Raw genomic sequence first — 140,106 nt, 5'->3', positions numbered from 1 at the left:
ACGGGGCTCGGCCCCCCTCCCCGAGCCTAGGGTAACCTTGCATGTGGAGGGGACTCCCATAAATTTTTTGATTGACACAGGTGCGGAATATTCGGTGCTAAAAGCTCCTCTGGGTAAGACTTAAAATAAAAAAAACACTAGTAGTCGGGGCCACGGATAAAAATCCTACCCGTGGACCACCTCTCGGACAGTGGACTTGGGAAAGAGTGTAGTGACTCACTCGTTTCTGGTCATTCCCGAGTGCCCCATACCTCTATTGGGACGGGATTTGCTCACAAAATTAAAGGCACAAATAACCTTTACCTCCTCCGGGCCAGAATTGTCCTGGGGAGCTGTTCCCCCACAAGCATTGGAACTATCTTTACAATTAGGAGAAGAGTATCGGATTTATCAAAAGAGGTTAAAGGCTGCCGCCCCTGAGGGGCTAAAGGACTGGCTTGATCAGTTTCCCCTGGCTTGGGCTGAAACAGGGGGGATGGGAATGGCAAGACAGGCCCCTCCAATAGTGGTAGAGCTCAAGTCTGGGGCCACTCCCATCAGGGTTCCTCAGTACCTTATGAGAAAGGAAGCTCAAGAGGGGATACGTCCTCACATCGACCGTCTAATCCGCGGAGGGATCCTGGTCCCCTGTAAGTCTGCTTGGAATACCCCCCCTTCTTCCAGTAAAGTCAGGGATGGGTGATTATCGCCCTGTGCAAGACCTTAGAGAAGTTAACAAGAGAATGCAAGATATACACCCCACTGTTCCCAACCCTTACAATCTGCTCAGCACACTGCCGCCTGAACGAGCCTGGTATACAGTGTTAGACCTTAAAGATGCCTTCTTTTGTCTGAGATTGCACCCTAACAGTCAACCCCTGTTCACCTTCGAATGGCGGGATCCTGAGAGCGGCCGAATAGGACAGCTCACATGGACCAGGTTATCTCAAGGGTTCAAGAATTCCCCAACCTTGTTCGATGAGGCCTTATATCAGGACTGGCTCTTTTTCGGGCCCGCAATCCACGCGTGACCGTCCTGCAATATGTATATGACCTTCTCCTTGCAACAGAGACACTCGAGGAATGTGAGCGTGGGACACATTCTCCTGGCTGAGTTAGGTGAGTTGGGGTATCGGGCTTCAGCAAAAAAGGCACAGCTATGCCAAACGGAGGTGACCTATTTAGGATACACCCTGAAGAATGGACAGCGATGGCTCACAGAAGCCAGAAAGCAGACAGTGACACAGATCCCGACCCCAACCACCCCTCGCCAGGTAAGAGAGTTTGTGGGAACGGCAGGGTTCTACAGACTCTGGATCCCAGGGTTTGCCACCCTGGCGGCCCCCTTATATCCATTGACCAAAGAAAAAGAAGAATTTGTGTGGACAGAGGAACACCAATTGGCTTTCGAAACCCTTAAAAAGGCATTGCTACAGGCCCCCGCCCTAGCACTACCAGACCTGAAAAAGCCTTTTACCCTGTATGTCGATGAAAAGAATGGAATAGAATAGCAAGAGGAGTCCTTACTCAGACACTGGGACCTTGGAAGTGCCCTGTAGCTTACCGAAATTAGACCCAGTAGCCAGCAGATGGCCCTCATGTTTGAGGACAATTGCAGCTACTGCAGTGCTAGTAAAAGACGCTGATAAATTGACCATGGGCCAGAATGTGACCATAGTGGCCCCGCACTCCCTCGAGAGCATCATCTGACAGCCCCCGGATCGTTGGATGACTAATGCCAGGATGACCCACTATCAGAGTTTATTGCTGACTGAGCGAGTGACCTTTGCTCCACCTGCTATTCTCAACCCTGCCACCTTACTACCTGAAGCTGACAAAGCCCCCATACACCACTGTGGAGATATATTGGCCGAGGAGGTCGGACCGGTCAGACTTATCTGACCATCCCTGGCCTGGGGCCATGACTTGGTTCACCGAAGGCAGCAGCTTCATGGTGGAAGGTAAGCGGAGCGGTAGTGGATGGAAAATCTGTTATATGGGCCAGCGGTTTGCCTGAAGGGACATCAGCTCAAAAGGCAGAGCTCATTGCACTGATCCAGGCCTTGAGGCTTGCAGAGAGAAAGGCTGTCAATATCTACACTGACAGCTGGTATGCCTTTGCAACCGCTCATGTCCATGGGGCAATATACAGGCAGCGCGGACTATTAACTTCCGCTGGCAAGGAAATTAAAAACAAAGAAGAAATCTTTCGCCTGCTAGAAGCTGTTCATTTGCCTCGTAAAGTGGCAATCATTCACTGCCTGGAACATCAAAAGGGGAACGGGCCGATAGAGAACGGGAATCAAATGGCAGACCGGGTGGCAAAAGATGCAGCACAAGGGCCACAAATTTTAACCGTTAAAGCCCCATCACAGCCAGCTGAAGAGACTTTAGAAAAACAGACTCCCACAAGAGAAGAGGGGCTAGAATACCTGGCTAATGTACATCGCCTCACCCACCTAGGAGAAAAGAAGATGATAAAGCTGGTCGATAAGTCCCCTTATCTTATCCCACAGCTACACAGGATGGTAGAAGACTTAGTAAAGAATTGCCAAGCTTGCGCACTCACTAACGCGGTGCCAAACAAAACCTGTGGCGGAAAACGTTTAAGAGGGGATAGACCGGGGACCTATTGGGAAGTTGATTTTACCGAGGTAAAGCCAGCAAAGTATGGAAATAAATACCTTCTAGTTTTTATAGACACTTTCTCAGGGTGGGTAGAGGCTTTTCCCACCAAAAGAGAGAGGGCTAACATGGTAACCAAGAAGATACTTGAAGAAATTTTTCCTCGTTTTGGAATACCTAAGGTAATTGGGCCAGACAAGACCTGCCTTCGTCGCCCAGGTAAGTCAGGGATTGGCCAGACAACTGGGGATAAATTGGAAGTTACATTGTGCCTATAGACCCCAGAGTTCAGGACAGGTAGAAAGAATGAATAGAACTCTAGAAGAGACCCTAACTAAATTGTCCTTAGAGACCAGCGGGAATGATTGGGCAGCCTTTCTCCCCTATGCCCTGTTCAGGGTTCGGAATACCCCTGGAGCTTCAGGTCTAACACCTTTTGGATTAATGTTTGGGGCGCCCCCACCCATCCATATGGCCACAGAAGGAAAGGCTTGTTCTGACGAACCCCTCTCCTTCATCCCCCCATCTTGCCTTCTAGCCCAGTTAAAAGCCCTAGAGATCGTCCGAAGGGAGATCTGGGAGCAGTTAAAAGAGACCTACACGGCAGACGACCTCCAAGTGCCGCATCGCTTTGAAGTAGGAGATGCAGTACTGGTGAGAAGACATCGAGCTGGGAACCTCGAGCCTCGGTGGAAAGGACCCTACTTAGTGCTGCTGACCACGCCAACTGCTATAAAGGTAGAAGGAATCCCTTCCTGGGTCAACGCCTCGAACATCAAGAAAGCCCCGCCCTCCGGACCCGATCAAGATGATTGGATCCTGGAAAAGACTGATAATCCTCTTAAGCTGTGCCTGCGTCGCCAGAACAACGTTAAATGAAAATTTCAACCCACACACACCGATTCGGCAGACTTGGGAGGTACTCAATGAAGAAGGGAACCCTGTCTGGTCTACAACTGCGACGCACCCCTCTTGGGTATGGTGGCCAGATCTCACGCCTGATATTTGTAAGTTAGCTGCGGGATCACTTTCATGGGATATTCCAGACCATACCGATTTGCTTAAACCCCCACCTGAAAACCAGTGTGTTCCAAGTGGGATTGGAAGTACATATGGGTGTTCGGGACAATTTTATCGTGCAAATCTCAGGTCTGCATCCTTCTATGTGTATCCAGCTCAGGGACAAGTCCGGAGCCTCCGTCATAAATGTGGGGGGGCATCAGACTTTTACTGTGAGACATTTACTGGACCCCGTCTTCTTCCTGGGACTTAATTACAGTGAAGAGAAACAGTAGTTATGACAGGTCTAACCAAGGGGAGAGGGACAGTTCCAAATACCCTGAAAGCGGATGCGCTCAAAGTAATAGTCCAAATGGAGCCTGTAAAGGTAATTATTGTAACCCAATCCTCATCAAGTTCACCAACAAAGGGAGACAAGAACTCCAGAGCTGGTTTAGGGGAAACAGTTGAGGCTTAAGGATACATGCTTCTGGAGCAGATCCTGGTGTAATCTTTAAGATCAAGTTAACCATAGAAAAGCCTCCTATAGTACCCGTTGGGCCTAACAGAGTCCTCCCCGAACAAGGCCCACCCGCCAGGCCTCGGCCACCAGCCCCTGTAACCTCCCCTTCCATTCTTATGAGATCCACTAGAGTGACCACCCTTCCCGCTCCCACATCTCCATCCACGGGGCAGAGGCTTTTCAATCTAGTCAGAGGGGCGTATTATGCCTTAAATAGCACTGATCCTGGAGCCACTACCAACTGCTGGCTGTGTTTGTCCTCAGGCCCCCCTTATTATGAGGGGATCGCTTATAATGGAGATTTTAACAGGACAAGCACTCATACCTCTTGCTCTTGGGGTACTGGGAAAACATTAACCCTTACTGACGTAACAACAGCAGGAGGAAATGCTGGCCCATGTATAGGAACACCGCCACCCTCCCACCGCCATTTGTGTAGTCAGGTACATCCCGTAAGTAGAACAAACTCCAGTCATTATCTGTGCCCACCCAGTTGGGTGGTGGGCCTGCAACACCAGATTAACCCCTTGTGTATGATCTACCAGTGTTTTTGATCCCACTCGAGACTTTTGTGTCATGGTTCAACTTTTGCCCCGAGTGTACTACCATCCTGTTTCTTATTTAGAAGACAGGGATCACACAAGAAGTAAGAGAGAGCCAATTTCAATAACCCTGGCAATGATGATCGGGGCCGGTATTGCGGCAGGAGAACAAGTGTGACGGCCCTAGTAGAAAGTAGACAAGGAGCTCAGTCTTTTCAGTCTCTAAAAGAAGCTATAAATGAAGATTTAGAAATGCTAGAAAAGTCCATCAACGCTTTAGAGAAATCTCTGACTTCCCTATCGGAAGTGGTCCTACAAAACAGGAGAGGGTTAGACTTGCTATTTCTGAAGGAGGGAGGACTATGCGCGGCCCTAAAAGAAGAATGTTGCTTTTACGCAGACCACACCAGGGTAGTTAGAGACTCTATGCAAAAGCTCCGAGAAAGGCTAGAAAAAAGAAAACGAGAGCGGGTAGAACAACAGGGATGGTTCGAGTCCTGGTATTCCAAATCCCTGTGGATGACCACCCTGCTCTCCGCCCTCTCGGGACCTATTCTCATTATATTTCTAGTCTTGGTCTTTAGCCCGTGTCTGATAAATAAAGGCATAGCCTTTATTAAAGATAGGATAAATGCTGTACAACTTTTAGTCTTACAACGGCAGTACTATCCACTGCCCAGTAAAACAGAAGAATATGCTTACAACTATCTCAAAAGAGATTCATCACCACCTCCACCCCCTACCGGCCTCTTCACCCATCCCCGGCCCCACCCTTAAAAATTTTAAGATTAAAATTATAGACAAAGAGAAGAGGGGGAATGAAAGGGATTTTTACTTAAATAAAGGAACTTTACTCGTGGCCCAGAAACTGAGGCAAACCAGGGCAAGCCTGAACAAGCCCTGGAATGCAGAACCCACCCTCAAAGGTGTTAAGACATTCCGAGGAACTAACGGGTCGTAAAGATAAGAGAGCTACCTCTGCAGAGTCAGGGGCCATCTGGGCTCTTTCTCCCCCCTCCCCCCCCCCCCCCCGTTGTAACAGATAAGCTTCCCGCCCTTCCCCATCACCTACGCACTGACCCGCATGTGCTACCCGTTGATGTAATTGTATGAGTTACCCAATCTTGTAAAAGCGCGCAAAACCCCCTCGCCTTTCCTATAAAAACCCCCAGTTTTTTAGTCTCGGGGTCGGCTCCTCTGTCTTTTGCACAAGACACGTGTCAACCCGGAGCTCCGCCGTTAAAACTACCTCGTGTGTTTGCAGCAAGTTGGTCTCTCGTGCTTCTTTGGGTGTGCACTGATCCGGGACTCGAGTGGGGTCCCTCATTCGGGGGTCCTACAACCTTTTACCTAGTTTCTAACAAAGCGAGATAGCATTTTAAACTTCTGACTTCTTGGGGTCATTAGAGTTAGGCTGTATTATTTTCTATCTTTTCATGACCAACCTACATGATGTGTAACATGACTATGTTAGGCTACAGGATGGCTGTAAGAGTACGAGGAGGCCACAGCAAGGTTTGGGAGGTTCCTCAAGTCCTGAGAACTTCAAGGAAGTTGATGGAAATGTCTAAATCAGAGCTTGTACCAGTAGATAATGATCCCACCCAAACAGCAGGAGACGAAGTTGGAAGCCTTGTGGCAGCTGCAAGTCAGGCCATTGAAAGAAAGGTACAAGTTTGACAATGAAGCTACAGAGATGAAAGAGAAAGACTGGATCCACACAAAGAAATAGGTGGGGGGATGTGGTGGGTGAGTGAATTTGTGGGTGGGTAGATAGATGGATGGGTGGGTGGATGTGTAGATGAATCCACAGTAGACTTAGTCAAACAAGACAGGCAGATAGCAGTTGGGGAATCGTTGTGAACAGTGGATGCTGAGAAAATATGAATAACCAAGGCAGATAGAAGTTCCCTGTTTGTGAGTCCTTGACACACAGACCAGGTAGTCAGATAGCAGATGTTAATCTCACTGGGTGAGAATAAGACCACTACTACAATTTTGAGCCAAATTTGAAGCAAACTTGATTTTATTGGAGTGTACCCATGAGCTGCCCAGAAACTGCCTCCTAAGTCAGATTAAAGATTGCAGCACCAAGTCCTTTTCTTAGGCCCCTTTTAAGGAGTAAAATCCCAAGTAATTGAAAAGCAGGTTTGAGAGACAACAGGACAATACAGAAATACAGAGGAATAACAAAGCAAACAAGCAAACAAAAGCTCCCCAGGTTGCCTTGTGACTAGGGAGGGTCCAGAGGGGCAAGGGTATGCTCAAAAACAAGTCAAGGTCATTGTCTGGGCCAGTCAGGCTTCAGGAAACAGACTTAAAGTCTTAGAGTAAATGGAACTTATTTTTAACTATACAGGATAAGGGCTGCTGCCTTCTGTTAGCATTTAGTCTAGGTTCTTCCCCACAGTTACCTGGCAACAGTCAGGTGTGCCTGGCTCACTATAAAAGGGGCTGCTTGCCCCCTCCTCTCTCTCTTGCTCTGTCCTCTTCCCCTACCCCCTCTCCACATGCTCATGGCTGGCCGTTATCTCCTCTTCTCTCTCTCTCTCTCTCTCTCTCTCTCTCTCTGTCTCTCTCTGTCTCTCCCCCCCCTTTCTCTGTCTCTACCCTTTCAACTCCCCTCCCCATGCCCTAAATAAACTCTATTCTATACTCTATACCATCTTGTGGCTGGTCGGTCCCTCAGGGACAAGCGCTGCCTCAGCGTGGGCCCACAAAGGCACCCCTTCCCCCACACTATGGGTCTTCACCAAACATACCCCTTTGATCTTTTTATAAAACACAACACCTTCAAAATGGAGTTGAGCAGGTTCCTCATGAGTTGGTGGTGGCTATCACCACAGCCATGAAAATAAGAGTAGGGGCTGGAGAGATGGCTCAGTGATTGAGAGCACTGACTGTGCCTGGTGGTGGTGGCACACGCCTGTAATCCCAGCACTTGGGAGGCAGAGGCAGGCGAATTTCTGAGTTCGAGGCCAGCCTGGTCTACAGAGTGAGTTCCAGGACAGCCAGGGCTATACAGAGAAACCCTGTCTCAAAAAACCAAATCAAAAAACAAACAAACAAACAAACAAAAAAAGCACTGACTGCTTTTCCAGAGGTCCTGAGTTCAATTCCCAGCAACCATAAGGTGGCTCACAACCTTCCATAATGGAATCTGATGCCCTCTTCTGGTCTGTCTGAAGACAGCTAGAATGTACTTATATATTTATAAAATAAATAAGAAAAACAAAAAATAAAGAAGAGTAGTCTCTGTCAAAAGACTCACTTCACAAAGTACATGATATAGCTCCGTAATGTCAGGCTACAAGCCAGCTTTGGCTATTGTTAGATTCCTGGACTGAGTTTGGGAAAAATCCGCAGTTAACTTTGAGAGACCCCAACTCAATCTAGCCCAGCACAGAGTAACTTGTTTTTCTGCTTTCGGCTTGAGAAAGATAACCCACCATGTTCTAGTTCCAATGTTTAACTATACAATGCCCCCCCAAGGAGGTTTGCTCCAGATAATCTCTAACCTTCTTTGAGGCATAAACTATTGCCTGACTGTAGGTACCCGAGGCCTGCAAAGCTTGTATGGCGCCGGTCTCGGGTACCTACACTGACTTCCTCATTCTGTACTGCATGCCATGCATAATTTGTCCTCCACCCCTTGCCTTGTGAATTGTGTCCTCCACCCCTTGTCTTGTGATTTTCCCCCCTTTAAATACCCCTGACTTCAGTTGCACAGGATCCTCAGTCCTCTACCCCTGTGTGGTATACGGCTGTGGACCCCAGAGCTCTGGAATAAAAGAAATCCTCATGTTATTGCATCAAGACCATTTCTCGATAGTGATATGGGTGTCACCTTCTGAGGTGTGGGGTGCTGGGGCACCCTTGGTTTTGGGGGAGTGTCTTACAACTTCCTATTCTTATTTAGATAAAGATATTCTTTATCTAAAGATAAAGGGGAGGGGGGATATGTTATATGGAGGTGTAGTCAGGTATGGGGGCAGGGGGTGCCCCAACAGGCCTATACTGAGGCATCCCTTCCCCCTGAGGGCCCAGTCACATGATGGTATTATAGAATAGAGTTTATTCAGGGCATGGGGAGGGGAGTTGAGAGGGTAGTAGAGACAGAGAAAGGCAGAGAAAGAGAGAGGGAGAGTAGAGACATAGAGGCCGGCCACGAACATGTGGAAAGAGAGGGTTATTAATAACCGCTCCTCCAGGTTATAGGTGTAGTTGCTTGTTGTTCCCGAAGGGTAGATAGATCTCTGAAGCAGATTAAAGAGATGGAAGGCAGAAAAAAAACAAGGTGTCTGTTTTGGGATGGGACCATGCTTACTGATGCACTTGGCAGGGGTGACATAATCTAACCTGCTGGAAATTGAGCCATCTGTCAATTGGGGTAAAATGGCTGTAACCCTTTTTTAGGGGTGAGAATGACCACAGCCAGGAGTTCTCTTTTCCTCCTTTAGTCCCTTTTAAGGGAGTTGCCTTGCCAGGCTGCAAGGGACGCTGGGAAGTGTAGTCATTTAACCAGAAACCCAGATTCAAGTCTAAGCACCCACAGAATGCTTCACAACAGTCTGTAATCCACCTCTAGGGAATCTAGTTCCTTCCTCTGGCCTCTGCTCGCACTGCACACATGTAGTGCACAGACAAACACGTAGGCAGAACACACCTACATATAAAATAAAAATAAAGATTTAAAAAAAGTTTCAACTTCAATCTCATTTCGAGACTTGAAGATGGACCGTGGGAGGTTTGCAGATTTTTGTCCCTCCTCCCAGTGTGGCTACATTTAACAAATCATCTGCTTTCTGTGTTCAGTTTGGCTCTTACAGTTGGCTTATAAAGGGCTGCACTTACTTGGGACAGGGACAGGGGTAAGGTTGTGTCCCCCAAATTTGATAACACTAAATAAGTACAGCAGGCAGGCACATGGCAGAGACTCAAGAGCGCTGCCTGTATGGGCAGCCGTGAACAGATCCTCTGAGAGGCTTCTGAGAAAGAAAAAGACTTTATCTCATTAATCACAACGATTCCTCCTCCTCCTTTCTCCTTTGGGTTAGCTTGGTCTCCACCCAAGACCAGAGAGTAGACTTTAGAGCCAAACCCAGATACCATCACTGTTTCATATGGTAATTTAAATTCCCGGAAAGGGCAAAGCAGATGTTTGCTTTTCTTGGGTTGCCAGGGAACCCGCAAATAAGTGCCAAAGCTTCAGTAGCTTGAGGCTACAGTAGCAGTAACAGTAAAAAACAAAAAACAAAAAAAACAAAAAAAAAAAAAACCTTGATTAGTAAGGTAGAGAAAACAAATCAAATCCAGTATCTCCTATATCTTCCATAACACCATTTCCCTTCTCACCAATTGAACCCCCCTTGCTAATGGGCCTGAAAGATGAACTGCAGCCCAGATCAGGACATGATTACACAATACTTGTGAGCCAAACAGCCAGCCTGTCTTTGTTGAAACTGACAAACTCTAAATCCGCGGAAGAAGACCTTTCAAAGTGAAACCAAACCAAACCAAACAAAACCCTGGAGGAGAGACTGAGTTTTTCAGGCTCCCTTAAGGAGTGCCCCCGCCCCCACCCCAAATCTCCTTTGCCCAGGCACTTTCTCTCTGTGTGCATTTCCACAGCCCTGATAAAAAAAGCATTTCTCCACCATCTGATTCTGTATGCCTTCTCTGAGATTTTCCCAGCTGCTGCATGACACATTGAGTTTTTTTTCCCTGCTCTTTGGCTGGGGCATGTCCCATTAGCATAGCTGTAACCTTTGTGTTCCACCAACCTCTGCCTGCTACTTCTTTTTGTTGTTATTGTTGTTGTTGTTTTTCAAGACGGGGGTTTCTCTGTGTAGCCCAGCTGTCCCGGAACTCACTCTGTAGACCAGGCTGGCCTAAATCCGCCTGTCTCTGCCTCCCAAGTGCTGGGATTAAAGGCTGTGCTGCCACCACCCAGCCCGCCAGCTACTTCTTATTGTTTCTGTAATATGCCTGCCAGCCATTGACACTGAAGAATAAGCACTCAACACGGCCATGTTGACAGTCTTGGGGTGTCTGTTCAATAAACCATCCCTATTTAACCGAGATTGATATTCCTGTGGTTTGTGGAGCGACTCCTGGACCCCAACAGTTTATTTTTCCCCCCTTAACACAAGTTGAGCACCAACAAACTGACCAATTCTGAGGGAGGGGAGTGTTAAACCTGAGAATCCAGAGGAGAAAAGACCAAATCTACAACTGTCCAATTAATCCAAGCTGTATTTTGAGGTGCACCCAGGACTGACCAGCTGGCTGGCTCACCCTAAGTGAGGATTTGAAAGAGCAGCCCTGTGCTGACTTCCTTCTGAAGTCCTTTTTATAGGAGAGAGAAGGTGTTCACCAGGGAAGAGTGCACGCTGTTACACACTGTTAAAAAGATACTGTTGGTATCAGGAACCGACTTTACAGATCATCTCCAAACCCAGCGATGGTGGTGATGTCACCCATAAGCAACAGGGACCTGTGCATCTGTTGCCATGGCAATCACCACGTTAGGATTCTGTCTAAGCTCCACCCCACAGTTACCTGGCAACAGCCAGGTAGGTCAGGCCCTCTATGAAAGGGCTGCTTGCCCCTCTTCTCTCTCTCTTTCTCTCTTTTCTCTCTCTCTCTCTCTCTCTCTCTCTGGCCTCTTGCCCTTTTGAGCTCTCCTCTCTCCCCATTCCCTTCACCCCTCTTTCCATGTGGTCATGGCCAGCCTCTGTTTCTCTACTCTCCCCTTCTCTCTGCTTTTCTCTGCCTTAACTCCCCTCCCTGTGCCCTGAACAAACTCTATTCTATACTATACCTCGGCATGGGCCCGCTGAGGCACCCCCTTCCCCCACTTGCCCACAGAACATATTTTTACTCCGCTTTCTCTCTCTCTCTCTCTCTCTCTCTCTCTCTCTCTCTCTCTCTCTCTCTCTCTCTTGGTGTTTTGGATTTGGATTTGGTTTTTTCGAGACGGGGGTTTCTCTGTATAGCCCTGGCTGTCCTGGAACTCACTCTGTAGACCAGGCTGGCCTTGAACTCAGAAATCCGCCTGCCTCTGCCTCCCAGAGTGCTGGGATTACAGGTGTGCGCCACCACCACACAGCTCCACTTTCTCTTTTTATGATGACAACACACCATACATTCCCAGCTTCTGTTTGGTTTACCTTCCACATTTACCTACGAGTGGTTATGTCACAAACTAAATAAAAGACAGACCCTCTTGAGCTTTGTTCTCTTTCTCTTTTCTCCCTTCATCTCTGTCCCCCCACACATTTACCCCTGCCCCCACAATAAACCTCTCTCTAGAGGAACAGCATTGGCCTAGTGTGGTCTGTCCGGATGCACGCTGCAATTCCAACACAACAGATACAATGAAAGGGAAGGAACCAAAATAAGGATTACATCACGTGAGTCGAGTTGGGAGCAGTTTACATCCGTTCTAAGAAATGGAAACTTAGTCTTAATTACAAATAGAAACTTTCACTTGCAAACACTCAACATAGATCAAACAGGAACTTATACTTTATGAACAGAAACCTTAACCTTCCCAGGAGAAACAGGAAGTTCTTAGTTACAAATAGAAACCTTAACATGCAAGGACTTAAATGGGACAGAGTCTTAACTGTCTTAGCAGCAAACAGAACCCTTAACCTGCAAGGTATATGTACTGGGTAGTTTTGTGTGTCAACTTGACACAAGCTAGAATCATCAGAGAGAAAGAAGCCTCGGTTGAGGAAATGCCTCAAGAGATCCACTGTAAGGCATGTTCTGGGTTCTGTAAGAAAGAAGGCTGGGCAAGCCAGTAAGCAGCATCCCTCCATGGCCTCTGCATCAGCTCCTGCCTCCAGGTCTCTGCCCTGCCTGTGTTCCTGCCCTGCCTGTGTTCCTGCACTGCCTGTGTTCCTGCCCTGCCCTCCTTCAGGATGAACTGCAATCTGGAAGCATAAGCAGAATAAACTCTTTCCTTCCCAACCTGCTTTTTGATCATGGTGTCTCACTGAAGCAACAGAAACCCTAAAACAGTATAGTTTTCCTGTTTGGGCCATCCATTAACTTGCTTGCAAGGTATATTGTTCCTGTTTGGGTCTCATAGGAGGAATTCTTCCGGGCTTTAAAGGCCCCCAGGCCTCAGAAAGACACTGGGTTTTTGGCTTCCCAAGTCCCCCTTCTGCTTTGCAGAGGGTCTGTTCTCCTGTCCTCCTCCCCCCAATAAACATCTTCCTTTAACTACTGACTTTTCTGTTGGAGATTTTTCTGCTGCTACCTATTGTGCTTCAGATTTTTTTTCTGCCTTTTAATCCTACAGCTGACGGAGAAAAGGAACCTGATCAAGACCCCTAGACTCTATCAATAACATCACTAGCTGAGAGGCTTCTCACATAATTCAGTCACTTGGAAATAAAAAGAAGAGGTACCAGGCTTGCCACAGTAGATTGTCCTTTAATTAAAACAACAATCCCAGCACTCAGAGGCAGGCGGATTTCTGAGTTCGAGGCCAGCCTGGTCTACAGAGTGAGTTCCAGGACAGCCAGGGCTATACAAAGAAACCCTGTCTCGAAAAAAACAAAATCCCCAAAACCATAAATAAATAAATAAATAAATAAATAAATAAATAAATAAATCAAACCATACAAGTCTCTCTGGGTGAGTGAAGACTGAGTGCTAGGCTCAAGGGCCTGAGGGATTTTATGGGGAGAAGGGGACTTTGGCAGGGAAGATTTTATCTGCAAGTCAGTACCCCTGCAGTCTCAGAGTGGTAAATACATTAGAAATTGGAACTTGATCTCTAAAGGGGCTTAAAAAGAGAGGATTGGGGGTTAAGGGAGTGTGGCACATCGGTGTGGGGGAAGGCGGTGCCGAGGAGGGCCCTTGTCCAGGCACCTCTTCCCCCTGAGAGACCACACACACAAGCATGGTATAGAATAGAGTTTATTCAGGGTAGAGGATGGGAGTTAGTGGTAGAGAAAGGCAGAGAGAGAGAGAGAGAGAGGAGAGAGAAGTGGAGTGGAGGCCGGCCATGACCATGTGGAGAGGGAGCCCAAGGGGCAGAGAGGTGAGAGTATGTGGGAGAGCAGAGAGAGGAAGGAGGGGCAAGTAGCCCCTTTTATAATGGGCCAGATCTATGGGGCAGGGCATACCTGGCTTTTGCCAGGTAGGTGTGGGGTGGAGCTTAGACAGAATACCAACAATCTCATCAAAAAGTTTCTGGGGATCCTAAGAGCCCACAGGTATTATCAGCTAAGTCAGCTTTCTGGTGGTTCTCAATTCTTCAGAGATAGCAACAGATTCCACAGGTCAGGGCTGAGATCAGAACACTGATATGCCCACCCCCCTACCCCCTACCCCCCCACCCCCCACCCCCCACATATCCACTTCTGGTCACAGGCAGCCTCGGGTCATGACCCCGCCCATGCTTCTGGGTGGCAGGCTATACATTTAGACAGTCTTCTTGGAGTCCATTTTTCTCAAGTCTCCCACAATAGTCAAGGGAACACTTTTATTGACAGGTCTATTGTAAAAGATAGTTTAAGAATTATAACTATTAGCCAGACAGTGGTGGTGCATGCCTGTAATCCCAGCACTCTGGGAGGCAGAGGCAGGTGGATTTCTGAGTTCGAGACCAGCCTGGTCTACAGAATGAGTTCCAGGACAGCCAGGGCTATACAGAGAAACCCTGTCTCAAAAAAAAAAAAAAAAAAAAAAAAAAACAGAAACCAAAATCAAAAAAAAAAAAAAAAGAATTATAACTATTTTACCTTTATTTACTTACTTACTGAAGGGCAGTGAAAGCAGGCTACATGTTGTGTCATAGCCTCCGGTCCTGAGGAATTGAATCAGGCTGTACTTGCCAATACCCTCTAGCCATAAATAATAGCTTCGTTCCAGGCTGACCATTCCACTCCATTCAAAAAATAAAAATTAAAAAAAAAGCATGTCTAGATATCAAAAACCCCTCCCTGATCATTGCAGTCCAACCACAAAATAGCTCTAACTTGCTGGTAGCTATACATACATTCGTGCATACACACACACACACACACACACACACACACACACACTCCCCCTGCCCCTTTCAAGGCACTCAGCCTTCATCCAGAGGAAAGGTTGAGGTTCCTCAATGCTCCAACAGAGCAGTCTCTGCCTCTTGGGATCAAGTCTTCTCCTGTTTCTGACATCTGGTACTGAGACCCAGGGCCCTTTTAGACCTCCGTCTGCAGGGTCATTCCTTTTGGAAAAGAGACATCCTCTAAGCTCACTACATAGGCTAAACAGCCACCAGTTTTGACACAACATCTCTAGTCTTCGGGACTCTGCCACCACGAGTTGTGCAAATCTCACTGACTGAACCCCGGTTTGAGGGCTTGATTGGTGCTCTGTATAGACCCATCTTGACCTCAGTCTTCTGCTTGCCTCTGAATCATCCCCATCCATCTTCCTCTAGCCTCTTCCTGACTCTCTGATCTCCAGGCTGGAAGAACTTTGCCATTTGGTCACTGTCATCCCTGTACCCAAATTCTTTTTTTTTTTTCTTTTTTTGGTTTTTTTGGTTTTTTATATAGGGTTTCTCTATATAGCCCTGGCTATCCTGGAGCTCAACTCTGTAGACCAGGCTGGCCTCGAACTCAGAAATCCGCCTGCCTCTGCCTCCCAGAGTGCTGGGATTACAGGCGTGCGCCACCACCGCCCGGCTCCTGTACCCAAATTCTGCAGGACAAAATAACTGCCTACTTCTGACTCAGAGGTACCCTGATCACAAAGGCTTGTATGTTCTGGAAACCACCCACATTTAACATTGTGATTCCCCTGCGTCCTAGGAGTGTGGGATCAGAGCCCCCTAGTATTCGGATCACTTTCCTCTTTTCCCTAAACCTGGGAAACACATAGACAGTGGAATTAGACACTCCACCACTCCTGCCTGTCGTTTCAAATTCAAACTAAAAATTTAAAAACGGGTTCTAAATTATCTGTCTCAAAATACTGTTCCTTGGTTTGTCTTTGAGGAAATTTTAAAAAGCTCTATCTTTCCAAACTCCAACCCAGCAAGCCCATTCAACTCTGCACTCAAATATGGCCACAGTGCTCCCTCCATGGCCATCACTGGCCCCAGTCTGGAACTTTTGATTTTGACATTCTTACAGACCTAGACAACGTTCTCCTACACAATGGCAAGGAGTCTGAGGTACCCCACAGCCGTGGCTTTTTCACCCCTGATGCTTACCCCTCTCTGCAATTCCTGTCCTGCCACCAGTTCCTCCTCTGCCACCAAAAAAAGCCTGGCCCCAAACCTGGCCCCCACCCCCAATTCCTTGGCTTTTGATCCCACTTATGAACCTCCTCCTGCTCTGCCAATCACAATCCCCCACTGCTCAACCTTAGCCTCCTCCTCAGAAATCCCCAGAGTCTTACCCTGTCCCCCCAATTCCAAACCTTCATAAGAAGTTCTGTCAAATTTGAGGTGTTCTGCCACGTACCTACATAACCAAAATGCCACTGGAAATCCCCCAACCCTTGAAAGCCCCCAAGTCTTATCGTTCTTGAGCTAGATAAATCGGGCTTTCTGCTTTACTCAATGCTATCAAACCGCACTTTAAAGAGACAGCTCTGTCCAACAGAAAATAAAGTTTGCTTAATGTGATTTTTAAAAAAAATGGGGTTGGACTTGGGAGAGTAGGTGCCACAACTTGCCTGGGCAGCACAGGAGAGCTGGCCGTGTTACAGGGGTGGCAGATGAGCCAGACCAGATGGGGTAAGAGTGGAAGAGCTGGCCCAGCACCAGCCTCTCCCTCGCCTGCTACAGCACTGGGGAGAGCAGAGCAGGCCCTGCACCTCACCTGGGCAACCCAGTGATGCTGCTCCTCCTGGTGTGGGTGAGGGTTTGGCTGGCCTCAGGGGAATGTGAGTTGGAATGCTACATATACCCTTTGCCAGCTGCAGCGCTGGATGAGCTAACCAGGGCAGTGTAGACAGCTCACCCCGGTGGTGTGAGTGTGGGAGAGCCTGCAGGCTGACCAGCTCAAATACCACCAGGCCCAGATCCAGGGCTTTCAGCTGGCCCACCCCAACATCTACAACATCTATGAACTGCTGCAGCATGTTAAGGGGCCAGTCCTGCAGATCCAAAGCTAAAGGATATCCATGACACAGGGCACCAACAGGAGATCTGATAGATCCAGTATTGATAGTGTAGAAAAGCCTTAAACCAGACCAATGACTTTTTTTTGGTTTGTTTTGGTTTTTTTTTGGTTTGTTTTTTTGGATTTTTTTTTTTTTTTTTTTTTTTTTGAGACACACTGGCTGTCCTGGAACTCACTCTGTAGTCCAGGCTGGCCTCGAACTCAGAAATCCACCTGCCTCTGCCTCCCAGACTCGGCTCGAACCAATGACTCATTGCAGTGAACATTTGCAGAGAGGTGTGAATGAAGGGGTAGACTGTGGGATACACTGTGACACACAACAGCTTCCACAACAAGATTGTTTTTCTTTTGTGGGGGATGGAGGTTGAAAAGCAAAGAGTTGGTCAGAAGGGACAGGAAGATAAGTGAGATTGGTGTGCGTGATATGAAATTCACCAAGAATCAATAAAAAGTTAACAAACAAAAGGCAGAAAAATAAAAATCTAGGGGCTGAAGAGATAGAAAAAAATCTGGAGTTGTGATCTTTACTCTCACTCAGTGGGATTAACAAAATATACTATATCCTGACCTTTACCCTCACCCAAGATGAAAAGGACCACACCTGGAAGGCAGCCAGGGACCACACTGATAAACTCCATCAATAAAATGGCACCCTCTCCTCCGGGAGGAGACAGCCCCTTTGAGGGAGCCAAGCTGGAATCCTCTGCATGCTGGCTGGCACGGGACAGAACACCTGCAGCTCATTCTGACCTATCCAACTGAAGGCGAGCAGGTAACGCTCACTCTAGAGCTCACTTCGCCATTCTAAAGGAGGTGACTCAGGGCCCCAGTGAAAATCCCACTCAGCCCACTTCACGGAGGCAATAACCAAGTACACTAATGTGTAAGTCAACGCCTGCCCCGCTGTCCCACGCAGGGAACTTTGTTACTCCACGTTCATTTCCTGGGTCAATCTGTCCCAGACATTAATTATAGCCTCCAAAGATTACAACAGGGACCCCTAACTCCTCAAAATGACTCCCAGACATGGTTTTTAGGGTTTTTAACAACAGAGAGGATGAGGCCAAAGGGGGAAAGGAAAGAGGTCACAAGGATAGGAAAGAATGAATGCCAGTTTCCAATTCCTGGCAGTGACTCTCAACAAAACAGCCCATCTCATCACTCACTGTTCCAAGGAAGCAGGGTCTCACACAGACACACACACACACACACACACACACCTTGCTTTCAATGCAATCACACTGGCCACTGGGCTATGGAATGCCCTAGCACACAGCCACCTTCCAAGGGTTGTTCCAGTAATGGATAATGGGAACACCGGAAGATGGGCTGTGTGTTGGGCCACCGTGGTCCCGTGCCTTCTCTTGCCATTCCTCAGCCAATGCCTTGGTTCAGTGGAAAGGCTTGAGCTCTTTGCCCCCAGATGAATGCAGCCTTAGCTCATCAAACCTCCGGGGAATGGTCCAGTAGCTGCAAGAGTTCTTTCTCTCCCTCTCTCACACAGGGCTTCTTTCTCCTTACTCAACAAGTGGCCTGGGCCAACCAAAACTACTAAGGTAGCAATAACAGGAGTCTCAGGAAATTCCCATAATCCAATCTGTACATCTTGACTGACAAGTCTGCCAATTTGGCAACATAACCTTCACCCATTATTTTATTCTAATGCCTCAATGCCCACTCCCACAGTTAGGATGAGATCTCTTATCAAAGCTTAAGGATTCTATACACATCCCTCCCACACCCAAAACCAGATCTCTACCCATAGTCTTTTGCCCTTGGCTCCTGTGTTTATTGAAAAAGAAAGTTACACATTTTAAACTCTCTATATGCTCTATATGCATAGTAGCTTAATCACAGGTAATGTTGAAAGTAGACTTAATAACTCCAAGAAATATATGATCTTTCCACAGACTGTTTTTAACCATTTTAGCTCTAATTTTCAACAACCAGAATGAAAGAGGTCATCAACCTTACTACAGGTTTTTCTTTGAAGCAAGAGCAGTAAGTTCAGCGAGCATCTAAGCCCCCATTGTTCTCTAAGGCTCGGCAGTACCAGGTGCCCCTTACATACCCCCCCCCACACACACACACACATACACACACGCTCTCAGCCTCTGCGGTCAGCCTTTGTGGTCGGAAGGTGCCAGGCATCGAGTCCTGAGAAACAAACCCATAAGAGCAATTTTCAGTCCTCAGGGCAGGATGCAGCGTTTGCACCAGGGAGCACGATGAGCACCAAGCTGTTTCCTAGTTGTGCTCCTTTGTGCCTCAGTCTTACAATATGGGCACGCTCTCCTCCTGAGCTCCCCAAAGGGAGGTCCTGAGACCTCACCCTTTTTCCATTGTGGCGAACCATCCGGATTCCTCCAGTGCCTGCCCCTGTGTGTGGATGGCAGAGGGGATGAAGCCAGTCTAACTTCTTCCCAGGGTCTGCTTCTCATGGGGCATACCAGGCCTCGCCATTCATCCTGTGAGTCTCGTACCCAGGGAATCGATCATGGGCACTGTCCTACACTTATCAATTGTGGGCACTGTCCTACACTTCTTAGCTGAACTCCTGCCCTCAGCTGCCACGGCCTCAGGCTCTGGGTCTGGGTCAGTTGTTTGTCTCAATTATGTGCTTTCCTCTTTGGGACCTGGCGTAAGGGCCTAAGAGTTTCTGGAACCATAAATCTTTAACTTCTCTGTTCTTGGTGCAAATCTCTGTTTGCACCAAGAGGGGCACAATAGGATTCCTGTGTAGGAGTAGGCAGTTATCACTCTGTGTGCTTCCACTGTGGCAGAGACTTTGTCCAAAGAATTATTTTATTTCAAGAGACTGCCATTGTACATAATTCACATCCTCTACCACAGCTCATACAGAATATCCCAAAGGAGAAAAGCGCAAAGAAACTCCCATAATGCATAGTGAGAATCATCAAAGATGAAGGTCAAGGCTGGTGGAAAATTTTGGTCTGTGATGCCGATGTGCTGGACACACCTTTGTCAAGCAGCCGTGGTCACCATGTGGTCCACACCACCCACCTCACAAACCAAGTGTGAATTTCTGGCAATACTAGGCCTCTTTAACTTCTTCCATATGTAGATCCCCATCCTCTCCCTCAGTGCACAGCCTCTTTACGAAGCCACTAAAGGACCTGGAGGAGCCACTCTTGTCTCCCAATCCCTCCTTTGTCCCATAAACCTACTTAAGTCCGGTCTTTCACACGTCTCTATGCTAGTTCTTCCAGACCCACACTAGCCCTCCTGTCTCTTTTACATACTATCCAAGGACAAACCTTTAGGATACTCTGCCAACAGTGGTGGGGGTGGGGGCGGGGGCACACATATTGTTCCACAATCTATTCTGCTACACGTGGTGACCAAAGGCTGGCCACCTTACCTCTGTACCTTGGCTGCAGTTGCACTACTTGCCACTGAGGCACAGAAAAGCTGGCTTCACAGCCCTCCTGGTTCTCAGGACAGACTTACTTAAAGCTCCCATCAGTCGCCATGCTTTTGAAGGCACCCCTATCTAGGGCACGGCTTCTCCATGCTTACTCATTAGATACTGACCCTGTACACGAACCAGAAGCAGCCCTCATCCCTACAACACTCCTCCCGAGAACTCTACATCCTCAAATCTCCTTCAGCATTGCTCATATCTTTGATCAACCCCTGCAAAAGGCCCCAGACTGCTAGCTCCCTAAAACAAGCTCCTTATAGAGTAAGATATGCTGTACTTGAACGGATCCAACTACCCCCTCAAGCCCACACACTAGATGCCACATCCCTACGCCCACACAACTTCCCCACAGCAGAACTAATTGTTCTTAGTTCTGCTAAGAGGTGGGCTCTTGGAAGCACACCTCTTGTTTCCAGCCTTACAGCCAATATATACACTGACTCCAAATATATCTATCATATGATACATTCACTCCAATATCTAAATCTTGAAAGAAGGAGCTTCTTAACCCAGAAGGAAACTTACCACAAAGGAGCATCACCTGCAGAACACGGCTCCAAGCACAAGGGTTGTTTAGGTTCTGTGTAAGCCAATGAAGGAGTCTCCTAACTAGCCGACCTAAGAAAGGCCTACTGTCCCAGGCCTCTTACTTACTTGCATTTGTTTCTCTCTTCTTCTGACCGCGGACATAATGTAACCAGATGCTTCAAGCTCCAGGGGCCTTGACTTCCCCTCCTTGAAGGACCACTGTAGCCGGGGACTGTAAACCAAGATAAAGCTTTCTTCCTTGAGTTGCTTCTGTCAGGGTATTTTATCACAGACAAACAACTAAGGCAGGGTAATAACTTTTTCTTCAACTTATGCTTTACTTAGGGTTTCTATTGCAATGAAGAGATATTATGACAACAGCGATTCTTTTTTTATTTGTTTGTTTGTTTGTTTGTTTGTTTTTGTTTTTCCAGACAGGGTTTCTTTGTGTAGCCCTGGCTGTCCTGGAACTCACTCTGTAGACCAGGCTGGCCTCCAACTCAAAAATCCGCCTGCCTCTGCCTCCCAAGTGCTGGGATTACAGGTATGCGCCACCACCGCCCAGCTGTCCACAGAGATTCTTACAAAGACATTGAACTGGGGCTGGCTTACAGCTCAGAGGTTTAGTTCATTGTCACCACGGCAGGAAGCATGGTTGCTCGCAGGCAGACATGGTGATGGAGAAGGAGCTGAGAGCGCTACATCTCTATCTGTGGGCAGCAGGAAGAGACAGTGTGCCATGAGGCCTGGCTTAAGCTTCTGAGACCTCAAGGCCCATCCTCTAATGACATACTTCCTCCATCAAGGCCATGCCTCCTTATAGAGTCACTGCCTGGGAGCCTATGGGAGCCATTTTTTTTTTAAATCACCACAAGGTAGAATGTGGAATTTTTTTTAAAAAAAGATTTTATTTAATGTATGTAATGAAAATACCATATGTATGGTCTCTTCAGACACACCAAAAGATGGGGCATAGGATCCCATTACAGATGGTTGTGAGCCACCATGGGGTTGCTGGGAGTTGAACTCAAGATCTCTGGAAGAGCAGTCAGTGCTCTTAACCACTGAGCCCCCCCCCCCAATTTGGACTTTTTTTTTTTTTTTTTTTTGGTTTGGTTTTTTGTTTTGTTTTGTTTTGTTTTTTGGATATGTTTTTTTCGAGACAGAGTTTCTCTGTATAGCCCTGGCTGTCCTGGAACTCACTCTGTAGACCAGGCTGGCCTCAAACTCAGAAATCCGCCTGCCTCTGCCCCCCAGAGTGCTGGGATTACAGGGGTGCGCAACCACTGCCCGGAGAATTTGGAATTTTTTGAAGATTATTTTTTATGTGTAGGATGATTGTCTATGTCTGTGTACCATGCATGTGCCCTGCCCAGAAGTGGACATCAGATGCCCTAAAATGAGAGTTACAGACAGCTGTGAGCCTTCATGTGGATTCTGGGTCCTCTCTAAGAGCAGCAAGTGATCGTAACACTGGGCATCTCTCCAGCCCTTGATGGCGGTCTTTCTTCTCTTTTCTTGAAACAGGGTTTTATTTTGCAGCCCAGGCTAGCTTCTAACCCGCTATCATCCCTGCTCAGTCTCTCAACTACTAAGATGACCAGACTGAATCACCACACCCAGCTCATGGTAAACGTCCTTCCTTCCTTCTTTGAGTCAGGGTCTCCTGTATCCCTGTATCCCTGGATGCCTAGGTAGCTGAGGTTGGCATGTTCTAACAATGCTGTCCATTCCCCTCTGTGCTGCTGGTATTACAGGTATTTTCTCCCACTCCTGATTTATGCAAGGCTGAAGATAGAACCCAGGGTTTTGTGACTGCTTTGTTTTTTTTTTTTTAGAGATCTATTTATTTATTATATGTGAGTACACTGTAGCTGTCTTCAGACACTCCAGAAGAGGATGTCAGATCTCATTACCGATGGTTATGAGCCACCGTGTGGTTTCTGGGATTTGAACTCAGAACCTTTGGAAGAGCAGTCAGTGCTCTTTAACCGCTGAGCCATCTCTCCAGCCCGTTTTGTGCCTGTTAAGCAAGTGCTTTAACAGCTGAGCTACAGCTCCAGCCCCAAAAGTTTTAAACATTTTTGTCCTAGTGCATCAGTTCTCTTTGTATCCTGTTTATGGTATTGTGTCATATAAATTTCTAGCATTTATATAACCATGTGTACTCCTCCGGTCTTTCTGGTTGCGTCTGGCCTTTAATGTTCCTCAGGAAGGCATGTCTTAATACTGAAGCTAGAGATGTTCCCTGTGCTGTGGTGCTTGTGTAGTCTCTGCTTTCACATTTCATCCTGATCCGCTGTGTTTCTCTTACGTCTGGTGTGAAATACAGATCTCACGCTGTCTTTGCCTAGAGCCCTGCAGCTGTTCCAGCACCATTGACCGATGAGTCTACATCCACCACACACTTGCCTCCTGAGCCTCAGTCAAATCTGGACTTACTATGTTCTCTCTGCCCCATGAGTCTATGTTGGCGTAGATGGCACACCCAGCCTTAGCTGACCTTCTTTTATGGCTGCCTGGCTGCCTCCTCTTGCTTAGCCCTTGTGCCTTTAGCTGTTGTGTACCTGAGCTTTTTCAATACAGGGCCAATCTGTAAGGCAGCGTGAGCTGCCTGCACCTTCCCATGGTCTTGCTCTACTTCTTAGATCCAGGAGCAGATTCTGAGGATCCCTGGGGGTGGGGGAATCTGTCCAGAGGCCCAGTGTCCAGGGCTGGCTAGTCTATGGGCAGCAAAGCTCCACTCTGATTCTTACACGGCCCCTGTGGAGAAAGGGGTGGGGCGCAGGGCACTTTCCTCCAAGCCTCTCCTTCAAAGTCAGACATGTGCCCCGTGAGGAATGGTTCCTGGCCTCCAGATCTCCAGAGCAGATTTGAGGGAGGAATGATCTGTTCTTCTCTCACTCTCAACTGACTAGAGCCTTTCCCTTCCTGGGCCCTCCCTTCCTTCATAGACCCAGGACCTGAAGAACTCTGGCTTTTCTCCTAAGAGATTCCTTATACACTGTGTTTGTAAATTTAGTGACAGGAAACTTATCTTCACCCAAGTAAGTTTTTAACCTTTTCAAAAGAAAGTTTGTAACTATTGATCTAGCCAGAGGGTAGCAAGCCCCATTCCTCACAGGCAAGAACTGAAAGTCTGTGGTCAGGGCAACCTTGACTGGCAGCATATATAAAACACCGAGAAAGGCTTTCAAATAAAACAAACAGAAACTCAGTTTTCCTGACTGCTAAACAAGAGTCTCTCAGTAATGCAGGCTTCCAGGCTACAGTTCAGGCTCGCTGCCAAGAAACCAGCTCCAGGCCAGGCCCTGTGGGTCCCAGCAATCCCAGGCAGGAAACCATCTCCTCTGTCCACATACCAATGAGTCCATCCTGCCAGGGCCCCGTGCCAGGTCTGAAAATCACGAGCCACGGCAACTACACGCGCTAATCAGAAGCAGCAGTTGGTTTTTCTTGACAAAGTTTTGCATTGTCACATGTTTGGAATATTTCTCCATTACCGTCTATTTTGGATTTGTGCTTAAGAAATGGAGTTCAGGGGCTGATGGCTCAGTGGTTAAGAGCACTGGCTGCTCTTCCAGAGATCCTAAGTTCAATTCCCAACAACCACATGGTGGCTGTCAACCATCTCTAACGGGATCTGATGCCCTTTTCTGGTGTGTCTGAAGACAGCTACAGTGCACTCATGGGTATGGGATAGTTGCTTCAGGCTTGTGATCCTAGCAGAATGGTCATGAGCTGCAGGCTAGCATGAATTACATAGTAAGACTCTATCTCGCTGGCCGGTGGTGGCGCATGCCTATAATCCCAGCACTCTGGGAGGCAGAGGCAGGAGGATTTCTGAGTTCGAGGCCAGCATGGTCTACAGAGTGAGTTCCAGGACAGCCAAGGGCTATACAGAGAAATCCTGTCAGAAAAAAAACCCAAATCAAAAAAAAAAAAAAAAAAAAAAAAGACTCTATCTCAAGTAAATAAATAAGATGTCATTTCCTTGGGGTTTGGCTTACTTTAGGTTTTCTTACACAAAACTTCTCCATGGGACATTTTTGGATATCAGGCTGTGCCATGCTGTAAGGCATTTAGGCGGTACTTTGCCCTGGGAGACTACATTTTACAAAGCATCATTACACTTCGCTGTGAGTCCTGTGAGTGTAGACACAGGACAACTGTATTTCATCTGTGCACATGCGCACACTCCCAATCCTTTCCAGCATCAGTCATGAGGCACAGACCAATTAAAACTTGTTCATACAAGTTAATGAGCTTTGTTTGGCTTTGTTTCTTTCTTTGTTTTTTTTTTTCCTTTGTTGGGCTTGAAACCCTGAGCCCCTAACCCTAGCCCTGTTAATATATAGGCCATTCATTCCACTGTCCCGCTCTCAGGGAACCTAGCAATCTCTTACATTATCACCTGCTGTCGCCAGGTGTGCCAGCTGCATGCTGCAGATAAAAGGGACCGCCAGCACCTGCACTCTTTCTCTCTCTGCTCCCCGCCCCCCATCTCCGCCCCACCAAACCCCCACCCGCAGGATGATTTCCCTCACCCTGTTCTCTGAAACCAACAAAGAGAGCTGCCCCAAATAAACCTGCTTCTGCTTGGCTCTCCTTGTTTTAGTTCAGGAGCTACCTGTGGGCTAGCCTGCTCCACCCGTGGCAGGGGCTACCCTGTTCCACTTGAATTGACTTATTTCATCAGAGGAGACAACCTATTAGTTTTGTATGACCACCCGTGACCTTATCAAAGCAGATCAGGATTACATGATTACATTAAAACCATCTCAGGAAAGCCAGACCTGTTGGCTTACTAAACACAGCAGACCAGGCAAAGGATGTAACTCTCTTCACCCAGTTCATGTAAAACAAGGGACAAGTTACACTGTGGTAGCAGTAGTCCCACTAACCTGTCCAATGGCTGTATGAAGGAGCAGATAGACTGAGATGTCTGCCCCTGGGGCTTCTGCTCAGTGTAGTGCCTGATGCCCATGTGACCTATTGAAGGTCACTACCGTGATGGTCTGGGCTGCTCTTGAATTTCCTGTCAATCTACCTCAGCTCTGCACCTGGGTGCCTACAGCAGCTCTCTGAGTTCCTTAAAACCTTATCAAGGGGCTGGAGAGATGCCCCCTCAGGTAAGAGTATGGATTGCTTTTTCAAAGGATCCAAGTTTAATTCCCAGCAACTATTTCAGCAGGCCGCAACCACCTATAACTTCAGCTCCAGAAATATTTGACTCCTCTGGTCTCTGTGGGCACCTGAACTCACATGCAAACACACACACACACACACACACACACACACACACACACATTTTAAAATCATAAAAGTAAATCTTAAAAAGAAAAAAACCGAACTTATCTATCCAGCCAGTGTTTTATCCCAACACTCTGGAGGTAGAGGCAGAAGAATCTCTGTGAGTTCGAGGCCAACCTAGTCTATATAGTGACTTCCATGACAGCCAGAGCTACATCATGAGACTCTATCTCAAAAAAACCTTTAAAAAGATAAATAAAGGAAAAAAATTCCTTAGCTAACCACCAGAGTCTTTCTTGGCGTCCCTGTCAGCTCTCTGCCTCTGCCTTCAGTAGGGTGGCTTTGAACTGTGATCTATGGTTTCATAAAGTACAATACATGAGCTAAGTTAATATCAGGAATTAAGATTATAATAAAGGCTAAGCATGATGATACATGTCTTTAGTCCCAGCACTCCAGCAGCAGAGGCAGGGGGATCTCTGAGTTAGAGGCCAGCCTACTAGTGAGTTCCATGCAAGCCATGGCTACATAGTGAGACCCTGCCTATAAATAAATAAATAAATAAATAAATAAATAAATAAATAAATAAATAATAAGATGCAAATAAACAAAAAAGCAAACAAATAAATTGGAATAAAGGAACTTGTCATCATGAGTCAAGAGAAATCCGGACTTCTATAAATTGTAGCCAATAAAGCCAATTAGCATAGTTTGTGAACTTATTTTTATTCAATAAACTCTGACATAGAAAAACACAAATATGGGCTGGAGAGATGGCCCAGCGGTTAAGAGCACTGACTGCTCTTCCGAAAGTCCTGAGTTCAATTCCCAGCAACCACAGGGTGGCTCACAACCATCCGTAATGAGATCTGATGCCCTCTTCTGGTGTGGCTGAAGATAGCTACAGTGTACCTACATGTAACAATAAATAAATTTGAAAAAAGAAAAAGATAAACATAAATATGACCATATTTCTGATATAATGTGCTTATTTTGGATCTTAGGAAAGGATTTCTATTTAAATTTGCACATATCAATCGCATGTCATACAGAGTTAATCTAATCAATAAGGCTTCATGTAGGGATTCCTGACCTGGGCAGCTTCAGGATCCTCTGGGGGCTACAGTCTGTTGAGGAGGGAGCTAGAGGAGAGCTTTCCCAGCCTGGAGGGTAGGCCTGGGTGTCCCAGTATGGGTGACTCCCAGCTTGGAGGGTAGGCCTTCACAGTATGGGCGACTCAGCACACGGTCAGTCTGGTCGGATGAGTTATAAGAACAAGAGACCGAGCCTTGAGTGGCAGACAAGGACAAAGGGCTGTTGATGAAGAAGAACCCTTCTTGATGAAGCCAGGAGGGTTCTGTGGAACAGTGTAGGGACAAACCGCCATGCCCTGTGCCTCCTTAATCCCTAGGTTGGCTCTTTGCTGGATATAAGAACACACTGCCAATTGTTTTCTTGTTTAACCAGAGAAAATCATAAAAATGTTATTAAACATCATCGGGATGTTCCCATGATGGGACTGTTTTGTTCTGAGGTGTTTGGGGTTGGTGGGGTTTTTTGTTTGTTTTGTTTTGACTTTTTAGTTAAGTAAAAGTGGGCTGGGGCTCAGAGCAGTGCCTTGCCTAGCTGTCATCATGGAAGCCTCCTCTCACAGTAAACGCAGTAAACAGGAGCTAACACAGAGAGCCAGAGCTGGACAATGTGCAGAGTGGGAGACTTCGGAGCACTCTGTCCTAAGCAGGACGTCTGCATCAGACCCCTCCCCTCAGGGCTCCAGAACCCACGTGCAAGAGTAGACAGAAAGACTTAAGAGCCAGAGGGGGTGGATGACACCAAGGAAATGGGCAAGACACAGCAGGGCTGACTCCCAGATGTGCTCACAGAGACTGGCAGCATGCACAGGGCTCACACAGCATCAAGCCAGATGGGATCCCAGCACTGAGAGGGGGGAGTGGACACGAGCTCCCAGCTTAACCAAAAAGCTATCTCCAACTGACATCTGCTTTCAAAGGAAAAGTCAGTTTCCTCCCATGATGTACTGGCTGGTTTTGTGTGACAACTTGACACAGGCTGGAGTTATCATAGAGAACGGAGCTTCAGTTGGGGGATGCCTCCAGGAGATCCAGCTGTGGGGCATTTTCTCAATTAGTGATCAAGGAGGGCAGGGAGAAGAGCCCATTGTGGGTGGTTCCATCTCTGGGCTGGTTGTCTTGGGTTCTATAAGAAAGCAAGCTGAGTAAACCAGGGGAAGCAAACCAGTAACATCCCTCCATGGCCTCTGCATCAGCTCCTGCTTCCTGACCTGCTTGAGTTCTAGTCCTGACTTCCTTTGGTGATGAATAGCAGTGTAGAAGTGTAAGCTGAATAAACCCTTTCCTCTTCAACTTGCTTCTTGGGCATGATGTTTATGCAGGAATAGAAACCCTACTAAGACACATGAAGTCTCACTGGATGTGTGTGTGTATGTGTGTGTGTGTGTGTGTGTCACACATAATGGTAGGCCTATACTTAGCTATAAATAGCCAACACAAAAAAACTCAATGGTAGTAGACTTTGTATAATATGGTTTCTGAATTTGTGGTTTTATTTGTGTGTGTGTGGGTTTTTTTAATTTTTGTTTTTGAATATTTTTTTGGTTTTGTTTTGATTTTTTTTTTTTTTTGCCTGTTTGTTTTCTAAAGAGAGAAAGAAAGAACATGGAGTTCTATGGGTGGGAAAGATCTGGAAGGAATTCAGGAAGGGGAAACCATGATTAGAATATATTGTAAGAAATTTCTTTTAAAAAAAGATTTATTTATGTATATGCGTGTTCTATTGCATGTATGCTGCATGACAGAAGAGGACATCAGATCCCATTATAGATGGCTGTGAGCCGCCATGTGGTTGCTGGGAATTGAACTTAGTACCTCTGAAAAAGCAGTCAGTGCTCTTAACCACTGAGCCATCTCTCCAGCCCAAGAAATTTCCCTTAAAAAAAAAAAACCAAGAATAAATAAATAAAATAAAAGTGGAGGTCACAGGACGGTGACCACAAAACCTTGGGGTTGGTCTTGTGCAGTTGTATTGTGCACATTTAGATACTGAGTTCCCCCAAGATCACATTACAGTCTCTACCTGGGCACTGTATTGATCAATGTGTTACAAAGAATGTCACCAATAATCTGGGATTGGGTAATAAAAGCCTAGAGCCTGTGACTGGGCAAGAGAGAGAGGAAGGTGGGAATGAAGGTCCAGTAAGGGGGGTCTCGGGGTAGGGGCCACGAGAGGAAGGACAGAGGACGTGGAAGGAAATGTCACCTTGAGGCAGGATGGACCATGAGCATGTGGCCGAGAGAAGCTCATACCGAGTACACAGGAAGAGCAGGGCACGGCTCCGCTGGCGAGTGACGGGCATTTACCTGGTTGGTAGTAGCCTGGCCCGGTTCTAACAGTTTCAGAACCCGCGCAGCTGAGGCTTGCAGCTTGTCAGTAAATTCTGATATCTCTGAGCTGTTTCCTCGGGAGGGAGTGGGGCAGAAATCCCTATAAAATTATTCAATAGCCTGTTCTCTCTTACTGTGTGGGTCACAGGGATCTGTGAGGCCCAAGTTCCCTGATGTGTTGAGCCATCTGGCCTGTCCAGTGAGAGAGAGAGAGACAGAGAGAGGGGGGGGAGGGAGGGAGAGAGAGAGAGATTGGAATAACCAAACTAAGATGTGCTCACATTTTTTTAAGCATTGCTCAGGCTGACCTTGAACTTCTGATCTTCCTGCCTCTGCCTCCCAAGTGCTGGGATTAACTGTGTTACTGCCATGCCCCCTTTTTGCGGTCAGGGCGGTCACACCAAGGACCTGGTGCATGCTGGGCAGGTCTTTAGGTGTAGACTCGATTGTGAATGGTGGTGTAAGCACTAGGGCTGGCACCAAGGGATAGGGGGTGACTAGTTATTGGACCATAAAGGCTGCTGCAAAGAGGACTCTCACTTCCGGCTCTGGGTACCTCGCTCAACTCAGTCAGTTAACTAGCTTACTTAGCTTAGTGGCCACAGCAGTTTTCTGCTTCAGTGTTTGAAGGATATGTTTCCCAAGAGACACTGTGGTTTCCTGCCTGCGAGGAATAGGGCCAAAGAGTCCTTTCCGAAGTTAGGCCCGGAAAGGCCTAAGTCTGAAACAACTCCCATCCCAGCCCCCTGTGGTAGCCACCACATCCCCAACTCAAGGGCTTCCGGTCTGATATGGACCCCACCCGACTCCAAGTTAACAGGGACTTTGCCAGGTCCTTGAAAACTACCAGAAGACAAGAATCTCTGAGTGAGAGGCAAGGGATGTGGCTCCCCAAACCCCAAGAGGAGTAAGTCACCTGCCTACATGTCACAGTCCAAAGGGACCCTTCAACGGCTGTGGCCTTTGGCCTAAGAAACTCTGCCGGCAGTGCTCAGGGCGGCTGAGCAGGGGAGGGCTTCACGTATATGGCAACCCCCTTTTGCCTTAAACCCTCATTTTATGAAGAAGCCACTACCCCTGAATCGGGACCTGGACTGGCCTCTCCAGGTCACCTTTCCACCTCTGGAGTCTGGCTGCTCTAAAATTCGGTGCTGTATTAGAATACCACTCAGCTGGGGCTGGAGAGGTGGCTCAGCAGTTAGGAACACCATTCAGTGCAAGAGATCCAGGCACACGAGGGTCACAGGATTCTCTTGAGAGGCTGCCAGCTGCGACCTTACAAGGCTGAGGTCTTCCTTCCCTCCAACCTTATTCAGCAGGGAAACTGGTACTGAGGGGGTCCCTATCAGCATCCGGACCTGTGTTCCCCCGAATCTCTACACTGTGCTGAACTAATTGTAGGGCCGTGGGCAGAAGCTGTGTCCCGACAAACAGGGTGGACATTCTTCCTGGGAGAAAAGGAGTGGCGCTGCCTCCTGTACTCTGGGCCCTTCTTTCTCTGTAGAGTTACAGATGCAGAGGCCCTCACTCCTAGACCTCACCCTGGATCCCTCTCGACCCCTTCCTAGCTCCCAGGCTGTACTCCCCCACAGTCCCAGGCCTCTTTCTGCCCCTCCCAATCTTCAAGGATTTCCCCACCCCGCCCCCGTCCTCATCGCTACCCCCATTCTCCAAGATCTCCCATCCCCCCAGCCCCCGAATTCCCATTGGCTTGGTCCCCTTTCCCAGCTCGCTCCACCCTTCAAGCACTGTCACTTCTCGGAAGAGAGGAGGCAGGAAACTGGGAAGCAGCCAGTCTTCTGTCCTCCCACGTCCCTGCATGCCTGGGTGCACTACAGTTCTCCAACTCCAGCCCCTCACCCACCCCTGTCCTTATCCAAACAGGTTTGCTCCCTGTGTGCCCCCTTCCTTTGTCTCCGTGTGTTCCCCACTCATTCCCACGCACTTTCTTTTGGCCTACAGCGCAACTGTCAGAATGCCACGTTCTCCCATCCCCCTGCCCTTCCGCCCCACGAACCCTGTCCCTTCCTGCTGCCTGGAGACTAGGAGCTTCTGTACTCGAGGATACTGTGGACATAGCCTCCCGATATGGTGCACTAGGAGCCAAGCACATCGGAAAATGTGCCACCCACTCCCAACACCTCTTCAGAGCACCCTGGCTTCCTAAGCACAATCTGGTGCAGATCCTGTCCGGGGGCGAGGACCTGAGCACTCCGGGATCCAAACGGCAGGTCTGCGGCGCCACCTGGTGACCATTCTAACAATACGGAACACAAGAACAGAGGGGCGGAGCCCAGGGGCGGGAGCAGGCGGGGTGGCGTGGGGGCGTGGGGGGGTGGGGGGAGGGGCGGATGAAATTACCCAATTTCAAGAAGGGGCTGCCCCAGTAGCTGTCCCTTTCAGTTCCACAGGACTCACCCGAATGTCCACTTTAGTTTTCTTTCAAATGTCAAGAATTCCTGGTTATACTGACGCCAAAAGCCAGGCGGCACGGTAATTGAAGGAAAGGTAAAAATGAGACATGGAAGAGCGGTCCGGGTCCTGCTGGCCCTAGGGTCCAGAGCAGAGTGAACGGAGCTTAGAGACGGAGAGGATGCAGTTTGAGCACAAGTCCCCCCGCCCCGCCCCCCGAAACCCACTCATCTCCAGGAAAAGAGACCCACCTCCACAACAGTTAGGGACAAAACAGAGAAATGGGGCCAGTGGCAGATCTAGGACAGAAACAGCCCAAAGATGAGCCTGGAAAATCCCAAAATGCCTAAGTGGAGAACTCAGAACAACAAAGCTCATAAAGACAGATTATGTCAAAGCAATATAGAAACCAGACCAAAGAGCCCTCTTGTGGTCAAAGCTGAACAATTTCAGCAAGGAAGATGCGCATAGGCTGTGTTGGAGCAGCCCATGTATGGAATTACTATCCATGAGTCCAGCCTGTGTGACTGAATGAGGATCCAGACTCTCCTAAAGAATCCTACACCAAAGAATAGGTGAGGCTTTAAACCTCCGCCCCTTCCTTTTCCTTTCCCAGAGCTGTGCAGAGGGGACTGTCTTGAAGAGGCACAAAGAATACAACGCTGTGTCAATATCAGCAATCTTCAGTCATGGAGCAGAACGGATTGACAGTGAGGACTCCAAAGGAGGTGACCTGGGGCGTTGCCTTTGGTGTCTTCTTTCCAAGCCCCCAGACTCAGTCCCACCCTGAGGAAAGCCACAGGCAGTGCTGGGGGGCTGGGGGAAGGAAAGCCCTTGAACAGAACTGACTGGCCTTTAACCGCCTGAGTCATCAGAGATAGCCTCTGTCATTGCCTGAGGAGTTGTGGTGACTCAGAGTCATGGAAGAGCCTAGACAGGTATCTGGGGCAGAGGAGAACACAGGGGAAATGCGAGGAAACTGGGGGATTGTGAATAGATCATGGACTTTGGTTAAAAATCGTGTATCAGCCTGGGAGGCAGCGTGGGTGGTAGGGCATTGGCTGCACAAGCTTGAAGCCCCAAAAGCCAGGCCTGTAGTCTGAGCTCTGAGGGGGTGGGAGGCCAAAACTGAAGGATGCTGGGGCTTGGTGGTCAGTCAGACTAACCAAGCCAACCAACCAAAACCAGCAGCCTCCAGGTTCACAAAGAGATTGTGTCTCAAGAGAAAAGGACAGAAATAACAGAGAAGGTCACTTGGCTCTAAGTCTACAAATGCATGCACTCATACACACACACACACACACACACACACACACATGCGTACCACATGCACACACATTTATCTTATGTATATACCACACACAGAGTAATGCATTGATATTATAGCAACGAGTACATCACAGGAAAGCAAAACTGGCTTCAACTCTGTATTATGTGTTTGGGATTTCTATATATATAAAATACTGTCCTTAAAAACTGTCACTATTGTGGGGTGGTCTATGTATCCCAGGCTAGCTGTGCTGGGGTTACAAGTGTGCACTGCCCTTTGCCTTGATTCCATTTTTTATTGTTTTGTTTTCTCTTTCGAGACACGTTTTCTGTGTGTGACAGACCCATTGGCTGTCCTAGACTCACTTTGTAGACCAGTCTGGCCCAAAACTCCTGCCTCTGCCTCCAAAAAGCTAGGATTAAAGGTGTGCGCCATCATGACCAGCTTTTATTTATTTATTTATTTATTTATTTATTTATTTATTTAGAGACAATTGAGACACGTTCTCACAATGTAACTGACTGACGTGGAATTCACTCTGTAGACTAGGGTGGCTGTACTGGCTGGTTATTGGTGTCAACTTGACACAAGTCTAGCAGAGAAAAAGGAGGCTCAGTTGAGGAAATCCCTCATAAGATCCCACTATAAGGCATTTTCTCAATTAGTGATTGTTGGGGAAGGGCCAAGCCCGTTGTGAGTGATGCCATCCCTTTGCTGATGGTCCAGGGTTCTATAAGAGGGTCAGCTGAGTAAGCCACAGAAAGCAAGCCATTAACCTGCACCCCTCCATGGCCTCTGCATCAGCTCCTACCCCCAGATTCCAGCCTTGTTTGAGCTCTTGTCTTGACTTCCTCTAGTAATAGACTATGATCTGGAAGTGTAAGCCAAATAAACCCTTTTCCTCCCAACTCGAGTTTTGGTGCTTCCATCACAGTAATAGAAACCCTAGGACACTGGCTTTGAACACAGACATCCATCTGTCTCCGCCTCCCAGGGTCTGAAATCAAAGGCATGCACCACCACACTCAGTTCTCAGTTCTATTTTGTAACTGCTACACAAATAAATTTTGTGTTTGTTTACCCAACCCTCCCGTGACTGGACTCTCAGAAACATTTGAAAGACACTCCCAATTCACAGGGCCATGAGACTGATTGACAAGGGGTTTTTGAAAGCCCTTGGAGCTCTGGTAATGCTGCCAATGAAGTGGAACTCCAGCAAGGCAGGGCCAAAGGGCCTTCACCTCCAAAGATGAGGGAGGGTGATGACCACACTGGGCAGTGGCTAAAGACACAAAGAACCGGGCCTAATGATACGCACCTATAATTCTCACACTCAGGAGACTAAAGCAAGCAGATCCTTCTGAGCCAGAGGCCACAGAGCCTGGTCTACAGAGCATGCTCCAGACCAACCAGGGTATCAGGGGACGGGGAGCTAGGGGAGAGAGAACCGTTCACAGCTGAGAAGGTTGGGGTGAAAGTTGCTGAGGTAAAGCTATGGAAGCACAGGGTCCGGCGTGATCCCTTAGACACAGCGAAAGCTGGGCGTGGCACTTTTCTGCTTTCAGCTCAGAGGAGGTTGAGGCACAACTTTCTGAATCCGGGTTCATCAGACACCAGCTGCCTCCATCATGCCCCTCAGTTCAACCCCAATGGGATCAAAGTTGTGTACCTGAGGCACACTGGAGGTGAGGTTGGCACCACATACACCTGGCCCCCAAGATCAGTCCCTTGGCTCTGTCTCCAAAAAAAAAGTTGGGGATGACATTGCCAAGGCAAGCAGTGACTGGAACAGTCTGAAAATTACAGTGAAACTGACCATCCGGACTGACAGGCCAGCATGGAGGTGGTGCCCTGGCCTCTGCCTTGGCCTGATCATCAAAGCCTTCCAGGAGCCACCAAGAGGCAGGAAGCAACAGAAGAACATTAACCACGGTGGAAATGTCACTTTCAGTTGCCCAGCACACGCAACACTGGTCTTTAGTCAGAGAACTTTCTGAAACTATTAAGGAGATCCTGAGTAATGCACAGTCTGTGGCTGCCTTGTGGATGACCACCCTATGACATCAATAGTAGTCCCGTGGGATGCCCAGCTAGTTAATAAGCAACAAGGGAAAATATTTCGCCTGGCAGTGGTGGCACACGCCTTTAATCCCAGCACTTGGGAGGCAGAGGCAAGCGGATTTCTGAATTCAAGGCCAGCCTGGTTTACAGAGTGAGTTCCAGGACAGCCAGGGCTATACAGAGAAACCACCTCGAAAAAAAACAGAGGGGGGAGAGAGAGAGAGAGAGAGAGAGAGAGAGAGAGAGAGAGAGAGAGAGAGAGAGAGAGAAAATTTCAATAAAAGACAATCTGGTTAAAATACATGTATACATACATACATACATAACATACATGCATGCATGCATACATACATACATACATACATACATACATACATTGGGTGTGCCATGCTTATAATCCTAGCAGGCAGATCCTGGGACTCAATGGTCAGCCACTCTAGCCTTCTAGGTGAATTCCAGGCCAGTGAGAGACCCTATCTCAAAAAACAAACAAGAAACAAGGTGGATGACACCTGAGGAATGACAGCTGAAATTGTCCTCCAGTCTACACACACACACACACACACACACACATGCACGCACACACATATCACACACACATATCACACACACACACATGGCGTACACATACACACGCACACACATATACACACACATATCACACACATACACATGCACACACATATACACACACATATCACACACATACACATGCACACACATATACACACACATATCACACACATACACACGCACACACATATCACACACACAGGCGCACGCGCACATACACATGCACACACATATCACACACATATCACACACACACATATCACATACACGCACACACATATCACACACACATCACACACACACATGCACGTACACACATATCACATGCACGCACACACATCACACACACACATACACGCACACACATATCACACACACACATACAAACGCACACACATATACACGCACACACATATCACACACACATACACACGCACACACATATACACGCACACATATCACACACACATATACACACACACATCACACACACATATCACACACACATGCACACACATATCACACACACAGGCGCGTGCACACATATGCACACATACACATATCACACACACATACACACGCACACACTTATCACACACATATCACACACACATATCACACACACGCACACACATATCACACACACACATCACACATGCACATGCACATGCACACACATATCACACACGCACACACACACATACACAAAAGCACAGAAGCACACATACACACACAGAAAGAGATACACACATATACACACACATGCAAACTCAAAATGACTGTGTCACAGACATCTTTGCTAGCTACTTTATAACAAGATAAAAAAGCAGCCTGCTAAAGTTGCACTTTAGCCAGGTCAACTAGAGTTACATGATGAGAGACACTGTCCCAAAATAAATTAGTAAATAGAAGGAACTGGGACAAAGTGTACTGCACAATTGTAACCTCAGGAAGGGCGGGAAGGAAAGAGGGAGGGAAAGAGGGAGGGAGGGAGGAAGGAAGGAAGGAAAGAAAAAAGAAAGGAAGGAAGGAAAGAAAGAAGAGAGGAAGAAAGGAAGGAAAGAAGGGAGGAAGGAAGGAAGGAAGGAAGGAAGGAAGGAAGGAAGGAAGGAAGGAAGGAAGGAAGGAAGGAAGGAAGGAAGGAAGGAAGGAAAGCAGGCAGAGGCTGGCTATGAGTTCAACTTTGGAGAAAGAAACCTACCCCAAAACTTAATCTAGCTTTTCTTTTGCAGCCCTGGCTATCCTGGAACTTGCTTTGCAGACCAGGCTGGCTTCTCTCAGATCCATCTGCCTCTGCCCCCAAATGCTGAGATTAAAGGCATGTGCCGCCACCACCTGCACTAACCTAGTTTATTGGAAAAAGTATTCTTTTATAGAAATGCAGTAAGTAGAAACTTGCTGGTCAGCTTGGACATTAATAAAACACCAGAGTTCTGAACTTAGGGCATAAGAACAAACCCCAAGAAGTCCACGATCAGAAAAGCAGGTGGACACCCCCAGAACTGCAGAGTCAAGGTTCTGTGGTCATAGGCAATAGCAAGTCCAGGGAATTGTCACAGCCTACATCAGAAGAACACAGGCGAAAGTGGCCTTATCTCAACCAGAAGGTAGCTGGTTTATCTCAAGCTAGCATTGATGTCATCGAGCACATTCCGGCACAGATGACACCAAGAGCCAGTTGTAAAGTAGCACTACCCTTGTGGTTTTGCCTGTTTATAGTTTTCCAGAAAACTTTGTAGAGGAAAGGAAACTGGAGCTACTCAGGACACCGTGGTAGTCACAACCCACAATGCCTGCAGCCAGGGCAAAGCTGGATCCATGGAGAAACAACTGCATTTCTCACTGCTCTGGAAGCCAGAAGTCTGAGATTGGAGTGCAGATATGGCCAGGCTCAGGATCACACTTTTCTTCTTCTTCTTCTTCTTCTTCTTCTTCTTCTTCTTCTTCTTCTTCTTCTTCTTCTTCTTCTTCTTCTTCTTCTTCTTCTTCTTCTTCTTCTTCTTCTTCTTCTCTTCTTCTTCTTCTTCTTCTTCTTCTTCTTCTTCTTCTTCTTCTTCTTCCTCCTCCTTTTCTTCCTCTTCTTCCTCTTCCTCCTCTTCCTCCTCCTCCTCCTTCTTCTTCTTTTTTAGTTTTTTTTTTTGAGACAGGGTTTCTCTGTGTAGCCCTGGATGTTCTGGAACTCACTCTGTAGACCAGGCTGGCCTCAAACGCAGAAATCCTCCTGCTTCTGCCTCCCAAGTTCTGGCATTAAAGGCGTGTGCCACCACCGCCTGGCTGCAGGGTCACACTTCTATCCTGGCTGCTCAGAGTCCACATTGCTCTGTTCTTAAGGGCATGGGGATGGAGCTCACTTATAAAAGACCAGGATTTCATGACTTCACCTGACTCTTGTTGCCTGCCCCAAATACCACTTCATACCATCATACTGGAGGTTAGGACCCCAGCATGTGAAGTGGGGACTCTCTGTTTATAGTAAGAGCCAAGTCAGACCATCACAAGAAGGAATGGCCTACTCTACCTGTGTTAATCTGAGCCTGGGAAGGGGAAACAGGAAGAACTTCCAGGGACTTTAGCTCCGAATTGGTGGATTCCTAGGAACCTGAAATCCACCCATCAAGGGGTTCATGGAGGACAGCATATTCATGAACTCTCACCCAGGTCTGATTCCCAGTAGGCTGGAGGTTCTGGACCCATATTATGTTTATGGCCCATGGCCCAGACATAAAGGAAGAACCTGTGTGGGCTCCCCAAGCCAGGGAGCTGTTAAAATGCCTATACCTAGAAACCGGGAGAGTAAAAGTATACTGCGCCCTGGGACATGTGTTCCCATCAAAGACTTGCCGTATCTCCCCATCGCCGTACCCCCCCCCACCTGTCTGGCCTACGTAAAAGACAGTAGTTCTTGGAGAACGGGGACTGTTATCATAAATGGGATCAGACCACAGCACCTGCAACTGCCTTTCCTGATTGGCTTCACTGGTACAGCACACATCTCTACCCCACCCCACCCACAGCTGTACTGATTGATGTGTATGTAGCCTTTCTTAACACCTGTTGTAAAAAGATGAAGATAAAGACATTACTTTCAACAGCTAGCTACACCTTCATGGTCCTATCTCCCAAGACCAATGCTCTAGCCTAGAACTGTCTCTTAGTCCACAGGTACCATCACTGTCTTTCCTTCCCATCACTGTTGACACAGTGGTGACCACACTTGATAGTCAGAAAGTAGATGTGACCATCATATTGGGATCCATGTACTGAGGAGTGGACTCCATAGGACCAGGGACTCCCTATCTCTGGAATCCCAGGCGTGGTGGTTTGAATGAGAATGGATCCTATTGACTCGTCTATTTGAACGTTTGGTCCCCACTTGGTGAAATGGACTGGGGAGGCTTAGGAGTTTTGACCTCGTTGAAAGAGATGTATCACTGTGAGCAGTCTCCGAGGTTTCGAAAGCCTGTATCGTTCCTAGTTTTTTCTGTGTGTCCAACTTTCAGGCCTTAGCTGCTGCTCTGGTGCCATGTCTGCCTGACTACTGCCATGCTCCGCAGTGTGATGATGATGGACTCGAGCCCTCTGGGACCACGGGTCCCAATAATGCTTTCTTTTATAAGTGACTTCAGTCATGGTGTGTCTTCATGGCAATAGAAAAGTAACCAAGACACCTGGGTGTAGTCTCTTCCAGCATAAGACAGACAGCACGCCTAGTACATCCTTGTTATTTAAGAGACAGTTTTTACCTACCTGCTAAAATTCCTTCCCAGGGAGAAATATAATAAATATCTATCCTTCCTCTTAAGGCCCCAGTGGCAAATCAAGGCAGGATTCCTCCAAAGCTCATTCTGGAGAACCAATGAGCTTATTGGGTTTTCTCACAGAGCATAGGTGAGAGGTTACTTACAGGGATATAGATGTTCCTCACCCAACAGGCCACACCTGAAAAGCCTTACCTAGCAGTGATATGAGCTTCCTGTAGCAGCATAGATGGATTCCCTCCTCCCCACCTAGTTGACTCTAGCCTATATACTCTGGCTCCTTCTCAAGATCTCATGCAATTAAGGTAGAGTTGCATAAAACAGATGGTAAAGAGCAGCTGGTAGTTAAATAAGGGTCTCATAACCCTCTCCAGCCCTTTATAAGGAGGTGCAAACTGTCACTAAGCCCAACCAGAATGATCTTTTGCAAGGGGTGCAGTTGACTTCACAGTTGTCTGGCTCCGTTGTCATTCACTCACGACAAGGTGCTTACTGCAACCCTTTAACTGAATAACTCAAAATAAGGAGAAGGCTCTGCAGGGACTGGAGAAAGGGCTCAGCAGTTATGAGCACTTACTGTTCTTGCACAGGACCAGGGTTTGATTCCCAGCACCCACCTTGTGACTTAGAACCATCTGCAACGCCAGTTCTAACAGACTGCAGTGCACTCTTCTGGCCTCAGAGGGCGCTGCATGCAAGTGGTACATATGCATACATGCAGGCAAACACTCACATACATAAAATAAAAACAAATAAAACCGCCGGGCAGTGGTGGCGCACGCCTGTAATCCCAGCACTCTGGGAGGCAGAGGCAGAGGCAGGAGGGTTTCTGAGTTTGAGGCCAGCCTGGTCTACAGAGTGAGTTCCAAGACAGCCAGGGCTATACAGAGAAACTCTGTCTCAAAAAAACAAACAAACATAAAAACAAAAACAAAAACAAAAAAAAAACCTTTAGTGCGTGTGTTTGTGGGGGCGTGGCTCTACCATAAGTCCAGGCTGTCAACACACTGACCCAGAAGGTCTGATGAAGCTTCTGGCTAGCCCTTTAGATGATTATTGCATGGACTTTGGCAAAGTGCTGCCCTAACCAGAAGAGAACTAATCTGGTTCCAACCAGTGCCCTACATACTGAACTTCCTCCCCAAAGCCACTGTTAGAATGTCTGACCCATGAACTCCAGGGGGAAGTTCATGGTAGTGCCTCTCACTAACGAAATGTTAGTGCTGGCTTGAGGAAGCCCTGGGAGAGCCAAGTAGGCAACTCCAGGAAGCAGACCATGCACAGGACTCACTCCTGCATGGTCAGGTGCTTTCTGAAGCCATTCACACCAATGGCTCTATGGGGAGCTAGCTCCCTGTGGACAGCTGACAGAGGAAGAAAATGTTGAGTTTTTGTTTCAGGTGATTTTTGCATACTACAGGGATGTCACCTGAAAATGGACAGCTACTACCCTATAGTCGCTACAATGCCCACATGACGACAGTGGCAGCAAAATCTCGGCGTGAGCAGAACAAAATGGAGTGTGCTTGGTAGCTTGTTTTACATGGAACCTTCAAGGTAAGAGGTGTGGACCTGTTCTGGTTCACAGGCAGGGACGGACTGTACAGCTGGGGAGCCTGGTACTCACAGGGAGCAAAGGTAGAATTCGGATGGCTCGGAGGCCGACCCTCTCTGGTAACATTTAGATGCACAGGGTACAAAGAATCTGTCCCATGTGAATACTGACCCAACCACAACCACAGCCAAGGAAGCCCTAAGGAGCGAGTGACTAGGAAAGGCCATCTATGGACATTATCGCCGTTCGCCAAGCCCACTGCTCTTATCCAGGAGGAAAAGAAGCCATGTGATGCAGCATCATGACTATACGTTAGACACGACCTCATGTGCTGGTTAATGTTTGTCAACTTGCCACAAATTGGAGTCACCTGGGAAGAGGAAGCCTCAACTGAAGAACTGGTTTGTGAACACGTCCACAGGATACTTTCTTAATTGTTAACTGATGCAGGCAGGTCCAGCCCACTGTGGGTGGTGCTATCCTTAGGCAAGGAAGGCCTTTGCTGTATAAGAAAAGAAGTAAGCCAGTAAGCAGCGTTCCGTGGCCTCTTTCAGTTCCTGCTTCTAGATGCCTGCTTGGGTGCATGCCCTGGCTTTCCTCAGCGACACTGTCATCTGTAAATGGAAACAAACCCTTTCCTCCCCAAGTTGCTTTCTGTCAGAATGTTTCATCACAGGAACAGAAAAGCAAACTAATGACATCAGAACCTGGATTCATCACAGGGGCTTGTTCAGTTATGGCTACTGCTGAGTTGCCAGCAGCAGAGAACGGACCGGCCCCTGTCATCCTGAAGGGACAGAGCTAGAATCATTGCCTATGGTTGTGGGTGTGCCTTCCCTGACAGTCTAAATGCTTCTGCCCAAATAGCAATTTATGGACTCAGCAGAGGACCTATCCCACACAGCAGAAGTCTCTCCAGTGAACTCACTGTCTGGCCATGTTTCCACTGAACAGTAAAATGGCTCCTAAAAGCTGTTTTGGTGCCAGCAGAGTGGTCACACTGTGGGGCAGGGATGTACCCAGGATGTGCTTGATGCTCTAGATCAGTATCCGCCCTACAGCTCTCCATGGGCAGCGTCCAGGGGTCCGGGGGTCAGGAGAAAAAAATAGCATAATTTTGTTTCCTGTCCCTACAACTTTGAGCTCTATTAGTTTAGTGATCTCAGATCCCAAGGGACCAAGCAATGCATCTTGGTTCATCCAAGACTCTCACGGAGTTAAAGCTAAAAGTACCTGGTCCTTGTGGCAAGCACCTTCAGTCCTGGACAAATACAAGCAGGTTCTACTAGGGGACACGCATAAAGGCTGTCATAGCAGGAGATCTACAGAGAGAATGGCCTCTGTGCTGTTCAGCCTGTCAAGGAGAGATCAAGACTGTGGTGTAGACAAGGTGAGTGACTCAGAAGGTAGTGATACCTTAAGGGTGTTTCTTAGCGCCTATAAGTCCCTTGGAAAACAACTACAAAAAAACAGATCCATTCCGTACAAACAAAACTGCTAAGACCACAGACCTTTTAGGAATCTAGGCTTTCCCCACACCAGCCAAAGAACCTCAGCCTTTTCTGAGTCCAAAAGTATTAGAGTGCTCCATCGAAAAGGTAGTTGTTGGGGCTCAAGAGATGGCTCATTGCTTAAGAGTTCTGACTGCTCTTCCAGAGGACCTGAGTTCAATTCCCAGCACCCACGTGGCTGCTCACAACCATCTGTAACACCAAGATCCAACACCCTCACACAGACATACAATCAGGAAAACCATCAATGCACATAAAATAAAAATAGATAAATTATTGAGAAAAGAAAGGTAGCTGCCAATGCTGTTACAACTCTGTGACTGAATGGCGAGTGCTTTCCCTTACCCTCCGGGAACCAAGTCCTTTGCCTCCTTTTTCCTTCTCCTGTTTCCCTCCCATCTAACACGATACATAGTTGGCTAATGTTTCTACGTTCACATCGTTTACCCCTTGAACATGTTCAAGGAGTGTGACTCAGCTGCAAGAATTACTAGCCTTCAAAGGTGAATGTGAAATTCTGACCTGGTTTCTCAGGAGATGCAGCCTGTTTTGGTTAGAGAGTTTAACTGTGGTTTTGCTTTGGTTAAACATGGTTGTAGGAGGTGAAGAGATGACTCAATGGTTAAAAGCACTGGTTGTTCTTACAGATGACTCAGGTTGAGTTCCCAGCACCAACATGGCAGCTCCAGGAGATTCAATACGTTTTTCTGGCCTCTGTAGACACCAGAAGAGGCCACCTACAGACGCAGGTGGTACACCAGACTTGCATACAGACAAAACATCCACAGAGATAAAATAATGATTTAAAATCTTTAAAGAAACAAATACAGGGCCTTTTTTTTTTAAGTGCATCCTTCCCTCAGTAGATCCTGTTGTCTTGTCAGCTTGGTTAGGCTGAAACATTTCCCTCTGTGGTTAGGGTGAGATGTGGTCACAGCCAGATGCGTTAGCAAGAGGAGCAGCTATCTTGCTGATCACAGCTTGCCTTGTTCTGCCTTACCCTGCTTGCTGGACTCCAGATGAAGAGAGGAGAGCCTCTGGCTTGGGTCCCCTAAAGGGTCCTGAACTCTGCCCTGCTAGCACACGTTTCTGCCCAGACACTTTGCTTGCGTTCCCAACATTTGCTTTCTTTAAAAATGCTATTTGTTTTCTGTCTCTGTCCAGTAAACCTAAGTTCCATAAAATCAGAGACCTTATCTCTTCTTTCCTACTGCACCCTCAAGTCTTCCTGCTGTAAAGGTGTCTCTCAGCTGGATGACAGATAAGATGCCATGTAAGGTGTGTGTGTGTGTGTGTGTGTGTGTGTGTGTGTGTGTGTGTGTGAGTAAAACAAAACACTGTTTGAGACAATGTTCAGGATATAAACAAGTGCAGGCAACAGGAACAAGTCAGTACAGGAAGCCAGCTGATGAGAACAGCAGCTGATGCTTGGAAGAAAGTTAAAAAAAAAAAAAAGATTGTAATGTAGCCAATTTGATTTTATGTCCCAAGGATACATAGTGATGGTGGGACAATGTTAAAAACAAAGGCAAGCCAGGTGTGGCGACACATGCCTTGAATCCCAGCATTCAGGAGGCAGATGCAAGCAGATGTCTAAGAGCTCAGGGCCAACTAAGGCTACATAGTGAGGCACTGTCTCAAAACAACACAAGCAAGCAAAACAAAACCAGCAAAGCAACCTTGCAAACAGCACAGTGGTGCATGTGGTATGGGATGGCTCCATTGACAGCTGAGCTGGAGGCCACCCCTTAGAACAGATCCCAGGAGGTGCTCAGTTATCTCCACTGGGGCACATCCACTCCAGGGTGCAAAGGTCTCTAAATGACTCCACCTCGTCCCAATGGTGTCTTTCTACTTAAGGCCATGGCATCACCGAGGAAGGGAGACTATTCAAATGTCCAGTCCACATTCCTAACCCAAGAGTTCTGCAGGATCACAGCAGCTTCTGCTACGCCAACTGAAATGCCCTGGTCAATAGGCTGGAACCTCAAGGAGAATAGGCTGGTGGTAAGGTAGAGGAGAGGTGGTAGTCGAGAGTTGGGATGCACCAGCTAGAACGCGAATGGAGTGTGCAATCTGGATAGAATCACCCTCCACCCACCTGTCCTTCCTCCCAGCTAAACGAGATCATCGCAGCCTGGTTCAAGTCCGACTGAGTGGTGGCCTGAGCTCTTCTGCGTGTTCATTATTCCCAGCGTTTTCCCAGACACGCAGCCTGATTCCCGCAGCACCCCTCGTCCCTGTCATGGCCTCCACAGTAACAACGACCTCTTACATCCCTCTCCCCGACGTCCCTGATGTCCCTCAGCACAGATTTGGTCCCCACAACCCCCGCATCCCCGGGCGCGCGACCGGCGAACACCAGGTGAATGCGCGCGTCGCGTGGATCTCTGGCACACCCTAACGCGCCACCCCGCCTCCGAGCATCACGGATTGGTTGTACGCGGGCTGGCCGCGGCCGATTGGCTCGGTCAACGCGACCGTCGGTCCCGTTTCACGGTGGGTAGCACCGCAGCGTGGATGCTGCTCGGTCCCGCGGCGTCCAGAGGAGCGTGAGCAGCCGGGAGGGGCGGGCGGGGGAGCGCCTCAAAGGAGCCGCTCCCGCCGCCCACCCCGACCGCGGCCCGAGCAGCCCGGGAGTCGTGGCCGAATCCCGTAGCCCCTGCAGCGGACAAAGGACCATGCGGTGCTGCAGGCGCTGAGCGCAGCAGGGTGGGCCGGGGGATGTGGGGCGGGGCAGGAGGGGCCGGGGGGCCGCAGCGACGCCCCTGACTGTGGCGCCGCGATGCCGTGGTTCCCGGTGAAGAAGGTCCGCAAGCAGATGAAGCTGCTGCTGCTGCTGCTGCTGCTCACCTGTGCCGCTTGGCTCACGTATGTGCACCGGAGCCTGGTGCGCCCGGGCCGCGCGCTACGCCAGCGGCTGGGCTACGGGCGAGGTACGCGATGGCGCGTGGCGAGAGGCCCCGGGTCTCCCAAGGCGCGGGGGGGTCTGATTGCACAGAGCCCCTGCTGTCCTGCTCCTCCCAACTCCGCTATATTGGGGGAGGGGTCGCGGCTCTGTTCGGCGGGACGCCCAGTGACGTCAGCAGTAACGCTAGGGACCCTCGGGGCTCATCCCTAACCTTTTGGACCCTGGAATCTGACTTAGATCCGGTGGTGATGGAGTTAACAGTGGGTCTTTGGGGGAGCCGGTGCCCTCGGCCAAGAGGCCTGTCAGGCCATTGCCTACTTAGCAGGGCCTCAGTTTCCTCATCTGCCGGAAGGTGGGGAGGTAAGGGTGGTGTTGAGGGATCCAGCTGCTTAGAGGGGCCAGAACAGCTGGAAACCCTGGGTACACCTGTGACTGTGGACTGAGATGTCTGGGTGCTAGGGACCGACGCTAACTTGAGTAAATGTTGTTGTAGTTTGTGCACGTAAGAGTGGGAAGAGGATGTACAAAGCAACTTAGGCCTCCCAAGCCCTGTGGGCAAGAATCCGGGGAGAACCTCTGGAGACGGTGGCCACTGGATCCACACTTTGGGGGTGAAACTCCAGAGCAGGGTGAACATCAATACAGCTAGGTAGAAAAAGACCAGGGAATGACCCTGGAGAAGCCTAGCCAAGCCACACAGGGCTCATCTCTGTGGAGGAGGCTGGTAAGCTGAGGACTAAGTGGGAGAGGAGCAAGCGTCTCTCCTCTTAAAGTCTCAGAGCAGGGACACTGGCTCACAACATCCTGGGCCACTCCACCTGATAGATCCAGAACTCCCTTTTCAGCCCTGCTCCTGCCTCCTGCCTGCAGAGGCCCTCTGTTTCCAAACATCATCCACCAGATCCTGGGCCAAGGATCTGAGACAGATCCCAGCCCCCCAAGAGAGTCCATGGGTCATCCCAATCCATGTACCTTATCAGCTGTGACATCTTCAAGATATCCTGCCACAACTCTATCCCTAAGAGATCAGTCTGGACCCAGAGCTGACCCAGCACCCAATAAAGCCAGCCCCCATCAGCTGCCCTTGTGGGTTCAACTGACTTCCTGAGCAACTTTGTTTCTGTCTGAGACCAGCCAGGAAGGAGTGAAGACAGGGAGCCCTGCTGTTAAAGGTTGCTCATGAGGGCAGCTGGCTCTGACTCCTAGGTGGGTAGGATCTAGTTTGGATCCTGGAAGATCAGCCCTGCCCAGTGGCACTGCTAGAAGCAGCCTGGGTGGCACAGATGGGGGCTAGCCACACCCTCTCTTCTCTGGGCTGAAGCTCCATCTCCTGTGTGGCCACCTGGGGCCCACCAGGCACTATGAGAAGTTGAGCAGCTGCATGTGCCTAAGGCTTTCCTGACAGTGTCATCAGTCTTCTGAGCAGGCAACATTCAGTGGGTGTCCAGCAGCCTGTACTACGGATACCTCCAAGTAAGGGTGGGGCAGAAGTCTCTGCACCTTCTGTGCTGAGGCTTAGCCTCTGCAGGGCAGTGGTGGTGGCCTGAGCTGAGACGCCACTACAGAAAGTCCCCCCCATACTCAAAATGCCTGGACTTAGCTTGATGGGCTGTGGGTATCCGGGCCAGGCTCCGGGAATTTGACCGGGAATCTTGCTTGCTTACTTCCTGTCTTTTCAAGAAAGGATCTAGAATGTGGAGCACTGCCAGAACTTCAAGGGAAGAGACCACACAGGCAACCCCTCACCTAGAGACAGTTCGGACTCATCTAGTATCAGCTGTGCCTCTCCACTAGCCTAGCTTCTGAGATCTGCACGGAGGGACGGTTGTGCATGCAAGGTGTGGCTTTGAAACAGGAAGGATTTCTGGCCCTAGTGTCTCTTGTTGAAAGCGCCAAGAGGGACAGGGCTGGGATAAAAATGAAACCTCCTGCCTTTGGAGACTCAAGTCCAGAAGAGTGGACACCCAGGGATGCAGTGGTCATGCAACTTAGGAAAAAAGTCCAAGAAGTGGGACAAAACAAGGTACAAGAGTAGTCTACCCCAAACTGGAGGAGCTATGGTGGACATGTCTTCACATAGATCTGGAGAGAGAAGGCAAACACACTAGCACATGGGAAAGGCATCAAGGGTGCTAGGCCATCTGGAATTCTTCCCAAGGCAAAGCCATTCTGAGAGGATCACCAGATGGGTGTGAGTGTGTACATTTTCACACTAGCCTGAGTATGTATATATAGCCCGGCTCTACACTTTCATTGGGGACTGGAGAAAGCTGGTAAAAGGCTCTTACTTTGTATTGCCCACCCAAGGGAGGGTCTAGAAGGCCCCCAAGTGATGGAGCAGAAGTGCAGAGTCTTCAGCAATCCTTCCTGCCCCGCCCCTCCAGCTGACCCCAACAACAAAGATACTGGCCTTAGAAAGTCTGAGCTCTAACACGGTTCACGTGCATCTGCAGATGGTGAGAAGCTGACAGGTGTGACCGACGGCCGGGGTGTCCGAGTGGCATCATCCACACAGAGGGCAGAGGATTCCAGTGAAAGTCATGAAGAGGAGCAGGCGGTAAGGAGTGACCACGAAAAACACAAGGAGCCACTCTCTCGGGTGGGTGGATATGGCCATGGGCTGCACGTGAGCGTCGCAGCATCCCAGCCTGGATACTGTGTCTGGATAGTCGCTGAGCGGCATGCATCTGTTGTGGATCAGTGGCCACATAACTGTCTGGGAAGATGTGCCGAGGGTATCTGTGTGGAGAGTACTTTGGTGATGTGACTGGATGTGCAAAAGGGAAACCATGAAGTTCTGCTTTGTCGCGTGTTCCTAGATGGACTGTGCAGCTGTGACACTTCCTGCCTTTAGAACTCTGACTTGACTACTCTTTCCTGCAGCCCGAGGGGCGGGGCCCAAACATGCTGTTTCCTGGAGGAGCTAGGAAGCCACCCCCACTGAACCTCACCCACCAGACACCCCCATGGCGGGAAGAGGTAAGCTCTGTTGGGTTGGTCTGGGCAGGGAGGAGGGGTAGATCAGACCGTATGACAGCTGACATCCCTTCTGACCCCTAGTTCAAAGGACAGGTGAACCTGCACGTGTTTGAGGACTGGTGTGGGGGTGCGGTGGGCCACTTGAGACGGAACCTGCACTTCCCACTCTTTCCTCACGTGAGTACCTCAAGAACGTACGGGTTGGCAAGGTGGGCAAGGCATGCCGTGAGCTGTGGGTCAGCGGTTGTTGCACTGCCGGCAGACTCGGACCACCGTGACAAAGTTAGCTGTGTCCCCTAAATGGAAGAACTACGGACTCCGGATTTTTGGCTTCATCCACCCAGCCAGAGATGGTGAGTAGGTTGGGTGTGGCAGGGGCAGAATGTCTTGAACAGTTCAGCTTCCTGAGGCTCTGTCCTGTGGACTAGGAGACATCCAGTTCTCTGTGGCTTCGGATGACAACTCTGAGTTCTGGCTGAGCTTGGATGAGAGCCCAGCAGCCGCTCAGCTTGTAGCCTTTGTGGGCAAGGTAGGTTCTGACCTCCCGCCCCAGCTCCTCTATCCACACCACGTCTGTCTTCACTGGACCTCCTACAGCCTCTTGGAAACACAGACAGTGTGTCAGATGCCCACAAGGAGAATGTGCTCACTTCCTTGTCCTCCCTGTGTCACCCCCCAGACTGGCTCTGAGTGGACCGCGCCTGGAGAATTCACCAAGTTCAGCTCTCAGGTGTCTAAGCCACGTCGGTGAGTAACTTGAGAGTGCATGCATTCACACGTGTATGCACATCTGTGTTGGCACATGAGAGGGAGGCTGGGTATCATCCTTGCCCAGGTTACACAAGCACTGTCTTGCTGAGGGACCATCCCAGAGGGATGTGAGATTCTGTCCTGACCCTCTGGCCTCTTAATCTGTTTGGTGGGAGACAACCCCAACTCCTTATGTCCACAGGCTCATGGCCTCCCGGAGATACTACTTTGAACTGCTTCACAAGCAAGATGACAAGGGTTCAGACCATGTGGAAGTGGGTGTGAGTGTGGCCTGCCCTCTGAAGGAGCTCCAAAGACCACAGCTCCCCACCCCCATCCACTTCCTTTACCATTGGACAGTCACTGCAGGGTGGTCCCCAACCCGAAGGGATTTCCAGTCTAGGAGATAAGGCAGATATTCGGGACATGGACCAGGATCAGGAAGGAATGTTATATCTGCTGGATGCTCAGAGGGCCTGCACTGAAGAATGGCCTTCACCAGGAGACATTGGGAAGTGCAGACGTGTACGGCAGGAGGTGTAGCCTCTAAATTCTGTACCTGGAGGACCAACCTCTATTTTCTAGCATCTTCTGAGACTCCAAGAAGTCTGGTAGCCAAATCAGGCCAGGCCTGCGATGCTGTGATGAACTGCCCAGACTGTCGTGGGGGAAGTGAGGTAGTTGAGATTTTGCATGACAGGAATCCCTCTGGCCTGTGTGGAGCAATGGGAAGCCGAGAGGGTGAGCCTTGGGAAGTGTACTATCTTTTTGTTGCCATGATTATCTCTATAACAAAATACTTGACAAGAAGCAATTGAAGGAAGGGTTTATTTCAGCTCACAGTTTGAGGGTACAGTCTGTGATGGAGGGAAATCCTGGCAGCAGCAGTGTGAGGTCCCCGGTCACATTGCCTCTGCATCCAGGAACTGAGAGACACGACCCCTAGTGCTCGGCACATTCTCTCCCTTTTATTCAGTTTTGGACATCCATCCATGGGATGGTGCTCCCCACATTTTAGGGTAGGTTTCCCCCCTTAACCCCCCCCCAGTTAACCTCATCTAGGTCCTCCCTCACAGACATGCCTGGAAGTTTGTCTCCAGTGATTCTATTGAAAATCAGTGTCAGCCACCACAGAGAAGAAAGACAAGGAGCTGGGAGCTAGGGAGGAAGGTTTGAGAGCAAGACAGGGCCTGGGGGATGAGGTACAGTGACCACAGTACCATTGGGGGGTCTCGGCCTCAGCACCTCAGTACTGAGTCATCCCAACTCAGTAGAGTGCAGACTCGGTGTTTGGATGGTCCGAGGGAAGAGAGCAGAGGTACTGATGCGAAGGTCCCAATGAGCCCAGTCAGCCCCACAGGAGCACAGGCTGAATAGGGGTGGGAGGAACACATCTGCAGGGAGCATCTGTGGAGCTGGGGCATGGGGAGGGCCATCTGGTGGCAGATACTACGTCAGGGACTGAGGGAAAATCCAGCGGTGATCTCAGGAAGGCAACATGCAAATCCAGAGAAAAAGTGGAGTCAGAAATTCTAATCAGCAACTTTTGGAGGGAGGGAGATAGGGAGGGAGGAAGAGAGGAAGGGAGGGAAGGAGAGAGGGATCTGCCCCTTGAACTCCTCGACCTTCTGGGCCTTCTGCCAGGTGCCTCTTCCTTAGCTCCTCCCCCTCTCCCCACCAAGTGTCTTGCATCCTTTGAGCATTTTCACTGGGTAGAGTCCCTCACCCATGAGCTAAGGGAAGGGAAAGCCACCTACTAGGACCCAACCTCTTTCCTGTCCCCACACTCCCAGTGGCGAGCTTTCCTGCCTGGTCTGAAGTTCGAGATCATCGGTTCTGCTCACATTTCCCTGTACACAGGTGCGAGCTGGGTATCTCCTCAGGGGGAGTGGCTGGGTTCTGAGGGGACAGTTCTGGGTTCAGCACGGGCATGGTAAAAGGGAGGCCAAAGTTCCAGATTGCCTCCCACTCCTAGATGAGTCATCTCTGAAGATGGACCATGTGGCCCATGTGCCCCAGTCTCCAGCCAGCCATGTAGGAGGATTCCCTCCACAGGAGGAACCCAGTGCCGACATGCTGCAGCCGGACCCCAGGGACACCTTCTTCCTCAGTGAGAGGAGGCTCCGGAGGAGGGGGAGGATGGAGTGGGGTGAGGGCCGAGCCACCAAGTGACGGCCCTTTCCACAGCTCCTCGGATGGAACCTTTGATCCTGGAGAATATACTGGAGCCCTGTGCCTATGCGCCCACCTATGTCCTCAAGGATTTCCCCATAGCCAGATACCAAGGACTACAGTTTGTAAGTGCCCCGTGAGGGAGCCGTTTTAAAGCTACCCTTACCCCAGGCCCTACCCCTACCCCTAAGCTGTCGGCCCTGCTCACAGGTTTACCTGTCCTTCATCTACCCCAATGACCATACCCGTCTCACTCACATGGAGACAGACAACAAGTGCTTCTACCGTGAGTCCCCACTATACCTGGAAAGGTAGGTGAGGGCGTGGCCTGTCAGAAGTGAGGATGAGGAGCCTCGACGAGGAAGGTCTGTGACACACTTTCTCCCTCAGGTTTGGGTTCTATAAATACATGAAAATGGACAAGGAGGAAGGAGAGGAAGATGAGGAGGAGGAAGTTCAGCGTCGAGCCTTCCTCTTCCTCAACCCAGATGGTGAGTGTCTGGCTCCTGCTACCCTCCCAGCCCAAATGCCAGGTACTTGTGCTTACCGGACGCTCTCTACAGACTTCCTGGATGACGAGGATGAGCAGGAACTGTTAGATAGCCTGGAGCCCAGCGATGCTTCCGTACAGCAGAGCCACAGGACCCCCACCCCAGCAGCCACCACTGGAACTACAGCCAGCCCTACCCCACCTACAACGAGTCCTCTGGATGAGCAGACCCTCAGACACTCCCGGGCACTGAATTGGGCCCCACGCCCCTTACCTCTCTTCTTGGGGCGAGCTCCACCTCCCCGAACTGTGGAGAAGTCGCCTTCCAAGGTGTATGTGACCAGGGTACGACCTGGACAGCGGGCTTCCCCAAGGGCATTGAGAGACTCACCTTGGCCACCCTTCCCCGGTGTCTTCCTGCGCCCCAAGCCTCTGCCCAGAGTACAGCTACGGGTGCCCCCACATCCACCTCGGACCCAGGGCTATAGGACCAGTGGCCCCAAGGCCACAGAACTAAAGCCCCCAGTCAGGGCACAGACCAGCCAGGGAGGCCGGGAGGGCCAGTTGCATGGGCAGGGACTCATGGCGCCCACCGTGGACTTGAATTCCTCAGTGGAAACCCAGCCTGTGACCTCCTTCCTGAGTTTGTCTCAGGTCTCCAGGCCACAGCTGCCTGGAGAGGGTGAAGAAGGGGAGGAGGATGGGGCCCCTGGTGACGAGGCCACATCTGAAGACAGTGAGGAAGAGGAGGAGCGGGCTGCCGGGCGGCCACCGGGCCGCTGGCGTGAGGACGCTATTGACTGGCAGCGCACGTTCAGCGTGGGCGCCATGGACTTCGAGCTGCTGCGCTCTGACTGGAACGACCTACGCTGTAACGTATCCGGGAACCTGCAGCTTCCTGAGGCCGAAGCAGTGGACGTGGTGGCTCAGTACATGGAGCGGCTGAATGCGCGGCATGGCGGGTATGGAGCAGGAGGCTGCCGGAAGAGAAGGCATGCTGGTGTCCGCAGGGATCTCAGAACGTCCCTGGCGCTCACGAGCTCTCTGATCCCCTTCACCCCCTCTGTAACTCGTGTCTTACTTATCCAGGTTGAAGGACTCTCTGGAGCCCCACTCAAGACTGACTTCATCTCTTCCCTCTGCCAAGTCCCATATCTGTCACTTTAGACCTAGACCCAAGGATGAACCCAAACCATAGGGAACAGAAGTCAGGCTTAGCCAGATTGTGGGCAGACAGCCTTTTCAGGGACCAGAGACACTAGAGTTGTCAAGCCCAGGAACCCTAGACCTCTCCTTGTGGAGCACTGCAGGGTCCTAACTAGGGGACTGTGTCTAGCTCAAGGGAACCTCAGTCTCCTAGGTCTCAGTCTTCAAACTTGTTTCTACCCCATTTTGAGGGAGATTAGGGCCATGGTTTATCTTTGAGGGAGTTCTTATGAGAGGCTGTTCTGTACATTGTCAGACTTCAGGAAAGGGAGAACCTTCTGTGAAACTTGAACTCAGGAACGGCGGGACAGGTGTCTGCTGGCAGCCAGTGTTGAGAGCCAAGCTCACCACAAAGTTTTAAACAGGACAGGGGTTGTACACAGATGTGCTGCAGTCCCAGAGGGTGAGAGCGTGACAGTCCTCAAAAGGGGCTATGAGACCCTTCCCACCGCTGGTGACGTTGGACAGACCTAGGTGGCTCAGAGGGCAGGTTTCCTGAGAGCAGCTTATGGGGCGGTCTCTCTCGTGGTCTCTTTATAGAACTGTCCACCGTGAGTGGTCATAGGCACAGCTGGGGGCTCTGGTGTGGGTGACGCCAGGGAGTAACCCAAAGTGTTTGGTTGGGAGTAGAAGGCTCCTGCTTTGGGTGGGGTTGAACCACAGGACTCCCATCTGAGGTCATGCCAATGGTCTCCTATAGGGGAGTACTGTCACCAGAGAGTAGGAAGTAAAATGAATAGCCTAAGGCCTGAGGCAAAATGAGGGGCCTGCTGGGGGTATGAGGGGGACACATGGGAGAACTAACAGCTTCCTGGTGGTTCGTTGGGAGGCTAGCCATAGGAGAGAACTGAGACATCACCTCAGGACAAAGAAAAACAGGCAAAGGAAGACATCTGGGAGGACTCGACAATCCGGGGCTTGCATCGCCCCCTAGTGTACCCTTTCCTACTTCCTGCTGGGCTGGGGAAGTGAGACTGGGAAGGTCAACCGGTGTTTGGGAGCGATAGTGGGGAGTAGAGTACAGTCGCGTGGAGGCGTTGAGCGGTGCTACAACCCTCGGTTAATCAGACCTGCCTTGCAGGCGCTTCTCGCTTCTACGCATCGTGAACGTGGAGAAGCGCCGCGATTCGGCGCGCGGAAGCCGCTTTCTTCTGGAACTGGAATTGCAAGAGCGCGGAGGCCGCCGCCAGCGCCTATCCGAATACGTCTTCCTGCGATTGCCCGGAGCCCGCGTTGGGGATGAAGATGGAGAAAGTCCCGAGCCCCCTCCTGCCGCCTCAATTCACCCTGACAGTCGCCCAGAGCTCTGCCGGCCTTTGCATCTGGCCTGGCGTCAGGATGTCATGGTTCATTTCATTGTACCAGGTATGTGCACCTCTAGGAGGCGTTTGGGGTGGGACGGGAGGTGGGAACCCCTCGGTCCAGTCACACTGCTTCAGTGGTACCCCCTCTTCCAGTGAAGAATCAGGCGCGCTGGGTGGTGCAGTTCCTGGCAGACATGACCGCGCTGCATGCGCGTACCGGGGACTCCTACTTCAACATCATCTTAGTGGACTTTGAAAGCGAGGACATGGATGTGGAGCGAGCCCTGCGTGCGGCCCAGCTACCTCGGTAACAATGTGTGCCACCACTACTTAGGAAAGCCAAGGATCTTTCCTCTTACGGGAGGTGAGTTGTCCCAACACCGTCCACCTCCCTTCATGATTGCTGTGTGCCTTCATTTCTCTAGGTACCAGTACTTGAGACGAACTGGAAACTTCGAGCGCTCTGCAGGCCTGCAAGCTGGAGTGGATGCAGTGGAGGTCTGTGGGCCAGTCAAGGGCTTAGGGGAAAGAAATGAGGGTGCTGAGCTCACCTTGGGGAGGTGAGCAGGGCTCAGACCTCCCAACCTACAGGACCCCAGCAGCATCGTCTTCCTCTGTGACCTGCACATCCACTTCCCACCTAATATCCTGGACAGCATCCGCAAGCACTGTGTGGAGGGCAAGCTGGCCTTCGCCCCTGTGGTCATGCGTCTGGGCTGTGGGAGCTCACCGTGGGACCCACACGGTAAGGACCTGAGTGTACCCCAGGAACAGCCACCAGGGCAAACCCCAAGTCTAACCTCCTGAGCAACCCTATTCATACACAGGTCGTGCGGAGTTCATGAGACCCCTTTCCTCTATGAGCCTATGAGTTCATTAGTTATTAACAAATACCAGACACCCCCTCCCACCCAGAGTAAGAAGGCTTCTTGGAGCTGGGCGGTGGTGGCGCACACCTTTAATCCCAGCTCTGGGGGAGGCAGAGGCAGGCAAATTTCTGAGTTCGAGGCCAGCCTGGTCTACAGAGTGAGTTCCAGGACAGTCAGGGCTATACAGACAAGCCCTGTCTCAAAAAAACAAAACAAACAAAAAAAGCAAAAACAAAAAAAACAAAAAAAAAAAAAAAAAAGAAAAGAAAAGAAAAGAAAAAGAAGGCTTCTTGGAATTCCTCCCAGGGTCCTCTAGCCTCCCTGGCGAGAACATGCTGAGGACCGCTCCCTAATGGTTATCCTCCCCACCTCAAGGTTACTGGGAAGTGAATGGATTTGGCCTCTTTGGGATCTACAAATCAGACTTTGACCGAGTAGGAGGCATGAACACTGAGGAGTTCCGTGACCAGTGGGGAGGCGAGGACTGGGAACTTCTGGACAGGTGACTGCCCTGCCCGCCCTCTCAGAGACACCTCACCGTTCTCCATTGTGAGGATGGAATGACAGAGCCCCGCCTGTCAGGATCTTAGAGACCCACAAAATTCCTTCCACCTACCCTACTCCCAAGAACCCTTCCCACCCCCAGGCCCCGGCAGGCGCCAGGGCAGCCCTGAGCCAGGGTCCTGACGTCCCACCCACTCCTCCCAGGGTCCTGCAGGCAGGGCTGGAGGTGGAGAGGCTTCGACTGCGACACTTCTACCACCACTATCACTCGAAGCGAGGCATGTGGGCCACACGCAGCCGCAAAGGCGCCCGCACACAGCGATCCTGAAGACCTGGCCGCCCTCTGGGCCACTGGGTCTTGGTGCAGCAGGTCGAAGCTGCGTCCTGAGCTTGATTCAGGCTCTGCCACCACCTGTGCTGGCCCCTGAAAGCCTCCTCTGTGACTCCAGAGAGGCAGCGCTCCTGGCACGGCAGCACCTTGGTCCCCACACTCCCTGATGATTTCTGTGAAATTTTCCGTAGCAATGACATTGTTTTCAGAATTTACAAGAGTTCTGTCTGTTCTGTTTTTTATTCAGAATGAAATGAAATATTTTTTTTAGTTCTGACTTGTTTTCTGTGACTGTTCTCTTGCGAGGCAGAGCTCTGGTTACCAAGGTGGCTGTGGGCAGTGCGGCAGTGTAGGCTCTCCTCCCACGCCCACTTCCGCCTGTAGTGTCTGTTTCCACCTGGTTTCTGTGGAGTCTGGCTACTCGGAAAAGACATTGCATGAGAACTTCCCACACAGGAAATGCTGCTGAGCCAGCATATGTGGTGACACCAAGTCCCCAGAATGACCTTGATCTGTCACCCCACACAGCCAGAGCAGACACACCGAAGCCCCCAGTTACCCACATCACCTTCTCTATATATAGTTCATATGAAGTGCTGCAACTTACAGATGCTTTGCGAGAAAAGCATTGGATTTAAAAATACATCGTCTAGGTGCTGGAGCGATGGCTCAGTAGTTAAGAGCACTTGTTCTTCCAAGGGAGCTGGGTTCCGTTTCCACGACCCACAGGGTGGCTCACAATTATCCCCAACTCCAGGGGATCCAACACCCTCTTCTGACATCTCAGGTTACCAGGTACACAAACATATGTGTAGACAAAACACACACATAAAATATGCAGCAGCAGATTTTAAAAGCAGCAGCAGGAAGAAGAAGAGGAGAAGACATTTTACAAGTTAGACATAGTAGATGGAATATACCTTTAATCCCAGAAGCTGGGAGAGAGACTGTCATATCTTTGTGCCCTGGGTACATAATGAGACCCTACCTCAACAAATAAAAAAGAAGGCAGCCCGCTACCAGGGCTGTCAAGATGAATCTGCTGCCGGCTCTGAGGACTCACATAGTAGAGCTAATTCCTACAAAGTAGTCCTCTGACATCCATAGGCTTCCCACAGGCACATAAAGACATAAAATGTTTTTTTTTAAGTATGACAAGTTAAAGAAATTAATAATAATAATAAATAGTAGGCCGGGCAGTGGTGGCACAAGCCTTTAATCCCAGCACTTGGGAGGCAGAGGCAGGTGGATTTCTGAGTGTGAGGCCAGCCTGATCTACAGAGTGAGTTCCAGGAAAGCCAGAGCTACACAGAGAAACCCTGTCTTGAAAAAACAAAAATAAAAAACAAAAAAACAAAACAAAAACAACAATAATAATAAATAGTAAATGATGTGGGCTGGAGAGCTGTCTCAGGAGTTGACATTTGATGCTCTTGCAGAGGATAAAATTCAGTTCCCAGCACCCACATGGTGGTGGCTCACAACCATCCATGACTCCAGTTCTAGTACTGGAGAAAAGATCTAGTACTCTCTTCTGATCTCCACATGTACCAGGAATGCACATGCATGTGATACAGTACATATTCATGCATACATGTAGGCCAGACACTCGTGAACACATCCACTCAACCTGTGAACTGGAGAGACAGTTAGCAGGCACTGCTGCTCTTCCAGAGAACCTATCAGGTTCCTGGCATCCGTTTCAGGCAGTTCATAATTTCCTGTAACTTTCAGATCCAGGGGAGCCAAAGTTCTCTTCTGGCCCCTGTGAATGCTCACACACAGATGGCATACACATACATACGTAAAAAATAAAATCCTTGGCGCAGGAGAGATGGCTCAGCAGTTAAGAACACCGGCTGCTCTTCCAGAAGTCCTAAGTTCGATTCCCAGCAACCACATGGTGGCTCACAACCATCTGTAATGTGCTCCCATGCTCTCTTCTGGGGTGTCTGAAATGTCAAATACATTAAATAAATAAAAATTAAAATTATTAAGATCCTTTTAAATTAAAAAGAAAGCTAGCGTCATGATATACCCATGTAAGAGCCACCACTCAGAAGGCTAAGCAGGAGGGTCCCAAGATTATGCATCAAAGAGGTGAAGAACACAGGACACCAAGACAGAAACATTCTTAGAAGATAAGGAAATGGGGAAAGGAACATAAATAAAAGGAAGGTGAGGCAGATGCATCTCAGAAGCCCATGCCACAGTCAGGCTGGGTTGTGCCTGCATGTGTGTGTGACCTGGAACTGGAGTTACAGACAGCTGTGAGCTGCCATATGGGTGCTGGGAATTGAACCTGGGTCCTCTGGAAGAGCAGCCAGTGCTCTTAACCGCCAAGCCATCCCTCCAGCCCTAGCAGCCAGTCTATGTTCACAAGCCAGAATCTCTTTCTGTCTCTCTGTCTCTGTTCTCTCTGTCTCTGTCTCTTCATAGCCTTGGCTGTTCCTGTTCTCACTATGTAGACAAAGCTGCCCTTGAATTCACAGAGAACCTCCTGCCTCTACCTCCCAGTTCTGGAGTCAAAGGTGTGTGCCACCTCACCCTGATATGTTAAGGAGGTCTCAGTGAGCACCAGCCAGAGGACCAGACCTAGCCCAGCACTGGGGCAGCAAACAAGAGTCACACTAGTGTAAAGTCTGACCTCAGTGTTAGTTGATGGCGGGTGCTTATGATAAGTAAGGCCAAAAAAAGAAATTAGTACTTCTGAGTAGTACTGCATTTGTAATTTGTAGCGGGCAGAGTGAGCAAGCCTGCAGAGGCCTTCCTTGACCTCTGGGGGGCAAAGAGAACAAGCAGGTGTTTGAAGGAAATTTAGAAAATTGATGATGAGAACATTAAAAACAGAAATTCTTGACAGCAGGCTGGTGAAATGGCTCAGTGGTTAGGGTCACTGACTGCTCTTCCAGAGATCCTGAATTCAAATGCCAGCAACCACATGGTGGCTCACAACCATCTGTAATGAGATCCAACGCCCTCTTCTGGTGTGTCTGAAGACAACTGCAGTGTACTTACATATAATAATAAATAAATCTTAAAGAAAGAAAGAAAGAAAGAAAGAAAGAAAGAAAGAAAGAAAGAAAGAAAAGACAGTAGCTGACAAAGCAGGAATAGAGAAGCCAAAGGGGGAAAATAAAGGAACCAGGCCAGGCACCTTTAGTCCCAGAACTCGAGAGGCAGAGGCAGGCCAAGCTCTATGAGTTCAAGGGCAGCCTGGTCTACAGAGCAAGTGCCAGGACAGCCAGGGCTACATAGTGACTTCCAGGACAGCCAGGGCATGTGAAGAGATACTATCTCAGAGAGTAAGAACAAATGAGAGCTTCAATGCGCACTTGGGCTAGCCAAGGGCTCCATGGAGACAGTACCATCAAGAGGAGACTCACAGGACCAAAGAACAGACTGGCACCCCACCACTAAGAGAGACACACAGTCCCTTGGAGGAAGTGTCCAGGCAGTGGCCCAGACCTAGGGATGACATCAACAAATCTACCAAGGCCTGCATTCTGCCAGCGAGCAACACCCCCCCCCCATGACCTCCTGCCCTGCCACTATGCAATGTTAGAAATGTCTCCAGATGCTGCATGTGATGGAACATGTCTTTATTCCCAATACCCTGGAAGCAGAAGCAGGCAGAAGATTCTGTGAAGTCAAAGCCAGCCAAGTCTACATAGAGAGGGCTAGGTCAGAGCTACACAGAGAAACCCTGGCTGAGAAAGAGAGTCAGAGAGACAGAAAGAGATTCTGGTTTGCTTTTCATTGGTATAATTTATAGAAACTCATTTAGCCTTATGGAGCCTCGGTTTCACCATCTATAAATGGAGGTAGTCATAGCTCCGCCCTCCTGGAGTCCCTATGAGGATTAAGGGCAGAGTATGAACAAAGCACTCATCAACCGGTCTGGTACATCATCCTTCTGGGGTCAGCATTAGGCACACTCTAGGGATAACTCACTGCCTTGGGGCAATGCTTCCCATCATCACACCTGCTGCAGGCTTCCACCCATGTCTTTTCCCTCCTAATTCCTTCTCTACAAAGGCTTACATGCACACACGCACGCGCGTGCGCGCACACACACACACACACACACACACACACACATGTATGTACTTGCATAGGAGCACAAGTTGCTCTTTGGTGCTTAGTTCTGCTTTGGTGTCTCTGCCACAAACTGGCCGCTACCCCACATTGCTCTCCTTGCCGCAGAGACGGGAGGGCATGCTCATGGGGAAGTCCTGGGTGTCACACCACAGAATCCTCCTTCAGAAGTTCCTGGTACACAGGATAGGGTGACCTCGACCAGTGAATGGATGGATGTGGTTGGACTGATGGGCAGGTGGACATGTTCCCTGACCTGGACTGGCACTCCTCAGCTACTGTCCATGAGCTTGGTATAAGGCTGAGATCAGAGCTTGTGAAGCCAGGACACTCATGAGCCAGGATGGAGTAGGGGTTGCAATGCCTGGGAACAGGTCTGGAGTGACTCCCATGGGGGCAAGTCTGAGCAGGCTTTGAGAAAGAGGTGGCCTTCGGGCAGACATGATGACTCTCAGACTTCTGGACATCACCGGGACAAGGATGTACACTGCCGGTCTCCGGCCCAGCCAGTTCATCAACTCACACCAAAGCAGTGCTGACATCACCCTCCCCTCAGGCTTCGTGACCACCGGGAACCTCCTTAACCTGTCTGTGCCCTGGCATACTCATGACATCTGCGTCTGAGAGACTCTGCTGTTAATATCCTAAGGCTCCTCCTAGGCATTCGACACCCACTCCCCAGCGAGTCCATCCCTCACCCTTGTACCATCCACAGCTCCTGACCCAGGGGCTCCCTCTCTGCACCCCTCCCCCAGCTCTTTCCTCAAGTGCTGCCCACAAGCAGAATCTCCCACTCCTCCTCCATTCAGAAACCCTCACACCCCCTTCCCCCAATTTACACTCCTCTCTGGGAGGTGACAGCCACTGGGAGGGTGGAAGATTGGATGACAGTCCTCTGACAGCTTTACTCACTCTTCGTGATCCTGAGTTCCAGGACTGATTACATCAGAGGTCCAACCATCCGTCTCTCAGTTCCTTGAGTTAGCGTTCTTCACACATCAAACCATCTCCTCCTGGAAGCCCTGCTGCATCCTTCCCATCCTTCCTCCAAGAAGACAGAGAGACACAGAAGTTGAAGGGACACTGGTCATAGGGGTCACAGGGGTCAGTCACAGATCCAAACATGGGGCATAGAGCCACAGGAACAGACTCAAGAGCATTAACTGATGCCAAAGCCATATAGCCATTAAAGGAGGTGCCCAGATTCTAGGCTTTCTAGAGATGCCAAGTGAGTCTCAGAGGCCGGTGGCCTGTGGCTTGGTGTGAGAAGTGGATATAGCTTCCGGTCCTCATGTCCTTGTGGAGACTGGTCACAGCGGTGGCACCCACAGTCCTCTGCCAAACCGACCCCCAAAGCTGAGTCTGGCCTTCCATCCAGGTACCATGAGAGCCGTGTCCTCATGCCCACCAGTTGCCTCCTTACCTGGCTACACCTGAGCCCCCAGCAGCCCCAGGTAATTATGGGTCTCCACTTTGCACTCTCCTGGAACCCTTTACCCCCTCTCCTCCCAAACCTGGCTGCTGTAGGGCTCTGGGTGGACCTAGCACATCAGGGCGGGCCTCTTCAGACCAGGCGTGTGCCTCCAGGCCGCGCGGCGCCGCACAAACTTGTCTCCCAGGATTTTTCCACACGAAACACGTCTCCCAGGGAAGCAACCGGTCTGATGAGATGGGTGTGCAACGTTCCCACCCCATCCTCGGGTGCCCCCACGGTACCATCTCCAAACAGAGGCTGTTGCCCACAGGAGCTGGGCCCTGATGGAGCCCACCGTGGGATCTCGGACCCGGATGGAGCCCAGGAGGAGTTGTCCTACAGCAGTGACCTCCAGAATGAGCCAGGGGGCCAGTAGGACCCAGACCAGCGGCAAGGTAGGCTGCCCAGTCCCTGCCTCCATCCACGACCAGTAGACTGACTCTATCCTGGGGCTGGGGGACTTCACCGTCCATGCTCTCTCCACAACGACCTCTGACCTCTGACTCCCATTCTCCAGCCCTTCCTACTCACCCTGATCTTGTTCCTGATGCTCTTTCTCTGAGCATTCTCCGTTTCCAGGACTCTGCGCCTACTTACCCTCTGGTAATGTCTTTAAGAGACCAGGACTCTTAAAGGACCTGGTGTGGGACAGGGAGCTCAGGCTGAGCCCAGGGACTAGGTTCTAGAAAGAAGTACAGCCTAAGGGTAGAGACCCAGGAATGCTTAAGTCCCCGGGCATGTGAGGCAGCTTGTTGTCATACACCAACTCTCCTAGTTTTGTCTTTTAACCTTCCCGATCTACCTAGATGGCGGGCCTAACTCACAACATGCTAGTCTACCTGACCGGGGTGCTTGGGAGACCTTCTAAGGAACAAGCTTTGGTGCCCCTCACTTCCAGCCCTCCCACTTTCTCTAGCCCAGCTCTCCCTCCAAACCTCCTGGCCCCCCAGCCTGGCAGGTGCTGACATGAGCCTAGGTCCCTCTGAGTCAACCCCCTGGGGCAGCCCCGCCTGCCTGCCCTGACTCATATGTTGGGAACGGGCCTCCCACCCCAGGCCTGGGGGGCAGAAGCTGGGGAGAGGTGCCAGAGAGGGCCAGGCAGCCCTTCTGAAGCCTCTGTACAGGTAGAGGCTGGGGTGAGTTTCTAGGTTTGCAGGTCAGGGGGTGGACGCATGTCTACCTCACTGGGTTCTCTTACTGAGTTGTCAAGCCCAGGGTTAGGGCCAGCAGGAAGCTGCTTTTGACTCTAAAACTCCAGCACTCAAGTTCTTTATCCTCCACTCAGACTCTGTAAACCTGAAACTGTCTCTGGGTGCCAGCCTTGCTGGGACCTCACCAAGCCTGGGTCCAGCTGTCTTGGAGGCTGCTTGGTCTTTGATGCTCTACAGCTCCCAACCCCCAGGCTGGGACATTCCTTCTCATATGGCTTGTAGTGACAGGCCCCCACAGGCTCCCTGCCCTACTCTCATAGTAAGAACGCTGGCACCCACGGGGTTTGGAAGACTGAGAGCAAGTAGAACCCGTGTCCCTGTGGCCCTGTCCTGGGATAGGAGAAAAGGGAAGGCCAGGCGACTTGAGGACACGCAGGGCCAGTTCTTCCGCCCAAATTCCACCTTAAGCAGGCAGAGGCCCCTCCCTCCCACCTGGCCCAGGTGTCCCCGCCCCCAGCCAAGCTCTGGGCTGGGCGGGCGTCTGTCTAAGAGAGCCAGCCAGGAAGAGACTCTGGAACCGGGCCTCGAGGGACAAGACCGGGGAGAGGCCCAGGACAGGTGGGCTGGCTAGTCGCCCCTGTCACTATGCAGGAAGGTAACTTCCTGCTGTCTGCCCTGCAGCCTGAGGCTGGTGTTTGCTCCCTGGCGCTGCCCTCGGACCTACAGCTGGATCGCCGGGGTGCTGAGGGACCGGAGGCTGATCGGCTTCGAGCTGCCAGAGTCCAGGAGCAAGTCCGAGCCCGCCTCCTGCAGCTGGGCCAGCAGTCGCGGCACAATGGGTCTGCTGAACTTGATGGCTCCGCGGAGATCGCCAGAGGTAGGCCAACAGAGGGTGATGAAGTTGGTAGTGGGACAGTGGCCGGTGGAGATGGCTAGGGTAGGAGTGGTGGTGGTGTCAGGGGCAGAAGCCGTACAAGCGTACAAGCTCGGGGTTCAGGCATTGACTCACCTTACAGAGGCCTGTTCTGAGTCACTGCCCCGCCCCAGCAGGCATAGGGAGCAGCCGGGGTGGGGCATCCCTCCTTCCCCAGCCAGGACAGGGGTCCTGGGGCTGGGCCTACCTGCTCTCTAAGTTGGAAAGACTCAGGAAGCACAAGATGAGCAGACAGGCCCACCTGTCGGCAACCCCCCCCCCAACACATTCCCTCCTTGCACCACAGAACATAGGCACACTTGAGGTCTCAGAGAGGCCAGAGTGCCTCCTATCCAAATGGGAGTGCGTATAACAGAGAGGAATGGTCCTGGATAAAGCCCAGGTCTGTCTGGAGCAGGGGCTCCCTGAGGGATTGCAGAACTGGGCCTACCAGGAGTGACCCAGATATACTTCATGAGAATAGCCTGCAGGGTATTCCTCAGGGGCAGTGTGTGTGTGTGTGTGTGTGTGTGTGTGTGTGTGTGTGTGTGTGTTAGAGGGTCACTCAGACAGGCTGGGCTCAGGGCAGTCACTCCAGAAGCATCATTTCCATTCCTGCCAGGCTACAACAACAGGAATTAAATGTGGACAGTACAATGAACCTCTGTTCGGAGGTCCAGACCTCAGTTCACAGTGGTCCCATGATGTCTGACCAGAAGGAGAGGGTTGTCTGGCAGAAGGACAGGTCGGGAACTGGATTGCAGCCTAAAATCTTTCTGAGCCTAAGTCTTACTGGAGCCAAGTTGATGCCCAGGGGTCATGGGGTAGGGGAGGGTGCAGGGAGGGGTTAATTATCACCTGGCTACCCTGCCAATTAGGGGGAGGAGGATAGTAATTTGGGGGTGGGCGTAAGGTCCCCAGGCTGGGGTGTGCCCCCTAAGCTGGCCCTCACTAGCGTCAAAGGGTTAACAGCCCCTGCCCAGAAGCCTCATTAATCTGGGTGGGTCTGGGGAACATCAGACTGTCCACCCCTGAGCTGAGTTGGAAGGAGCAAAGGAAGGCCCCTTCCCTACCCCGATACTGACCCTTGTAGTAGATGCTCTGCTCAAAGAGCACTTCCCAAAACCAGAGGAGCTTGGCAAAGGCTGAGTCCACCCAAGGCCTGCCCACGGTCACCATCAACTCTTGGAGCAATGTTTCCTGCATGCCCCCCCCCTCTGTCTTTCTACCCTGCACCACTCTCTCTGGTCATTCAGTGGCCTGGTTGGTTGCTTGTTTTGTTTTTTAAAGATTTATTTATTTTATGTATGTACACTGTAGCTGTCTTCAGACATACCAGAAGAGGGCATGGGATCCCATTACAGATGGTTGTGACCCACCATGTGGGTGCTGGGAATTGAACTCAGGACTTCTGGAAGAGCAGTCAGCGTGCTTAACCGCTGAGCCGTCTCTCCAGCCCCAGTTGCCTGTTTTCTATGCACCTGTGTGATTCTCTTTCACCTCTTTCTCCCCTTCCAATCCATTCATCCACATATCATTCCAAACTTCTGACCAGCCCCCCCCCTCGCCCTGTCCTCAGCTAATGTGCAGCTGGATGGGGTAGGTGTGGTGCCTGCCTCGGGCTCTACCAGGTGGTTCTACCAGTGCTCCAAAACCAACTTGGCCTCCCTGCCCTGAGTCTGATGTCACACCCAGGGTTGTGATCAGAGACCTCTGGCAGAAAGAAGAAAAGCCAACACCTTTCTACCGGCCAGTCACCAGTCACGGTGTCATGGCTATCACTGTCTCTGTCCACAGGCATGCCCAGGGGGCAATACCACACTATGCAGACGGGCTTCAGCTCCCGATCCCAGGGCATGAGCGGAGACAAGACCTCGGTGAGTCAGGGAATCTGCTCTGCAGTCCGCACTGAGGGGGAGGCTCTCTAGGGGAGGCTGGGAGCTCCGGTCAGAAGGGGAGGTGCCAGGGAAACCCCAGATACCCTTTCACTGTGCCCTCCCCTCCTATAGACCCTTCGGTCCATCGCCAAGCCGGCCTACAGCCCCGCCTCCTGGTCCTCCCGTTCAGCCGTGGATCTGACCTGCAGTCGGAGGCTGAGTTCTGCCCACAACGGGGGCAGTGCCTTTGGGGCTGTGGGATATGGGGGTACCCATCCCACTCCACCTATGCCCACCCGGCCAGTGTCCTTCCATGAGCGAGGTGGGGCAGCCAGCAGAGCTGACTATGACACGTTATCCCTGCGCTCACTGAGGCTAGGGGCAGGGGGCCTGGACGACCGATACAGCGTGGTATCTGAGCAACTGGAGCCTGCGGCCGCCTCTACCTACAGGGCCTATGCTTATGAGCGCCAGGCTAGCTCCAGCTCTAGCCGAGCAGGAGGCCTGGACTGGCCAGAGGCCACCGAGGGACCACCCAGCAGGACCATCCGTGCACCTGCCATGCGAACCCTGCAAAGATTTCAGAGCAGCCACCGGAGCCGTGGGGGTGCTGGGTCAGTGTCGGGCGCTGGCTTGGAGCCAGTGGCCCGAGCCCCATCTGTGCGCAGCCTCAGTCTTAGCCTGGCTGACTCAGGCCACCTGCCGGATGTACGTGGGTTGGACAGCTACACAGGCCATCGAACCCTGCAGAGGCTCAGCAGTGGGTGAGGAGCTGGGCTTGGAGCGGGGAGGGGACTGTAGCACAGTCTGGTCACTGACTAACGCCTGGTTCTGCAGCTTTGATGACATTGACCTGCCTTCAGCAGTCAAGTACCTCATGGCCTCAGACCCCAACCTGCAGGTGCTGGGAGCGGCTTACATCCAGCACAGGTGCTACAGTGATGCAGCGGCCAAGAAGCAGGTGACAGATCCCACAGACCACCCCCCACCCCACCCCCACCACCTCTTGATGACTGCCCCACTGACCCTGATGCCCCCGATGACTATCCTTACAAGCCCCTAACTGTCCCTGAACTATGTCCTTAGCCCTGCACTAGGCTTGCCGGGCAAAACTCGCCTTTCTATGTCCTCAACAAAGAAAGGGCAAAATGCCCTGTGTGTATATACCTGCATCACCAATATACACCTGCATACTTATGCACCACATACACATATACATCATAAACATCATACACATACCTTTCGCACATCTTTGCTGCATCATCTTCATATGCCTGAATATACATCCACAGTCCTCTATACATCTGTAGCATATATTGTCACCATATCCATACCTGCACTCCCAAAATATGTTTGCATGTGTTGTGTACAGACTTGCATATCACCTGTACCGTCTGAATTACCTACATACATATGTGCTCGGTTCCATGCTTGTGGATATGTCTGCATGCATTTTCACGGTCTGCATATGCCTACATACATCTGTATATATGTGCCATAGGCTCGCAGCCTTCAGGCAGTGCCTAGACTGGTGAAGCTCTTCAACCACGCCAACCAGGAGGTGCAGCGCCACGCCACGGGCGCCATGCGTAACCTCATCTATGACAACGTGGACAACAAGCTGGCGCTGGTCGAGGAGAATGGCATTTTTGAGCTGTTGCGGACACTTCGAGAGCAGGATGATGAGCTACGCAAAAATGTTACAGGTACCCTTGTGCCTGCCTCTTCCTTTCATTCTGTCCCTCTCCTCTGCCCTCCCCGTCCTGCCCCCACCCCTCTCTCATCATACTCCCCTCTCTTCCTCCCTTGCCCTCAGCAATCTTTATCTTAAGCCTTCTCAGGCCCATCTTGTATTGTGTATGTGTGTGGGGGGGGCGCTTATTCAAGTTTCTTGCTGCAGTTGTTACTTTATTATCACTTGGTGGACATGCATGTATTCAACAAGTGTCTGTGTGGAGGTCAGAGGACAACTTTGGTAGTCAGTTTTCTCCTTCTGGAGATCAAACTCAGGTTGTGATTGGGCTTGTGCAGAATGCATCTTTACCTGACTGCTGAGCCATTTTGCCAGCCTATTTATTTATTTATTTATTTATCTATCTATCTATCTATCTATCTATTTATTTATTTAGACAGGAACTTACTATATAGCCTTGGCTATCTTGAAACTCACTATGTAGATCAGGCTAGTCTTAAACCCATAGAGATCTGCCTGCCTTCTGCTTTCTGAGTGCTGGGATTAAAGGCGTGTGCAACTATGCCTGGTTTTTTTTTTTGTTTGTTTGTTTGTTTTGTTTTGTTTTGTTTTTACTTTATCTGCATTTATTTTATGCTGGATTTATTCCCATGCCGTGAGTTTTTGTTTCTTCAGTTTCTTCTGGGATATCTTTTTCTTCTATGCAACCTCCTCTTCTGGACTTGGAACGGTCTGTTCCTTCTCAGTGAGGATCACCTCAGTGAGGCAGGAGCAGCTCATGTGTAAGTTAATCTGGCCATGAGCTCTGTAGGTTCGTTTGCACATCTCAGGTGCCTGGTTCGCCTGGATGTGTTCAATGACTAGAGAATCTACATCTAAACCCTTAAGTTCAGCATCACTCTCTGCATTTTTAAGCATGTGCAGCAAAAATTCAGCACTCTTTTTTGGCCACCATGCTTGTATCCAACCCCACTGTTTGGCCTGGGCACACTGACCAACTCCTATACCCCCGGAATGGCACGCATTGCTTGTTTAAAGTGACATCCTTCAGATACTTGGTGGCTTTGCGGATATGCATACCCTTGATGGCTTGGGCAGGTTCCCGGGTGTTCTTAAAGTGAACATGAAGGTTTGAACTTCTTGATTTGCATGATTTTATGTGGTTTCTGGGTCAAGAGAGTAGCGAACCATCTTCACAGGTTACCTCTAGCCGCTTACAGGAAGAGTATTTTGTTTTGTTTCTTCTTCTTCTCTTCTTCTTCTTCTTCTTCTTCTTCTTCTTCTTCTTCTTCTTCTTCTTCTTCTTCTTCTTCTTCTTCTTCTTCTTCTTCTTCTTCCTTGTTCATCTTCCTCCTCCTCCTCCTTCTTCTTTTGGTGTTTCGAGACAGGATTTCTCTGTATAGCCCTAGCTTTCCTGGAGCTCACTCTGTAGACCAGGCTGGCCTCCAACTCAGAAATCCACCTGCTTCTACCTCCCAAGTGCTGGGATTAAAGGCATGCACCACCACCACCAGGCTATTTTATTGTATTTTAAAGGTTTGAGGGGTTTTTTTTATATATATGAAGTTTTTGCCTGCATGTTTGTATGTTTACTGTATACATGCCTAGTACCCAGAGAGGGTCGGAAGAAGGCTTTAGATTCCCTGAAAGTAGAGTTACAGATGGTTATTAAAAGTCATGTTGGGCCGGGTGGTGGTGGTGTACGCCTTTAATCGCAGCACTTGGGAGGCAGTGGCAGGCGATTTCGAGGCCAGCTTGGTCTACAGAGTGAGTTCCAGGACATCCAGGACCACACAGAGAAACCCTGTTTCAAAAAACCAAGAAAAAAAAAAGTCATGTTGGAAATGGGAATCAATCCTGTGTCCCCGTTAAGACCAGCAAGTGCTCCACTCAGTCATTTCTCAGCCACTGATATATATATTTAGTTTATTGATTTTATTTTATATGTATCAATGTTTTGCTTGCATGAATGAATGTCTGTACACTACAGTGTCCATGGGGTTCAGAAGAGGGCATCCAATCCCCTGGAACTGGAGTTAGAGATGATTGTGAACTATCACGTAGGTGCTGGGAATTGAACCCAGATCCTCTAGAAGAGCAGCCTGTCCTTTTAACCACTGAGCCATGTCTCTGGCCCTTCCGGAGTCTATTCTCACTGTCCCACTCTGTACAGTAAGCTGGCCTTCATCTCACTGTGTACCACACTCTGGCCATGAACTCATGGTAATCCTACATAGGCCTTCTGAGTTGTTGGGATTACAGGCCTGAGCCCTCATGCCAAGCTAAACTTATTGTTGTCAGTGTTTGTCACTGTTGTGTGTATTGTTTGTTTTTGAGACAAGGTCTCACTATTTGGCTCTGGCTGACCTAGAACTCATGTAGACCAGATTGGCCACAGATTCACAGAAATTACTTGCCCGTGTTTTCCAAATGCTGGGGTTAAAGGCATGTAACTTTTGCCTGTCGATTGTTTATGAGAGAGGGTTTCTCTGAGTAGCCCAGGATAGCCTCAAACTCACGGAATTTCTATTTTTAGCTTCCTAAATTCTTAGATTAGAAATGTCTTGCCTTCAAAACTATTTTTGTGACTTATGATTCTTGTTTTCTGTGGCGCTAGGTCTGTACTCAGGGCAAGCAGGGCAAGCAGGGCAAGCGCCCTCCACTGCGCAGCACCTTGGAGCCCAGGCTCGCTCTCTCTCCATTCGCTTCCACCCTGTAGCCTTCAAATCCCCACACCTTGTTTGTCTCTCTTGCTCTGCTCCCGCCCCTGGCCTGCAAAGGTCACTCACTGACGACCTCTCCAGAGGAGCTCTGGAACAAGGCAAGGCTCCAGGGAAGGGTGGGGTCAAGAGGTGAGGTGATCAGGGAATCAGAGTGTTCGCTGCTCTTCCAGAGGACCCAAGTTCTGTTCCCAGCAGCGCATCAGGCAGCTCATAACCTCATAACTGCATGTAACTCCAGCTCCAAGCGATCTGATGCTGTCTTCTGGACTCCACGGGTACCTGTACTCATGCCCTTATGATATACCCATGCATGGACACACACATAATTAAAAAAAAAAAAAAAACCTTTGTAAAAAGATGTGGAGAGGCTGCTCATCCCCAGAGGAAGCAGAAGAACCAGGGAGCCCACCCTGACCCAGCCCTGGCGCTATCTCGTGCAGGGATCCTGTGGAACCTGTCCTCCAGTGACCACCTGAAGGACCGCCTCGCCCGAGATACACTGGAGCAACTCACAGACCTGGTGCTCAGCCCCCTGTCAGGGGCAGGTGGGCCCCCCCTCATCCAGCAGAATGCCTCAGAGGCAGAGATCTTCTACAATGCTACTGGCTTCCTCAGGTATGCTAAGTGGAGGCACTGGGCCAGGAGATGCTGAGGGGAAGGAGCCAGGTGCCAGAGAAGGATTAGGGAAACTTCCAGAAGAAGTGTGTTCACTTGCCACCTAACTGATATGAGCAGTTAGCCAAGGCCACTGGGAGACATAAACAGCAGAGAAAAGTTTAGCGGCCAGGCAAGGCTGGGACAGGGAGGACACCCTGGAGCATTGGGATTCAGTGAATCAAGTCTCTTCCTAAGCTTTGAGGAGTTGGTTGGGGGATGGGTATATGAAGGGCAGGACCAGAAGCATCTAGTAAGGTCCAGGAACAGGAGAGTACAGGGGCCAGTGCCAACTCAGGAGGGAAAGACAGACGGGTGCCTGATGATTTCATCTCCAGGACAGGGCTTCAGGTTAAGGGTCCCTGAGTGGCACTTCAGGCTCCCTGAGGGGACTGTGTTGGCATCCCTGGGGAAGCTCTGATCTGCCTCCATCCCCAGGAACCTCAGCTCAGCCTCCCAGGCCACTCGCCAGAAGATGCGTGAGTGCCACGGGCTAGTGGATGCCCTGGTGACCTACATCAACCATGCCCTGGACGTGGGCAAGTGTGAGGACAAGGTGAGGGGCAGCTGGTGAGCCAAGGGGGCCCAGGGGCTTCGGCCCACTCTGATCACCCTCTGTTCCCTCCCGCAGAGTGTGGAAAATGCTGTGTGTGTGCTGAGGAATCTGTCCTACCGCCTATACGATGAGATGCCGCCATCAGCCTTGCAGCGGCTTGAAGGCCGGGGCCGCAGGGACATGACAGGGGCACCACCCGGTGAAATGGTGGGCTGCTTCACCCCACAGAGTCGGCGGCTGCGAGAGGTGAGCCCAGACCCGGAAGGCCAGGGCCAGGGAGTGTCAGCCTGACCTCTGACCTCAGTTGTACCCCTGGCTCTGGCTGATCCCTGTCCCCTCCCACTCAGCTTCCTCTCACAGCTGATGCACTCACCTTTGCCGAAGTATCTAAGGATCCCAAGGGCCTCGAGTGGTTGTGGAGCCCCCAGATCGTGGGGTTGTACAACCGACTGCTGCAGCGCTGTGAACTAAATCGGCATACAACAGAGGCGGCCGCAGGGGCGCTCCAGAACATCACCGCGGGTGACCGCAGGGTCAGTAGGCTGACAGGCCCCACTCCTGATCTTATGCTAGGCTCTCTGGCTCTTGGATGAGAGCCACACCCTAGGAATTCACAGTCTGTTTGGGGGAAAGGGATCCCTAAGAGTGAGACATAAAACCCTTGCTCAGCCTGAGGGATGGGTTCATGTGGATCGGGGTTCTGACATTCTGAGCGGAAGGGTTACCTGATCAGGTCCTGACTCGGCACAACAGGCAGAAGTAGCAGGCAAGAAGTGAAGCTGTGATTCTGCCTCAATCCTGAACGGGGCTGTTTAGGATTGAAATGGGGTTGGCTGGGGTGCTTCTGGACTTCACCATGCTCCCTGCCTTTCCCTGCAGTGGGCAGGTGTGCTGAGCCGCCTAGCCCTGGAACAGGAGCGCATCCTGAACCCCTTGCTGGACCGTGTCCGAACCGCTGACCACAACCAACTGCGCTCACTGACTGGCCTCATCCGAAACCTGTCTCGGAATGCCAGGAACAAGGACGAGATGTGTGAGTTCTGTCCCTGGTCCAGTACACAGCCCATGTCTCCCAAGCAGCTGGCTTCTGGTTAGCAAGTCAAATGGAGTGGGCAGGTGTGTGTGTCAGCCCCCAGGGGAGGCAGAGGTTCTGGGCACCAAGGCAGCAGGGAACAAACAGGGCAGACTGATCCTAACCTCTCATCAGCCACAAAGGTAGTGAGCCACCTGATTGAGAAGCTTCCTGGCAGCGTGGGCGAGAAGTGTCCCCCAGCTGAGGTGCTGGTCAACATCATAGCTGTGCTCAACAACCTGGTGGTAGCCAGTCCCATTGCCGCCCGGGACCTGCTCTATTTTGATGGACTCCGAAAGCTGGTCTTTATCAAAAAGAAGAGGGACAGGTAAGGACCAACCAACCCACAGCAACATGGCCCAGGCATACCCTGGCCATCCTACCTCCTAGCCTTGACCCTCACCCTCTTGAAATGCCCACAGCCCTGACAGCGAGAAGTCCTCCCGGGCAGCCTCCAGCCTCTTGGCCAACCTCTGGCAGTACAGCAAGCTCCACCGTGACTTCCGGGCGGTATGTTTTACAAAGCCAACAGGATCTCAGGGCGTGAAGTGAGGCTCAGTACAGGATGCAGGTCACCAGGGGAGGGGCACAAGCCTGGAACACAGAGGCAAGGGGCCCAGGCTATGCACAGAACATTATGGGGAAGGCAGGATCTCAGGGATAGCAAAGGCAGTCCCAATCTTCCTGTTCTCTCTTCACTGCAGAAAGGCTATCGGAAGGAGGACTTCCTGGGCCCGTAGATGAAGCCTCCTGGAGGTGAAGTGATTCAGCTTCCAAGAGATATAGGCTCAGCTCCTGCTGTCCCACAGCACATAGAAGAGGAACTGATGCCACAGGACCTCTCTCTCTCTCTCTGGAGTCCTGTGTGTACCCTTGAGGGGCCAGGGCCACCAGAAAAGAACAGGCGCTTGCAACTGGGGATTGATTGGCTTCTGCAGGGCAGGGGAAGGGATAGGGCTTGAGCTGCTCTGGTGTACTGGGTGGTGATTAGTCACAATGGCAAGGGTGGGGCTCCCGTGGCCTGACAGCTTTGTGACGGCAACATTGGGAATAAAGGTGGTTTTGAACACAGCCCCAGCTCTGTGTGTTTCCCTGACTGGCCACAGATCCTGAAGTGTCCATTGTCTCCACACATGCCTACCTGTCCCAGAGGACGCCTCGCCAAGGCAGAAGACACAGACAGAACGGGGAAGGAGTGAAAAGGGATAGCCAACCTTCCTGCTATCTGAGGCATAAACACAGCAGAGCTGGGGTTCCTCAGCAATATCCATGCCATAAACACACCCAATACTCTCTGTCTACCCTGAGCTGGTGCTAGGAGGTGTCCTGGCCAGAGGATCAGACTGGCTGCCCAAGGCTTGAACTCTGGGAGTATCAGAAACAAGAAATCAGAACAATTCCTTGTAAAATTATAAACAGTGGCTTCTTACTGAAAGATCTGCCCAGAGGCCGAGAGGACTAGAGAGAGAGTCCAACTCCAACCAGGAGGGATCCTAGGAGCTATTAGAGCAAGGGATATGCCAAGGTAGCTGAGGAGAGAAGGCAGGTTTGAGCGGGTAGCAGCCTGGGAAGCATGGTGCTAAGGATGAAAAGGAAGAGTCGGGGTCTCGTGATGGAGGCAGTAAGAGGCACAGCGGTTACCACCCACAGAGAAAGAAGCCCAGGCAACAGCCAAGAGGATTTTATTTTGTGACACCCTGGAGCCACACTCCTTTCCTGGGGTGAGGCCAGGAATAGAGGCAAGGGTTGTGGTCCTAGGAAGAAGGAGTGCTTGCCTCTACCCTGGAAGCTGCCGCCATGATCTCATGATCTGGACTGCTAGGATACGGGCTACACGTCATCCTCAGACACAAGGCAGTAGAAGTCCGTTCGTACACTGTAGTTTCGAGAACCAAGGTCAGAGACATCCATTTCACTGCCATGGCCCTCTCCCATGGAGACCCTGCTTTCATGCAGTGGAGTTGGTGGCTCCCCAAAGACAGGTCCACGGACACCTGCAGGATACCACAAGGCCTGAGGCTGCAAGATCTACAGCCGGTCTTCTACTAGGATCTGGGATCAGAAGGGATTACTTCATGCTCACCCACCAGCCACAAAGACATTAGAAGCCCTGAAAGTTCCCCCACGGAGGCCTAGGAGCAAAAATACCTCCCCAGTAAGAGGCAGTGAGGGCCACTGTCAATGGAGGTCAAACCTCCTTAAGAGACAGGATCTCTCCATGCCAGAGTCCTCCAAGCCTGGGTCCTTTCCAGGACGCTGGAGCTGTGTCTGACCCCTTGATCTGCCCTGAGCATACCCAGGTCTCCCTCAGGGTCTGGATCCAGCTCTGACTCCATGGCCCGGCCCTGGGCAGCACGTCCTCTCACGATTAGCATGGGATCTTTGTCATCCTGAAGTCGGGTTTGAGGGTCTCCCTCCACCGGCCTGTACTGCACCTTCCGTGGCAGTGCTAGCTGTAGCTCTTTCCAAAAATCAGAGGAAGGTGTCTGGGGGCCAGGTTTGGACCATCAGTACAAACACATGGGGATCTACAAACAGGAAACCTCTAGCCACCCAGGTCTAAAGAGCACTGCTGGTGGCTGACTTGCAGGTCCCCAGCCCTCCAGCGCCCCGGGCACCCACCCACAACCTCCCTCCCGTTCCCAGCCCTCGCACCACGGAGCCAGGCTTCCAAAGCAGCAAGGTCACGAGGTGGCGGTGCTGGCGCAGGAGACGGAGAGCAGGGTGTATTGGCTCACGCCTCTGGCCCTCAAAGGTGATGAAGATAGGTCTGCGGGTGAGCTCCAGTAGGCGGCATAGTCCCTCCCTGAGAAGACCGGACTGTCAGGAGAGGCAGGAGAGGCCTCCTGGTCCCCCACCCCAAGCCAACAGCCCGACGCACCGGAAGCTCTGGCTACACCAGGGCCGGCTTAGGAAGGCATCTGAGAGAACCACAATGAGACGCCGACAGCGACTCAAGTTCACCAAAAGGTCGGCAGAGGGCTCTGTAGGCAAGGGCGTGGACGGGTGGATGAGAGGCGGAGCCAATGACAAGGGCGGGACTCAGGGAACAAAGTAGGGACCAGGAGGCAGGACATGGGCGGTACCCGCGCGCGGCAAGAGGTCCCGGTCCTCTAGGAAGAGTTTGTATCCCCGACGCCGCTCCAACTGAGGCTTCAGAATAAAATTTACAAATTTGCGGTCTTCTGGGCAGTCGTTGTAGGACACGTACGCATCGTATAACTTCCCATCTGTTGAGAAAGCCAGTCAGCACGGCCAGTTACAGAGCACCCCACTTCCAAGCCCAACACTTCTCTGAACATGTCTCTTCCTTCGGTTGATCCCAGTCCTGTGCCCTTCTGAGACACTGCCTTTCCACCACCTTTGTACACCTAGAATCCTCTAGAACTACAACTCCCTCCACCCAGGACTGAACCCAGTAAGCAGCTAGGCCCTTGGCTGAAACCTGTGCCCTAATCCATGCAAAACCCTGCATACCATTCATCTCCACCTCCCCGTAAGTGTCTTGGTACCAAAGCAGCACGTTCAGACGACACTTAACATAGAGCAGGGCCACCAGCAGCAGAACCACCAGGACCAGAAGAGAAGCCAGCACTGCAGCCACATGGCCAGCGGGGCCTGCAGACAGGGGGAGCCACTGTTCCTTTAACGTTAGGACTACATTACATGGAGACCCTAACCCTCCACCACCCTGAACTCCCTCACCAGCTCGCCAAAGAGTGAAGGAGTGGGAGCTGACATTCCAGACAGAACAGGTGAAGGTTCCGTAGTCCTCAGCGTTGGTCAAGTTGAGCACCAGAACACTGGACACAATCTCTGAGGCGTTGGCGCTGACCCTGGGAAAACCAGGCCAGACCCTCACCTGGGGACCAAGAACATCAGGGGGCGGGGGGAGATGCCCAAGTCCCACCTGTCTGGGGTTCACTGCCCAGGGAGAGATTGCAGATTTGGGCTAAGTGGACAGAATTGGGCCTGGGTGATGGGGATCCTTTGGTTACCGTCTTAGCTAGTCAATGAACTATTATAGACTTAGGATTCTATCCCCAGACAGTCTACAAGATACATGAATAAACTAAGACCTGCCCCCAAAGCCAACCCGCTATCTGTGGCCATGGGAATACTCGGCCATGTCAGATTTGCATAGATAATACATAGCCCTCATCCAGGTTGTTAGAGTTTAGGGTGTAGGTCAGAAAGGCTGGCCACAGGTATATCCCAGTGGTTACTCTAATCCTGGATGCCAGGTCTCTTACCAGAACTCCTCATGGAGGCTGAAGTGGCTTCCATTGCCCAATGCCAGACCATCTTTTAGCCATTGCACTGATGGCTGGGGACACTGGGGCCTAGAGACCACCCAAGCTGTGCAATTCAAAGCAACTGTTCTGCCAAGAGCAGGCCCCAAGGCCTGGTCTTCAGATGGGGAAAGGAAATTAGGAGCCATGTCACAGACACCTGCAGAAAGAGTGCAACAGGTCAGCCATGTTGGGATGCCTACTGCCGTGCTATCACAGACACTCTATCATCAAGGGGTTAAAAGTAGGCAGTGGGCAAGGGGCGTCAGTGGTCACACTACATCCATCATGGATCCTACAGGCCAGAGCCTGGCCTTGCATTCTTTCCTCAGCAGTGGGCAGTTGTGTTCTGCTGGCCCTCATGTGACAGCCTTGTGCTTAGGAGGAACATTAACAGAAAGAGGAGTGGCCAGAGTCGTATCTGAGCTGAGCCAGCCCAGACAGAGGAGCCCATCTGTTGTTTTATCCCTGCTGGACATGAGTCCAGGATCCATGCTACCCCTTTAGAAGAGCCAGCTCCTGCCTCCCTCAGCCAGGCTGGCTTCTACTGAAGAGCTACAGGGACTGTGGATACCAAAGGTTGAAAGAATACATATAGCGTTCTAACTTCTTCCATAGAGACAGGACAAGCCAGAGCCCAGGAACCCCCTCCACTGGCCACAGACTGCCCTCCCAGTTCTCTGAGGCTGAAAGAAATTTTCCCATCTTTAAGTAAAAGTGTGGCCCTAGCAGGAGGCTGGAGAGGTACCCCGCTTTACGTCAGTCATTTCACATTCACACCCCCAGGACCCCGGCTAAGGTCCTGGATAGGCTAAGGTTCCTAGGCTTACTGTAGGCCTCATCTGGAGGCCTTGGGTGGGAGGGAAGTAGAAGCTTACATCACTGCCCTGAGTTAGAGAGGAAAGCCAACTACTGGAAGGAAGGGCTGAGCATAGGCTTTGACCTCTGGCGTGTATCCAAGCACAGAGTTGAGCAGAGGGTACAATGCAGGGCCAGCCCGCAGGCAGAAAATGGGGTGGGGCCTTTGTCCCGGCCCTCTCCCGCTTGCCTACCTGCCATGGCCCTTCCAGAACCTCTTCACAGCAGGCCGAATGCTGGATCCACCCCTGGCACCACGGTGGCTCCTTAACGGAGCAGAGGGTCCACTGAAGGCCGAAGAGGACTCCTTTCTGTCTATTCAGCCAGATGGACAGGAGGTCCTGGAGGTCAGAGGCTGCCACCATCCCCAGGGGACAAGTTAAACAAGAACAGGATGAGTTAACCAGTAACTGTCAGCCACCAGCAGTACTGGCTGCACACCAGATAGCTGCCTTGCAACCTCGGCCAGTCTCAGAGTGCTGGGTGAGCGCCTGGATATCACAAGCCCAGCGCAGATTCTGCCTCACACAGTTTGGAAGGGGCAGGCCCATGGACCACCTTCACACATCCTGTGGCTACTGTGGTGACTCAGGGACACAGCAGACATGCTCCAAGAAGGATCTGACCTCAGGAGAGAGCAGTTAGCCTTATTCCTGGCTGCCCCCTGTAATGGATGGACTGTCGTAAGCAGGTGGGCACATGGGGGCTTATCACCTGGCCAGGACCTGGGAACTAAGGGGATATGAACCATAAGTGAGACCTAACTGTGAGAGTTTGCTCTGGATGCAGTCACGCATGCGCATGTGAATGGACACATCACACCTGTGGACACCCTGAGGCTCATCTGGGCCAGGAGAGGTAAATGGGGACCAGGCTGATGTAGAGGCCACTCTGAAAAGGCCTTGGGAACCCCTCCTGGAAACCCTAAACACAGATGACTTCTTACTGGGGTCCTGGGCCATTCTCAGCCCACAGCAATTATACACAGCTGGGATTCAAAAAGCTCCGTAGGAAGCTGCAGGAAGAATTCCAGAGCTTTGCTTTAGCAGCCCAGGGCCTGAGGTGATCCCTCTTTCCTGGGTGCCCCAAGTTCACTCTCTTTATGCAACAAGCATTTATTGAGTTCTTACTCTCCTCCATGTTGTACAACACATGGGCAGCAGGAAGGTGGGGTCAAGCTCCGAGACCCTGGGCCTGGTCTGCCTCAGATGCCTCTCCTATACCTAAAGCCCAGGAAGCTTTAATGAGAATGAGTCTCTTACTCTGTCTCCTCTTGTTCTGCACTGGGCGATACTCAGCCAGAAATCTCAGGCCTGGGAGCTAGCTCAGCAAGAGGCACATTACTGGGGAGGAAGGGGGCGGCAAGGTAATCCTTCCAGAAACCCTTAGGGTGAAGGGGAGTTCCACTGTAATTCCGGAAGTACAACCACCTACCACAGCTACTCCGCTGACCCCTTAGAGTGACCAGAAGTGCATACCCTAGCCCAGCAGGTCCTAGAGCACGCCCTGCCATAACCCTCAACCTCCTTCAGCTCAGAAGACCTTGACCCCTGCAAAGGCAGCCACAGAGACTGCCAGAAGTCAAGACCAAATTTCCAGGATGTGACTCACTGAAGCAGCAGGTGTCCTCGCCTGTGCCCGCTTCTCTTTCACATTCTGTGCGTGCACACCTCCTCTCTGTCCCCCAGTCAGCCATGCTGAGTGCGCCTTTGCCAATGTACACACCTGGATCTTCTATACAACACTGCCTTTCCCACAGGGTTTGGGCTGCCTACACCTCACCTCACAGGCTTGCTCCTAAATACCTCAGGGGCCACAAGTACACCTATGCATGCATGCACACGAGCACACACACACACACACACCAGTGTGCTTTCATGCACCTCAGGACCATGGCCCTCTCCTCAGCCAAGCCTACCTCCGAGGGCTGACCACAAGGCTACAGGATCACTCAGAACAAAAGGGAAAGCACAGTCACCTGGTTCAGGATCTTTCTTCCAGAAGGGAGATGGCCATTGAGGTCAGTAGCATGCACTTGGGAGCAAATTGTCCCCTCAGCTGGGCCCCAGAGAGGAGCCACAGTGTTGTGGCTACCCACAATGCATCACCAAGCTTGGGCGAGGACCCGGCTTTTGTTGATGTGTATTTTAGTCAGAACTTTTCCCCTTAGTTTCCTGGCCTTGCAGTCACATCCTCTCTTAAACCCAAACCCCACCCAGGTACCCACCCCTTCCCCTGGCGGGGCGGGCTGTTGGCGGTCTTTGCCCCGCCTTGCCTGGCTCTTCCTGTAACTCTGAATAAGAAGGCCCCTTCCTCCCGGGCCGCCCTAGTCCCGAAGCACTACCTTTGTGCCTGGGCAAGGGTGTAAGTGGTTACTCCAGGTGGCAGAGACTAGGGTGATGTGCAGAGATCCTGGCAAGGAGGTCCCCAGCCAGTGTCATCCTAAACATACACAAGAAAGACAAGCTGGGTAGGAGGCGTGCCTCTTAGATTCCACCACACACACAACCTTTTGACACAAGGTCTTGCTAAGTAGTCTTGGTTGACCTAGAACTGTCTATGTAGACCAGGCTGGCCTGGAACTCACAGACAGACCTGCCTCTGTCTCTTGAGTACTGGGATTAAAGGCTGTGCCTCGTAACACTCTCATTGTATTATAGTCTCATGAGTAGAGAGGAGGAATTATGCTATCTGCATCCCCCAACAACAACAAAAAGCCCCATCCATGACTCACCTCTGACCTTCTATGGTAAAGGGGATCTCTAAGAAACTGGTGACCAATAATGAAACCTAGAGCATATTTCCCTGATCCTTACCATGTCCACCTCCCAGGCAAAAGACTGGGAGAATTGAATAACTGTGAAGGCTGTGGTATCTCACAGACATTACCTTAGGGCTAGCGTGAAATAGCAAAGCCCTTTTTCTTTCTTTCTTTTTTTAATTAGTCATTTTATTTATTTATATTTCAAATGTTGTTCCCCTTCCCCATCTCCCCTCTGCAACCCCCAATCCCATCCTCCCTCCTCTTTGCCTCTAAGAAGGTGCTCCCCCACCCACCCACTTACTCCCCTCACCCCTCTAACATCCCCCTACACTGGAACATTGAGCTTCCACAGAACCAAGGGCCTCTCCTTGTTTGTTTGTTTAGTTGGTTTTTTGTTTGTTTGGTTGGTTTGGTTTTTTGGACTTGGTTTTTTCCAGACAGGGTTTCTCTGTATAGCCCTGGTGGTCCTGGAACTCACTCTGTAGACCAGGCTGGCCTTGAACTCAGAAATCCGCCTGCCTCTGCCTCCCAGAGTGCTGGGATTACAGGCGTGCGCCACCACCGCCCGGCTTAGGGCCTCCCCTTCTATTGATGCCACATAAGGCAGTCCTCTGCTACATATGTAGCTGGAGCCATGGACCCATCCATGTATACTCTTTGGTTGGTGATTTAGTCCCTAGGCGCTCTGGAGGGTCCAGTTAATTGATATTGTTGTTCTTCCTATGGTGTTACAAACCCTTCAGTCCTTCCTCTAACTCTTCCACTGGGGTCCCCAGGCTCAGTTCAATGGTTGGCTGTATCTGCATCTGTCTTAGTCAGATGCTGGTGGAGCCTCTCAGAGGAGAGCCACACCAGGCTCCTGTCTGGGAGCACATCTTGGCATCAGCAATAGTCTTGGGGTTTGGCGTCTGTAGATGGGATGGGTCTCAAGGTGGAACAATCTCTGGATGGCCTTTCCTTCAGTCAGCAGAGCCCTTTTTCAGGTGCCAAAGCACAAAAGCCACAAGCCCCTGACCCTGCTGTAGGACGGGGGAGAAGATAGCTGGTTTCTCCTTTTGCTACCGATGTCTTCTCTCCCCCTCCCCCCCCCCACACACACTAGTTTGATTTGAGCCTTGGGGCTTAGTAGCAGTGTTTACAGACATGAATAAGGGTCTTCCCCAGTTCCTGGCTCTCCCTTCACAATCATAGCTACAGGAGGAGGTTCTGGAGACTCTCCTGTGGCCTTCCTGCCTCTGGTTCAGGCCACCCAGGAGCATCTTCAGTCCAGGAGCATTCTCAATGCAGAAGCAGGCTTTCCTGCCACCTTACCTGACTATGACCCAACCCTGATCAAGTGACTCCCTACACTCGCCCTCACCTCCCCACCCCTGTGGCCTGGCATTCATGATCTCTGGGTAATGGTGGACTTTTGGCTCAAGGCTGGAAAGGCTGAAGGGAACAGATGCCCTTCCTTTACATTTGCTACCTGAAGCCGCCTGGTAGGCCTCCTGAGCATCCCACACACAGTAACTGGCTGACCTCACTAGAGGCAATTCTGTTTCCCATATTGTGAATCAAGAAGCTGTAACACAGCAAAGCTCAGGAGCACCCAGGGCAGAAGTGAAGAAATAGGTGCCCCAGGACTGAGGGCGGTGCCCCAGGACTGAGGGGCGGTGCCCCAGGACTGAGGGGCGGTGCCCTCAAACATGTTTGCCCCCTTAGAAGTCTGGCAGAATGTTTGAGCTCCTACACCTCAAGGACCTGTTACCTTCTCAGAGTCTTGAATCAATACTGTTCTCATTTCCTGTCTGCTAACATCTACCATCTATCCTAGCTGTTCTCAATCTGCAGGGCCATGACCCCTTTGGGGATCGATCAACCCTTTCACAGGAGTCTCCTAAGGTTATTGGAAAATACAGGTATTTACAATTCACAACAGTAGTAACATTACAGTTATGAAGTAGCAATGAAAATAACCTTATGGTGGTGGGGAGGGGATTCACCACAACATGGAGAATTGTATTAAAGAATTGCAGCTTCATAACATTAGCAAACTTAGTGATCAAGTAGCAACAAAAATAACTTTATGGTTGGGAGTCACCACAACATGAGGAACTGTATTAAAGAGTCCTAGCATTAGGAAGGCTGAGAACCACTGTGCTATTCCATATCCCAGCCTCAGGCCAATCTTGCATAAAAACCCAGATGGTCTCAGATACTTGCCTCTGCAGTCCTTTGGAAGCACTCCAGGACCTCAGAATTCAAACCCCAGCCTAGCCCCTCTGATCACTCAGCATTGCCTCCATATTATGAGGGTCCTAGAAGGCGCAGGTCCTTCTCCCGGAGGCACAGTCCTTGAACTATAGGGGCAACCTGTACTGTCAGATAAGTGAGTGTTCTGGAGCTTCGGAGCCCGAAGCCCCAGTGCCTGCTCCCCACTTGCAGGTCTGTTTTTGCCGCTCAGCATCTGCCTGGGTGCTGCTCAGCGCAGCTCTTGCGCTGCCCCTGTTCCTGGCGTGTGCTGGGTCCCCAAATATTTTTTTAAAGAAAAGATTGTGCATAAAAGGCCTCAAGGAGACCAATTCCCCGAGTTCATCACGTTCCTACATCTTGCCCTTGGTCTTCTGTGGGTGGAGCAAGACCTGTTTCCCCGGAACCCAACAGGTGAGGCAAGCCGACCTATCAGGCAAGCGTGCAGAAGATGGGGACGCGCACGGAGAGCGGAAGCGCGCCGGCAGCTAGTCTAGGCGCGCACCGAGCGCTGGCGCTCACCGGAGGCGAAAGCTCTGCTAGGGTCCCCGCGAGTCCAGGTCCCTGCCAGCCTCTCAGTCTGCCCAGGTGTCCTAGAATTGCTCAGGTTTGAGATACGCTCGTGGGAGCAAAGGTGAGGTCTTGCACCCCCTCGCCCGCCCGCCTGTCCGTCTCTACAGGCTTGCACTGAAGTCAAGAGGAAGCTAGTGACTGTGTTGGGCAGAATGAAAAGAGCAAGGCCAGAGACCGGGACTGGACGCAGCGCCCTCGAGCTTCCGGGCTGAGTGGGAAACCCGTCTGGTTCAGAGCTACTTCCTGCGGGACCATGACCCCAAGGCTCCTCGAAGCAAAGTGCTCCCCTCAAAGTCCTCAACCCTAAAACTGGAGCGGCTCCAGGAACCACGACCTCTACTCACCTCCTCACGACTGCCACCCACCTGCTTTCAGACCTGAGACTCGCGCGGAAGCTGACAGTTTACCTGGCCGAGGTGCGCAGCGGCGACAGACCCAGCGGCAGGTGCAGCCCCGCCCCGCAGGCAGGGCGAGGGCGGACCCTAGTGTCCCGCTTTAAGCCTGAGGCTAGTGCTGGTGAGTGTCGGGATTTCTATCCCGGGATCTTCAAACTTCCCGGCTTAGGGGCAGTGGTCAAACCAGCCCAACCAGCGCAACCCGCAAAGGGCCAACCTGCTGACCGTCAAGGTGTTTTGCCTCTCCAGCCCGAACTCTTCCTTTTCCTCCAGGAAGTCTATCTTGATCTACACCCCACTCATTACTGACCTCACGGATATTTGGAAAGCAGAACCAGGTGGCCCCAGGCTACCATAGTTCATCCCATCTCAATCTAGCCCAGAGCAGAAATAATCCCTAGAAACTGGATTTACACCATGAGGCTCAGAAATCAATACACACAGGTTTATTTTGTTTGTAAAAAGTTTTGCCGGAGGGAGAAGAGAGGAAGGGAGGGAGGAAGGGAAGGAGGCTCTGTAAATGGTACGGATCCTAGGAGAGTTATCCCCAACAGTAGAATTGAATCTGTTTCTCCTCATCGTTTCTAAGACCCTGTCATTGCCAATGGCTTGCAGCAGGTTGACCATATATCCATTTATCACGTATCCACAAGGGTAACACGGATTGCAGAATATTGTGAGGAAGGTAAAAATGGTTGAGATGGAATTAGCAACAGGGGCAGCAAATGATCTACTGCTCTGTCTCCGGGCAGCAAAGAGGCTGCGGCAGATGATATGGGAAACGGCATGTTCTGGGTTGACCAGAGATCAGCAAAGAGACTTTCTAGGTCTGAAAACAGAACCACACCAAGTCTCTTCAATGGCATGACAGTGGGTTGGAGCTTACTGATGACAGCTCCCGCTGGAATGTAAAACCAAACCCTCATCATGCAAAAAAATAAAATAAAATAAAATAAATAAAATAAAATAAAAAAGTTTTGCCGGCTGTGGGGATCCATGTTAATTGGGGGGAAGAGACCCGGAAGTTAGTCAGTTTCTGGGCTTCCCACAAAGCAGGAGACCACAGAGTAGGATCTGAGACCCAGAAGCCAGGAGGTCCATAGAACTTAGGCTAATTTTACTGCGTGGGAGTTTTATGAGAAGTCTGCAATCCTAGAGGTACTAGGGTCACTCAAGAGTTTCAAGTCAGGTCTGTATCAATCTGAACCCTAGGAAAGTTGAAGCAAATCCCACAGGCACATCTGTGCTGTTCATAAATACCCTAAATATACATGGAATTTCAATGAACCCTTCGTATACAAGTCTCCCGTGATTAACATATATACATGGGCTCCGTAGGAAAACCTATATACACCTACACATATTCAAGGCCCTTCTATGACCTTCATTCATTAACATATACGTAGACCATCCAGAATCCTACATATACACAGACCATTTTACAGCCTCCCTCAACACATGTATATACATTGTTATGGACAGGGACAAGCTGTAGAGGTGGGGACTTCTTCGTAGTCCAGGCTCCTGAAAAGCAGCATTTCTCCACCTGTCCCACCTCTATACATCCGAGCTCCTGGAACTGAAGTTTGGGGAAGGATAGGGTTGGTATGGGTCAGAGGGCAGGCCTGTCCCCAGGCACAGACCCGCCCCAGCCAGGTGAGCCTCTGCATCCCTACCACATTCTATCGCGAATCCTGTTATACTTCTCCTCCAGGACCTCATTCTTCACTGACTTGGGCACGTCAGGCACGAACCACGCAGCAATGAGCTTGATGCACAGGGCAAAGTGCTGCAGGCAAGAGAGAGAATGGCCCAGCAAAGTCAGTGGCTGAGGAAGCTCTTTAGACCTATCTGGGGGCTAGGAAAGAGGGATAAGAGAGCTGCCTCTCCTGGGGCTCACTCACAACTTACCCACCTCAAAGAGGATGACAAAGGCCAGCCGGATGGCCAAAATGAACCAGAACTGCTCAGAGAAGTTGTAATCGCTATCATTTCGGTAGTCCCGGTACCTGGGGTAACAAAGAACCTAACATCAGGAATCAGGAATTTAGAGGCCATTTATGGGGATGATGAGAGGCTCCAAACCTGCACACGGTCACGTTTTCTTGGCCTTCCATCTTGCCATGGTCCTTGAAGTCTTTGGTGTAGAAGACAGACAAGCTATGGTTGACATAGTTCTTGAGGCAGCTGGAGAGAGAAAAGTGTGGTGTTTGCTTGGCCTGAGGCCCTTACTGAGAAGTCACCTGCACCTAGAGGGTACTAGGGGGCGAGCCACCGTGGAAGGCCTCCCCCCATTCTCCTTCATGAGGAAAGTCCAGGCTAAGCATAAGACTAGCTCTGGGAGAGCGAGGAGAGACTGAGGGAGTGTTGAGGACGCCACCAACAGTCTGCCTTACCAGGCTGGAAGAATACTCCTAGGGCTGACCTAGAGACCCCAGTCTGCAGGTGCAATGGGAGCTAAACACATTTCTGCTTTGCCTTCCCATGCCAGAAACAGGAAAGGGACATAAAACTTAGCAGGAGAGGCATTTAGGTACTGCCTGCTCAGCACCAACAGAGCCTGGCACTTCCCTTCCAACAAGGGTTCATCAGTTATTCCCAGAACCCAGCTAAGGTATGTCGGCCATGCAGACAGTGCAAGGAGTCAAGTCCCAGCCCCAGGGAGCTCCGGCAGCACCCACTTAGACCCAAGAGAACCCCAGGTCTGGGCTTCAAGGACTTAACTGGAAGGGTCAGTTCAATGCCTTACTCATCTGTGAAGGTCTGATTCGTTCGGCACGGGCCATAGTGGTACTTGTAGACTACTCTGGGGATGAACTCAGAGGTGAAGGCAATGACCATTCCATTGGCAATGACTGCCAGCACCCCAATGGTCTCCAGCACCTGCAGCCAGGTCCCTGAATGACAGTAGTGGAATGAAGCAGCCAATCCCGATCATTGGTCGTCTCCTGCCCTAAAAGCTTGCAGCCTGGTTGGCCAAGGAGCCTCATGTTATCATGTTATCATGGTCCCAGTGCAGCCGTGGGAGCTAAGGTAACTGCTCGGAAATCCCCAGTGGAGACAGACATAGTATAGTTGCACCCTCTTCTCCCAGACTTGATTAGTGAAGGACTCAGGTTTCCCCATCCCCACCTTCTTCTGGGAACTTTTCAGCAAGTTGTTTATCTCCTGAACCCCACCCACCCAAGTGAGAATTCCTAAACCCTGCCTCAGGTCTGAGGCTCTCCCTGATGCTTCTCCCCACGTCAAGTAACTAAACCATCTGTCTCCCTGACAACTGTCATTCTCACTATGGAGAGTCAGGATGACTGAGGCCTTGGGCTCTCTGACCTGCCATACCTTCTAGTTAGATCCCATGTGATCTAACTCCTGCTCTTCCGTAAGGCTGCAAGCTCTCCAGCCACACGCTGGAGGCTCATGGGAAAGCCTTGTCAGGTGCGCTCTAGCCAGCCTTTTTCTAGGGGTTGAGCCCGTGAGGCTTAGTTACCATACCTGAAAACCTAAGGAATGTCTCTAGAGTAATGGGAGGGGCTGCAGTTATTACAAGTTGCTTCAAGGTGGCCTGGCCTGGGCTGGTGAAAAGCCCAGGATTGGAGCGCCCTGGCTGCTCTCCAATGTGTGCGCGCTCTGACCTATGTCCTTAGCCTTTCGAGGAACCAGGCGCTGCTGTAGTCTGACCATCTTGATGGCATCCAGGCGGATCTCCACAAGGTTGCTGAAGAGGGCCAACAGGGGTGCAAGCGGGAAGGCAGCCACAAAGATGGTGGTGAAGCCATACTGGATCACTGCAGGATGAAAACGTCACTGTGTCGAGTACAGTCACTCACTCTTCGCCCTGCATACCCACCCCATCTGCCCAGCCCACTGGAGCGCCACACACTCATCTCCATGAATTCATTAAACAGGCTGAATCTGTTGACTGGATTCAGGCGGTAGTTACGCTGCCACTCCTTCAGATCTGGGTCGGACGTGTGACCGTGTTCATAAGCCCGAAATAAGCGGTACTTATGGGCCAACAACCTGTGGGCACCAGGAATGTGTGGAACTTACAGAAAGACTACAGGGCACCGGGGACAGGCACGGCGGGAGGCTGGAGTGGGATGGAAAGAGGGCCTTACGGGCTCAGGTACTCAACGCAGTTGCTCAGAGTTTGCTTCAGGCCCATGATGATGGCCATCTGAATGAACAGATCTGTCATGCAGCCACTGAGATGACACTGTGGGACCAACATGAAGGTCAGGGAGGGAGCTTGAGGGAGGAGAGGAAGTCAAGAACTGGGCAGTGAGGCCTCAAGACAGACTAACCTCCTCTAGCTTCCACAGGCCAGCCAGGCGCGTGGATTTCCCAGGGTGACCGTTGATCCTAGGGAGAAAATTAAGGTCTGTGAGGAAGATGGACAGCACCCTGATCTTGTGACCACGGGACGGTGGAGTAAGAGTGTGGTGGTTTGAATGAGAATTCCCATCCACTCCCAGTGGGTCCATATATTTGACAACTGCATCCTTAGTTGGCAGAATGGTTTGGGAAGGATTAGGAGGTATAGCTTTGTTGAAAGAGATGAATCACTGGGGTTAGGCTCCTCTTCACACACACACCCCTCTCTGCCTCGTGGTTGTAAATCGAGATGTGAGCTCTTAAATGTTCCTTCACTCCACCACCATGGACTCTAATCCTCTGAAACTGTGGGCCAAATTAAAGCACTTCCATTTATAAGTTGCCATGGTTATACTGCTTTATCAGTAGAAGACTAAGGCAGAAGGTGGTACCAGGCAGTGGGCTACTGCTGAAAAAAGACCTGACTATGTTGTTTTTGGAGAAATACAGAAGACTGGGACTTTGGACTAGATAAGCGGTTAAATGCGGTGGGTCCAGCTTAATGGGCTATCCTAGTCTTCCTAGGAGCTTGGACAAATTACCAGGAATGACTCCCAAGGACATGATGGTCAAGGGACTCCCCTATCTCTGAACATGCTGGGAGGTTTGGTGAGGAGGTGGGGTTGTTAGGAAGCTTGTGACCAACTGGTAATGTTTAAATGCCTTATGACATTTTTTAAAAAATGTATTTATTATATATAAGTACACTGTAGCTGTCTTCAGACACACCAGAAGAGGGTGTCAGGTCCCGTTACAGATGGCTGTGAGCCACCATGTGGTTGCTGGGAATTGAACTCAGGACCTCTGGAAGAGCAGTCAGTGCTCTTAACCACTGGGCCATCTTTCCAGCCCCTCTGTATGACATTTAAGCACAAAAATTAAGCAGCAATTATTTTCTTCAGAGAAAACAAAAAGGTGTACATTGACTGCACCAAAAATGGTTCATTTAAATAAGGAAGGCGAGGGCATATTCATGTGGCTTCTTCACGAAGCACAGTACCCCATAAAAGGTGAGGGGAGTATGGTACACTGGGCAGAGCCACTGGGATATTTCCATGGAAAAGGTCAGTTTGGGGCTGGAGAGATGGCTCAGTGGTTAAGAGCGCTGACTGCTCTTCCAGAGGTCCTGAGTTCAATTTCCAGCAACCACATGATGGCTCACAACCATCTATAATGGGATCTGACTCCCTCTTCTGGTGTATCTGAGGACAGCTACAGTGTACTCACATACATAAAATAAAAGTCAGTGAGTGATCACTGGCCTAACAAAGCTTCCTAGGTTGTAGGTAAAACTTGTACAAACAACAGGACCCACCAGGCTGGCCCATGTCACCTCTAGGGCTGAGGGTCACAAAGGGTGTTCTATACTGAGTTTCTAAGTATTCTAGAACATGAACTATGTTTTTTTTAAGTTAAAAGAACTGATCTGACCACTTTCTTAAAAAATATGGAACACTTCACAAATTCGCACGTCATGCTAGGGCCATGCTAAGCTCGTGTGCAGTGTTCCAATTTTAACACAGGGTTTGCTGAAGAGAGCATGTTTTCTTTTAATGCAGGGTCTTAGGCTGACCAAAGACTTATTCTCTGATTATTGAGTTCTGAAATCACAAGAATATGCCACCACATCAAAAGGTCGCCACATACAAGAGGACACACACACAAGAGGTCAAACATAAGTGCTTCATGCATGCTCTTCAACTAAGCTACATCCCCAGCCTCAAGATCTGGACATTTTTATTTATTTGTTTGTTTGTTTGTTTGTTTGTTTATATTTACTAACTTATTTAGTTTTCTTGAGGCAGAGTCTCTCTATTTAGTCTTGGCTATCCTGGAGCTCAACATGTAGACCAGGCTGACCTCAGATTCACAGAGATTTTCCTGCTTCTGCCAGCCCAGTTCTGGGATTAAAGGTGTGTGCCCCCATGCCTGGCTAAGATCTGGCCACTTTTTAAAAGTTTAATTATTAATGTATTTATTATTTAATATATGAGTGCTCTGCTGCATTCATTCATTCATTCATTCGTTCGTTCATTTTGTGTGTGAGTGCTTTGTTGCATATACGCCTGCATGCTAGAAGGGGGCATCAGATCTCTTTCTAGAAGGTCACCAGCCACTATGTGGGTGCTGAGAATTGAACTCAGGACCTTTGGAAGAGCAGCCATCTCTCCAGCCCCAGATCTGGGCACTTTTAAAGGCAAGAATACAAGACAGGAGTGTTGAGCCTGGAGGAGCTGGGGGCTGGGGTGAGTAGAGGCTTCTGGGGCGGGGGAGCATACCTGCCCCCCCACATACCTGTCCCCCCATACCTGCCCCCCCACATACCTGCCCCCCCACATACCTGCCCCCCCCCACATACCTGCCCAGGATGAAGGCAATGTAGATGAGAGAGGAGAAGTGGGTGAAGAACTGCAGGATGAAAAACTTGACAGTGAACTTGCTTTCTTGCTCTGAAAAGGTCCTGGGTTCCTCTGGAATGAGACATGGCCATCCTGTCTTTAGACCAATGAGACAGCATGACCTACACTCTCAAGTGAGGGGCCCCAGAAGGGCAGGAAGCCCCCACCCCATGTTTGATCACAGCCCTGTAACTCTGAGTCCTCCCAGAGAGAGGCTAGCCTCTTCTCACCAAATTTACAAAGCTTCAGGGCTGCCCATTTGTTGACCTGAGGGAAGAAGGAACCAAGTGGGACTTACCTAGGACTTCAACAGAGCCCCCACCCCCAGAGCCTCCCCTGCCTGATCCTTACCTTTGTCATGATGACAATGATTATATAATGTACCACTGCCCCAGTCACCACCACAGCGGTGGTCACCTGCTGCTCCAGGAAGCTGCTGAAGAGAGCACCAGCCAGCACACGGTAGACAACCAGCACATGAGCCATGCCAATTATGAAACAGATCTGCAAAGGGTTGGGGCTGGGCGTGAAGGGTAGGGATACCCGGGTCTCTAGCCCCTACCGCGGCTCCCAGAAGTACCATGATCAGGGACATGATCAGGATGATGGTGCTGTTCAGGTAGGAATGGAGGTGGCTTTTCAGCTCATACTGTGAAGAGTTGATGAGCTCAAGGGCTATCTCCTCCTGGGGAGGTCACCAGATACATCTCAGACACAAGGATTCAGGTACGGACCACACGGGATACTGGAAGCAAGCAAACTTGGTGCTGCTGCCTCTGCCTTACCTCTTCTTCATCCCATTCGTACAGGTCCCAGCTCTGGACCTCCTGAGCACGCTTTCGCTTCCAGATCTCCAGGAAGACGGTAGCTGCAGTGAGCGCAGAGAAATGTCACAGGATACCTGGGGTGACCCAGGGCGGCTGGAGTCCTAGAGTCCTCCAGGGATGCCCAGCAGCAACTCACCCCACAGAGCCATGAAGATGGCAAATAGCACAGTGCCGTCGTTGTCAAAGAGATGAGTGAGCTGGGGAGAGGAACAGAAGGGCTTCGTGCTAAGTTTCCTACCATGTCCTCTGGTGGGGAAGGCAGAACCTGGCTTGTCGGGCGCCCAGGTGCCTATCTTCCCCACCCAGGAAAGACTCCAGTAGCATCTAACCTTTGCAAAAGTGCACATCTCGGAGAGACGCTGGTATCTGCGACTGTGGTCGCCAAGAGGACACATGAAGATGTCATCAGCATCACAGATCTCTTTGCTGTGAGTGTATAAACAAGACTGGTGATTCTGAGATGCAGAATCCATCCAGGTTCCCACCTCCATACCTGACCCACTGCAAGATGGCAGGCCTCAGGCCCCAACCCACCTGATCTGGCTGGACTCAAACAGGGCAAAGCCACTCAGAAAGATGATGAGGCCCACCACAGCAGCAGGCACCAGCATGTAGGTGTACCAGCCAAGCCAGGTGAAGTACAGAGCCACCTTCTCGCCAAAGTAGTCCCTGTGGGAAAGCTTCCCCATCAAGGCCACCCTCTCCCCAATGGCCTCAGTACCTGGTAGGGTATGGGCATATGAGAAGGTAGAGGGAAGGTACTGCTAGCATCAGTGTAAGTGGGGATTGTATCTGTCAGTCAGGACTGGATTGGCTGGGCCACAGGTTATCTGTTTTGAACACAGATGTGTCTATGACCCACAGGTGAGCTGCTTGGTATGGTATTACCTGATTTTATCAATTGGCTGTGACTGGAACATGTTTCTCCACCGAGCCCATGTTCTCTTCAGGTCTTTTTCCCCCTGGGTCCCGGAAACTGACAATGAGAGCTTGGCTTCCTACCTCAGATCCCCACCCTCAGGCCCATTCTGAACTGGTCTACCCCTCACCTTGTGCAAAAGAAACATGGTCTCAAAGACTCCATCCTTCACCAGATTCTCAAAGGTGTCTAGGGTTACAGGGAGCCTCAATCAACGGGAGCAACGGAGAGTGGGAGAACCCGGGCCCCTCCTCAGCCACCTGCCCTTCTGAGCTCACCACCGGGTTTCAGCCTGCTGTTCACGACAAAGCTCACAATTCGGATTCTGAAACCCAAGAATCTAAGGATCAGGATGGCCCCCATGATAGCCTGGTGGACTGTGCTCTTAAAGGCCCCGTTCTCCACACATCCAGGCCCTCTCTGTTCTAGAAGAGGTACCCCACCACTACTGACCAGAATCCAGAGTCCATAAATCACCCTGAAAACCTGCTCAGGTCAAACATGCCTGACCTCCAGAATGAGGTCCTATTCTCACCCTCAGGCATCCACATCTCTCTCAGATGCAGGTGTAAAAGCCGCCACCTCTGATATTAAACATTACATGTTTAATGTGCACAAAGCTGTCTACATGGCTGAGTCATTCTGCTTATGTGGAAAGTGATGCTCAGGGGTTAGCTCACCTGGGACACACAGGCATTTGTAGAGCTCTACTCAGACACAGCTTAAGTACCTGAGATAGTCACCTTGTGAGCACAGGGAAATCCCCCCCCCCCAAGACTGTCCTGTTTTGTTCCCATCAAGGTGTCTGTGATGGTATATGCTTGGCCCAGGGAGTGGCACTATTAGAAGGTGCGGCCCTGTTGGAGTAGGTGTGTCACTGTGGGTGTGGGCTTTAAGACCCTCGTCCTATCTGCCTGGAAGCCAGTCTTCTCCTATCTGCCTTCGGAACAAGAGGTGGAAATCTCAGCTTCTCTGCCTGGATTCTGCCATGCTCACACCTCAGTGATAATGGATGGAAGCTCTGAACTGTAAGCCAGCCCTAATTAAATAAATGTCCTTTATAAGAGCTGCTTGGTCATGGTGTCTGTTCACAGCAATGAAACCCTAATGAAGACAGTGTCTCTACTCCTTTGATTTCCCCTCATTCCTCCCTAACACCAAAAATTCACAGGACTCTGTTGCCTATTACCCAATTCCCTGTCTGCCCTTTGCCAGAATCAACTAGCTAGGCCCCCAGATAGTTATTCCCGGACCTGGGTAAGTGACACAGAAGGATCAGATGGGGGTGTATGAGTATTTGTAGAGGAGCAGATAACTGGGGACACAGGAGGCGCTCCCTGTCAGATATTGAGGACCAGATGTCCAGAAAGGAGCGTTTGGGCTGATGAGGAAGGGGTCTGTGGGAGATAAAGACCTCGGAGTTCAGAAGCGGTAACTGATGACTTTGATTCTGGATCTACAGGAAAACTGTGATAAAGAGTTCTCACAGGATGTCAAGAAGTGAGCGTCAATATTACTATTCCAAAATGGAAGCTGAGGCGCACCCTTGTTCAGAACCAGGTCTGATCCCCTGTGCCACCTACACTAAGACTGTGTGGGACCGTTGCTCTACCTCAGATTGGGTGTGGCTCTTGTCCTGCCTGGACGCAGGGCCAGGGTCCTCCTGGTCTGGCTCAGGATACATCCTCACCTTGTGGTAGCTGTGTTGAAGCTCTTCTTGCCTCTGGAGCTAAGATCTTCGGGCTTCATGAGGAGAGTCCGGTACTTGTTGATGACGCTACTGTCAGCTCGGATCCCAAAGAACACCTTCTTCTGGTCCTTTATCACCTTGAGAGCCACAAGAGAAGAACTCATCCACAGCCACTAACTATCCTGTCCCCTGTTCCTGAGACATATGACATGGCATTCCTCAAGACTCTCTGGCCCATGAAGCAAACCAGCCTACCTTAAAGTGGAAGCCGTTTCTCTCGAGACTTTTTAGGAACTGCCGTTGCCTCTCAACATGCTTCTGAATTTTCTGGGTCTGGAGATCAGCTACCAGGACACAGTCCCATTGATCAGAGGCCTCGGGCTGGAGGAATAAGGTACGGGATAGAAACAACCCTGACCACAGATAGGAGGAAATATAAACCTGGAACCCAGCACATGACACAGGATGGGAGAAGGTGTGGGGCAGGAACCCCACCTAGAACACAGGATATAGAAGGAGATGCAGGACCACAACCAAGCACAGGATACACAGAGTAAGTGGAATCCAGCCTGGGAGGTGTGGGCAGACCTACCTTACAACTACCCATTTCCATCAATGGCAAGTGGTCCCCTTCTGACCCCACCAAGATCTGGAGGCTCTCATCACCCTGGGGGACAGAGAAAGACGGGGAGATGAGTATGTAAGCCCTCCACAAGCCTCTTCCTACATTCTCTGAGCAGGTACATGGGCACTCAAGGGAGTGAGACTCCCTATCCTGCTCCAAGCTGGGGACTGGTCTGCCAGAAACTAGTTGGCAAACAGGCAGCCCTGGTGGAGGTCAGCTTGAGGATGTCACAGGTGGCAGAAAGTGACGCGTGCAACACAACCAGAGTACAGTCGGTGTGGAAACACCAAGGTGTTCCTTCAGGGCTTAAAGAAAAGGTAGACAACCCCATTCCTCCATGGCAGACACAGTAACTCACAGGGATGTCCCTGAAAGAAGTCTCTGTGAACACTAGATGGGCAGGAAATGGCAACCTCGGGACAATCAGGATGACACAGGTCAATGCTACCGGTAGCAGGAGGGCTAGAAGACACCAGCTACCCACATTTTAAAAGTCTGAAGAGGGGGCTAGAGAAAAGGCTCAGCAGTTATGAGCACTGATGCTCTTCTAGAAGTCCTGAGTTCAATTCCCAGCTCACAACTATCTGTAATGAGATCTGATGCCCTCTTCTAGTGTGTCTGAAAACAGTGGCAGCATAATCAATTCTTTAAACAAATAATTCTTTAAAAACAAATAATTCTTTAAAAAAAAAAAGAGTCTGGAGATACCAAAGTCTGGGGACATCAGGGAGGGACATCAGGGATACACTTGTGTACTACTACTGGTACTGGTTGTTCACACAGACTTGGGGAACATTTGCACTGGGCAGTACTAGACCTTGTGGCCTGGCTATTCTTGACACAGACAAGAAATTCAGGACAGGGCATAGCTCCATCGCTGAGAGCCACAAGTGGAATCTGAAGGACTTGAGTTTTTCTGACTTGTACAGATCCCAGATCTTCTGGGAGATGGGCTTACATCTCTCCCCACTGTGGCCTGGATTCAGTGCCTAGAGAAAGCTGTGAGTGTGAGAAACATAGTGGGCACCAGAGTCACCCCAATCCATGTGAGGAAGGTTGTGACTGCCCCTGATATCCCTGGGAGACAGAGATGCACAGCAGGGGAGTGAGCGGTGGTCCTCCTGCCTGAAGCCAGTAGTCCTTCCCACCATACGTCCCCAGAGAAGTCCAGAGGGGCATGTGAAGAGTGTCCAGGAGTCACGTCCCCAGGACAAGGAGGAGAAATATCTTAAGTAGAAGTGAAGAAGATGATAAATAAAAGCAACACAGGATCCAGAGTGACCAGAATAGGAAAGGACACAAGCATGTGTGTCTAGTGCTGGGTGACACCAGTGTCTCCTGAGACGTGATCATGGAAAGGTAGTGAATGGCTGGGGAACACCAGAATGACACACAAGTGTGTTTTTAAGTAACCAAACCTTGGGAATCTACATCTAGCATGATAGCCTTTTTTGATGGGTGTTTTGCCTGCACATAAGTCTATGCACCATTTGTTGGTCAATTGTCCATGGAGACCAAAAGAGAGCCTCAGATCTGATGGAACTGGGTAGGAGACACAGAAACACCAGAGGAGTTTGTGAGCCGCCATGTGAATGCTGGGAATTGAACCAGGGTTCTCTGGAAAAGTATCTGGTGCTCTTAACCACTGAACTATCTCTCCAGTCCCTGGCATGTTGTACTTTTTTTTTTATAAAATGAAAAGCAATTAACAAGTAAAGCTCTGCTTTTTAATTTTTTAAAGAAATACTTTAGAATCTATTTTTTATTTTATGTACATTGGTGTTTTGCCTACGTGTGTGTCTGTGTGAGGGTGTCGGGTCACCTGGAACTGGAGTTACAGACAGTTTCAAGCTGCCATGTGGGTGCTGGGAATTGAACTTTGGTCCTTTGGATGAGCAGCCAGTGTGCTCTTGACCACTGAGCCATCTCTCTAAACCATTTTGTTGTTGTTGTTGTTGTTTGTTTTCCTTTTTCTGAGACAGTGTTTCACTATGTAGCCCTGGCTAGCCAGAAGTCATTCTGTAGACCAAGCTAGTCTCAAATCCAGAGAGATCCATTTGCCTCTGCCTCCAGAGTTCTGGATTAAAGGCGTGTGCTGCCACCACACCTGGCCCAATTTTGTTTGTTTGTTTGGCTTGGGTTGGGTTTTTTGAGAGGGTTTCTCCTCGTAGCCCTGCATGTCCTTGAATGCTCTCTGTAGACCAGGCTGGCCTTGAACTCAGAGAAAACTGTCTGCTTCTGTCTCGAGTGCTAGGATTAAAGGTGTGTGCCACCACTGTCTGACTCCCATTTTAGTTTTTGTATCTTTTATTGTACGAATGTTTCGCCTTTATGTCTGTTTGCCGTGTGAGTGCCCAGTCCCTTTGGCAGTCAGAAGAGGGCATCGAGCTCTCTAGAACAGGAGTTACAAGCCGTTGTAAGCCACTGTGTGGGTGCTGGGAATCAAACCCAGGTCTCCTTTTTTTGTTTTTTGAAATAAATAATTTTAAAATTTTGGTTTTACAAATTTTACAAAATCCTGTAGTTACTGGCAGACACTACCATGCCTGGTTATGATACCAGGAATTGAACTCCGGGTTTCACGTGTGCTAGGAGAGCTGTCTACTAATTGAGTGCATACACTGAAACTATGCCACCAGGGGAGGGAGCAGGCAGAGTCAGGGCAACAGATGCTGTGGGTTCTGTGTCCTTGGTGCTGGGTGCTGGGTTCTTAGGATTTCATGTACTCTGAATAAACAAGGTGCCTGAGAACTGCAGTTTAGTGGCAGTCAGGGCTTCTTTCCTGGGGTGTGGACTGTAGGAAGCAGGGAGGAAGAACTGGGGAAGTGGGGCTTGCAGGCAGGTTGGAGCAAATTGTGCTTTCCTAAACCCAGGTGTAAAGGCCAAGGGAGGGGTTGGATGGGCCAATGCACTGGCTAAGGAGCCAGCATCGGGAAGATGTTGAGGATGTTGGTTTGTAATTCATGATGTGTCCCTTAGCTCTGCACACATAGGTAACACAGTCCCGACCATGTCCCTACACAGTCCCGACCATGTCCCTACAAGCAATGCAGAAGTCGATAGAGGGACTCCACAGTGGCAAGGACCCTGTGGCTCCATGGTCCCAGAAGCAGGGGACTATGTCCTTCTAGACCCTTGAGCCAAATAAAGCTGTTTTTCTAGCTGTCCAGCAGGTTAGGAAGGTTTCTCATACCCCATGGTCCACAGGGCCTGTGTCTTCCTTAGTCCATTACCAATTCCAGTGTCCATCCTCAGTGGCCCTGCCTCTATCCTCACACTGTATATTACCATCCCTGAAGTTACCACAATGCCAAGTCTGATTTCTGCTTCCCCCGCCCCACAAACCTGTAATCCCTCCCCTTCTCAAACACATTCCTCCTACCTCCTCCAGAGACTCTCACCATACTGCTCCAACAGGCCAGCCGAAGAGCTGCCAGGCAAAATACAAGCCACCCAATCATGTAGGAATTTCAGATAGACAAACAGGCTTTGGGATGGGCATGGTAGCACATGCCAGCAATTCAGAGGGTTGTGGTGAATCTGTGGCCAGCCTGATGTACGTAGCAAGTTCCAGACCAGCCTGGTCTATATAGCAACACCTCATCTCGAAGCAAAGCAAAACCAAACAAAATAAAGGTTTTGGGTTTTTTGGGGGGAGAGGGGGCAGGGAGAGCGTGGTTTGTTTGTTTGATTGCTTATTTTTAAGTATAAATATATTGCAATATTGCTTGGGTATACTTATATTAAGGAAAAACAAGTTATCCAAAATCCAATTTAACCTAAGGTGTTTTTGTTTTGTTCTGTTCTGTTTGTTTGTCTGCCTTGCTGCTGAATCCACACCCTACTGCAGCCCCGTGCAGACTCCCACTCATACACGCCCAAGGAGCTTCTGGCTGCCCCTCCTCTAGCTGCCGGAAGGAGCACAGGCCTCAGGTCATCTCCCTGTCCTGTGTGCACCCTGGGTGCTATACTTGCCTCTGCACCTGGGCATTTCTGTCTGCTCCCACCTTCCAGCCTCTGACAACATTCCCCAGGCTCCTGGGCTCTCTTTGCCTCCCATCCACTGCCCACAGACGCAGGTAACCCAGATATTGTGGGCAGGGATTGAAACTTCTCTTGGAGAGAAACCCACACTTAGAGCTGCAGTACAGGTGAGCAGCTGTGTCTTGACTTGGAAAGAAGGTAACACCCCAACCAACAAGAGAAGTGGCCAGGGGACCCTTTTTGTCCCTTGCACCCTGCCTAGTAATCCACCCACCACAAGGGCCCAGCAAGTGTCATGTGAGATGAATTGAAATGAGCTTGACTTTGGACCTGGGCAGATGTCCTCTGACGTCTCCCCTCTGCCATAAGCCGCAGTCATCAGTATGGACCCAAAATGTTAGTGTGTAAAACCTAAGACCTAGGACAGGCCTATAGGACTTTGGAATTCAAAGTAGGGAACACCCTGGGAAGAGGAGACCATCCACAAAGTATTCCTTTGAAGGCCGGGCTAAGAGACTGACTGTAGCCAGCCCCAAAATTATATAAGAAATCCCCTTCCCACTAGAGATGTGTGCACCTTTGGAAGAGTTACCTGAAGCCTCCCGGGGCTTAGGATGTCACTTCAGCCAGTGTAAGCTGAAGCCACTCTGGGCAGGACCACCCTTTACATATCCGTGGCAAAGCTATACACATACCTGGGGGCTGTACTAGCTTTTAGCTGCCACCGTAGCACAGGGACAGTAGCCAATCTATCAGCTAGGCCAGAGATCCCCTACCCTGATTCCATCCTTTTCAGCCTATAGCAAGACAGGCCCAGGTACTAATCTCTGCATTCATGCATGCTGGGCTTACCAATCACCTATCCACAGCCACAGCATCCAGCCTTCAAGGTCTGGCTGTCCAGGGCCAGTGTGTACAGGACCAGATCCTGCTGATCTCTGATGGATAATGATACCCAATGGATAATGATACCCAATGGATGATGATACCCAATGGATGACAATACCCAGTGATGATGATACCCAGTGGATGATGATACCCAATGGATGATGATACCCAACGGATGAAGATACCCAATGGATGATGATACCCAGTGGATGATGATACCCGTAAGCATCTATCTTTGTGTTGCCCTCAGGACGTTCATGATGGGACCAGTTCATGAAGCTGTCTCTACCTCCAGCTGGGCAGCTTGCTCAGTGTTCTTGAAGCATTCAAAACTCCTGGGTCCTAATCCATCGGATTCCACCTCCAAGAAGCTGTGTGGACTCCTGAAACTCCAGGATACACAGCATAGGGACAAGGCTGTCCTCACACACTCAGCTGGGGCCTTGGAGTTCCAACCTTGCCATATACAGCCAGGCTAGGGTTCAAGCACAGGCAGACACCCTGGCTCTGATGGGATCAACACCCCCAGGGACTCAACCTCTTTACCAATAGAATATAAGGCTATCACTTCTGCAACAAAGAATCACCCTGACATGGGAAGAAAATCACCATCCTGGCTACTAAGGCTCCTGCCATTTCCCCCAGACCTTGCCACCTCCAATCCTACAGGCCATCCACAGTGGGCTCGGGCTCAGGGTTCAGGGCTCAGGTAGGGTCCCTTAGCTCCTCGTTGTGGACACAGGCCACCTCTCCAGTTCGCAAGACACCTAAGGAATCCTCCCCTCCTGAGGGTCAGGAATGCAGGGAGCCAGAGCAGGGCAGTCCTGGCCTGTGTCCTAGCCACCGTCCTGGTCAGTGCAGGCAGAAGAGGCATGCGCGTACAGCTCCTTCTTCTCCACACCAAGCCTGACCCTCAGGAACTCGGCACCCATGCATGAGGACATGGACCTCGCTTCCCACCCCATTTGTCCTTTGTCACACCTTGTCCCAAGATCATGTTCACCTCCCTTGCTAGTGCTCTGGGGCCTGTAACGCTCTTCAGTTTCATAAGCCACAGGGCATCCACCTGTTGCATGAGGGATTGTGGGCAGGGGTAGAAACTTCTCCAGGAAAGAAACCCACGCTTGGAGCTATAGGACAGGATGAGCACCTGTGCCTCAATTTGGGAAGAAGGTGACACCCCAACCAACAAGAAAAGTGGCCAGGGGACCCTTATGTTCCTGGCACCCTGCCTAGTAACCCACCCACCACAAGGGCCCAGCTTCTCTGCTCTCTGCTTCCTCTGCCTCCTAGGAATTCCTGAGCGCTCTCTCTCTCTCTCTCTCTCTCTCTCTCTCTCTCTCTCTCTCCCTCCCTCCCTCCCTCCCTCCCTCTCTCCCTCCCTCCTTGCTGTGGTCTGTAACCATAAATCTCCCACTGGTCCACCCTTTTGTGTGCCTCCCCATATTCACCCCCAGACACTAAACTGTGTTCTCAGGGCTGAGCCCTGGAGGGTGGTGTATATGTGGACACATATAGGGACCAGAGTCACGTCTACCTGCTGAGAGAGGTGGTCCCAATCTTTACCTCACAAGGCAAGAGATAAACAATCTGGGGAGAAGATTGGGGCTGCATTTCTGGGAGAGAGACACATATGTGTGTCAGTCCTGACAGGCAGCTTGCACTTGGCGAGTTTATTCAGCTCTCAACCCCTTCAGAGACTCAATCCTTACCACCTCAGAGGACTCACAGTACAGATCTGAAGAGCACAGTCCCAGACCAGTGAGATAGCTCGTCAGGGAAAGGTACCAGCCACCAAGCCTCAGTTTGATGCCTAGGACCACATGGTCAAAGGAGAGAACTGACTCTAGAGATTCATTCTCTGACCCTGCACAGGCAAGTCCCCACAGGACTCAGTCCTCAGCACCCCTGGCAACTTGGTAGTCACTACTCCTGATGACTTTGTCCTCAGCAGTTCAACTTTGCAGGAGTGTAAAGGGCAAGGAGAAAAACACCGGGTGAGGCTAGACGTTCACAGAAGCCAGTCAACAAAAGCAATGGAAAGCCATGGAAGAAATTTAAACAGTAGAGGGCAGGCTCAGATCCAAGCAGGAGCTGGGACCACCAACCCCTCTGTGTACCTAAACTTTAGGTCCTAAAGGCACATGCTCTCTCCTTATACCACCAGTTTGAGGAAGAGGCTGGCAAGGGGACAGATATCGGAGCCAGGTTGAGGGTGTCTATGCGCTGGTCTGAGCACTCAGCTCCCAGAGCTGGCTCTGGAAGGCCCAATGAAAGGACTGCATAAACACAGAGGGAGCAGCCACCCACACAGCCCACACCTGGAGGCCTGGTGCCTCAGTGGGAAGTTGGTTTCGCTCTCTACCTCGCCCTTGCCTCCTCCCCGAGATTTAAAAGTGCTGGCCTCTGCCCCAGGTAACCATGTTGGTTGGCAAAAGGGGAAACAATGCTTTCCAAAAGGTACCCGGAGAACACACACATCTTACCTTCTGGACTACATCTAGGCTCCAGGTCCAGTCTGCCTGCAGCAGGATCCAGAAAGCGTGGCACACAGCTACACGGGCCAATCTAACCTGGTGCCCATAGTCCCTCCCCGTCAGTGCAAGTCGCAAGTGTCCCACCACAGCATCTCTGTTCTCCCCTTGCACAGATAAGTCTGGCAGAAAAGCCCTAAGTCACATACATTCCTAGGAGTCCAGTCCCTGGGATCTTCAGAATTCCAGAACAGGACTAAAAAGCTACTTCGTCTGTTGAGCCTCACCCTCAGCCTGCCCCATAGGTACTGACTCAACTCTAGCCAACATGTTCCCTGGATGGCAGGTTGTTGGGAACTGCCTGCCACCAAGCCTTCCAGGGAAGGATGACAGCTGAGGAGGCTGCAGGCATGCACCTTCAGAAGCCAGGCTCACCTGCATGCTGGTGGCTGCTCCCTCAGTCAACGTGGGGCTCTGGATGCTGGCACTGGCACATATGAGAGTGGCTGCGGACTCTGGGTTGCTACCTGACTTCCGTGTGCGATTTGCCCCGCCCGCTCCTCTGATTGCTTGCCCAAGCACGCTGGGGAGGAGCCAGCAGCAAACCCGCCAAGAAAATCCCTTCCAGTGTCCAGCGACCCCAACACCTTCTCCTCAAGGGTAAGGGTGGGGAAGAAAACAGAAGAACGCTGGAGCTCTTTCCTGGGTTTTCTATCATCTTCCCTGCAGGGATGCCCTGGCTGCGAGGTAGAGTCCACGGAACCTTGCTTCGAGAGAAGATGGTGACAAGGACGACCTTAATAGACAGGTACTCAGTACCACCTGTCCCCGAGACATGAGCAAAGTTCATTCCTGACCTTCCCACTGCACCGTCAACTCCACAGAGGAGAAAGAGGCAAAGGGATAGCAAGATAGAGCCACAAAGGAACTGTCTTCTCATTCCTGGGCTCCGGTGATGACCTGAGGCCTGGGATCCTGAGTTAACCCTGCTGTGCAGCTGCACTGGGACAGCAGCTGGAGAAGGCTATGTCCAGCCTCAGAGTAACCGATGTGTGGGAGCAGCCTGAGGATCTGAGGCTGGCTGTGTGTGTGTGTGTGTGTGTGTGTGTGGACAGTCTCCCTCAGGAAGGGCACATAGGACACTGGGGGATAAATGTCATTACACATGTCAGGGGCCAAATCTGAAAAACAGTGTGAAGCTGAGGACACAGGAACAAGGTTGATAGTCAGGACAGGATATCCGAAAGTATCGATCACAGGGTGGCTGGCTGCCAGGACACACCCAATGTCACCTGCTCAACACTGTCACCGTGTATTACCCTCCTACAGTTCAGGCATTGAGTTGGTTCTCAGATGTACGTCATGCCTCCATGTCAGCTTCAGGGCCCAGGGCCGTAGTAGGCTCTAGGGCTAAACTGTGTGTGTGGAGGGCGGGGGTGGGGGTGGGGGGAGTGGCAAACTGAGAGGGAAGGAAGGAAGAAGGGAGAGAGAGACAGCAGGTTAACCATGTCTTAGTTGTCACCGTTCTATTTCTACAAAGAAACACAACATCCAAGGCAACTCTTTTAAAAGAAAGCATTTAACTGGAGGCTTGCTTACAGTTTTGGAGGTTTAGTTTATTATCATTATGGCGGGAAGCATGGCACTGGTACAGTACCTGAGAGCTATATCCTGATCCCAAGGCAGAGAGAGAGAGAGACAGACAGAGACAGAGAGACAGAGAGAGACAGAGAGAGACAGAGACAGAGAGAGATTCAACACGGCCACACCTTCTAATCCTTCCAGTCCTATTAGAGTTCCAATCCGACCATAAGGGGGCCTTTCCTAGTCAAACCTCCACACTGTGTAAGTAATGAAACCAATCCAGAGGACATACTAGCATATGGTCAACAAATGGAATTGGTAGTGGCTGAAACACATTTCTGTATTTTCTCTCTGGGGCTGGAAAATGAGGACTAGCATGTTCGGTCCATAAATATCAAGGGTCCAGATTTTCTTTTCTGTGTGTTGTCACCTTAAACACTTGGTCTTCATTCCCTTTGTTAGATTATCTTAAAAGGCAGCTGAGAGACAGGGGCCAGTAAGACAGGGTTGGCCTGCCTTTGAGTGAGGCCATGTTTATTCACAGCAAAGAAGCATCTTGTCATGTGGATGCCCAAAGAGCGAGCCAACGAAGGGAGATGGGAGGTAGCTCTTGTAGGGCTGGAGATTACTTCTGTAGTCTGCAACAGAAGCTGGGAAGTGTAGTCCTTCAGCAGGAAACTATTAATCCTCTCTTCCAAGATGGCTGCTCAATAGCATTACATCCACACTGCAGAAGAACAAGGGGAGAATAGAGGGGACCCCATCCCTCACATATCTAATCACATAACCATACCATAGGGCAAAGAAACTTGGGGAATGTGATTTCTTTTACTAAGGAAGAAAGTAGGACCCTTGTACCTAGCACCTTCAACCTATGGTCGTACAGTGTAAAATACCCAGTAAAAGAATCAACAAAGGCTGGGTACTGCAGCTGGATGTCTCTGTGCCTCTCCAGGACACCTGATCCCCTCTCCCATCCTCTCTGTTTCTTTCTTCTCTATTTGTTTCATTGTGTGAGACAAAATGACATTTGAATTTACTATATAGCCCACACTAGCCTAGAACTTGCAGTGTTCCTCCTGCCTCAGTTTCCTGAGCTCTGGGATTGCAATTTGGTAGAACACAAGGTTTAGTGAATGGAATAAACTATGTTTACCCAGATTTTTCATGTTATTGAACATCTATATGGTTTGCAGTTTGGGATACATTATATACAATATATATATATTGGGTTTTTTTTTTTAAAGATTTATTTATTTTATTTATATGAGTACACTGTAGCTGTCTTGAGACACACCAGAAGAGGGCGCCAGATCTCATTATAGATGGTTTTGAGCCACCATGTGGTTGCTGGGAATTGAACTCAGGACCTCTAGAAGAACAGTCAGTGCTCTTAACCGCTGAGCCATCTCTCCAGCCCCCATGGGGGTTTTTTTTTGTTTGGTTTGGTTTGGTTTGGTTTGGTTTTTGGATTTGGTTTTTTTCGAGACAGGGTTTCTCTGTGTAGCCCTGGCTGTCCTGGAACTCACTCTGTAGACCAGGCTGGCCTCGAACTCAGAGATCCGCCTGCCTCTGCCTCCCAGAGTGCTGGGATTACAGGCATGCGCCACCACCACCCGGCTATCTTTATTGTTTTGAATTTTCCCCTGCAGAACAGTTATAGGAAGTGAAGTTAAAGGACACCATCAGAAACAGTGCTGAGGCTGTTAGTCAATCTTGGGCTTGGTATCTAAAATACTTGGCTCAACTTCTCTCCCGATGGGGGTGTAAGACCAGCTCCAGTTGTACTCCCTTCCCTGAATGTGGGCCTTCCACGAGATAAGTAAGGCTGAGTGAGAGCCTGTCTCTAAAAACAAGATGAACAGAATTGTGCTTTGGGGCTGGAGTTCAACTCAAGAGAGGAATGTATACATAGCAAACTAGGGTTCTGGGTCCATTCCATACATTCCATAAACAACAAACAGGAAGGAGGCAGTCCGTGAGAATCTAGAAAAAAGGCTTACGGTGAAGAACAAAGACACTGAAACACGTGAAATTTCAACTAGAAAACTGTGAAAATGCTGGAAACACAGGTTCACAAGTCGATGTTCCTGTTCGTTAATCCATTGATTCTTCCTCGCTGTGCTTTGTTTCTTTCACACTTTCTACCACAAACACACATCAGCTCGGTTGTGTTTATTACTACTTTATTAGCATATCACGACCTAGTATTACAGACCTTATTTTGCTAGACCTGCTGCCCCTTTGGCCTCTGCTGTGGTGGAAGTGGCACCGTGCCTGAGGCCCTGCTGGGAAGTGTGGCCCAGCCTCCTCTGTGTGTCTGTGTGTCGGCTGTGCTGCCCTGCCTTTCCAGGCAGAGAACTTTGGCCAAGGCCACCCGGGGCGGGGCGCTGACTCTTCCCTGTGGACCACGGACCTTTCCACCCCTTCCTTATTTCTCCAGCTACAGATCTTGGCGCCTTTCAAGGGCCAAAGTGCATTGAGAGACATCTGTTGCTAACCAGGACCCAGCGGCCTCACTGTGGGTCAGGATGGACAAGGCCAATAAGGGCTCTAGGAGGCAGTGAAACTCCAAAGGCCGGTGCCCTAGGACCTCCATCCCTTCAGGAATGTGTCGGTCATAGAATAAATAATAAATAGAATAAATAAACTGACTGACGCTTTGACCAAGATGCCTCAGAGCGAGTGGAGGGGGGGGCGCCTCCAAGAACCTGGTTCTTCCCTTTTCTCAGGGCTGGTCCCACCTTGTTCCGTGCAAGGGAAGACTCCCTCATCTCAGGTCACTTGCTATCACTTCTCTTTCTGAAGCTGGCCTTGTATTTTTCACACATGAGTGGGGCCGCCCTACAGAATGTTCGGTTTTTCTGCTTTGCTCCTTAAAAAAACCTCCCGAGTAGCAGGTGTGCTGGGGATGAGTTTTCTATAGTCCATTCAGCTTTATAGATTTACCATACCAGTAGAAATGTTATTGTTACTTTGCACAGGCCTTCTCTCCTTTCTTGAAGGGTATTTTTAGAAAGTATTTCCACAAGTGTTCTACTATTTCCCACCCTGAATGTGATTCCTAGGGCCTAAGGAAACCTTGAGCTCTGAAGTCAGGCCAAGTCACGCCCACGTGAGCTTTGGCGCCCTTCTTCCCAGGGTAAGGCCGGAATTTGCCACTTCCTTTAAGTCCTGTCTGGCTCAGAGCCTTGGGTCTCCGACAGCCGAGAAAAGGCCACTTTGTGTTCCACTCCCTAGGAACAGAGGTGAGGACTTTTGCAGACTACAGACAAGATGGAGGTGATACACAGGTGCGAACCTACAAGCGGAGGGAACGCCTGCAGAATCCTCAAGTCCTGGTAGAAGCTTCGCGGTCCTATCAAGTGTTGGGAGTGGAGATAGTCAAACTTCGCTCTGTTCAGTATCTCTGTTCTTAAACAAAGTGAAAAAATAAAACTCAAGGATTGTGAAAGTAAAAGCACTTGTAAAGTGTTGGGAATTTGGTAGAATTTTCCATAGCACATCGCTGTAGTTTGCAGAGAGCAGCGTAGTCCGCCTTAAAGGCGGACTCTCCCTTTTAGACCACGCCCTTGCCGGACCTCCTCTATCCAACTCCACAGGGCCCTACGTAATTCAGCTCCGCCCCCGAGCAGTGCTCTCCGCTCTCCGGCCGACCTTTAGGTCTTGACTCCGCCCTGGAACCGCCCATGCACCAGGCACCCTGGCCACGCCTTGACCCCGCCCAACACTAAGCCCCGCCCTATCCGCCTTGCCCCGCCCTATCCGCCTTGCCCACAGACGGTCACGTCAGTCCATCCGAAACCACGCCTTTGATTATGGTCCAACTCCAAACTGCCCTTCCAGAGCCCGAAGTGCCCTAGACCAGTCCCAGAGGACGCCACCCCCCACCCCCACCCCACCCCCCGCCCCGAGCCAGCGAACTTTTGACTCTAGCCCTCGCAGATGCAGTCTCGAGCTGATGCATCCAGCTATGCCTGGGGGAAAGGGGCATGGTCTCTGATGGGGAGAAACCCACACTAGAAGCTAACTCACGCCTCCCAGGGAGCTCACCAGAGAGGTACAAGGAGGGGGCGCTAAAAGATGGATGGCTTGGAGGCAGCCGCTCGAGGCTTTATAGCTAAGGGATAAGTCCGTAGCTAGCCGACCAGCGCTGTACTCTGCCTCGCTTGGCATGGCATCGCCCCGCCTTATGTTGGTACAGGCCATCATCTCGGTCCCAGACAATGCAGTCAGGGTGCCGCCAACCCCATCACACTTTCAGCTGCTTCAAGGCCACTTGCAGGTTGCACTAAGGCCCAACCCTGCCCTCATTTCTAGCCCCATCTTGTCCCCTCTCGCACACCCACGGATAACATAGGGCCGACACAACGCGTGGGGTCATACCGGACTAGAGCAATGGGTGGCAGGAGGTACAGAGGCAAGCACTCAGCTTACCAGAAGACTCACACATTTGTGCATAGAGCAAGGTTCCGTATTCAGGTGTTGAGTGTTTTAACAAACTGTAAAAGTTGCAAACATTAAGACAGGCTAGAAAGACAGGAAAATGTAAAGAGAAAGGAGCCCCTCCCCAACTGAAAATCAAGAATTCCAGTACACCTGACATTTGCTGTGAAGACTGGCTACGTAGAGGCAATATGCTTATTTAGTACAGAAATACTTTCAAATAACAATGTTAAAATACCAATAAACCATACTTAAACCCTGAGTGTATATGACCTTAGAATACGAGCTTCTTTCCCAGATGCAAGCCTGAAAATTATTGAAAGTTTCACAAACAAAAGTTTACAGTAAAAGCTCCATGCAGCTCTTGTGGCCCAAGGTTTTACTTTATCAACTTCAATCCTATCCAGTGCGTATCGAGAACCACTCTATGACCACATTTATACTCCTTAGCAACCCCTCGAGGTGGAACTTCAGATGACATCAACATCTTTGGTTTGGTTTGGGACCCAGGGTTTCTCTGTGTAGCCCTGACTGTCTTGGAACTTGCTCTCTACGCCAGGCTGGTCTCAAACTCCACCTACCCCTGCCTACTAGGTGCTACTGTGGGGAATAAAGGTGTGTGCCACCATTTCCAATCATCCAGCATCTTATATGCCTACTGTAAAGATACACGTAAGGGAGACTCTCTTGAGAAACCCACATTCCCGTTTGGGTGTGTACAGTTTTCTTCCCTATATGCCTATTACCCACCCCCTACCATGTGTAGACCTGTTTTTAAATTCTCTTCTTAATTAATTCCAACTTTGCTTCATTCTGACTCACCCTGAAATCTCCTGGGGTGTAGTCAAGAAGTCCAGTTTCAAAAGCTCAGCATGAAGCTGAGTTTTCAGCTGCTACACCCCCACTCTGACAGAACCCTAATAGAAGCACTCCACCGAAACCCTCATCAAATGAGGTTGAGTAGAACACAAGCCCATAGTCTCAACACTTGGGAGCCTGCGGCAAAAGGATGGCAGCATGTCTAGGGAGCCTGGTGAATTGCAGGCCACTGGTGGGGTACATATAGAGACCTTGTCACAACAAAAATCTACCTGTGGCTGAGCGGTGGTGGCACTCACCTTTAATTCCAGCACTCGGGAGGCAGAGGGCAGGCCAGAGCAGAGAGGAGTCCAGGATTCCCTGGGGCCACACAGGGAATAACCAAAAAGTCTCGAGAAACCAAAATGTGAAAACCTAAATGCCGAGCCTACCCAAGGCCAGAGCAGTGGCCCCTTCAAAGGTACAAGTGCCAGCCACACAGACCTGAAGACCTAACTTTGACACCTGGAGCCCACGGAAGGAGCCCCATCCTATGGCAGGCATCTGCAATCCTAGAACTGCTATGGAGGAGATGGTAAGCAGAAAGAAACAGGAAAATTCTCCTTCAGAAGAGCCAGCTCCTTCTCAAGAGTCAGCTAGCCTATAGTACTGGTCTCAGACTCTACCTGTCTCGGCCTCCTGAGTGCTGGGACTAAAGGCATATGCCACCATTTCTACGCAACCAGCATCTTATATGGCTACTGTAAAAATACTTAAGGAAAGCTCTCTCATACATCTCTCTATTGGCATCAAATGTGCCAGAGAACTTTTAATAGCAGTACAGGAGCATTGATAAGAGTTTTTCCTCAACACAGTGTTCTAGGAATAAGTTCAAGGCCAAACCAAAGAGACCCTCACTCCACAAGAAGTGACTACAGGGTAAAGTTTACCCAAGATTGTGTTGGAGATAGGATGCGCACTTGGCTTTTGTTTTTGTTTTTTTGTTTTTTGATTTTTTGAGGCAGGGTTTCTCTGTGTAGCCCTGGCTGTCTTGGAACTCATTCTGTAGACCAGGCTGGCCTCAAATTCAGAAATCCAACTGCCTCTGTCTCCCAAGTGCTGGGATTAAAGGTGTGCTCCGCCGCGGCAAAAAAAAAAAAAAAAAAAAAATGAAGGAAGGCAGGAAAGAGTCACTGCTCCGGGCCATAGAGGTCCTGGAAAGCAGGAAGCCAGTGAGTAAAGGAAGATGCTCAGTTATCTCTCTGCCTCTGGTGAAAAGAGCCAATTCAAGCCAGATTAGATTATAGTAAATGCAGATTTATTGGTGGAATTTACTGGTCCCAAGGAAGGAGACCAGAGAAGTCACCACTGGAAGGGAGGAGGAGAGAAGAAAGAGAGAAAAAGACAGAGCAGGCACGGGGGGGGGGGGGGGGCACGGAGAGGGGAGGGAGAGAGAGAGACAGAGAGAGAGAGACAGAGAGAGAGAGAGCGCATATATGCAAAATGTCTGGATTATATAGGGAAGAGCCTCTGGGGGAAAGACAACATTTTCTAAATACACTATACACTGATGGGGACCACAGCTAATCAATACACCATACACTGATGGGGACCACAGCTAATCAATGCACTATACACTGATGGGGACCACAGCTAATCAATGCACTATACACTGATGGGGAACACAGCTAATCAATACACCATACACTGATGGGGACCACAGCTAATCAATGCACTATACACTGATGGGGAACACAGCTAATCAATACACCATACATTGATGGGGACCACAGCTAATCAATGCACTATACACTGATGGGGAACACAGCTAATCAATACACTATACACTGATGGGGACCACTGAAGGGGCTTAAAAAGGGAGAGTATAGGGGGTTAGGGGAGTGTGGCTCAACGGCGTGAGGGAAGGTGTCCAGGCGGGCCCTTGCCTTGCCTGGGCACATCTGCCCCTGAGGGACCACACATACACAGGCATAGTATAGAATAGAGTTTATTCAGAGTAGGGGATGGGAGTTAGTGGTAGAGAAAGGGAGAGAGAGAGAGAGAGAGAGAGAGAGAGAGAGAGAGAGAGAGAGAGAGAGAAGAGAGAGAGTAGTGGAGTGGAGGCCGGCCATGACCATGTGGAGGGGAGGAGGGAGGAGAGCCAAAGGGGCAGAGAGATGAGAGAATGTGGGAGAGCAGAGAGCAAAGAGGGAGAGGAGGGGCACGTAGCCCCTCTTATAGTGGGCCAGATCTCTGGGGCGGGGCATACCTGGCTATTGCCAGGTAGGTGTGGGGTGGAGCTTAGACAAAACATCAACAACCACAGCTAATCAATACACTATACACTGATGGGGACCACAGCTAATCAATACACTATACACTGATGGGGACCACAGCTAATCAAGTTGCAGCACTTACAGCAACGCAGGGTTCTCTGGCATAGGCCTTAAGATGTTGATGTTTTATTCATTTTGGATTTGGTGAAGGAGGGTGGTCAAAAAGGAATACGTTGTTCCCCAGGTTTTACCCAATAGTCCAAAAGGAAGTTATAGAGAGAGGTAGGAAGTGAATAGCTATTAATATGATAAAGACAGCTCAAGACATTTTGGCTCAGGATCTGAAGCATTGCAGTTCTCCTCAATCCTGAAGTTCTTTTTATGTATATGAGTACACTGTAGCTGAACTGATGGTTGTAAGCCATCATGTGGTTGCTGGGAATTTGAATTCAGGACCTCTGCTCCCTCCCTTTGGCCCCACTTCCTTCAGCCCAAAGATTTTGTCTGTTATAGCTAAGTACACTGTAGCTGTCCCCAGATGCACCAGGAGAGGGTGTCAGATCTCTTTACAGATGGTTGTGAGTCACCACGTGGTTGCTGGACTTTGACCTTAGGACCTTGGGAAGAGCAGTCAGTGAGTGTTCTTAACTGCTGAGCCATCTCTCCTGAAGTTCTAATTAGCATTTCAGGCTGATAGACTCTTCAATACAAATGATGCTTTTTTTGTTTTTTGTTTTTTGACAGTTGTGGTGTTTTACAGAAGCCTATGTTGGGTTTGTTTCTGTTCTTACAATAAAATATTACAAGAAACTAGTTTGAGTGTCTTCTCCCCATGTAACTTTTGTTCCTTTCCTTTTTTGGTACACTCATTTATAATCCCAGCACTTGGGAGGCGGAGGCTACAGAGTGAGTTCCAGGACAGCCAGGGCTACACAGAGAAGCCCTTCCTGCCTGGGAGTGGGGTAGGATGGGAGTTAACACCTTTCTTTTCTTTCTTTCCTTCTTTTTTTTTTAAAGATTTATTTATTTATTATATGTAAGTACACTGTAGCTGTCTTCAGACACTCCAGAAGAGGGCATCGGATCTTGTTATGGATGGTTGTGAGCCACCATGTGGTTGCTGGGATTTGAACTCAGGACTTCTGGAAGAGCAGTCAGTGCTCTTAACTGCTGAGTCATCTCTTCAGCCCCATGCCTTTCTTTTCTGTCCCCCCCCCCCTTCACCCTCCCAAAGACAGGGTTTCTCTGTGTAGCCCTGGCTGTCCAGGATATCACCTTGTAGACCAGGCTGGCCTTGAACTCAGAAATCTGCCGGCCTCTGCCTCCCAAGTGCTGGGATTACAGGCATGCGCCATCACTGCACAAGCCTCTCTTTTCTGAGACAAGATCTCACTTTGTTGCCTGGCCCCTGGCTGTCTTAGATATGTAGATCAGGCTGACCTTGAACTCACAGAGATCTTCCTGCTTCTGCTAGCTGAGGGCTGGGACTAAATCTCTATGCCTATATAGAGATAGGCATATCTACCTATAACTTTATTTTCTTAAAACCCAGACATTGTCAGTTTTCAAAAGAAATTCACTGTATCCAGTGAAAACACTGTGTGCTTGCCTTTAGATTCTGAAGTAGCTAGCACATCCGAAAGATTGCTTACGTTTCTTTTTCCAGTTTACAGTCCTAATTCTCAAGTAAGTGTAGTTTTTTTATCTTTGTAAAAATAAAATGATGAAGCCGGGCGGTGGTGGCGCACGCCTGTAATCCCAGCACTCTGGGAGGCAGAGGCAGGCGGATTTCTGAGTTCGAGGCCAGCCTGGTCTACAGAGTGAGCTGCAGGACAGCCAGGGCTACACAGAGAAACCCTGTCTCGGGGAAAAAATGATGATTTGTGAGCTTTGTCTTAATCCTTAGTAAGATAATATTTTTAAAAACGTGGGAGAAACATGAGCCACTGAGAATGAGTTCAAATACCTCCAGTTGTGGTTGCTTTGGTTTTATGCTCAAAAAAGACTAGTAGAATAAAGGGACTATTGGCTCTACCTCCTTTGAGATAACTGGTGATTTCTGTTTGCTTGTTTGTTCTTGGTTTTTAATACAGGGTCTCTGGTAACCCAGGCTGGCCTCAATCTAAAATGTAACCAAGAGTTACCTTCTAGGTTCTTTTCTCTGCCAAGAACTAAAATGCAGCCGGGAGTGGGGATGGGGCGGGGTAGGGGAGGGCCACACCTTTTTAATCCTAGCACTCAGTAGACACAGGTAGGTAGATTTCTAATAGAGGCCAGCCTAGTCTATAGAGTGAGTTCCAAGATAGCCACCACTAAAGAGAAACCCTGTCTTGGGAGGAAAAAAAAATAATTAAAAGGCACAAGCAGGGGCTGGAGAGATGGCTCAGTGGTTAAGAACACAGAATGACTTTGTAGAGATCCTGAGTTCAATTCCCAGTACCACATGGTGGCTCACAACCATCTGTAATAGGATCAGATGCCCTCTTCGGTGTGTCTGAAGATAGCTACAGTGTACTTACTCATATACATAAAATAAATAAAAAATAAAATCTTTCCCAAAAAAAGGCACAAGCCACAGATTTAGCTGGTAAAGAAAGGCTTTTATTAGGGTGAAGAAGCACACAGCTTATTGGGTTCCAGACTGCGGGCTGGGGGTGGGGGGCAGGGAGGACTGACTGACCCTGGGAGAACCTGGAGGCCAGATCTGCTTTGTATATAAAATGTGTACTTCAACCCCTTATCCTAGTTCTGAAACCCAGTATCAAGGCCCCAGCTGGTAAGTTATTTCTCCACCAGTGAAATGAGCCAATTCAAGGCAAATTAAAGTACAGATAAACACAGGTATATTGAGAAACTGTTCCAGGGCAGGAGGGTTCACTGGTACCAAGGAAGGAGGCCAGGGAAGTCACCATGGAGAGGTGACAGAAGGGAGTGGGGAGAGAAAGAGAAAATAGTTCATTCAGAGAGAGGGAGGAGAGAAGGAGAGGAAGAGGAAGAAGGAAGAAGAGAAGAAGAGGAAGGAGAAGGAGAAGGAGGGGAAGGGAGAGGAGGAGGAGAAGGAGGAGGAAGGGGGAGGGGAAAAGGGAGGAGGAGGAAGAGGAGGAGGAGGAGGAAGAAGAGGAGGAGGAAGAGGAGGAGAGTGGAGAGACCAAAATATATTTGGTGGGTAAAGGGCAGCCCAGTCCCTGAACTTTCTAGTTCAGCTTAGCAGCATGGTATGCTAGGGACTGAGGGATGCTGGGAGAACCTGGAAGCTAGATGTGCTTTGGTATGTAAAGCATGCACTTCAGCCCTTGTCCCTGGACAAGGCTGCACAGGGCACATTAGAAAGGCTCTCTGCAGATCTAAGGGGCCTTCAGGAGCCCCTCTGAAGCCCTTTTTTGAAGTCTTTTTGAAGGCTGGGTGGTTGTTTGTTTGAGATAGCACCTCACGATACAGTCCAGGCAGACTTGGAACTCACTATGTACACTAAGCTAACCTCCAAACTCACTGAGAGATCTGCCTGCCTCTGGGTCCTGGAATGAAAGGTGTGGACTACTGGTGCCACACCCCGTGACACAGGCAGAGAGCTTCAAGCATCTTTGAGGGGTCTTGCTCCTTTAACTTATGGTTTTGAACAATGACAGGAAGCTAACAAAACCACGACTTCTGTGCAAACATACCCTGATCTGGCCTTGAGCTTGTCCAGACTGGTGACCCTACGGGTGGAGAGAAAGTCTGCTGAGGCTGGCCCAAACTCACAAAGATCTGCCTGCCTCTGCCGCCTGAGTACTGGGATTAAAGGTGTGGGTCACGGCCACGGAGCTGAATTTTGCCATCTTTAATATCCAATAAGCTCTCTTCTCTGTCTGCCTGTCTAACTCCTAGTCTCACACGAAGGAGGACCATGAACTTCCTGATTTATCTACCTCCTCAAAGTGCTGGGATTTTAGGCTGGTCACACCACATGCCAACACATATGAGAAAACTGAAAAAGGACCCTTTTTTTTTTTTTTTTTTTTTTTTTGGTTTTTCAAGACAGGGTTTCTCTGGATAACCCTGGCTGTCCTGGAACTCACTCTGTAGACCAGGCTGGCCTCGAACTCAGAAATCTGCCTGCCTCTGCCTCCCAAGTGCTGGGATTAAAGGCGTGTGCCACCACTGCCCGGCTCCATACTAGTTCCAACTATCCAACTTGACTCGTCCTGCTAACTTAAAGTAGTCATTAATTTTTATTTATCTTAAAATTTGAGACAGAGTCTCACTGTGTAGCTTTGGCTGATCTGGAGTTCACTGTGTAGACTTGAATAGCTTCAAACACATACATATCTTCCTGCCTGACACCTGAATGCTAGGATTAAAGGTCTATACCACCATGTCTGGCAATAATTTATCTAATTTGTCTATATCTATATATTAGTATAGAGGTGTTTTGCTTGCGTGTATGCATCTGTACACCAACTGTATGCAGTGTCTTAGAGACTAGAAGAGGGAACTGGAACCACTGAACTGAAGTTACAATATACTGTGAACTGCTATGTGGGTGTGGGAACTGAACTTGGTCCTCTAAACAGTCAGCCAGTGTGATCTTAACTACTAAGCCATTTCTCCATCGCCCCCTTCCTTTTTTGGTTTGTTTTTTGTTTTTAAAGATTTATTTGTTATAAGTAAGTGCCCTGCAGCTGTCTTCAAACACCCCAGAAGAGGGCATTAGATCTCATTACAGATGGTTGTGAACCACCATGTGGTTGCTGGGTTTTGAACTTAGGACCTTTGGAAGGGCAGTCAGTGCTCTTAACTGCTGAGCAGTCTCTCCAGCTCTGTTTTTGTTTTTCAAGACAGGGCCTTCGCTGTCCTGGAACTCACTCTGTAGACCAGGCTGGCCTCGAACTCAGAAATCCTCCTCCCTTTGCCTCCCAAGTGCTGGGATTAAAGGCATGTGCCACCACTGCCGGGCTTTTGCTTTTTTTTTTTTTTTTTTTTTTTTTTTAATTCAAGATTTGCGTAACTCAGGCTGTCCTTGAATTCGTTCGATTCTCCTGCCTCGGCCTCCGGAGTTTAGTTTGCATGCTAGGGCTAGCTACCACTACAATTTAGGTTGAGTCTCTTTTTTTGCGTCCTCAGAGATAATGTCTTCGGAACTTTATCAACACCAACCAATGCCAGCCGCTAGCAACAGTCTCGGTCAGGCCGAGCGCGCGACAGGTCTCCTAGCAACCGGACCGCGTCCCTCCCAGCTGGCAGCTTAGGGCCTGGGCTTCCAGCGCCCAGCATGCCCTGCGGCCCGGCGCGCACTACGCGTCCCACAATGCCTCACGGCCCCGCCCCACTCTGGCGGAGACCCCGCCGGGCAGCACTGCGACCCCGGCCCGCCGCCTGCAGCCTACTGGGCTGCGCAGGCCGGGTGCCATGCGGAGGGGCGAGCGCAGAGTCGCCGGAGGCTCGGAATCTGAGTTTCCGCTTCTCGAGGGCCGCCGCAGCACTGAGTCCGAGGTCTACGACGATGGCACTAACACCTTCTTTTGGTGAGGGTCTTCCCGCGTCGGGATCGGAGTTTGGGACAGACAGTTTAGAGTGGAGTCGGGGACTGTCAGGGCCCAGATCAGCCAGGGGAGCACCTCATCCCCACCGCCTCCGTGGAACCCCCCGTGGTCGTCTGTGTATGAGATGGCGAGAATTTTTTCGGGTCGGGGGAGCCCCGGGATGAGCTCTGGAAGGCCTGGCCACTACATATTAGTGACTTTCCGGTTTCCTATCTGCTGGATTGCTGATGTCCCCCGCACCCCAGCTCTTCCCCCCCGGTAACATTGCCCTGAACTGGCCTGATGGGTATGGCATATCTGTGTGCTAGGTTTTCCTCACCGCTACCCTTTTCAGTGACCCTGGCTTGCACAACTCAACCTCTGACAAGTTTTGGGGTCAGGCATATCCTTCTGCCTTTAGTGGAGCAGGTGTCTAGGAATTGGAGGTGTTTTGCTTCTTTGAAGGACCGTGCCACCGGCCTGGCTGACCAGTCTAAGGTGTAATCCCATGACCTTGGGCTAACCCTTCACCTTTCCTTGTTTGTGAGAAGGCACGCCTCATAAGAGGAATGGCTTTGCCTTTATTTCAGGCGAGTAAGTTTCCACCCACCTATACAACACTGGAGTCCCAGGGTTGGGACCCATGTGCACAGAGACAAATGTGTTCCTAGTGGAGGGGACAGAGCTGTGACAGTGTCTGGAGCACATTTGATCAGAGAGAAGCTCGTCTGGAAGTGCTTGGATAATTCAACAGAAGGTACCATCACACAGATAGGGTCCTCTGAGGGACTCTGTTCATATGCCAGCTCCTATCTCTGGCTTGCAAGTGGGAGTGGTAGCTGAGGCACTGGTGAGATAGTTGAAATAACAGGAAAGTGGGTTGGGTGTGGGAGATAGCTTTACATCTGGACCTTATACTATTAGCACCTTCCTGGGTTATGGACAGCTTCTGCATCGAGAGCCAGCCAGAACTACTTTTTAGTACGATGCCTTCTGGTGACTGAAAACAGGGAAAAGAAGCAATCCTGGCACTCGGAAGGCAGAGGCAGGTGGGCTCTGTGAGTTTGAAACCAGACTGGTCTACATAGTGAGTTCCAGGACAGCCAGACCCTAGGGAGGGAGGGAGGGAGGGAGGGAGGGAGGGAGGGAGAGAGAGAGAGAGAGAGAGAGAGAGAGAGAGAGCTTGAAAGGGAACGTGGGGCAGTTGAAGTTGTGGGTATGGTGCCAGAGCTAGTGCCGATGGATTTCTCTGAACTTTGAAATCCTAAACGTCAGGCTGTTGCAACCCCATACCTCATTCTGCTTGACAGGACATATGGTCTCTAACCCCATAACTGACCCCAAACCATCTCAATCACATCCTGCCTGACAGGACAAAGGGAAATGGTGCCCTGGCCCACACCTGGTTTTTGTTTTTATAAACTTTGTGTTGCCTTACTTCAGGGCCAAGAGATCTTTGTGGCAGGAGCCTGCTTCTGGTTGCCTACTAAAACAAAGGATTGTAATTGGCCTTATGGTCATAGTGGTCTGTGGGTTACTCAAGTGGGTATGTAAACATCATTCTCTATCAGGGAGCCCCCACCATGCCTCTTGGACAGGAGGGAGCAGGAGGCATGACCGTCCCCCGATACAGTTGATGGCCACTGGACTGAGAATTCTGGAGTGTGTCGCTGGCTTGTCTTTCTTGTTTATATTCATTTATTCATTCAGTCATTCTTCACTGTGTATTTTGGGGACTTATGCTAAGTGTCATTACTATCTTAGGGGATATATCAAGAAACTAAACAAGAGCTCAGATTTTGGCACAGACCTGGATAGTTCCAAACTCGTGAGCTGCTGAGTGGATGTTACGGATCCAGTCTGGGTCCTCTGGAAGAGTAGCCTATGTTCTTAACCTCTGAGCCAGTGCCCCAACCCCCTCCCACCCAATATCACTTTCCAACCCATTCCCGCCAGCATGAGAATTGGTAGTCTATACTTGGATCTTAGAGCGTGGTGCTTCTAGTGAGCCGTCTAGGGAAGTTGGGGCAGAAATCACCAGTACATCCTTAGTCATTATTTCTGCAGCTTCAGATATAAGTGATCAATCACTGTGGGCTAGGGCTTACCTAGATTTGCCTACATTTAGCAAGCATGATTTGGTAATTCATACCTTTTTGACTATCAGAACAGCAGGACAAGAAAGCCAGTGTAACAGGCTAGAAGGCTCTTGAAGACCTGACCTGGGACAGACCCTGTCCCTTCCTTGGCAATGGCTTCCTGTTTCTCTGGCTGGTTCTGGCAGTACTGCCTTCCTACCCACTCAGCATGAGGGGCATGGTCATCTCCAGGGAAGAAAAACAACTGGGTATTTTCCACTCATAACAAGAAACCAGTTTGTCCTCATGCCTGCCCCTGGGCAGTGACTGAAGTCCCAAAATTTACATAGGTCAACTCTCATATTGGGCCTGGTCATGGGAGTCAGACCATCCCAGTGTGTGTCTGTGGTAGGGAGGAGTAGGAGGCACTACTGCACAGACCCATCTGGAAGGGGAAAGATGACCAACAATCTGCCCTCCCCACCTTTGTGGTGTGTGTGTGTGTGTGTGTGTAGTGTGTAGTGTGTCGTGTGTGTGTTGATTTAGACAAGGAGCAGCAAGGTGGAGCTCACTCTTGAGCTCCCATTGATTGAGCCATCCTGAGGTCTCCTGCTGTGAGTCTGTTAGCTGATGTCCTCTCTTGTTTCACCTTTCCCAGATCAGGGGAGGCCAGGTTTTGGTGACTGTGAATAATAGGTTGAACACTGAACATTGTTGTTCAGATATTCCTGGTATACTGAGAAGAAATTAAAAAAAAAAAAATAGTACTCTGTTTCAAGATTGTAGACAGCCAAGGATGTCCTCAGCTTACTGGCTGCTTCAAAAACTATAAGAAGATCAGAACAGTACAGAAACCAAGGAGCTGAAGTAGTTTCTAAGATCTTTGGGAAAGAGCTAGGGATTGATGGTAGAGTACTTGCCTAGCATATGTAAGACCATAGACCCAGCTCTCATTACTAGAGGGGAAACTGGGAAAAGCCTTCCACATTTACTGTGTTAAATGTGACCATATCTACTGTGCTTTAGGCAGTACCTGCCAACCCCTCTGGTACCCACAGTAATGGTCGGTCAGCCTGGGAGTACAGGCCAGCCCCTCTCCTATGCTGGGTGACTAGGTATCACATGAGTACTTGGTGACCCTCTCTGCTTTGACACTGCCTGTGTGTTTTTTGATTCAGGCGTGCCCACACTTTAACTGTGCTGTTCATCCTCACCTGTGCGCTCGGCTATGTGACTCTCCTAGAAGAAACCCCTCAGGATACAGCCTACAACACTAAGAGGTAACTGCTTATGTTCAGAGGGTGTGATGTCCTGCGGAGCTCTGGCCAGCCCAGGCTCTGCCGCATTTTCTTTGTGTGTCTAAGTGACTGGCTTCCACGTCTTCCCTTGAAGCTGTGTGGTATTTCTTGCCCAGGACTGTGGGAACGTGTCACGTTTGAGTGGTAGGGATGTTTTGCTTTAGCCTTCAGGATGACCCCCCTAGCTGGTATGAAGAAGCCTCGAGAGAGTGACCACATCATCACACCAACAGCATCACCCTCAGTGTGGTCGACTCCGGGATGTAAGGATTCTCAGATTGTCTGGGATATAGAGCCACCAGCAACGAACCCCGTAACGACACTTATGGCCTTGAGTACAACTGTGGTGTTGGTACCAGCGCTTTCTAAATATTTAAACAAATGTCTAAGAAGCCAGGTGGGCACTTAATGACTACCTGTGTCTTTGCTTCTCAAGATTCTCCAAAACAGGCAGGTCACAAGCGTTGTCCTGTTGCATTCAGGTTCTGCAGCTAGCATGCGGGGACAAGCTCCTTCAGAGGATTGACAGAGTTTCTGTTGCTCTTAACTAGTGAGCTACCTCTCCTGCCCCCTTTGTCTTTCCTTTCAACTTGTATATCATGATCTTTGTCTTTGAGATGTAGGGGGTGGGTTTCACTATATTGCCAGTCTTGTCCTGAAATTCCTATGTGGACCAGGCTGGTCTGGAACTCACAGATCCACTTACCTCTGCCTCCAGGTGCTGTGATTAAAGGCGTGTGCCACCATACCCAGCTGCAGTTTGTTCTTGAACTCCAGGGCTCAAGTAACCCTTTGTCTTAGCCTCTCGAATAGCCAGGGCTCTAGACACAGACCACTGTACAGCTATTTTTTTTTCTTCCCAATTAAACTATTGGTCTACAATTTGATGCATTTCTAATAAAGTTCCAGCCTAGTAAGTCTGAGGTGCACATAAGAGGCAGCCATGAGTCTCACACCATGTGTCCTGGTTTCCCAGGAGTGGTGTTGCTATGTTGCTCTCTGTGCCTGGCTTCTTCCCCACACCAGGGATGTGTATCTTTGTAGACTGTCAGTACTGTTAGTAAGCCGTCCCACACAGATGGCTCATGATTGATCATCTGGTGTGGAGACTTGGGGCACTTCAGGCTCTCTGACCTTCTCAGTTAGTGAGCTGTCCATTCCATTTACAATTTAAACAAATTTTACAGATTTAAAAACTAAGAATAAGATTGCACAGCTGTGATTGAAGCACTGAGTTGTTTGAAGCAGGAGACTCCTAAATCCCCGTTCTTCTGGGCTGTATAGAAAGATCCTGCCTCCTTTCTCAAAAAAAAAAAAAAAAAAAAAAAAAAACAGAACAAACGCCCACCCACATGTTTTAAAAGGCAACATAATTAGCAAGAAGCTACACAGTAGCAGGGCGGTGGTGGTGCACACCTGTAATCCCAGCACTCTAGGAGGCAGAGGCTGGTGGATTTCTGAGTTTGAGGCCAACCTGGTCTACAGAGTGAATTCCAGGACAGCCATGGCTACACAGAGAAACCCTGTCTCCAAAAAACCAAATCCAAAAAACAAAAAAACAAACAAAAAAAAGAAGCAACACAATAAAATCTGATGGTAGACACATGTACTCCCAGATACTCTGGAGGCTGAGGAAGGACATCGCTTGGCCTGAGACTAACCTGGACAACCTATTCTCAAGAAAGTAAGGTAAAGACTGCGTGAAGCGAGCGAGCTGGCTCAGCTGCTGGGAGTACTTTCTGTTCTTGCAGGGGAACCAAGTTCAGGTCTCAGCAGCTACGGCTGGTGGCCATGATGGGCTGTAACTCCAGCTCCCCGGCATCTGATACCTGGTCAGCACCTACACTTAATGTGCACATTAAAAGTAATAGAAATAAGTCCGGTGGGAAAATCTGAAAAGATACTTTACTGAGAAAGAAAGATGAGGAACCAGCATGTGGAATGTGCACTGCTGACATCCAGGGCTCCTCAGACTGAGAACCATGAGAGTCCACCGCACAGCTTCAGCGGGGCTGGAAACAAAGACGGCGAGGGTCGAGACTGCAGCAGCTCATGCGGTACAATAGGGGCGTGGCCACACTGGAAAGCAAATAGAGAATTAAAATCAATCTCTCTCTCTCTCTCTCTCTCTCTCTCTCTCTCTCTCTCTCTCTCTCTCAATTTTATGTGTATGGGTGCTTTGTATTTGTGTGTCTGGTGCTCATGACACAACCCCTGGAGGTAGAGATGATTGTGAGATGTTTTGTGGGTCCTGGAAATCAGACCTGGGTATTCTCTGAATATCCAGTGCCCTTAGCTACCTGGCCATCTCTCCAGCTCCACTAAACTCACATGTGGTTCAGCATCGTGCGTCTAAAGCTGAGGTCAATGGTAGAACATTTGCTTTGTGCTGTCTAGGCCCTGGTTTTCATTCCAAGTGTTGCGCGCGCACACACACACATACACACACACTCACTCACTCACTCACTCACTATCTTAGATAATGTAATGGGACCCTAAGAAGGAAGGCATATTGACAAGAGAATCAAAGTATGGATGCACTGAGCCTCCTGAGGAGCCAGGAGGTGGGCTCTCTAAGAACAGAGGCAGAGGTCGCATGAACCCATGGACTGGCTCACTGCTGAGCCATGGGAACCCGTGCAGTTGCTGCTGCTGCATCTTTGATTATGTGACGGGTGCCAGAAACCAGTAGTTTTTAGGTCACCAGAGGACAGAGGTCAGAACTGTCCCCACTGGGGAACATCAGACACAAACTCAGATTAAGCTCAATACAGATACAGTTAGTTACAAACAGAAATGTATGCTATCTATAATACTTCAGCCTCCTGTATCCAGTAGCTTCATCTCTGAGGATTCAGCCAATTTTTAAACCCTTTTGAAAGGGGTCCAGAGAGATGGCTGCATGTGTAAGAGCACTAGCTGTTCTTCCAAAGGACCTAGATGTGATCCCAGTACCTATATGGCAGCTTACAACTGTCTATAACTCCAGTTCTAATTCCTTCTGGGCTCTGTAGATACTGCACACACGTGTTGCAGATATTCATGCAGGCCAAACACCCATGCACTGAATGAATGAATGAATGAATGAGGAATGAATGAATGAGTTTTCTTTAGAAAGAAAACATTGAAAATGAACCACATCTACATTGAACTTGTACAGACTTTTTCCTTGTTATTGTCTATCTTGTACTAAATGAGCTCTGTACATAGCAGCCACATGCCGTATAGCTAGCATATGCAATTTAGAGATGTTTTTAGGAAATGGGAGATATTCATGGCTATACACAGATAGCACTGTATGTAAAAGATCTGAGTGTTCACACATTTCATTATCTTTGGAGGATCCTGAAACCAACACGCCACACATACCAGGGTAATTGTATGTGTGTGGACTTAGGCTGGTGAAGGCAAGCGTTTGCCACTGTCTGGACTCGGAGCCTAAAGCCAGCCTCACCATAGTCACAGCAGCTATACTCAACAGCCAGTCTTGGCTTCTGGTGTTCTTCAGATTCCTTAGAGTCATTCTAAGGACAGGACCTGGGGGGTGGGGGGCAAAATGGGCCTTGAGGTTCCTGTTGTGTCTGAAAGCCAGACAAGCCCATTAGTGTTCTCAGGTCCTGTCCCAGTAATGGCCTAAGGCAATGCTGAGCAACTAACTCCGCGAACTCTCAGGTCCACAGTGAGATAAGTTGGTTAAATCAGCAAATGCAACAGGCATGCTTCCTGTTCAGGACGTAGGCTCTGCCCTAGAGGCTTGAAGCCCTGCACCTTTTCTGATCCTTCAAGCTCAACAAGGGAATGGAGGATTGCTCTGCAGTGGATAAAGGGCTATGGGTATGCGCAGGGCAGGCTTAGTGTCCCGAGAATCAGATCAGATTAACAGTGGCAGCTGTAGTTGGTGACTGAGGGGCATTTGCCCACTTGTCTTTACCCACAAGCCCACAGCCTTAATCTTACTATGAGAAAAGCAGCAGGGAAGTCTTCAAACAGACTGGCCAGTCCTGCTCACAGCCACCACCTGAGGAGACTGCAGAGATGTGAAGACCCATCATGTGGCCTACATGCATATCTGGGGCAGAGGGGACTTCAGGGGAAACTGGGCAAACAGGATAAAGTGTGAACTTTATTTGCTTAAGGGTTTATTTTAATTTTTTAAAAAGATTTATTTATTTATTTTATGATTATGAGTACACCATTGCTCTCTTCAGACACACCAGAAGAGGGCATCAGATCCTATCACAGATGGTTGTGAGCCACCATGTGGTTGCTGGGAATTGAAGTCAGGACCTCTGGAAGAGAAGTCAGTGCTCTAACCACTGAGCCATCTCTCCAGCCCCGGCTCACCCTTCTCTTGACCTCATGGACATCTGAGAGTGGTGCAGCTTGTGGACTGTTGAGGTGGAGTGAGCCATTGTGGATCAGCCTCCTGCCTAGTAGCTGCCAGACAGAGTTGTGGGCTATTTCTAGCATGGCAGGGACTAGCCTGCCATGGGTGTCCACTGGGGTCCCTGCTGCCTCCACCTCTGCAAGAAGCCTGCGCGCACTGAGGGGCTGTTTGTTCTTTGTTTGCAGAGGTATTGTGGCCAGTATTTTGGTTTTCTTATGTTTTGGAGTCACACAAGCTAAAGACGGGCCATTTTCCAGACCTCATCCAGGTAACTCACTATTTCTTTTCCATGTGTGCCACGTCTCTCTTCTGTTCTGAGCAGCTGCTGTATCTGTGCTGCTGGATGTGAATGTCCTGTGCCCTATGCCAGCTCCTCCTGTGGCTGCGACCCCACGGCGTGGAGAGCTGGCTGTACCTCCTCCACTTGTCTCTCCCTGTCCTGTGGCTTTCTCACCTTCCTGTAGACCAGGGTGCCCTGGGATCCTAGGAGGGACTGGAGACCTAGGAGTAGCCATTGAGTACTGTCTCCACCCCCAGCCCCAAGTGCTGACGGATCTATGGCATCAAATTGCCACCTGTGAACCTCAGCTGGAGGACACAGGCCATCCACTCGCCTACGCAGTTGGCCAGAGCTCAGATGTGGAGTCCTTGAGGCAACAAGTTGGTTGGTGCCACTTCTTAAGGGCCTTGGCATATATTGAAAGCCTTGTTTCTTTTTCTACCTCAGTGGGGGTTTAAACTGAAAATACAGAAACAATTTTTAGGCATTTTAAAAAATAAACACTTAAATTTGGATGTGTTGTGTACATTTATTTATTTATTTATTTATTTGCTTATTTTTGAGGGTCTCACTGTTGTTCAGGCTATTCTCAAATTCTTAGATCAAAGGAATTCTCTTGCCTTCCTCCCTGAATACTGGCACCACAAGTGAGTCCCCCAGTATTGCAGTTTTTCCTGGGTTTTGTTTATTTTTTGTTTTTGTTTTTGTATTGTTTTGTAAAGTAGGCAATCAAAAATCTTGAGATTTTTCCATATGTATCTGTATACTTGTTTAACCAACCACTGTAGGAGCTAGAGATAAGGGATTATTGGCCTTGAGCTTGTTAGCCTGCAAGAACGGGGAACATCTTCCTAGGTGAGCTGGTTCTGAGGCTGTGAGCACCATTCCCTGTGGCCCTGGAGCTCTGAGCTGGGCCCTGAGGACCTGAGCAGGCTGTGCAGTTAGGAGTGCTGCCTCCACCCTCTGAACCCGTCCAGCCTTGCCGCCCTAGGACTTGAACCAGAGCCACGGGAAAGGGAAATAATTAAAAAGGACCCAATTCATTTTAGCAGCAGGTGTTTGTGATTTTGTTTTGTTTTTTCTTTTGAGATGGGTCTTCTGTGTAGCCTTGACTGTCCTAGAACTACCTCTGTAGACAAGACTGACCTTGAACTCACAGAGATCCTCCTGTCTATCCCCTCAGTGCTGGGATTAAAGGCGTATTGTTACCACTGCCCTACTTATTTGTGGGGTTTTTTTTTTGTTTGTTTGTTTGTTTTGTTTTTTGGTTTTTTTTTTTAAGTTTTATTTATTTATTTTATGTATGAGTACACTGTTGCTGTCTTCAGACACACCAGAAGAGGGCATCAGATCCCATTTCAGATGGTTGTAAGCCACCATGTGGTTGTTGGAAATTGAACTCAGGACCTCTGGAAGAGCAGTCAGTGCTCTAACCACTGAGCCGTCTCTCCAGCCCCTGTGTATGATGTTTTAAGATACCATTTTTGAAGTAAGTTTCCCTGCTAATGATGATTGTCCTATGACACACTGGAAAAAGTCAATAGAACCTGTAGAATTATATTTGGAGTTGGCATTCTTTATTTTGTAATTTAATTATTACACACACATATGTATATTTGGTTTATAGTGGAAAGGAAGGATGTATAGTTTTAGGTGTTAAAGTTGTACAGTTTGCTTTATTACAATAATACTGCATGTGTACAGGGACAGGGACTGGCTAATTGCTAAGGGCTTGTCCTGTGTTTGGAGGAAGACTGCTATAAGACCATACAGTAAGACATCTTCCTCTCAAGGAGCATGACAGATGGGACTACACTGGCCAACTGGCAGTAACTTGCTTCTGCAAGTTGGTTTCTGGATTCTTGAAGTGTCTCCAAGACATGCAGGTTCTCTAGTCCAGGGGTACAAGCCCTATACCATGGCAAGCACAAGTCACCATGTCTGAAAGGCTTTAGAACTTTCAGAGGTTCCCACAGGACTCTAATCTAAGTGACTGCAGTTCTAGCTCCCAGGACTAGAATGTCGATCCTCTCCCTCCTTTTTATTTTTTTTATTTTTTAGTAGGGTCTCACTGTGTAGCTCTAGCTGCCTGGAACTGTGCTGACCAGGCTGGTCTCTGTCTCCTGAGTGCTGGCAATAAGGCGTGTTAGGAGGCCCAGGCGTCCTCTTCCTAGCATGTGTGCTCCCCTGTGGGTTACCCGGAGCACTCTGCCCTTCTTCCTAGTGTAGATGCTTTGCATAAGCGCCAGACTTCTTTACCATCCTGCCACAGTCATGTAGGCAAGTCTGTCCTCATCATCCCCACCTCACTTTTTGTTGATACACTGAGATGGAACCTGGGGCTTCCAATGCAGGGGTGTGCTATAGCTGAGGTAGAGGACTGCACTGTGAGAGGGAGCTCCAAGGGCGTGCACCCCAGGGAGGAGGGCTCCCTGCCCTGCCTACTGTTCTGCTCCTAGGAAGACCCAGTCAGGCTGCCTCAGCCAGGGCCATTGTCTGCCTGGCCTCATTAGAGCAGCAAACCGAGGCTTCAGCTGACCTGTCTGGGGAGTTGCTTTATTTGGAAACTGTAATTGGTTGTGATTCCAAGTGAATACCTTGAAACAGGTCCCAGTTCTTTTGAAGCAGTCTCCCTCCATTCAGTTTTTTGCTTTTGTTCTGTCTGTTTGCAGTGCTAGAAGCTGAACCCTGGGCCTCATTCGTCCTATACAAATATGCCCCACTGAGCTACAACCTCAGCCCCTTCCCAAAGCTAGGGTTCTGTGCCGGCCCCAGCACTGCTGGGCTGCCTCTGATCCTTTCTCACATTTTATGTTTATGTTGGGGTAGACGAGGGGCACTGGCATCAAAACAACCGATCTATGAAGTCGGGGTTGGGGTGATGTAGAAGCAGGTGGACATTCAGGATGGGCCAACAGAGGCAAGGGTCAGATGCTTCTGCTTCTCATTGGAGTCCTCGTGGAAAGAACATGGGGGAGGTGGGAAACAGCAGTAGCTGCGGAGTTGATGTCAGCATCAGAACTGATGACGTAACTGTTCCTGTTGGAGGCATGGCCTGAGCTATCCGCACTTCTCACATACACACACACTCCCGGAGTGCTACCCTCAGCTGGTGAAGATTTTCACACAGGGTCTTCCCCTACACCTAGTGTGATGAACATTCATGACCACCATCTGAGCAAATTCCATCAGAGCTTCCCACATCGTGTTTCCTGTCTGTCAGGGTTGGTCATTCTCAACCAGGTAGATCAGGCCACACCCTCAATACGTGGAACCTCCCTGGCTCTTCAGAACGATAGTGTAATCGGGGATGGAGGGGCATTGCACTAGCAGTCTGCTGATCAGGTTTGTGTTAAAATGCTTTCCTGAATGCAGAAGACTAAAACTTCATACTCATTCATGATACAAAATTGAACATATTAGAATTAGGAGATTTTCATCCTTGAAAAGGTGTCCAGCAGAGCGAGGTGCAGGTCAGCAGCACTAGTGCCTCTAAGAGCAGGCTGCTGTACCAGCACCACAGGCCTTCTGTGCCTCTGCAGCAAGGCAAACCAAGTAGTCAAAGCCCCCAGGACTCGAGCAGAGGAAAGCATTGCACATTTCATAGGGAAGCTCTGTGTGTAATTTCACTTAGTCCTTGCTGATAAATATTCTATGAAGAACACCTAAGCATCCCTTTGAAAATTCCGTCTCTGATCAGGAGTGTTCCAGGGCTGGGTGGGGCCGAGCACCCTGAGCAGAGCCCCTGACTACTGTTATCTTGTTGTAGCTTACTGGCGGTTTTGGCTGTGTGTTAGTGTGGTCTACGAGTTGTTTCTCATCTTCATCCTTTTCCAGGTAAGCAGCTTTTCTTGGTTGATAAAATAGGAATAGATAATAAAGGAGGCTTGAATTCTCAGGCCCCAGAGTGCTCGCAGGAAGCCAGGCTGGACTGGACCAGTACAGGTAGACACAAACCATCCTACCCCAGGCTGGCCCCTCCGGAGGGGTGTTTTAGTGTGGGGTCAGGCACAGGCTGCTGCCATATTTGTATGCAAGCCAGGACAGACACAGGGAAGACAGCTCATCTGATTACAAGACAGGTAAAGTGCAGTCCAGCAGATCTGCCCCTGGCCTGCAGCTGAACAGCCACAGCTTTAGGGACTTTGGCTAACTGGGACCCAATGAGCTGGTGGGATTCGCAGCTCACCAGGGAAGGATGGGAATAGAGAGTTACATTATGTGTTCACTAATGGTCCACTCTGCTTCAGTCACTGGATTCTGATGTCCATGAGTGAGTGGCCAGGTTTTTTACTGTGCTAAGTCCACCATCTGGGGTGGTTATGCAGGGCTGAGTCCTTGTGCGTGTACAAAACATCCTAGATGTAGACCTAGAACACTTCCATATCTAGAAAACTCCAATGTCTGTGGTAGTCTCTCTGTTCTACCCTGCAGTTACCTGCCATCTGTCAAGACTTGTCCCAGAACACCCCGAGTGGGCCGTGGGAACCTGTACCATAGCTCTGAGGTCCATCCTGCTGTGTTGTTGGCCCGGTGCCTCTTCCTATGGCTGAGAGACATTTCAGACCCCGAGAGGCATTTGCTTTCCCATTAGGAGCTGCAGTGAATCAAGCTGCTCTCAACACTCTTGTCAGGGCTTGTGGGACACAAAGTTCCATTTCTTTCCTAGTCAGGCCCATAGTGGTCGCACTGGTCACATCGCACCGTGCCTTTAATGTCTGAGGAGCTGCCAGATTGCCTTCCAGCCCAGCTTCGCCATCTTGCCTCCCACCAGCGCTGACCTAAGCCCTCCCTGTCTTTCAGTTCTGTTGTGTGAGTACTCAGAGGTGGAATTGCTGGTGGCGAGTGGAATTATATCCTAATGGGTATAAGGTGGCATCTCTTCTCTTTTTGCCTGCCAGGGATTCACTTTAAAACACCATAGCACACCTAGGTGTCTCATCTTCAGGGCTCCTCTAGGCTAAGCCTGCTACTGACGGTCTGCAGCTCTGCAGAGGCTGGTGGGGTCTGGTAGGTCAAGTGGCAATACAGTCTTCCACACTTTGTTCTTCTCCTTTCTTCCTTTCATTCATTGTTTGAAGATTTATTTATGTGAGTACACTGTTGTCTTCACACACCAGAAGAGGGCACCAGATTCCATGACAGATGATTGTGAGCCACCATGTGGTTGCTGGGAATTGAACTCAGAACCTCTGGAAGAGCAGTCGGTTCTCTTAACCACTGAGCCATCTCTCCAGCCCCTGCTCTTCTCTCTCAAGGTTGTCCTGTGTCAGCTGATCTCCTGCATTTCCACATGAACGCTAGAATCACTTTCCGGCTCTGTAAAAGAGCCCATAAGGTTTCTTTTTTCTTTCTTTGCAGTGCTGGGGATGGAATCCAGTCCTCCTGCATGCTAGGCAAGCGCTCTACTGCTGAGCCCCACCCCCCAAGACGTTGGCAGTGGTTGCATCAGTCAGTTTAGAGTGCTGCCATGCCAGCCTTATTAAGTCTGTGGTCCATGAACATGAGGTATCTTTTCATTTGTTTGTAGCTTTTTTTTTTTGGTTTTTTTTCCGAGACAGGGTTTCTCTGTGTAGCCCTGGCTGTCCTGAAACTCACTCTGTAGACCAGGCTGGCCTCGAACTCAGAAATCTGCCTGCCTCTGCCTCCCAAGTGCTAGGATTAAAGGTGTGTACCACTACCACCCGGCGTTTGTAGTTTCTTAATGTCTTCCTATTATGTTTTATAGTTTTCATAATTATATTTTGTACTTCCATTGTTAAATTATTCCCAAGTATTTTATTTGCTAATAGGGTGTAGAAATAGTTTATTTTTGTGTTGATTGGTGCCCTGTGGCCTTGCTAAACGTACCAGCTCTAGGACTTCTGTAGGGTTTGCTGTTGCTGAGCCCCTGCTGTCGGCACTAGGATGCTACCACACCTCCTTACAGTCGGCCGTATTCTATTTCCCACTCTTGCCTGACTCCCCTAGTAGGGCCTTCCAGAGACTCATCACAAGTGTGGACCTCCTTATCTTCTCCTCAACCCTATGGGCGGATCCAGCGTTTCTGTGAGGAGCAATCTGAGCTCTGACTTTTCTCAGAAGCCTTCACCAAGTGGAAGCTGCTCGGGCGTGGCTGGCTTAGTGTTTTCATCATTAGATTTCAGGCTATTTGATTTTGGGAGATGCATTTTCTGCATTAAGTAAGATGATTGTGTGAGTTTTTCTTTTATTGATGTTTATTGATGGTGGTATTTACACCAAATAATTTTTTTGTTGTTGTTTTTTCGAGACAGGGTTTCTCTGTGTAGCCCTGGCTGTCCTGGAGCTCACTCTGTAGACCAGGCTGGTCTCGAACTCAGAAATCCACCTGCCTCTGCCTCCCAAGTACTGGGATTAAAGGTGTGCTCCACCACTGCCCAGCGCCAAATAATTTTTAAAATGTGGTTCATTTGGGATGTTGTTTTGGTTCAGTTTGGTTTTGAGACAGAGTCTTGTATAGCCAAGGCTGGGCCTGAGCTTGCAGAACATTAAGTAGTCCTCCTGCTTCCACTTCCTGAGGGCTGCGGCCAGAGGTGCATTGCCAGGCCTGGCAGGCTTTTCTTCTTGGAAGCTACGGGCGTTCCTGAGAGGAGGTGGAGGTGTCTAGCCCCGTGTGCTGTCAGGATCCAGCTTCCCAGTATTCTGTCTAGGATCTCGGCATCCATAGTCATGAGATACTGTCTTTGATTTCCTCGAACGGTTTATTTTTTTTTTCTGTCTTTGGCATTGGAGTTGATTAGAATTTGTGTGGTGTATTTCTTAGGATTTGACTGGAGGTATAAGCTATCTGTCAACAGGGCTTCTCCCTGGTAGGACTAAGCTTGAGCGTGGAGAGGCTCCCACGAACACTGCCTTTTACTGCCTATTTCTGTCCTCTCTCTCTGGAAGTTTCTGTGTGCTATCCGTGTCGGATACGAGCCAGGACTCGGCCTCCACTACCTCAGGGTTGTGGATGTATGTGTTATGAAATTCCTCTTGAGGAAAACCTCTTTCCAACCATGTGTTAAGTATGTAACAATTTGATGTGATCAGCATGACTCCGTTACTTTGTCCATGTTGTACTCAAATGCTGCTTTTAGGGTTTTGCTGAAGTTCTTTAGGCCTTGGCTGCTCTCCTTTCGTTTCTATCTTGTTTGACACATCCCCTTCTTTAAGGATTCTTGGCTTTTTTATTTGTTGAAGCACTTCCTGGCTCAGACCATAGGATGTTCCAATTGTGTGCGTCTCCTGCTTGGCCCTGGAATCAGCCTTTTTCCTGGGGCCTGTTCAGTTCCTGGAGGACGGATGCTAGTCCTAAGAGACTGCAGTGCTGTCAGCTGTCCAGGTCCTCGCTACATAGTGTATATAGCCCATTACTGTGTCCTCCTGCAATGTAGCAACTTCCTTTCTGCCCCCCCCCCCGCCCCGCCCTCTATAAGAGTACCATGGCATCATGGGGTTTCTGGATGGTACTCAGAAGCAGCATTTGTTTTGCAGATATTTTGAAACTAGGAACAGGTATCTTTGATCCTAAACTTCTGTCAAACCTAGAATTCGCCTTTTCTGACTTCACTCGAGGCCTTGGGGGTTAAGCTGGAAGGTGACTTCGGGAACATTCCTGCCTCAGCACATCCTCAAGTCTTACTAGTTTGTTTCCAGGACATATAGCATTAACAATGGTCATCTGCGGAGTCTGCACCAGGGAGAAGTGCTCCCTGACTCTGAGACCAGGGGCTAGACTCCCAGCTGGCCAGCCTGATCCTGGCAGTCCTGTCCTGCTCACCTCTGACCCTCTGCTAGACCTCTGCCTTCCCATGGTCTCTGGGCCTTTGAGGCTTCTCTTTGTCCTGGCTTGAGGTTTGCTCCAAGGGACCCCTCCTCTTTTGTGTCCAAAAATGCTTCGTCCACCAAGGGGACAGAACTCTTACCAGATACTGCATATCTAGGAAGATGGGCTTATGCTTGACAGAGTTCTTGGACATGGCGCTGGACTGTGTGGGGAAGGCAGCAGTGCAGGGCTGTCGCTTCTGGATAGGGATCTAGTCCAACATCCACTGGAGCGAGTATTGTAGGGGGCTGGCATTTGTGCCCTGATGGCTCACTGGGGCTCAAGACACCCTCAGCTCTCCAGCCTTAGCTGGAGTGGAAGAGCTGCTGTCCCTGTACCATACTGACAAGATAGAGGTCACACACTCCAGAGCACTCTGTCCCGGCCGCCTTGCTAGGCCTTACCACACTAATGCCTCTGCCTTGCAGACAGTCCAGGATGGCCGGCAGTTTCTGAAGTATGTGGATCCCAGGCTGGGAGTCCCATTGCCAGAGAGGGACTACGGGGGCAACTGCCTCATCTATGATGCTGACAACAAGACTGACCCCTTCCACAACATCTGGGTAGGGTGTTCTCAACTGCGGGCCTTCAGCAGCCCAGGACTGTCCTTGGTTTTATGGGATCAGGCAGGGTGCCCTGCAAGACTGTCCATGCTCCTGCTTTTCTTCAGACTCCTATGGGGCAGAGTAGGCCTGTGGCCTCGTTCATGTTAGATGAGGATCCATCAGAGGGGCATCCTGGTCTCTGTTGCCAGTGTGGTCATCTGAAGATATCCACATAGCAATATACTTGCCCGGCTCTGACTTGGCATCAGCATTGGCATTGGCATCGGCCTGGAGGGTTGTGAGACAGGGGGAGTGACCCTGGGCCTCTGCACAGCCTGAGGTTGTATGGTCTCTGGAGCCTTGCCCAAGATACCACAGGGGAGGAGACTGCCTGATGGAGGGGCTGTCTGAGGTGGGGGCTGGGCCTCAGGGTCACATCCTTGTTACTTACAGGATAAGCTGGATGGCTTTGTTCCTGCACACTTCATTGGCTGGTATCTGAAGGTAGGGAAACACCCTGGTTCTGTCTAGTTCCCTTTGTCTCCATGTTCCAGGCCAGGTCCACAACTGACCTAAGTGGTAGGTGAGTGGGCCTGGAGCCATCCTGGAGAATATGGACAATACCAGAACTCACAGTTTTCTCAGGAAGACTTAACTGCTAGTGCTGACCCTGCTCTTCAGATCTAAGCCCTGTTCCTAACACTGTGGCCAGTTAGGAAAAGGGAATGAGGGAAATGGCAAGGCCGGAAGCGCAGGCCAGCCTGGGCCCCAGGGGCACCCCCACAGCAGTACTGTGTGTCTGTCCCACCCATGGCCTGAACCCAACCTCCTGTTAGAGCTCGGTGCCAAGTCTCTGGGCCCCTCTGTTAACTGAAAATCTTCAAATTAGAAAGGTGGCTGCCCATCTGCTACATTTGCTGGGGGGCCTGCTGGGGCTGGGGGTAGAAGGCAGAGATTGATGTTTGAGGGGTGCTGTCTGTAGGGACAGAGTGGCAAAGCCTGACGGGAGCTCTCTGGCCCTCACAGACCCTCATGATCCGTGACTGGTGGATGTGCATGATCATCAGTGTGATGTTCGAGTTCCTGGAGTACAGCCTGGAACACCAGCTGCCCAACTTCAGCGAGTGCTGGTGGGACCATGTAGGTGCAGTGGGCAGGGCACAGCCCGGGTGGGCGGGGCCTGTCCTCTCAGTCCCTGTGCTTAATTCCTCTCCTTTCCTGACCCAGTGGATCATGGACGTACTCATCTGCAACGGGCTGGGCATCTACTGTGGCATGAAAACCCTCGAGTGGCTGTCCTTGAAGACATACAAGTGGCAGGGCCTCTGGAACATTCCAACCTACAAGTACATGTTGGGAGTTATAGAAGGGAACCACAGAGCATTGGGCCCCCAAGGACAAGGCCTTGCTACTTGGGAGGGTGGCAAGCAAGACATTAGAGTGGTAGAGAGTTGACTGCTATTCCTCCATCTGGTTTCCTGGCTTGCTTCTCTCAAGAGGCTGTGGGCCTGATCTGTCCACCTCTCAACAGCATAGGTTGTCCTTAGACTTGCTCTGTAGTCTAGGATGACTCTTGCCCCCACCTCCCAACTCCTGGGGGTCCTAATATGTACCTCTATACCCAGTTTCTCTGCTACTTAGAAGATTTAAGAAAAAGAAATTGTACCTGGACTGGTGGTATATACCTACAGAATCCACTGCTTGGGAAGCTGAGGCAGGAGAATTCCTTGAGCACAAAAGTTCAAGTTTAGTCTAGGCACTGCAGTAAGACTTGTCTCAGAAAAAGTGGGAGCTGAGGCTATAGCACCATTGGTAGCGTGCTTACCTACCGTACTCAGAAACACGTGATCAAACGGTCTGTAATCCCACGTTTGCTGTTGTAAAGACAGACCAGAAGTTCAGAGTCATCCTCAAGTACATAGTACATTTGAGGCTAGCTAGCCTTAGCTACATGAGATCTTATTTGAACAAATGAAAATAAAAATTAGCCAGGCATAGTAATACATACCTTTAATCACAGATAAGCATGTAGATATGTATGAATTGGAGACCAGCCTAGTCTGCATAGTAAGACCCTGTCCCAAACACCAAAAAAGGTTTATCCCAGGACTCCGGAGGCAGAGGTAGATAGGTAGGTAGATCTCTTGAGTTCCAGGACAGCCAGAGCTATATAACAGAGAGACCATGTATCAAGAAACAACAAGAACAACAAAAAAACCCAGCCTGGTCTACAGAGTGAGTTCCAGGACAGCCAGGGCTATACAGAGAAACCCTGTAAGGAACAAGGCTCCCTTCGTGTCTGGGTGCCTTGGCCGTGTGTATAGCCCCCTCTGAATAACTATGTGGGATTTCCTCAGCCCTGTGTCTGCTGAGGAAGGCAGAACTCCTGGCTCATAGGTTCTGGCTGTAGCTTTGTAAATCTGGTTGACTGGCCATGCCCTCAGGCTGGTGGCTCTCTGGTTCCCAGGGGCAAGATGAAGAGGATTGCCTTTCAGTTCACACCTTACAGCTGGGTACGCTTTGAGTGGAAGCCAGCCTCCAGCCTGCACCGCTGGCTGGCCGTGTGTGGCATCATCCTGGTGGTAAGTCCCAGCAGCCTGGTGACTAGGTGTCCATGCAACACCAATGGTTCGTTCTAGAACTGAGGAACTGACCTTCTCCCATCCCCTAGTTCCTGCTGGCAGAGCTGAACACCTTCTACCTGAAGTTTGTGCTGTGGATGCCCCCTGAACACTACCTGGTCCTTCTGCGGCTGGTCTTCTTCGTGAACGTGGGTGGTGTGGCCATGCGTGAGATCTACGACTTCATGGATGAATTGTGAGAGCTGCCATAAGGCCTGGGGGTGGGATGCCAGAGCCTGGGAGCCCCAAGGGCGTTTGGGGTGCTGAACAAGCCAGGCAGCTGCTGCCTCTCTGCAGGAAGCCCCACAGGAAGCTGGGCCAGCAGGCCTGGCTGGTGGCCGCCATCACAGTCACAGAGCTGCTCATCGTGGTGAAGTATGACCCGCACACACTCACTCTGTCACTGCCCTTCTACATCTCCCAGTGCTGGACTCTCGGCTCCATCCTGGTGCTCACGTGGACTGTCTGGCGCTTCTTCCTGCGGTGAGTGGGAGTGGGACCCAGGCCATCAGGCTGCACCCAGAGCGGTTCTGTCCATTCCTACCCTTGCCTTGCCTGGGGCTCTATCTGCCTTGGCCCGTGTGCACTCTGTGAGCCTCTGTGGCTCCGCCTGGCCGGTTCTTGAGGTGACCGCTTGCCTGTAGCTGGCACTCTCGCTTGACCTCTACTTAGCTATTCCTAGAATTATAGCACATGTAGCCTCTTGCAGAACAAAGGTATCCAGGTGTCAATGGGGCCTATGCTGGGGGCTGCGGCAGGAACAGGTGGTGAGGTGGCTCTGCTGCCCCACAGGGACATCACCATGAGGTACAAGGAGACCCGGCGACAGAAGCAGCAGAGTCACCAGGCCACAGCCGTCAACAATGGGGATGGGCACCCAGGGCTGGATGATGACCTGCCAGGGACTGGACCTACAGAGGAAGAGGGGGCCCCCAGTGATGGTGTGCCTGCTGAGGAGGGGGCCTCAGCTGCGTCATGAGCCTCTCCCTCCTCACTGGCCATGTGCCATAGGGCTGTCCCATTTCTCCCATCCTCATGCTCCCTGCTTCAGAGGAGGTGGGGGGCGTCCACACTCTACGAGGGGCACCTGAGGCACATGTTTATGTGCAGGTAGGTGTGTGCACATAGGTGTGTGCACATACTGGCTCCTGACACTTCTTTGGGGCCATGAGCTAAACAGTGAGCCTGGAACTTGCTCTAGAGCAAGAGTCCTGCCCTGTCCTACCTGGTCAGCCAAGGCCCTGGTCCATGGTCTCTCATGTGCTCAGTCTCAGCACAGGCTAGGAGAGGTATCTCAGTACTCTTTCTCCACCCTCTATGGGGCAGGCAGAAGCCCCATGAGATCCTGTGGTCCCACCCAACTTACTGCAGCATAAGTGAAGGTTATCAGAATACCAGGATGGCTGCGAAGTGGTAGGTCTGAGTCAGTACTGAGCCATTTCCTTTGGAGCCTTCCTTTAACCAGGACTGGAAGCTGGGGGGAGGCGTGCATGGAGGTCACAGATAGACCTCTCTCGAAGTCAGAGAGTCCAACTTGGAGACCCGTACCCCAGGTGCTAGGGTGTTGTCACCATGGCTCCCTGAGTTTATAGTCGTCCTCTTGAGCAAACCGGAACAAATAAAGTGATGATGAAGGAGCATAGCCTCTGGCTGCCCTCTGCCCCGTGCTCCAGACACCTCGCAGAGGAGGGGAGTGTGTGTGTGTGTGTGTGTGTGTGTGTGTGTGTGTGTGTGTGTGTGTATGCATGTGTACAAGATACAGCTCTTAAAGGGCTTTGAGGGCTTGTGGGACACAGCTCTCATGGCGCAGGTATAAGCTGTTCACAGAACAGGTACTGGACAGCTGCCCCCATCCGCCACACTGTTTCTCACTGGGTGTGGGGCTGGTGATGGCTGAAGAATGACCGTGGGAGATGACTATGGGTCTTGCTTTACAGTTGCAGCCATTGGGAATGCAGTAGCAAACCACCTGTCTCCTGACAAGTTCAGTTTTCCCAGAATGCAAATATGCAAGTCAGCACAGGTGTCTGTTTTTGTGTGTACATGGTAGTGCGACTGCTGGGCCGTACCATAGCTCCACTTTTAAGACTTTGAGGAAGCCCATACTGTTTTCCACTCTACTAAACATACATTTCGACCAACAGTAAGTTCTGCTTATTTCTCTGCAGCAGTCTTCCTGCATCTGCTTCCCGAGTGGTGGAATTATAAGACTGAGCAACCATTTTTAACTCTGATTAGTATTTGTTATCTTTTTGGTTTTGTTTCTTCAAGTCAGAGTTTCTTTGTGTAACAGCTCTGGCTGCCCTGGAACTCACTCTGTAGACCAGGCTGGCCTCGAACTCAGAGACTAACTGCCTCTGCTTCCCAAGGTGTCTTTTTTTTTTTAAACTACTTAAACTGTTTTAAAGATTTACTTTATGAGTATGAAAAGTGTTTTGCCCATGCACTGTGAGTGCCTGAGGCCAGAGAGATGTCCTTGGGGCTCCTGGCTGGAGTAAAGGAGTGGCTGAGGGCTGACCTAGGAGCACGGGACCCAGATCCTCCGCAGGAGCTGCGGTGTCCTCCTCCCAGAACCATCTCCCAGTCCAGTGCGCTGGGGATCTCTTTTATAACAGCCGGTCTCAGGAGGTCAGATGACATCTTACTGGTTTTGATTTGCATTTTCCAGGTGACCAATGGCAATAGGTGTTTTTCCTTCGTGGCTTTGTTTTAAAGCTGTATCTGTTTAGATATATTGCTCTTTTTATTATTATTATTTTTGTTTGTTTTGGTTTTGTTTTTTTGTTTTTTGGATTTTTTTTTTTTTTTTTTTTTTTTGAGACAGGGTTTCTCTGTGTAGCCCTGGCTGTCCTGGAACTCACTCTGTAGACCAGGCTGGCCTCAAACTCAGAAATCCGCCTGCCTCTGCCTCCCAGAGTGCTGGGATTACAGGCATGTGCCACCACCACCTGGCTGTATTGCTCATTTTTAATCAGGCTACTTATAAATCCTGGTTAAAACAACAAAAGTTGCCAGGCAGTGGTGGCGTATGCCTGCCAGCACTTGGAAGGCAGAGGCAGGTGGATTTCTGAGTTCGAGGCCAGCCTGGTCTACAAGAGTGAGTTCCAGGACAACCAGGGTTACACAGAGAAACCCTGTCTCCAAAAAAAACAAACAAACAAAAAAAAAAAAAAGATTTATCTATCTATCTTTATTTATTATATGTAAGTATACTGTAGCTGTCTTCAGACACCCCAGAAGACGGCATCAGATCTCATTACAGATGGTTGTGAGCCACCATGTGGTTGCTAGGATTTGAATTTACAACCTTCAGAAGAGCAGTCGGCGCTTTTAACCACTGTGCTATCTCTCCAGCCTTAAAATCTATTTTCTATCGTTAACTCTGAGTTATTACTTACTATGTTTCATCTGGGATGCTCTTAACTCCAATTGGCCAGCCTTCAGGGCCATGTTTTCTTGACTCCTAACCCATAGCGGCTTTTCTTCTTCCTCACCTTCTTTTCCCTCATGGTCCTCTCCTGACCCCCCAGGCCCAGGAACCCTAAAACCTGCCTGTGTCTCTTCTGCCTAGCTATTGGCTGTCACTACCTTTATTTACCAGTCAGAAATAATTTGGAGGCAAAGTCACATAGCTTCACTTGAGACTACATTCAGACTTTCTTGTCTCTGGGGCAGCCAAGTCTTGGGGTCCCTCATAGCATTACAATACCCAGCAAAAGAACAGGTCTCAACAGTTGGTGGGCACGGTGGTTTATGCCTGTGATCCCAGCACTCCAAATCATTTAGGCAGGATTACTGTAACTTCAAGGCCAGCCTGGGTTTCAATACCTGGCCTCTCCCTCAGTATTGTAGATGTTAACTGTTACAGTTGGGTCATATGACACTGGCACACATGTACAGGTAAGTGTAATCTTAGCTGAGCATGACAGCCCATGCTTTTGAGCCCAACATGCAGCAGGAGGAGGCTGATCTCTTAAGAGGCAAACCAGGCTTCACGGAGACCCTATCTTTAAGAATAATAAGCCGGGCCGGGCAATGGTGGCACATGCCTTTAATCCCAGCACTTGGCAGGCAGAGGCAGGTGGATTTCTGAGTTCAAGGCCAGCCTGGTCTACAGAGTGAGTTCCAAGACAGCCAGGGATACACAGAGAAACCCTGTCTAGAAAAAAACCAAATCCAAAAAAAAAAAAAGAAAGAAAGAAAAATAATAAATGGCCTTTTTCTGACTGACTTTCTGCAAAAGAGAGTGTACCCCGTGGCTTTGTGCACCAATACACACAGCCCCTTCTGCTAAGGGGAAAAATAAGAAATGGTCTGAGTTGGGGCTGGAGGGATGACTAAGCAGTTAGCTTGCCCCTGCAGAGGGCCTGGTCTCTGTTCCCAGCACCACATGGCTGTGACTCAGTCCCAGACGATCGGACACTCGTCTGATTTATTAGGTATGAACTTTTGCACAGACATGTTTGCAGAACACCCACACACATAAAATAAAAATTTTGCTGGTGCTGGAGAGATGGCGCAGTGGTTAATATCACTGACTGCACTTCCACAGGTCCTGAGTTCAATTTCCAGCAACCACATGGTAGCTCACAACCATAATGGGATTCAGGGCCCTCGTCTGGTGTATGTGAAGACAGCGACAGTGTACTCATACATAAAATAACTAAAATCTTTAAAAATAAATAAATTTGCACATGCCTTTAATCCCAGCACTTGAGAGACAAAGAACAGGCAGATCTCTGTGGATTCAAGGGCAGCCTGGGCTACTTAGCAGTTCTGTGTTCAGCTAAGGCTACATAATGAGACCCTGTCTCTAAGATAAAAGAATAAAAATGAATCTTAAA

At 50.0% G+C, this 140,106-nt stretch overlaps 5 protein-coding genes and 2 pseudogenes across 8 annotated transcripts; 4 read left to right on the top strand and 3 right to left on the bottom strand.

The window, feature by feature from the left end:
* Positions 1 to 4,594, top strand: part of LOC127678053 (uncharacterized) — a 5,917-nt pseudogene extending 1,323 nt beyond the window's left edge.
* A 40,616-nt stretch (positions 4,595 to 45,210) lies between these two features.
* Positions 45,211 to 56,338, top strand: B4galnt4 (beta-1,4-N-acetyl-galactosaminyltransferase 4). Its single transcript, XM_052195945.1, has 20 exons — positions 45,211 to 45,535; positions 47,964 to 48,067; positions 48,394 to 48,489; positions 48,571 to 48,666; positions 48,752 to 48,842; positions 48,918 to 49,018; positions 49,169 to 49,236; positions 49,442 to 49,520; positions 51,033 to 51,099; positions 51,215 to 51,349; positions 51,427 to 51,536; positions 51,622 to 51,722; positions 51,802 to 51,902; positions 51,975 to 52,863; positions 54,189 to 54,472; positions 54,565 to 54,718; positions 54,837 to 54,909; positions 55,003 to 55,156; positions 55,656 to 55,782; positions 55,989 to 56,338. Exons 1-20 carry the CDS (start codon positions 45,385 to 45,387, stop codon positions 56,110 to 56,112), a joined length of 3,105 nt encoding a protein of 1,034 aa, XP_052051905.1. The 5' UTR covers positions 45,211 to 45,384; the 3' UTR covers positions 56,113 to 56,338.
* A 7,081-nt stretch (positions 56,339 to 63,419) lies between these two features.
* On the top strand, positions 63,420 to 73,364 carry Pkp3 (plakophilin 3). Its single transcript, XM_052195935.1, has 13 exons — positions 63,420 to 63,715; positions 65,549 to 65,628; positions 65,761 to 66,392; positions 66,466 to 66,589; positions 67,130 to 67,334; positions 70,485 to 70,659; positions 71,137 to 71,254; positions 71,330 to 71,500; positions 71,602 to 71,787; positions 72,134 to 72,287; positions 72,462 to 72,654; positions 72,749 to 72,836; positions 73,031 to 73,364. Exons 1-13 carry the CDS (start codon positions 63,484 to 63,486, stop codon positions 73,064 to 73,066), a joined length of 2,394 nt encoding a protein of 797 aa, XP_052051895.1. The 5' UTR covers positions 63,420 to 63,483; the 3' UTR covers positions 73,067 to 73,364.
* Positions 67,964 to 68,520, bottom strand: LOC127694376 (60S ribosomal protein L17-like; annotated as a pseudogene).
* A 627-nt stretch (positions 73,365 to 73,991) lies between the features above and the next one.
* Sigirr (single Ig and TIR domain containing) lies at positions 73,992 to 83,474 on the bottom strand. 2 transcript variants are annotated; one of them, XM_052195926.1, is made up of 10 exons: positions 83,390 to 83,474; positions 77,671 to 77,831; positions 76,580 to 76,778; positions 76,032 to 76,162; positions 75,804 to 75,944; positions 75,413 to 75,556; positions 75,208 to 75,310; positions 74,982 to 75,132; positions 74,623 to 74,812; positions 73,992 to 74,320 (listed from the first exon to the last, which is right to left on the bottom strand). In XM_052195926.1, the coding sequence occupies exons 2-10, from the start codon at positions 77,675 to 77,677 to the stop codon at positions 74,157 to 74,159; spliced, it is 1,230 nt and encodes a 409-aa protein (XP_052051886.1). In that variant the 5' UTR covers positions 77,678 to 77,831; positions 83,390 to 83,474; the 3' UTR covers positions 73,992 to 74,156. The 2 variants fall into 2 exon arrangements, with proteins under 2 accessions (XP_052051886.1, XP_052051883.1); XM_052195923.1 differs by lacking the exon at positions 83,390 to 83,474 and adding an exon at positions 79,455 to 79,677.
* A 1,601-nt stretch (positions 83,475 to 85,075) lies between these two features.
* Ano9 (anoctamin 9) lies at positions 85,076 to 102,126 on the bottom strand. The gene is made up of 23 exons (XM_052195940.1): positions 102,056 to 102,126; positions 94,242 to 94,316; positions 93,905 to 94,030; positions 93,650 to 93,786; positions 92,238 to 92,284; positions 92,090 to 92,148; positions 91,929 to 92,002; positions 91,575 to 91,709; positions 91,370 to 91,466; positions 91,177 to 91,237; positions 90,999 to 91,081; positions 90,794 to 90,898; positions 90,565 to 90,717; positions 90,444 to 90,480; positions 90,174 to 90,285; positions 87,745 to 87,802; positions 87,559 to 87,656; positions 87,321 to 87,460; positions 87,073 to 87,225; positions 86,190 to 86,337; positions 85,526 to 85,627; positions 85,356 to 85,449; positions 85,076 to 85,229 (listed from the first exon to the last, which is right to left on the bottom strand). Exons 1-23 carry the CDS (start codon positions 102,059 to 102,061, stop codon positions 85,113 to 85,115), a joined length of 2,217 nt encoding a protein of 738 aa, XP_052051900.1. The 5' UTR covers positions 102,062 to 102,126; the 3' UTR covers positions 85,076 to 85,112.
* A 13,800-nt stretch (positions 102,127 to 115,926) lies between these two features.
* Positions 115,927 to 136,904, top strand: Ptdss2 (phosphatidylserine synthase 2). 3 transcript variants are annotated; one of them, XM_052195910.1, is made up of 12 exons: positions 115,927 to 116,228; positions 119,482 to 119,583; positions 124,174 to 124,256; positions 128,038 to 128,105; positions 132,525 to 132,659; positions 133,095 to 133,145; positions 133,668 to 133,781; positions 133,869 to 133,987; positions 135,109 to 135,223; positions 135,313 to 135,458; positions 135,560 to 135,745; positions 136,055 to 136,904. In XM_052195910.1, exons 1-12 carry the CDS (start codon positions 116,113 to 116,115, stop codon positions 136,239 to 136,241), a joined length of 1,422 nt encoding a protein of 473 aa, XP_052051870.1. In that variant the 5' UTR covers positions 115,927 to 116,112; the 3' UTR covers positions 136,242 to 136,904. The 3 variants fall into 3 exon arrangements, with proteins under 3 accessions (XP_052051870.1, XP_052051863.1, XP_052051875.1); XM_052195903.1 differs by lacking the exon at positions 136,055 to 136,904 and having other exon boundaries at positions 115,993 to 116,228; positions 135,543 to 135,718; XM_052195915.1 differs by lacking the exons at positions 115,927 to 116,228; positions 119,482 to 119,583; positions 128,038 to 128,105.
* Positions 136,905 to 140,106: the final 3,202 nt, after the last annotated feature.

This window comes from Apodemus sylvaticus, chromosome 1 (genome assembly GCF_947179515.1).
Source record: "Apodemus sylvaticus chromosome 1, mApoSyl1.1, whole genome shotgun sequence".
Lineage (NCBI taxonomy): Eukaryota > Metazoa > Chordata > Mammalia > Rodentia > Muridae > Apodemus > Apodemus sylvaticus.
Note: the sequence above shows the minus strand (reverse complement) of the source record. Positions and strands in the feature narration are given on the sequence as shown.

What these genes read in the sequence shown, in the direction of transcription:
- B4galnt4 (XM_052195945.1), top strand. Translation starts at nt 45,385, where the DNA reads ATGCCGTGGTTCCCGGTGAAGAAGGTCCGCAAGCAGATGAAGCTGCTG. An exon ending in CAGACCATGTGGAAGTGGGT is followed by an intron (nt 49,521 to 51,032) that starts GTGAGTGTGGCC and finishes CCACACTCCCAG; the next exon opens with TGGCGAGCTTTCCTGCCTGG. An exon ending in GGTTCATTTCATTGTACCAG is followed by an intron (nt 54,473 to 54,564) that starts GTATGTGCACCT and finishes CCCCTCTTCCAG; the next exon opens with TGAAGAATCAGGCGCGCTGG.
- Pkp3 (XM_052195935.1), top strand. Translation starts at nt 63,484, where the DNA reads ATGCAGGAAGGTAACTTCCTGCTGTCTGCCCTGCAGCCTGAGGCTGGT. An exon ending in AATGCTACTGGCTTCCTCAG is followed by an intron (nt 70,660 to 71,136) that starts GTATGCTAAGTG and finishes CTCCATCCCCAG; the next exon opens with GAACCTCAGCTCAGCCTCCC. An exon ending in TCACCGCGGGTGACCGCAGG is followed by an intron (nt 71,788 to 72,133) that starts GTCAGTAGGCTG and finishes CTTTCCCTGCAG; the next exon opens with TGGGCAGGTGTGCTGAGCCG.
- Sigirr (XM_052195926.1), bottom strand. An exon ending in TTTGGAAGCCTGGCTCCGTG is followed by an intron (nt 74,813 to 74,981) that starts GTGCGAGGGCTG and finishes CCTGGCCCCCAG; the next exon opens with ACACCTTCCTCTGATTTTTG. An exon ending in AGACCCTGAGGGAGACCTGG is followed by an intron (nt 74,321 to 74,622) that starts GTATGCTCAGGG and finishes GGTATCCTGCAG; the next exon opens with GTGTCCGTGGACCTGTCTTT.
- Ano9 (XM_052195940.1), bottom strand. An exon ending in ACGAATGGGATGAAGAAGAG is followed by an intron (nt 90,899 to 90,998) that starts GTAAGGCAGAGG and finishes TGACCTCCCCAG; the next exon opens with GAGGAGATAGCCCTTGAGCT. An exon ending in TGATCATGTCCCTGATCATG is followed by an intron (nt 90,718 to 90,793) that starts GTACTTCTGGGA and finishes AACCCTTTGCAG; the next exon opens with ATCTGTTTCATAATTGGCAT.
- Ptdss2 (XM_052195910.1), top strand. Translation starts at nt 116,113, where the DNA reads ATGCGGAGGGGCGAGCGCAGAGTCGCCGGAGGCTCGGAATCTGAGTTT. An exon ending in GGCACTAACACCTTCTTTTG is followed by an intron (nt 116,229 to 119,481) that starts GTGAGGGTCTTC and finishes TTTTTGATTCAG; the next exon opens with GCGTGCCCACACTTTAACTG. An exon ending in TGTGTGGCATCATCCTGGTG is followed by an intron (nt 135,224 to 135,312) that starts GTAAGTCCCAGC and finishes CCCATCCCCTAG; the next exon opens with TTCCTGCTGGCAGAGCTGAA.